The sequence below is a fragment of the Giraffa tippelskirchi genome, chromosome 5 (assembly GCF_054371585.1).
Source record: "Giraffa tippelskirchi isolate mGirTip1 chromosome 5, T2T-mGirTip1v1.2.pri, whole genome shotgun sequence".
NCBI lineage: Eukaryota > Metazoa > Chordata > Mammalia > Artiodactyla > Giraffidae > Giraffa > Giraffa tippelskirchi.
The window spans coordinates 5,971,892-6,116,070 of NC_137279.1; the positions used below are offsets into that span (position 1 = coordinate 5,971,892).

Here is a 144,179-nt window from a genome sequence, read left to right on the forward strand (position 1 = left end):
CGTGGAGATCAGAGGTGGGGGGTGGGGGGTCGAAAAGGGAAAGAAATTAAGGAACACTTTAACCAGGATTCAATGATCTGCGGACACTGATTTCCATTTGGATCTATAATGAGGGCCTTATCCGAAAGGACTGGTCAGAGGTCAGATTTGCTCATCGTATGCACACCTGAATGGGGGTAGTCACAAAGGAGGGGCTGTGAGATACAACCATATGAGGGAAAGGTCTTTATAAATGAGTTTAGATACCTCAAGAATTTTATCCAATACAAGCTACTTGCCTCAAACTTACCTACTTGTGTAAAGGAATTGTTCTAGCTTTTCATCACGTTGTGTCCTGCCAGATTGAGCCTGCCAAGAACTGAGAGAACAGGACAAGCTCAAAACTGCAACAGTGTGGCCCCAGATGTCAGAGTCCTCAGCCCTTTAGGACTGAGGTTTATTTTCAGCCCTGTCTCTCATTTTTGAAGGTCCTTGCCTTCCGCTTCCCCTGAGATACACCTCATGGAGGAATGGGTGTAGGGGAATGCATTGAGGGTTCAGGGGAGGAGAAGAAAAGCTCTTTCCTTCCGGGATCCTGGCCCTCTTAGGCTGATGTTTGGTTACTTGAACTCCTGATTTCCTATCAACAGTACCCCTCTTTCCCTTATTTATCAAAAACCTGGTTAAGTAAACTCCAGGCACAGTGAAAGACACAACACAGGGATGGATGAAAGATACAGTTCTTGCCTCCCAAGGAGCTCCAAGCCCAGGGGGAAATCAGGCGAGTACGTAGCAGCAGGCAGCACCATAACGCTGTGATACTAGGGTTCTACAGGGACTCAGGAGGGAGCAGCTGGCCATGTTCAGGGGAGCTCGGACTCACAGGATGATGCCTTGGCTGGATATGGAATGACAGAGGGTAAAATTGACACAAAGAGAGCTTTCTGCAGAAGAAATGGCAGCTGCAGAGGTGAGGAGGTTCAGGGGAGCAGACATGTTTGAGAATAGCAAGAAGTGAGATGCATCTTTTAAAAATATTTTTCGTATGCAGAACTCTGGTTTGTTATCTTGGACATACCAGTTATCTAACACATAGCGGCTACTCTTAATGCTGTTGCTATGGGGCAGACATACAGCTAGCTGACCAAAGGCCCTGAAGGTCATTTAGAGATCGGCCCTTTTGATCCTACTCCGTTTTTTTTTTTTTTTTTGTAGAGAAAGTAAGGGTCATTGAATGTTTTTCCATGGGTTTCATGATTGCATTGGGGAGTTTCATGATTACATTTGCCTACTGGAAAACTCGGGCTTCAAAGCCAAGAATGACTTTTCAAGAGCAAGTCTGGCACAGGATGGCGGGTTGAGAGGCTATACCAACTCTTCAGAAAGGGGCAATGAGAGCTGAGAGGCAGAGGGCAGGGAGAGGGCGGGGCGGATCTGAGGACACTAGGACGCTGAGTTCATCTGACTTTGTGGCTGACTGGACAGGGAGTGAAGGAGCGAAGTCAAGGATGACTCTTGGGCCCTGTGGAAGTCGGGGCTCCCGTGACCTGAGCTGTGGAGGACAAAGTGTCCTGTTCTTGAGAGAGCCTTTCCTTGGGTAAGCAGCAGAGACACGCGCCCTGCATGCACAGCCTCTCCTGGCCGCAATGCTGTGTTTACACGTAAGAGCTCTTTGACACTCTCCACACCCTGGGTTTCAGCAAGAACACCCATGGGAGGGCTGGGCAAGCAGGGAGGGAGGCCGGGTTCACAGGAGGCAGAGGCCCACAGCGGCCACTTGTTTATGGCCCTGCCCGGGTCTGCATCTGAGGTGCTGCCTCTGTCTGCCCTGTGCCCCTGTGGCACCCGGACGGACATCCTCTCACGGTCACCACCTGCCTTCCCCTCAGAGCAGGCGGGGTCATCACCAACCTTCCCCCTCAGAGCGGGCGGGGGTCACCACCAACCTTCCCCCTCAGAGAGGGCAGGGGTCACCACCAGCCTTCCTCTCAGAGCGGGCGGGGGTCACCACCAGCCTTCCCTTCAAAGCAGGCAGGGGTCACCACCAGCCTTCCTCTCAGAGCGGGCGGGGGTCACCACCAGCCTTCCTCTCAGAGCAGGCAGGGGTCAGCACCAGCCTTCCTCTCAGAGTGGGCAGGGGTCACCACCAGCCTTCCCCTAGAGTGGGCGGGGGTCAGCACCAGCCTTCCCCTCAGGGGTCACCACCAGCCTTCCCCTAGAGTGGGCGGGGGTCAGCACCAGCCTTCCCCTCAGAGCAGGCAGGGGTCACCACCAGCCTTCCCCTCAGAGCAGGCAGGGGTCACCACCAGCCTTCCCCTCAGAGCAGGCAGGGGTCACCACCAGCCTTCCCCTAGAGTGGGTGGGGGTCAGCACCAGCCTTCCCCTCAGAGCAGGCGGGGGTCACCACCAGCCTTCTTCTCAGAGCAGGCGGGGGTCAGCACCAGCCTTCCCCTCAGAGCAGGCGGGGGTCAGCACCTGCCTTCCCCTCAGAGCAGGCGGGGGTCAGCACCAGCCTTCCCCTCAGGGGTCACCACCAGCCTTCCCCTAGAGTGGGCGGGGGTCAGCACCAGCCTTCCCCTCAGAGCAGGCAGGGGTCACCACCAGCCTTCCCCTCAGAGCAGGCAGGGGTCACCACCAGCCTTCCCCTCAGAGCAGGCAGGGATCACCACCAGCCTTCCTCTCAGAGTGGGCAGGGGTCACCACCAGCCTTCCCCTAGAGTGGGCGGGGGTCAGCACCAGCCTTCCCCTCAGAGCAGGCGGGGGTCACCACCAGCCTTCTTCTCAGAGCAGGCGGGGGTCAGCACCAGCCTTCCCCTCAGAGCAGGCGGGGGTCAGCACCTGCCTTCCCCTCAGAGCAGGCGGGGTCACCCCCTGCCTTTCCCTCAGAGCAGGCAGGGGTCAGCACCAGCCTTCCCCTCAGAGCAGGCAGGGGTACAGGGAGGAGCGAGGGTGAGAGTGAGGGTGATTTTGTGCCTCAGATGATGACCTGACATGAGTCATCTGGCCGCTGCCTTCCCAAGTGGACGCTGGGAGCCCACTTGAGGATGGAGGCCAGTTAACTATGACTGCTCACTGTCCTCCATCTGAGAGTGCATGACCGGCTGTCCGGAGAGCACGGCTCCACGGGGCCCTGGGGAAGCGGCCTGAGGCCTCGTCTTCCACAGGGGAAGCCCGGGGCCATGGGCTCCGCCTGGCACACGGGCCCTGGAACAGATGCGTGCCCACAGAGCCAGGAAGGAGATGGGCCTTGGGAAAGAGGGCGGGTGTTTTATTCTTGGAGCCTTTTGAGGAGAGGGGAGTCAGAGATGGAGGCGAGTGGGAAGCCCTGGGAGATGTGTCTGCCTGTGTCTGGATTATAACATCACTCGGACTTGTGGAGAGCTTAGAGAAAAGCTTTGTCCAGTTCCTTCATTCCACAGGGGTCACAAGTGACTATGCAAGGAAGCTAGGACACAAACCCAGGCTTTCTGACTCCTGTGCCCTTAGACTCCAAGGACTCTGTCTCCTACCCAGACGCAGGAAGTGGTGAGTTGAGCAAAAATCTGGGTGACTTTTTTTCAGAGTCAGTGTCCAACCCAAATAACAGCCTTGCGATGCCTCGAAGAAAATTATTTTCCTTTAATATATGACTCGTAGTCCTCTGCCTTCTGGACCTAGTTTCTCTGCTGGGAATCATTTAGAGGATATTCGTAATCAGAGGATCAAGCAAAAGAGTGTAAAAGGAGAGGCTTTTCTCTCAGCCATTCGTATTAATATATATGAATATATATTATATAATATATAATATATGTGTATAGTATATATTATATATGTGTATAGTATGTATTATATATGTGCATATTATATATTATATACATTTTATTATTTATGTTATATAATATATATTATATGAATAATAAATATATATTTATAACATATAATATATTCAGTTCAGTTCAGTCGCTCAGTCGTGTCCGACTCTTTGTGACCCCATGAATCGCAGCACACCAGGCCTCCCTGTCCATCACCAACTCTTGGAGTTTACCCAAACCCATGTCCATTGAGTCAGTGATGCCATCCAACCATCTCATCCTCTGTCGTCCCCTTCTCCTCCTGCCCCCAATCCTTCCCAGCATTAGGATCTTTTCCAGTGAGTCAACTCTTCGCATGAGGTGGCCAAAGTATTGGAGTTTCAGCTTCAACATCAGTCCTTCCAATGAACACCCAGGACTGATCTCCTCTAGGATGGACTGGTTGGATCTCCTTATAATAATTATATATAATATATTATATATATTAATTATATATTATAATTGATATGTAATACATAAATATACTTAGTTTCTCCTCACCAGGAGGAATTTCCCTGTCAAATGTCAGGGTCCTGAACAGGTCATGAACTCTCCACATCATTCCACCTCCGTGAACCACATTCATATCAGCATTACCTTTCAGGGTTTCCTTTCCTCAGAGGTAATTGTCACTGTGGAAAGAAAGTGATTGCTAGTATCTTCCAAGATTTTCATAATGAAAAATCATACCTTAATGCAATAACTTTCAAAAATTTTAAAACTAGTTTTTTTCAAAAATCAAAATGTGAAAAGCAACAGAAGAGTAATAGTGAAATATTAAATGTATACCCCAAACTCCAAGTCCAGATTTTTAAGTTGAAAGTTATGAGCTTTTCCTAAACTACTTTGTCCATATTTAAGTGTATAAATATACAGTTTGAACACATTTAGAACTAGTCCAAAACTTGCTACTGAAAGAGCGAAGAAGTACTCTCTTTTGCTACTTGACTTTCTCTCTTAATGAAGTATCCAACTGTTTCAACTTCAGATCATATGAGCCTATATTATCTTTTTAGTGGCCTCCTACATTTCATTGTATGGAAGCAGGATAATTTAGGAGGATGGACGTTTAAGATGTTTCCAGTTTTTTCCACTCTTATAACTTATTTTTGACATTTCAAAGGTAAAGCATCTTTTCTATAAATGTTCTTGCATGAAGCTCCTAAGCTTCTCAGAGGAAAAAAAACAAAAGCTCCTCTGGTTAAAGCTGATGAAACTGGTGGCCTAGAGGGGTTGGTGAGCCTTGTACCCTCTGATGGGTCCTGGGAAATGCTCAAGGGAACCTCAAGGGGTCCTGGGAATTCAGTTTGAAAAGTTTGCTGTAATTATTTACTTTGGCAATGGTACTTATTTACATTAGAAATAAGTTCTCTAAATAATGAATTGCTAATGGTAGAATAGGAGGCAATACATCAAGCTATTGCTGCAGATGACTTTGAGTGATGGAGCTTTTCCTTATGTTTTTCTTCAATCAAATTATCCACTAGACAGATTGGCCCAGATAATTCTCCAATTCCCAATTCCAAACTACATTAGGGACACTCAATTCACCAGTGGGGGACCAAATGAAAAGATCCTCAAGCTGGAAATTGGTACCACAGGGTTCATACGTTTGCCTCTTCATGCTTTTATTTCAAGCTTCTGTTTGAAGGTGTGTGAAATGGCCAGAAGATCCTTGACCCTCTACTGCTTATTGTAGCAAATATAGATGAACTTCTTGGTATTCTAGCCCCTGGTATATAGATATAAAAAAGCAGATTCTAATTTTCTTTTTTTATCTTTTGAATAACAAGAATTTAAGGGAGAAAGTTAATTTGGAGACAAAAAGATGCTGAATCAAGTTATTAGGAGGATGTTTAGGCATAGTTCTTAGATTCATGAGCAAGCTTGTAGTTGGAGCAACAGAATTTGGAATCATAATGCAGTCAATACATAAATGAATAAATGAATGAAGAGAGCAAGAGACAAACAACATCAAATCAAAGTAATCACTATTTTCCTTGAGCATAGAAAAACTTTTGCTATTTGATTCATTTTTTTTCTCTGAAACCTACTCTACCCTCTCCTGGGTGGCTTGATTCTCCTAATAGTCAAAAGGATGGAGGGGAGGGGGACTTGCCTTGTTTCCTGAGGCTCAGACTCCTAGCCCTACTGTTATGTTGACTGAATCCTTGGACCTGAATCTTCCTTTAATTAACTTTCTCGGTGACTTGGTTCCTCTAGTCTAGGGGCTGCTTTGCTGTTGTCTGTTTCCCTACATTCGAGTTTCTTCAAGAGTGGTCTTCAAACCATGACATGTGAATCATCTAAAGAACTCGTGCAAGTGAACCAGCTTGCTGTACACTGGAAACCAACATAACAATAAATCAACCATAGTCCAATGTAAAATAAAAATTAAAAAAAAGAACATGTTATAAAGATCCTGTTCCAGACTGCATGATTCAAAAACTGTAGATGATGACAGGGAATCTCCATTTACAGTTAGCATATCATGTAATTCTTACACACATTAGAATTTAAGAACGGCTATCTTCTACAATTAGGGATGGAAACCCTTGTCAATTTCTCAAAGCCAAGACTTCTAATCATCCCCTTGTTGCCTTTCTGTCTGCCTGTCTGCTTATTTAGATCTCCATGCACAGCGCAATGCTTGCTGGCTGTTGCCATAGTTTCTGTTTACACACTGCTATCCACTGCATTCGGCTTGCTGCTGAGACTCGTAGCTGAATGTACCCTTTCACCTGAGGCCAGTTGCACCTCAGGTACCTGATTCTTTTAGCTTCTAACCTTGTTCAGTTCACCTATCTCCAACCCTGCTGCTTCGGGACTTAAAAACAAAACAAAACAAAACATAATACTACAGTCAATATGTGTTAAGAGACTATTGGGCATCATAATCTCATGTAATCATCCCACCACACTAAATAGATATTATTATTTTGCTGCATTTGAATGTATCCTCAGAAGAATTAGCATGACTGCAAATTTGCTCCAAGATGTGACATGGTCATTTCTTTCTTGCCATATCCCCCTAACTGGTCCCATCTGAATCTCATCCATTTCTTCTTATCCAGAAATTCAGCTTAAAATTGATTTGTGATTAGCTCAATAAAAATGCTTGTGAAGGTTTTTTTTTCTTTTTTTCTTTTTTTTTGTAGATAGATAACCAGTGCTGGTCTGGGGAAGAGGCTGGTGTCTGTGAAATCTGAAGTGAGTTACGGATGTGTCCACATCAGGATGTGGAGCAAACCTAAGCAAACAGGTCAGGAGGCAGGCAGTAGGCAACGGGAAAGTGTCCTGGATTGTAGGGCTTCGAGCCCTGCCCCGGAATTCAGGAAGCCGATCCTATGGGTGGAAATAGAGGTCCCAGGCAGTGCAGATTCTCCCTTTTAGAGGAATTGAGTTAGCCAAACATTACTCTGGATAAGAGATCGCACCCTGGAGTATAGTTACCAGAATGGTAGTTCTTGGTTATGGAGCTTAAGAAATAAGCTTAAGTGATCAGACTTTAGGTTCAAGGATAGAGCCAAACTGGCACCAAGGGTTACTGAATGGGGAACCTTGGCCTGAGGGTCTGGAGTTCTTGATATCTCTACAAAAGTCAGCATCTGAAGGGTTGTGGGGTGGGGGTTGGGGGTGGTTGATAGCAGCCTCAGCTATGGGGGCAAGCATGAATATGGCTTCAAAGACCAGGACCCAGGAAGCCTAACTCAGAAGCTTTGCAGTTGCAGCCAAGCAGGATCCTTTGTGTTTTGGAAAAACCCACAGCAATTTCTTGACTTGCTCAGATTTAAAACCAAAATCAATTTGTATTAGATTAGCTGTATGTCAATGTAGGCCAGGCTTTCAGGCTCCACCAGTTTTAGGTAAATTGAATTGGCAATTCAGTATCCTTTTCAGGTCTGAGGGTCAGGCAGCTGACTCCAGGAAAAACAAAAAACACAAACAGAAAAACACACAGATTAGACAAGCAGGCAGTGGAGCCAGGGGGCCATGGCTTCGCTTCAGAGGTACAGACTGGTGGCTCCTTCAGGGGGAGTCCCCAGAGGCCATTCTGTCCAGCCATGTGCTTCCAGAAAAGACAGGCTCATAGAGGTCCAGGCGGCTGTGAGTTTAAACTGTGTTTACAGTTTTCCCAGGAAGAGGGCTGCGCCTGGATGCTGATTCGGAAACTTCTTGATATAATAACTATTGTCAACCCTTCCCAGGCACTTTCACTTGTGCAGTAGAGTTCTGTGCACCGTTACAGACGCTGCTTCACGTAAACACTGTGCGTGAAGTGACCAGTGTCACAGAAGAGGAAAGCAAGGTCAGAGAGGACGACCTTATAACTCAAGGTTACCCCACGGGTAAGAGGTGAAGCAGAATTTGAGAACAGTGTTTCTAAGGCCAACCGTTTAGCCATTTTACAGTGAAATTTGGAGATGGAAGCCTGATCTCCTTTTATATCTTTTGTAGAGACTTTTTTTTTTTTTGCCCTAAATCTATCTTTTCTTTTCTCATCCCATTATTGCAGAAATCTGGGTGGTTTTCTATTTGGTTGGTTTTCTTTTCTTTCTTTTTTGGTCCAGGAAATAGTATATTTTACTCAGTGTAAGATAATTTTAACTATGACAAGTAAGTATGTCCTAAACAGAATCTCTCTCTTAAACCGTTGCTGCATCGCAACCCCAAACACAGAGAAAACCAACTGAGCTAATTGGAGGCCTTTGAGCAGAAATTTCCATATAGTAATAAGAGCATGGGTACATAATCCAGGGTCTCTCTGGTGTCTTTTAGACCTTCTTAAATGCATGGGGAGGCAGGAATGCAGCCTCCGGTGAGTGCAGAGCCCTGTCCACCTCACACACAATTGACTGTGGGCCCATCACCCATCTACAGGGACATCTCTGCCTCTCTCATCAATTATTATTTCTCAGGCACCCACTGGGTGCTCAGCACATCAGAGAAAAAGACGAATTGACTCTGCTGTCAACCATCACCCTGCAAAGAGCCAAACAATTTTGATGTTCTTCAAACATATTATAATTAAAAAATTACATGCTGGGAGAAAAATTATAAGCATTTAATCAGAAGAGAGGGTCAAGCTGATGCAATTAGGGAGGGGAGATGTGCTGGCTTTTATCAACAGAGCCAATTTCATCACTTTCCTGGTGAAAGCAATTGGATTTGAGGCTAAGATGTTTCCATCAAGTTATTTTTGAATTGAGGAAATATAATTTCATTGTGTTTGTTCAGGAGTGTCTTTGACCTCAGTGCTGCTCTCTGAGGCCAGTCTCCTTTAACTATCCACGACCTGGCCATAGCTTGCTTCTCACGGTGGATCTCAGGCCAATTGTGGTCTAATACATAAATGCATTAAAAAAAAAAAACAAAAAAAAACAGCTAGCCCCAGCTAAAAACATCAGCTGAAAGATAGGAGAAAGCTCCCAGATGGCAACCACTGAAGTATTTGCCAGAAAGGGAATCTGTTGGTAAGCTAAAGTGCTTTTAAGAGAGTTGAATCATCAACCAAATCAGAAAATTGCCCAGGTCTTAAAGAGAGAGACCGTGGAAAGCCCAAAACAAGCAAACAAAAACCACACACACACACACACAAATTGAAAAAAAAGAAGCAAATGTGAATTTCCTTGCTGCCCTCTTTAACATATCTCAGGCTGGCTGTATAGCTACTGCTTTCTTTTCTCTTGCTCAAGCCAAATTCCCCTTCCGCAAGTCACTGAGATGGAGAGAAACTTAGTTTTCTGTTCTCCTTGGTAGAGGAAGTCCAGCTCCTCTCCCTGAGCAAGGAATGCTGAGTAGGAGTGGGAGGTGGCATTTTGACTACCCTGGCAGGAAGAGGCGCCTTCGGGCCCTCTACCAGGAGTAGGGAGCTGCTGGGGAGAAAGAAACCCTGGAATGGCCGCTTGAGAGACTTGAGTTCTGCTCATCCACAATTCATCCTCATTCCTAAAATTTGGAAACATATGTAATAGTAATACTTCAGTAACGACAATACTGATCCCTCTAGTTTTATAATGCTTCGTGATGGAGAAGGCAATGGCACCCCACTCCAGTACTCTTGCCTGGAATATCCCATGGATGGAGGAGCCTGGTAGGCTGCAGTCCATGGGGTCGCGAAGAGTCGGACACGACTGAGCGACTTCACTTTCACTTTTCACTTTTGTGCATTGGAGAAGGAAATGGCAACCCACTCCAGTGTTCTTGCCTGGAGAATCCCAGGGACAGGGGAGCCTGGTGGGCTGCTGTCTATGGGGTCGCACAGAGTCGGACACGACTGAAGCGACTTAGCAGCAGCAGCAGCAGCATGATGTAAAGAACTCTTTCATCTATACTATCTTATTTGAACCTTATCAAAATTGTGTGAAGTGGTTAGGCACACACTAGTGTGTGTGTGTGTGTGTGTGTGTGTGTATCTGTTCTAACTTTTAAAAAATAGGAGAGTGATAGGTATTACTTATTACTATGTAAGAAGTGGGAAAAAAAGAGGCTTGGGGTAGTAAGTGATTTGCTCATAGTCACACCAGCAGATGGGAAGAGCTAAAGCACAAATCAGACCCAACTGCTCTTTTCAAAACCCTGAAGTATTTTTAGAGGATAATACCTGCCCTAAATTACCCTTGTGAGACTCAAATAAAATAATGCTTTTGAAAATGCTTTGAAAAGTGAAAACTCGCCATATAGTTTTAAGTTCCTACAGTTTCTGATGGGTATGTGAACGTTCTGTTTCCCATGTACCTAGGTTCAGCAGGAACCAGTGGCATAAATTCATAGCTCCAGGAGGCATCCTGTTCTCTTTTCTGAAAGCAAATATTAAGGACAAGGCCTCACACAAGACGAATGCAGAGAGAAAAAAATACAATAAAAATGACAAATAGATATTGGGCAAAGACATAAAGTAAACATGGCAAGAAAGCAAATTGCTACTGCTCTCCTCTTAAAGGAGATGAAATGTTGAACAGCCACCAAAAAGGAGAGGCTGGAAGGATGAAGATAGTTACTAGAGCTGAGGACGGAGTCTCTGACAGCAGTCCAGATCTGCGCGGCCGGTATTAAACACGACACTTAGAGATGGTGAGATGAAAGTGTTAACAGCTGAAGGCAACCTCTCCAAGGAAAATGTTTGACAGCATGGAGAGGACTGGCCCAAGAATAAACATCAGAGGAACACAGGTAGCCTGGGCATCCGGCTATTGGTGTCTAGGTGTTTTTAATGTGTGTATGTATGAGTTGCTGCCTGACCCATTAATTTATCCACCCAGCTATTCCTATGTCTTCATTCATTCATCATTGCCTTCTATCCTGGGCATTGGTCCTGGGGATACAAACGTGAAAGACAGAGGTCCCTGTCCTCTGGAAGCTCATAGGGTAGTGATGGTGAAAAAAAGGAAACAAGTGATCAATCCACATTCAGGTGCTATGGGACAGAGAAGGGCAGAATGTAATCGAGGCTCAGATGAAGGTCACCAAGCCAGGCTTGAGGAGAGTAGAGCAGGAGAGGAAAGGGGAGGAAGAAAAAGCCCCCATGAGGAGCGCAGATTATATATGAGTTACTTGTAGCATCTAGGAGTTCCTCTCTGAATCCCTCCAACTAGGACCCAAGAATACAAATGGGGAAGTTTCTCCAACTCAGATTATACTGATGGCCTTTCAATTCAGTGCAGTTCAGTCGTTCAGTCATGTCTGACTCTTTGCGATCCTATGGACTGCAGCACACCAGGCCTCCCTGTCCATCACCAACTCCCGGAGTTTACTCAAACTCATGTCCATTGAGTTGGTGATGCCATCCAACCATCACATCCTCTGCCATCCCCTTCTCCTCCCACCTTCAATCTTTCCCAGCATCAGGGTCTTTTCAAATAAGTAAGTTCTTTGTATCAGGTGGCCAAAGTATTGGAGTTTCAGCTTCAATATCAGTCCTTACAATGAATATTCAGGACTGATTTCCTTTAGGATTGACTGGTTTGATCTCCTTGCTGTCCAAGGGACTCTCAAGAGTCTTCTCCAACACCACAGTTCAAAAGCATCAATTCTTCGGCGCTCAGCTTTCTTTATACTCCAACTCTCACATACCTGCATGACTACTGGAAAAACCATAGCTTTGACTAGACGGGCCTTTGTTGGCAAAGTAATGGCTCTGCTTTTTAATATGCTATCTAGGTTGGTCATAACTTTTCTTCCAAAGAGCAAGCATCTTTTAATTTCATGACTGCAGTCACTATCTCAGTGATTTTGGAGCCCCCCAAAATAAACCCTTTCACTGTTTCCACTGTTTCCCCATCTATTTGCCAGGAAGTGATGGGATCAGATGCCATGATCTTAGTTTTCTGAATGTTGAGTATTAAGCCAACTCTTTCACTCTCCTCTTTCACTTTCATCAAGACGCTCTTTAGTTCTTCTTCACTTTCTGTCATAAGGGTGGTGTCATCTGAATATCTGAGGTTATTGATATATCTCCCAGCAATCTTGATTCCAGCTTGTGCTTCATCCAGCCTGGCATTTCACATGATGTACTCTGCGTATAAGTTGAATAAGTAGGTTGACAATATACAGCCTTGACGTACTCCTTTCCCCATTTGGAACCAGCCTGTTGTTCCATGTCCAGTTCTAACTATTGTTTCCTGACCCACATACAGATTTCTCAGGAGGCAGGTCAGGTAGTCTGGTATTCCCATCTCTTTCAGAATTTTCCACACTTTTTTGTGATTCACACAAAGGCTTTGGCATAGTCAATAAAGCAGAAGTAGATATTTTTCTGGAACTCCCTTGCCTTTTTATGATCCAATGGATATTGGCAATTGCATCTCTGGTTCCTCTGCCTTTTCTAAATCCAGATTGAACATCTGGAAATTCACAATTCACATATTGTTGAAGCCTGGCTTGGAAAATTTTGAGCATCATTTTGCTAGCGTGTGAGATGAGTGCAATTGTGTGGTAGTTTGAGCATTCTTTGGCATTGCCTTTCTTTGGGGTTGGAATGAAAACTGACCTTTTTCCAGTCCTGTGTCCACTGCTGAGTTTTCCAAATTTGCTGGCATATTGAGTGCAGCACTTTCACAGCATCATCTTTTAGGATTTGAAATAGCTCAGCTGGAATCCCATCACCTCCACTAGCTTTGTTCATGGTGATGCTTCCTAAGGCCACTTGACTTCACATTCTAGGATGTCTGGCTCTAGGTGAGTGATCACACCATTGTGATTCTCTGGTTCGTGAAGATCTTTTTTGTATAGTTCTTCTGTGTATTCTTGCCACCTCCTCTTAATATCTTCTGCTTCTGTTAGATACATACCATTTCTGTCCTTTATTGTGCTCATCTTTGCATGAAAAATTCCCTTGGTATCTCTAATTTTCTTCAAGAGATTGCTAGGTTTTCCCATTCTATTGTTTTCCTCTATTTCTTTGCATTGATCACTGAGGAAGGCATTCTTATCTCTCTTTGCTATGCTTTGGAACTCTGCTTTAAATGGGTATACCTTTCCTTTTTTCCTTTTCCTTTCACTTATCTTCTTTTCTCAGCTTTTTATAAGGCCTCCTCAGACAACCATTTTGCTTTTCACATTTCTTTTTCTTGGGGATGGTCTTGATCACTGCCTCCTATAGAATGTCATGAACCCCCATCCATAGTTCTTCAGGCATTCTATCAGATCTAATCCCTTGAATCTATTTGTCACTTCCACTGTATAATTATAAGGGATATGATTTAGGTCATACCTGAATGGTCTAGTGGTTTTCCCTACTTTCTTCAATTTAAGTCTGAATTTGAAAATAAGGAGTTCATGATCTGAGCCACAGTCAGCTCCTGGTCTTGTTTTTGCTGACTGTATAGAGCTTCTCCATCTTTGGCTGCAAAGAATATAATCAATCTGATTTCAGTGTTGACCATCTGGTGATGTCCACGTGTAGCATCTTCTCTTGTGTTGTTGGAAGAGGGTGTTGGCTATGACCAGTGTGTTCTATTGGCTAAACTCTATTAGCCTTTGCCCTGCTTCACTCTGTACTCCAAGGCTAAATTTTGCCTGTTATTCCAGGTATTTCTTGACTTCCTACTTTTGCATTCCAGTCCCCTATAATGAAAAGGATATCTTTTTGGGGTGTTAGTTCTAGAAGGTCTTGTAGGTCTTCACAGAACCATTCAACTTCAGCTTCTTCAGTGTTACTGGTTGGGGCATAGACTTGGATTATTGTGATATTGAATGGCTTGCCTTGGAAATGAACAGAGATCATCCTGTTGTTTTTGAGATTGCATCCAAGTACTTCATTTTGGACTCTTTTGTTGACTATGATGGTTATTCTATTTCTTCTAAGGGATTTTTGCCCACAGTAGTAGATATAATGGTCATCTGTGTAAATTCACCTATTCCAGTCCATTTTAGTTTGCTGATTCCTAAAATGTCGACGTTCACTCTTGCCATCTCCTGTTTGACCACTTCCAATTTGCCTTGATTGATGGACCTAACATTCCAGGTTCCTATGCAATATTGCTCTTCACAGCATCATTCCTTACTTCTATCACCAGTCACATCCAGAACTGGGTGTTGTTTTTGCTTTGGCTCCATCTCTTCATTCTTTCTGTAGTTATTTCTCCACTGATCTCCAGTAGCATATTGGGCACATACCGACCTGGAGAGTTCATCTTTCGGTGTCCTATCTTTTTGCCTTTTCATAGTGTTCTTGGGGTTCTCAAGGCAAGAATACTGAAGTGGTTTGCCTTTATAGAGTAGAAATTTCTCCCTCCTCCTTGCTCTACAATACAGAAGTCTGCTTTAACAAAAAGTGAAAACAATAGGAATTATTTTATTATTAAGGATGATCTCAATAATCAAACGATTATCACAGTTTTCCCTAGGTACTCTCGTTTACCACCTCCATTAGCTCATCTTCTTTCAAGGCATTTGGGACATCAGGTTCACTGTCTCAGAGGCAGACTTATTCATTACATTATCAACATCAAATCTTTGCACTTTAGATGTCTCTTCTGGTCTGAGTGAGAAGAAAAGAGAGAAAAGACACCTTTCTGAGAGAAAAGGCACCTTTCTGAGAGAAAAGACACCTTTTCTGTTTGGGCTATTGGCCCCATTTTCAACTTTTAATAAAGCCATTCTGGGCTTCCCTGGTGGCTCAGATGGTAAAGAATCTGCCTGAAATGCAGGAGACCTGGGTTCAGTCCCTGGGATGGGAAGATCCCCTGGAGAAGGGAATGGCTACCACTCCAGGATTCTTGCCTGGAGAAGTCTATGGGCAGAGGAGCCTGGCAGGCTATAGTCCATGGGGTCGCAAAGAGTCTGACAGGGCTGAGCGACTAACATAGCAACACAAAGCCATTCTAAATTTGCAAGCACATTTCCTACCAAAATAGCTTAAAGTTTTTAGCTCTAGGACCTCTGGGCTTCCTCTGCCTCTGCTCTCTTATATCTGTTCTTTGCATCTCTTATCAATAATGTTCCCTTTCCTGCCTCTGTCTCCTATCGCTGCCCAGGGCATTCTGATAGGCTCTACCTCTACACTTGGGATTTTCTGACTTAGATCCTTGTAGCTTTCCTGTTATCCAATTATATATTCATCCTGAATTCTTCCATCCTTTAACCTGAACATGACATTTTCCCTCTTTATCCTCACTTCAATCAATGAAAAGTTTAAAATCTTTCCAAGTCTGCCTTTATCCACCTCATTTGAAGGACCCCTCTTCTCTCTGGCTTAGTGGTTTAATACCCTAGCTATCTACGTACTACTCATATACATCATATGTTGACCACAATTGCACATTAAAAAAAAAAAAAAACCACAAACTAAACCCCAATATTTGTAACTTAAGAAGATACTGATACCATCTTGTTGAAATGGAATGATAATCAATTTTCCAGAAAGCAGTTTGGCTGAAATCAGTGCTCTTGTTAATCAGCTTTTCGAGTTTGCCTAAAATTCAACTCATTTAAAAAAAAGGAAAAAAACCTCTTTATAGCTCTTTATGAATTTCATTTTACAAAAATGTATCTGCCACATATAGTAGTTTTTGAGGTAATTTTAACCAATTTCTCCCCCAAAAGTATTTCCAACTTAATTTCATATTTTTGATGAGTATGCATCATATTTGCATAATTTTATGAATGGTAGAATTATTTTGAATCCTTGAGTAGCTTTTTATACTGATTTTATTTTTAGATATCAGGAAGATTTTTAGCCAGATATTCTAAAGATCTTATTTTTCAAAGTTTCTTCTTACAATAAATATTTACTAAATCTATATAAAACTTAATTTACATAATTGTTTGTTACCAATAAGCAGCTGGGAAAGAACTCACTCCTCTCCATTTTACTATCATTTGGGGAAAGAGTATAATTTTCTCCAGGTGTTCCTTCTCAGCCCAGTTCATGTTCTCAGGTGTCCAGTTTGCCATGTGTTGCTTGGAAAATAGAAAAATAGAAAAAAAGAAAAATAGAGGTTCATTTCTGCCAGCCCATTTGTGGGATTTTGGTCAGGTGGACATAGACTAAATGCATAAGTCATTGAGGGCTTTGCAAAGCCTTGAGACCTGTTGAATCAAGTTGAGATAAAAAAGGAAAAAAAGATCTTTTCTAGAAAGAATATTTTTGGATGGATTTCTAAAGCAGGTGTACAAATTCTCAAGGCTAAACTGTCCTCCAAGTACATTTTAATGGGGTTATTTGTGTCCAACTTGACATTTGTTTTACTTACAGCTCTCTTTCATTGTGTTGCTCCTTCCATTGAGTCTCAGTTTCCCCTACAGCATTTTTCAGATTTAGCAGGTCCCCTGGGGCTGTGCACAGATGAGTCAGCTTTCCACAGTCTCTTATTTCTGTGTACAGGAAATCAAATATGGGGACTCATGAGGAACTTTCAGTATGAGTACATATGCTGACCATGGAAATTAACCTTCTTTCATCAGAACAGTGTTGAATTAATATACTTGAAGATATAGCTAAAGAAATGGGCACCATGGTTAACAGAGAGATAAAGGGATGAAAAATATGACCAAGAGATAGTAGGAATAACTCAGACAGTTCAAAATCTGTCCAACAAAATGCCCAGAAGAAAAGAATTGTGCAGATGCAATAATCAGGAAGAAATTTCCAGACTTGAATATGTATGACTACAGATTGCAGAAGAATTCAAAAACAAAAGTGACTATGTTAAACATCTTAACTTCCAAACATTGTAGGGAATTGCACAATGTTAAGAAAAAAGTCTCTTAAGACACGTCTATGTGTGGCTGAGTCGCTTCTCTGTTCACCTGAAGCTATCATAACATGCTTAACCAGCTGTCGTTTGTCCTGTGCTGGGTGTGTCTGATTCTCTGTGACCCCATGGACTGTAGCTCGCCAGGCTCCTCCATCCATGGGATTTCCCAGGCAAGAAGACTGGAGTGGATTGCCATTTCCTTCTCCTGAGGATCTTACTGACCCAGGAATCAAACTCTTGTCTGCTGCTTTAGCACTGAACCACGTGGGAAGCCTGGGTATTGATCACATTAACCTACTGACAACAAAGGGGGTTTCCCAGGGGGCACAGTGGTAAAGTATCTGCCTGCTGATGCAGGAGACACAGGCACAAGTGTCACGGGTTCCATCCCTGGGTGGGGACGGGCCCCTGGAGTAGGTAATGGCAACCCGCTCCGGCATTCTTGCCTGGAGAATCCCATGGATAGGGGAGCCTGGCGGGCTACAGTTCATGGGGTCACAAAGAGTCAGACACGACTGAGTGACTGAGTATACACTGACAACAAAAAGTACCTGACGACAATATAAGAATGCCTTCAAACTGCTGATTACCTACGGGTGGGGGAGGGCTGGCTGGGAGGCTGGGATTAACAGACGTAAACTATTATATTAATATATAGAATGGGTAAACAAGAAGGCCTTACTGTACAGATCAGAGAACTATATTCAATATCCTGTAATAAAGCAAAGTGAAAAAGGATATGAAAAGAATATAAAAAGGAATGGCTATCCACTCCAGTATTCCTGCCTGGAGAATTCTATGGACTGGGAGCTTGGCAGGCTACAGTCCAAGGGATTTCAAAGAGTCAGACACGGCTGAGCAACTAACATATAACTAATATATATATACATATATATATATATTTGTTATATATGTCTGTATATGTTTATATATGTTTATATACATATAACTAACATATATGGTTATATATATATATAAAAAAAACTGAATTACTCTGCTAAACACTAGAAACTAAGACAACATTGTAAATCAACATAAATATAAATTCTAAAAAAATTTTAAATGCTGATTATCTCATCTAATATAGAAAATTATCCACATGTATAGTAAAAATTCTAGAAAACTAGGGATGAAAGAGAAATTCTTAACTTGACTAAACTATAGTGAGCAAACATTATTATTTAGTGGAGAATTTTCAGAGAATACATTTCCTTTGAGATATGGTATTCTTAGATGACTGCTATTACTAATAGTCCTGGTGATTCCAGATGAAAAGAAAAATAGGACTTACAGAATTAGAAAGGAAGGGGTAAATTGTCATTACTCACAGACAGGCTGATTGTCTGAAGAAAATGCACAAAAGTAACAGACAAAATTTTGTATTTAGCCTGTTTATAATGCAAGATCATTGGATAAAATATCACAGAAAATATTAAAAATAAAATTCCATTCACGAGAGAGACAAAACAATGAAATATCAAAGAATTAAGAGTTCATAAACTTTTGATGTGGAAAATAAAACTATATTAAAGGACATAGAGAAAGATCCAAAAAATGCAGAAATCTTTCATCCTCTTGAATGTGGCATGATGAAATATTATAAGGATTCTGATTCTAACTTAATTTAGAATTCAGCTAAATGCCAATGAAAATTCCAGCTGCATTTTAAAAGAATTCTCTATAATATATTTGGAAATTTATGTGAATGAAGTTTCCAAAATAGCTAAGCCAGCTTTCAAAAACAGCAAAGAAAAGAAATTTACCTTACAAGATATCTTGCAAGTGTATGTTTTCCTAATCCGCCTGATGGGGAAAGAAACCGCCCAGTGTGAATTTTGCTCACTGTTCTCCCAGACTCTTTCTGGGTGTATCTTCCCCATCTCAGATATTTTTCCCCCATGCCTGTGTTTACCAGTAGCCAGTTGAATAGTCAAGAGGAACCTGGTAAGATTGGTGGAATTCTCTTTTCCATGTCCCTTCTCTCCAGTACTCTATCTTGTGAATTCTAGCTACCTTATCCCTCTGATTTGTGACTGTTTCTTTTACTCACAGAGTCTGCCAAACTCTACCTGAGTTGTTTTTTTTTTTTTTCCCTTGCACTGCACCCTGAAAACTCTGAAGTCAGTAAGCTAGACTGATTTCTCACTTCATTTTCTTCCCCATTTATCAGGGAGCACTATTCTACATTACCTGCTGTCTACTGACTCGAAAATTATTGCTTTTTTTCTTTGTTTGTTTTTCAGAAAGGAAGGTAAATCTAGTAAATGTTACTTCATCTGGGTTAGAAATGGCAGCCCTAGTGTAGTATTATTAATGAAAGAAAGAATTGACTCTAAGAAAAATAAGTTCATTAAATAAAAATTTAAAAAGCAATTCATGAAGAAATAAAAAAAATGATATCAAGTAATTGCTGTCACAGACTTTAATTCCACAATGAAATAAATTTAAAAATTATCAACAAAGATACAGCCTCACAGAAGCACCTAAAATGGTGATATATGACCCAGACAATTGGGATTAGAGTTAGATGCTTAAGGAAAAAAGAATTAATATTAAGAAAGTATAAAGAATTTGTATAAATTGGTATTTAAACTATATAGAAAAATAGGCACAGGATTTAACAGGCATTTCATAAGAGAAGAAACGTGAATAACTAATAGATGTGAAAATATGCTCAGTTTCACATTAACTAGGAAAATGAAAATTTGAGCAACCGTGATTCTGTGGTGTATCTGGTACATTTGACACCTGGAGTACATAACATTTTACACCACCTGCTGTATACAACAAAGTTATTTCTAGTGACAACCATGAGCTGAAGCTTTGTGTGATGTTAAAGGCACTACATGTTTCAAAATAGATGTAGATGCTGATTCACTGTCTCTGATGGATTTTTTTTAGTTTCCTGTTGAGCTTCTTTTGGAGAAGGAAATGGCAACCCACTCCAGTATTCTTGCCTGGAAAATCCCATGGACAGAAGAACCTGGTGGGCTGCAGTCCATGGGGTTGCAAAGAGTTGGTCACAACTGAGTGACTAAAGCATTTGAGCTTCTTTAGGTCAATGTCTCTTTGCATTGATTCTCCACTTCAAATCTTTTTCCAAATTCAGAGTAATTATTAATATAAATGAATACCATCATTACTTTTTTCTGCCATGTTTTCTTCTGGATAAAGTGGATAGGTGCAACTATTTAATCTACACTTTTACGTCGGACACGACTGAGCGACTGAACTGAACTGAACTGAATAGTTTGACCTTTGATCCTTTGAAAATTGTCTGATATAATGATATTTATTGTACATGACTGTCCAATAAATTAACTTTAATATAACCTAATTTTCTTAATTCATATTTTTGTTTTAAAACAATTAAGAATTAAGATGAATACATTTCAATCCTAGAGATATTGCTCAAATTCAGTAAGATATTTCATGTGTGAGCTAAGATTTGCACTTGCCAGGAAAAATATTAGACCTCACAGTTTATACTGCTTCATTGTTTTAAATATTAAACACAAACAAATAATCCAAATGGACACATAGAATAACAACACTGAAATTACTCAAGTTCTCTTTCTTTGTTTTCTCAGTCATTGTGCTATCCCAGTTTACTTCAAATCTGATGTTTAAACATGAGACTATGTAGTGCCACAGGGGTTGGAGATACGGTTTGTGCAGAAGCCAGAACAAACATTCAGGCCATTATAAACTCACTCTTAAAATGAAGGTGAGTAGTTGAATGCATGTGTATTCAGAACTGACTGTATAACTCAGAGTTCTTCAATTTAACTTCCATGTAAAATGTATTTATTAAAAGACAAGGAATAAAAATGTTCAAATTTGAAGCTTACAGAATATATTATTTAATTTCAACAATAACTGTCACAGGATAGGTTTCCTCACCTGGAGAAGTAGGGTGGATTTTGGAAACTCACTGGAAATGATCGAAACCCAATGCCTTGAAAGTCTGTGGATACCAGGAGTTGCGTAAAAAGGGAAATTCCATAGGCAAAAGAGACACGCATGGCTTGGTCGTAGGGCAGAGATATCAGCAAGCAGCCACAGCCGTGGCTCAGATGAGAGAATGAATGAGACAGCTGGGGCAGAGATGGCTGTAAAGTAATTAGTGCGTCTGAAAAGCCATTTAGACATCTAGTTACGTGACATCTCCAGATGGGGAGAGCATCATGTTGACTTTAAAGGACACATATTTAAAATGGATTTAGAAAGGAAATTCTTTTAAATGTAAGAAGGTATAATTAACCCAAGCACCCTGGCTAAGACAAGATATTGTTGAAGAAAAGGACTTAGAGAAACTCAAAGAAGATTAGGCCTATGGCTGAAAAAGCAGGGCAGCCCCATCTCCATGGGAGTAGCGCTCTGTGAATAGATTTCAGCTCGTGGGGCAACCAAGCATTGTGGAGGCAACACCCAAGGCAGGTGTGTGCTCTTTCAGATGATGACTTAATGAAAGGACCCATACGTGAGTACACATAGGAAATGGCTATTTCTTTTTCATCTATTGACTACTCTGTGGGTTTACTCTACCACTTTCATGTCGTCATGGTGCTTATCATCGCCTGATCTGTGACTTTTCTCTCCTTATTTATGTAACCAATAGGGCAGGGTTTAGGGCGGTATTTTGCCAGTTTTGTTTACTTTTACATCCCCAACATCTGATTAAAGATTGCTTGGCATTTGTTGAGTGAATACACGAACATGTATTGTACCGACTGGCGATTTCCCACAGCTTAGCTGAGGTGGAGGCTGACCTGCTAGTTATGAAATCCTTGCCAATCTAATTCTATCAATAAATTTGTGGTGTGGATTCAGCCCATTTCCTTACAAATTCAGGTGAGAATTGCATAGAGGGGGTTTGGGGGACTGAGCCAGCTTCTCTATGCTGCTCATTTTTCTTTTTGGAGATCTTTCTCCAGAATAAAAACTTGGTTTAATGTCAAGAAATGTTTATTTTTCTTTTAGGGCTTTTGACGTGTAAGTGCCCTTGGAAGATAGATTCTGTGAAAAGACAAATCATTAGTTGGTTATAGGGACAACAATTAGATCCAAACTAAAATCTCATTTCATTTATTGGTCTATAAATTCATTGCAATAACAGAGAGTTTGTTCTAAAAATATATATATTGTTAAAGAGATGGAAATACCTCCATCAAATATAATTCACTCCTACTTTCTATCCTTACCCTCAAATAACAGCAATGATGTCTAGGGCTGGAAATACTATTTTTGTTCCTGTGGTTACTCCAGTCATGTTTTGTGATGAGACCAGGTCACTCTAGATAAAACATGAAAGGCTCTTCCAAAAATTGTAGTAGGCATGTTTAATAGAAATCTAAAACCTGAGAGTTATTTCTATTTTGCATGTCAGATGTGGGTACTTTGTTTATTTGTTGTTGCTGTTGTTTTTCCCTTCTCTGTATTCCTGATAAAATTGTCTCAAATCAGGATGCAAAGAGGCAAAATAAACCATTACAAGTTTAAGAAGTGGTGGAGAGATGAGTCTTATTCCCTGGACTGGGCAAGGCATGCAGCATGGTGCATGAAATGGTAACGCAATATTTAGAATCAGCAAGGCATAAACCCACGTCTCAGCTCAGCCCACTCAACAGTGGTGACCTCAGGGAAGTCACAAAGGCCCTCAGCATTTCAGTTTTTTCATTTGTTAATTTAACATTTTGCTGCAGTTGCCCTGTAAGGTCATCTCTGTCCCCAGGGAAGGGAATGTTGTCTTGCATATAAGCCCTATTTTCCTGGAGGGAAATTGGATGCTAATTTAAAGGTAGTAAGAATCAGAGGAGAATTAGATGTGAAGACCCAACTCCTTGGAAAAGGCCCTGATGCTGGGAAAGATTGAAGCCAGGAGAAGGGGACAACAGAAGATGAGATGATTGGATGGCATCACCGACTCAATGGATGTGAGTTTGAGCAAACTCTGGGAAACAGTGAAGGACAGGGAAGCCTGGCATGCTGCAGTCCATGGTATCGCAAAGAGTGAGACACGACTGAGTGACTGAACAACAAAGAATCAGAGCAAAGAGGTAAGCTTTGGAGTCCTAAGACCTGGATTAAAATTCTGATTCTGCTTCTTTCTGACTGGGTCATCTATATCCCTAAATTGGGGGTAACAATATTACCAAAGTCATATAGAGTTGCCAGGACCAACTGAAATCCAATGCACTGTCAGGATTAAAAGTCCTTAGCACAGGGCTTGACATAATGAAAAGGCTTAACAGATAGATGAGGCCCATTAAGGAGATGGGAAGCTATGTCTGCACTGGCCCGCAGAGAAGAATGAACATGCTATGACTGTTGCTTCCAGGTCAGTGACTGGCTTTGCTGGCCGAGTTCAGGGTATCCACCTGACATGTCAAGGCAGAGAAGGTATCCTTCAGAGAGTCTCCTTTGAGACTCCTGGCCAGGAATTGTCCAGAGCTCATAAGAAGGAATTTTAAAGTGTTGAAATTTCAGTTCAATCTTTAAATAATTTCTCAGCATGTAAGAAAGTGTTCTGGGAAGAAAAAGTAGTAGGGGAAGAGAGGTCAAGGTGAAGAGGAGGAAACAGAAAACGCATCTTGGAAATCACATTGAATAAACAAGGAGGAGATTCAGAGGAGTAAATTTCTATCAAAAACCATTTGAGAAACATGATGTGAATTGGCCGTGTCTTGTTTTGTTTCTTGTTCAATCGAAAAGTTGATCAGATCACTGCTTCTGTCTAATCAAAAACAAGATGTACACCTGAGAAAAATGAACAGCCTGCTGGTGAGTGAAATGTTTTAAAATAGGGGTTTGATTTTGATTAGTTTGTCTCACAGTGCTTCAGAGTGAGCGTATGCCTTCTCCCTACAATGGCCAAGGCTCCTCTTGGCTACCCGGGCATGATTAATATTTGAGGTCACAGTGTGGCCTGCAGAATTCTAACCCAGTTTCACATTAGCATTTTTAAGACTTGCAGGCGGTTGAATACTCATGTGCACGCAGGGGTTAGATATGCACATGAGTGCTGCAGGAATGAAGGGAATGCCACGTGGAAGGATTGATGTTTGTAACCTCAAAGTCAAGGGAATTCAAAGCTAAGCCCCAAAGAGTCGTGGTGAGTCACCAGGCTTGCACAGGATTAAGATACATGAGATAGCCCCTCACCCAGGAATACAGAGTAGCATTTTCAGCCTAGGGAAAAAAAAAAAAATGCTGAGACAAGACGTTCCCAGCTGATTCTCTTCAAACATCCCAACAAATAGATGTGATGTTTTCACCCAAGTAGAGACTTGCTCTGGCAGGAGCATGTAGCCAGACATGAGAAGTTGCCTACAGAGACTATTTTGCAGCCTCATAATTCAGGATATCGGCAAAAGTGGACAGCAGTGTTTTCCTTCTCTTTCCTAGGCATGCTTTCTTTTTTAAACAAAGCCTCTATTAATCAGAACTTCAGATCACATATGGCGATCAATTGAGGCTGTTTTGGCATTTACAGTAATTGATCTGCTACAAGTTCTTCACAAGTGGATTGCGCTGTACACACACATGTACTTTTCAAAGAATTCAAAAGCCATTAGGATGTTCTCAACTCCTATTTGATAGTCTGAGGGCCATTGACTGGATGTGTTCATCAGAAACTAGCTGGGCCAGCAACAGGGGGTATTTTGATTAGAAAGGAGAGAGGGCTGTGAATTCAGGAAACGGTGGATGAAGAAGGCAGAGCTAACTTCACCATCATAATCACGAAAACTGCCACAGGGTGCCAGGTATTTCATGTACAGTAAATGGTATTTTTGTACCATTTAATGGTCATGAAACCAAGTAAAGTTTTTAATATTCCTCACTCTGGGTTTGAGAAACTGAGTCTAAAAGTTATGCACTTTACTCAGGATGGCATAATAGGGGCCAGAATTGTGATCTGAATCCAAATCTAAGTCTCAAACCTATGTGCTCCCACCCTCACCCCCAAAGCCATTTTGCCTCACATCTAAATAGTGGGATATCCATTTTCCAGGAGATTTTAGGATAGGCCTGCCTGGAGACTGGGCCCACCCCTACAAACATAGATATGTTTGATCATATCGAGCTCTGAGTTTGTAAGTCTCCCTTTTTAGATAATGATATGGCTTCGTTTGTTGGAAGAAAGATGTCCAGACAAAAGCTGGCAGGTGCTGTTTGAAGATAAAGGGCAGAGAGATGGAGAGACTGGGAAGATGGGGAGCTGATACGGCAGGGACACCTCTAAATGAGGAAGTGTGTTTGAGCAGTAAGAAGAGCGCAAGGTACCCAACGGTTCAGATGAACTCAGATCCAAGGAAAGCAGTGAGAGCCCATGCAGAAACATGACCACGTGCAATGTGGGACATGCAAGGATCTTGATCTTATACCATCATTGGTTTTTCCAGTATTGAATGACGAACCACTCTGACCACCTTTCCTGGATAGTTTAGAATGGGTTCCCAGCTAAAAGTTCTTATCTTCCTCACTTGGAATTAATCTTTATGATAGAGCTCGAATGTTAAGAGTTCTAGTTCTAATCTTAGCTTTGTTAATTAATAATTCATTTAAATGAAGATCAGAAAGTAAAAGTAATCACCCTATGCTATAACTTAGGATATGAAAAACTTTTTCAGACTCAAAGCATCTGATGTTAGAGCCTAAGATTTAACCGCTATATTATGATAGGAGCTACCTAAGACCAATTTTCTACAGGGGTTAGGTCAAATCTCTCCTTTTGCCTTTGGCTTCTCTAGCTTTTAAAGAAAATTAATTTAAAAAGAAAAAAAATGAAACTTAAAATGGACCTTTGGCTTAAATATATAATTTTAAACTATAAAACTTCTATAGAAAACACATGAGAAAATCTGTGTGACCTTGGGTTAAACAAAGATTCCTTAGATATGGTACGAAAAGCATAATCTATGAAAGAAAACATTGATAAGTTGGACCTTATAAAAATGAAAACTTCTGTTCTTCAATAAACAGTGTTAAAAGAATGAAAAGATAAGCCACAGGATAGGAAAAAATACTTTCAAATCACAAAGGCTTCAAATCCAGAATACATAAGAACCTTCCAATTCAATAATGAGAAAACAAACTACCCAGCAAAAAATGGGTAAAAGATTGAAAAAAAAAGACGCATTACCATAAATCTACACAGATGGCAAACAAGCAAATAAAATACTTAACATTATTAGGAAAAGGCAGATTAAAACCACAACTGAGATAATTGCTATAGAGCTACAGAATAATTGAAACATAAAACGAGGTGAAGACTGACAATTCCAAGTGCTAGTGAGGACGCAGAACAACCAGAACTCAAGTGCATTGCTGTCAGGAATGCAAAATGATACAGCTATTGTGGAATAGTTTTGAAACTTTTTGTAAAAGTAAATGTACACATATCATATGATCCAGCAATCCCTTTCTTAGGTGTGATCTAAGATAAATGAAAACTTAACACAAAACCTGTATGTGGAAGTTTAGGTTTATTCATGGTCACTTCAAACTTGAAATAAGCCAAACGTGAAACTGGGAAATATATACTCTGATATGTCTATACTACAGACTATCATTCATCATGAAAAGGGGCAGACTGCTGAGACACATAGCAACATGGATGAATCTCAAGTGCATTGTGTTATGAGGAAGAAGTCACAATGGAAAAGCTACATGCTGTGTAATTCTAATTACTTGACATTCTGGAAAAGATACGCTTATAAGGACAGAAAACAGATCAGTGGTTGGTGTGTCTAGGGTGGGAAAGGGGTTAACTACAAAAAGGCATGGGGAAACATTTCGGTTTTATGGAAATATTCACTATCTTGATTGTGGTAGTGGTTACACGTCGTCAAACTAGAATACTGTAGCAAAATTATACCTCAATCAGAGAAGGGAAAAAAATGAGAAAGATCAGTAGCAGCAGCATAAAACCAAATAGGGCTCTGAAGCAAAATGACACCATCACTGCAAGGGAGATTTAGAGATGATCCAGGTGGTGGCTGAGCCAGCATTCCCACCACGCATGAGGCAGGCTCCTCATTCTCACCAGGATTTTCTTTTGTCTCTCCCCCAGAGTCTTAATATATTTAGGTTGTCGATAAAGGGAATTTGGGAGAAAATGCAGACAGAAGCCAACAACTATTTCAAGGCATTAGCACATCACTACTTGCATTAATGTCTGGTCATGGAGGGGAGAGCTACAGCTTCCCTGACATTTGCTTTATAGATAGAACTGAGGCTTCTAGAACCTGCATTGGCAACAGGGAGAAATAAATGTCCACAGGCCTAGCCTAAAAGATTCCCAATAACTTAAAGCCACGGCCTCTAAATGATCCATCTTCCATGCTAAGCAAATGCCATTTCTTGTTCTTCCATAGCTTTGGACTTTTCTGTTTAAAGGACATTTGATATTCCTTCATTCCCAGTTACATGTGAGGAGGGGACTGAGGAAGGCGATAAATTTCAGTGTTGCTGATGGGTGAGGTGACCAAGATGAAGAGACAGTTTGCAGCCGCTGGAAAGGGTGCAGACTCACAGGAAACAAACGGTTAAAAAGGCTGGTTAAGGAAAAACGTGTGTGGGGGCTTTGGAGCTAGAAAAGAAAGTGGTCCCAGATCTGTGATAACATGGACTGAGGACCATGGGTTTGTTCTAGTTCTCTGGGGTAAAATTCCTGAGTATTCCTGCCCAGTAGGCCACTGGGTATCCTTAGGGGAAAAATCGGATTTCACAGAGGCACCTAAAGTTAGCTGAAAGTTGGGTCCCTGCACTCAGAAAGCTGAGTTCGGGTCCTGGCCTGCCTACTCCCACACTGTGTAACCGCTCTGAGCCCTGGCTTCACTGTTTGGTGGAGACACTGTAGTATGTACATTGTGGTGCTGTTGGGGGATAGAATTTATGAATATTAAGATCCTAGTGCAGTACCAGGCACACAGCCAGGCTCAACAGCTTTTTAAAATATTGTTAAGGCCTAATGCAAAAAAGCAAAATGGCTGTCTGAGGAGGCCTTGCAAATAGCTGTGAAAAGAAGAGAAGTGAAAAGCAAAGGAGAAAAGGAAAGATATACCCATTTGAATGCAGAGTTCCAAGAATAGCAAGGAGAGATAAGAAACCCTTCCTCAACTATCAATGCAAAGAAATAGAGGAAAACAATAGAATGGGAAAGACTAGAGATCTCTTCAAGAAAATTAGAGATACCAAGGGAACATTTTATGCAAAGATGGGCTCAATAAAGGACAGAAATGGTATGGACCTAACAGAAGCAGAAAATATTAAGAAGAGGTGGCAAGAATACACAGAAGAACTGTACAAAAAAGATCTTCATGACCCAGATAATCACAATGGTGTGATCACTCACCTAGAGCCAGAAATCCTGGAATGTGAAGTCAAGTCGGCCTTAGGAAGCATTACTAGGAACAAAGCTAGTGGAGGTGATGGAATTCCAGTTGAGCTATTTGAAATCCTAAAAGATGATGCTGTGAAAGTGCTGCACTCGATATGCCAGCAAATTTGGAAAACTCAGCAGTGGCCACAGGACTGGAAAAGGTCAGTTTTCCTTCCAATTCCAAAGAAAGGCAATGCCAAAGAATGCTCAAACTACCACACAGTTGCACTCATCTCACACGCTAGTAAAGTAATGCTTAAAATTCTCCAAGCCAGGCTTCAGCAATATGTGAACCGTGAACTTCCAGATGTTCAAGCTGGTTTTAGAAAAGGCAGAGGAACCAGAGATCAGATTGCCAACGTCCGCTGGATCATCAAAAAAGCAAGAGAGTTCCAGAAAAACATCTATTTCTGCTTTATTGACTAGGCCAAAGCCTTTGACTGTGTGGATCACAATAAACTGTGGAAAATTCTGAAAAGATGGGAATACCAGACCACCTGATCTGCCTCTTGAGAAATCTGTATGCAGGTCAGGAAGCAACAGTTAGAACCAGACATGGAACAACAGACTGGTTCCAAATAGGAAAAGGAGTCAAGGCTGTATATTGTCACCCTGCTTATTTAACTTCTATGCAGAGTACATCATGAGAAACGCTGGGCTGGAAGAAACACAAGCTGGAATCAAGATTGCCAGAAGAAATATCAATAACCTCAGATATGCGGATGACACCATCCTTATGGCAGAAAGTGAAGAAGAACTAAAGAGCCTCTTGATGAAAATGAAAGAGGAGAGTGAAAAAGTTGGCTTAAAGCTCACCGTTCAGAAAACTAAGATCATGGCATCCAGTCCCATCACTTCATGGGAAATAGATGGGGAAACAGTGGAAACAGTGTCAGATTTTATTTTTTTGGACTCCAAAATCACTGCAGATGGTGACTGCAGCCATGAAATTAAAAGACGCTTGCTCCTTGGAAGGAAAGTTATGACCAACCTAGATAGCATATTTAAAAGAGACATTACTTTGCCAACAAAGTTCCATCTAGTCAAGGCTATGGTTTTTCCAGTGGTCATGTATGGATGTGAGAGTTGGAGTATAAAGGAAGCTGAGTGCCAAAGAACTGATGCTTTTGAACTGTTGTGTTGGAGAAGACTCTTGGGAGTTCTTGGACAGCAAGGAGATCCAACCAGTCCATCCTAAAGGAGATCAGTCCTGGGTGTTCATTGGAAGGACTGATGTTGAAGCTGAAACTCCAATACTTTGGCCACCTCATGCGAAGAGCTGACTCATTGGAAAAGACCCTGATGCTGGGAAAGATTGAGGGCAGGAGAAGAAGGGACAACAGAGGATGAGATGGTTGGACAGCATCACCCACTCAGTGAACATGGGTTTGTGTGTATTCTGGGAGTTGGTGATGGACAGGGAGGCCTGGAGTCCTGTGGTTCATGGGGTAGCAAAGAGTCGGACACTACTGAGTCACTGAACTGAACTGAACTGAATTTTATCTTGACTGTGTCTATCCCACGCATGAAATGTGAGGCTGCAAAATTATCCACCTAACTATCCAGATCATGTTCACAGCAACCTGTTTGTACATGTGTGCTAAGTCGCTTCAGTTGTGTCTGACTCTTTGTGACCCCATGGACTGCAGCCTGCCAGGCTCCTCTGTCCAGGGAGTGATGGGATTCTCCAGGCAACAATACTGGAATGGGTTGCCATGCCCTTCTCCAGGGGGTCTTCTCAACCCAGGGATCCAACCTGCGTCTCGTGTGTCTCCTGCTTTGTCAGGCAGATTCTTTACCACTAGTGCCACCTGGGAAGCCCCAGCAACCTGTTTAACTTACTCCCAAACCTCCTTTCGGAGAAGGCAATGGCACCCCACTCCACTACTGTTGCCTGGAAAATCCCATGGATGGAGGAGCCTGGTAGGCTACAGTCCATGGGGTGGCTAAGAGTCAGACACGACTGAGCAACTTCACTTTCACTTTTCCCTTTCATGCACTGGAGAAGGAAATGGCAACCCACTGCAGTATTCTTGCCTGGAGAATCCCAAGGATGGCGGAGCCTGGTGGGCAGCCGTCTATGGGGTCACACAGAGTCGGACACGACTGAAGCAACTTAGCAGCAGCAGCAGCAGCAGCAGCATGTTTGGGATCTAACCTATCTGTGTGCACATTTGGGAAACACAATGTCTGCACTGCCAAAGTACAGGCTCTCCTCTGGTTTGATGTTTTAGGATCTGGACAATGAAAGGAGATGTGGAAAGCTCTAGCCCCACAAACCTGATTGTCCTAAGAAACTTTTTGAAATGCAAAGTTCACTAGTTCCTTGAAGTCCTCTGACAGGTCAGGGTGACTAGGGTACAGTGAGCTGCCCACTGAGATTCTCTGAGACTTCAAGGAGCAGGAAGTTTAGATGAAAGTTTAAGAAGTAAGACTGAAGTGTCCATTTCCCACGCTCTGTGCCCAGGTACCCTAGGGTACCTGAGTAAACTCACAGAGATGCCATAGTACTATATTTCTAGGCAAATACAATGATGCTCAACATCTATCCGAGACTGTAACATGATAGCTTGAGGTACTCTGCAGTACCAACATTTTTCATTCATTTAGTTCACAATTAGTAGCTAAGTACTTAATAAATAGGTTTCTTTTGACCTATGGGTACTGTGAAAAAAGACTTACTAATACTCCAAGGGTGCCATGAATGGTAAAAGTTTGTGAACCTCTGCCACAGAGTATCTTAAAGATGATGCTATATACATTGATTGAGGGTTGTGCCTGGCCCCATGCCTAGGAAGCTAACATGAGTAATCTAGAGAACCATGACATCTTAGAGGTGGAAGAAATCTTTCAAATCATCTCGGTCAACACCCTCCTTTTACAAGTAGTCACTCTGAGACCTTGGGGTGACTTGCTCAATCCTATTTTTCTTGTATGTAGGTCACAGGGGATGGAGTCAGGAAGAGGAGATATGTGTGTGAAGGGGGCGATGGTGGAGAGCTCTGATCCCCAGGGAAGGAACAAGAAGAGGCCACGGTGACCCATGAAAAGCAAACCCCAGCTTCCCTCCCCCACCTCTGAGTGGGTAGGTAATAGATCAAAGGGAGCTAGAGGGCACCCTCAGGGTGCGTAGCACAGACACTCACAGGTGTTGAGCAAGGTGACAGCAGCCTTGTGGCATGATGTGGGGACGATGCGTTGTGTTCCAGCGTCTGGCTCCGAGAGCCTCTTGCCTTGTTCGTTCCTCAAGGGTAGACTGGGACATCCATATCGCAAGACATCATCTCTATCTAAATTAAATCTCCCCCAGCCTCAAAAAGGCAGGGCCAGGATCTGCCAGGGGAGTAGTTTGGGCTCTGTGTTCTTGCATGCTTAGCATTAAGTCAGCTGGCCTGAGTTGCATCCCTGAGCAGAAGTGTGGGGATCTCTATTTGAAAAAGGGAATTTGGCGTGGGGAGGGATGCAGTGTCTAGTGAGAAAGGCAAAGGCTTCAGAGCCCTGGGGCAGGTTGTGGAGGTCAGGTGTGCAGGCGCTGCAATTTACCTAAATGTTAGAAGATGGGCTACCCGTCAGATAATGCAAACTCAATTATATCTGAAGGGATTCCAGAGGTCAACTGAGCTCGGCTGGTTATCTGTTTGCAAGATACAAAGCAACATCCTGATAAATTGCTAATGAAAGGGAGCGATGTAGCACTCTGCCGGGCCACCCAGAGTACACGGAAGAGAAGCAGTTAGGGAAGATGAGGGCTTAAAGGAGGCAGCCTGGTGTGGCGGAAATCACGCCGGATTAGGACTTGGGCCTTCTTGCCGTTAGTCCTGTCCAGTGGCTAATTAGCTGTGTGACCTCTGGTAACATTTTGCTTTTCTAGATGTCAGGTCCCCATTCACCCATGCACAGGGCTGCTCAGAGGCCAGGGTGACATAATAAACGCAACCATTTATCAAATGCTTCTTAAGTGCCAAGAGCTGTTTTAAGCCCACACATGCTTTATCTTGTTTAACCCTCACGGCCCTGAACTGAGGTGGAGACTAACAGGACCTGTAATCAAAGGTGGGTTTTCCCAGGTGGTGCTAGTGGTAAAGAACACGCCTGCCAATGTAGGAGAAGAAAGAGGCACAGGTTCGATCCTTGGTTTGGGAAGATCCCCTAGAGAAAGGCATGGCAACCCACTCCAGTATTCTTGCCTGGAGAATCCCATGGACAGAGGAGCCTGGCAGGCTACAGTCCATGGGGTCACACAGAGTCAGGCACGACTGAAGTGACTTAGTTGCACGACATGTGATCAAAGGTATAGACAAGAAGACTGAGGTCCAGTTGGTGAAGCCTGTGTGTTCATCTCTGTGGGTGGATTCAAAGTATGGCCTTCTATCCACCACGCAGGGCTGGGAGCTTTAAGTGTTCATACGATTCTGATTTAGCAGAGCTGGGACAGGTTTAATAAGTCCTGGGTTGATATGGTTGGTTCATGAACTTGAGTTTGCAGAATACTTCTCTGAACCCCAGTGGTCCTTTCCACACCAGAGATGATTAGGTGATACACATGTATGGGGGGAGATGCTGATGGGAGGGCACCTCAGGGATCAGAGAGAGACAGATGCAAGCTGTGAGAAGAACATCCAGGAATATGTGGGCTCCCAAGTCCAGGACACAGCCCCAAACTGACACTTCTGGCACCCGCAGAAGTATAAACTGGCAGCTTGTTGGTTGGGCAATTCTGCTCAGGAAGGGAAGGAGGAGGCTGTGTTGGGTGAAGATTGGGTCCTTACCTTTATGATATGCCAGATTCCCATGAGACCTGGTACCACTTCACCATTATGCCATCACACATGCACACAGTATTCTAGAATTTTCTCTTGCTCTATCTTATTTAATTCTTTCACAGAAACTTTATAAAATGCATATGGTTTTCCTTTTTTTGTGTGTATAAGAAAACTGAAGCTCATAGACATCACATGCCCAACCACAAAGTTCTCAAAACTAGTAAGTGGTGGGTATGGACTGGAAGCCTGGTCTCCTTTCATTAAATCAAGTGCTCTTTTTGGTACCCAAGGCTGTGTACCAGTAACCCAGAAGGTACTCAATACCTTCCTAGGCACAGTGGGACAACAGAAGGAAGGAAAACAGCATCTTTGACCTTGAATACATTATAATTTTATTGGATGACAAAGAGGAGTGGTGTCGCTGAACCCTAAAGAGACCAAAGACCGAGCTCAGCCCAAACTTTGTACAGCGGGCCTATGTCTGTGATTCAGAAACTACACACAAGTTAGGGCTTAGAGTCAGACACAAGGTAGGGACTAAAGAGCAACAATCATATCCAAAGGCAACACTTCCTTAGGCCAGCTGTGATTTGACCCTTCTCTGCCTGGGATCCTTCCATGGTCTGCCCGCCTGCTCCTAGGATAAAGTCCAGAACTCACCTCTCTCTGCAGCCTCATCTCTGGCCATACTTCCCTTCCCTCTGCTCTTGAATCCCTGGAATATTTATGCCCTGCCAAACACCCACCATTGCCATCTTTCTCTCAATGGAAAGCTCTTACCCATTTTCTTAGGTCTAAATTTAACCATCTTTCCTTGGAGAGTCCTTTTTTGCCTCCTTACCCTATTGGACACTCACATAGCATCTTGAGCTTTCCTTTGAAGCTCATTGCAAATCTATTTGATATTTGTCTTCCCTACTATAAGCTCCATGGGTCAGATATTGTGCCTATTACTCACCACTAAATCTCCAGTACCAGTGATGGCACATAGTAGGGATTTAAATAACTGTTGCACAAATTAATGAACTGATAAGTCTATGGACAGGCAGATAGCTTAAAGATCGAGTGAGTGATAGGAACTATGAGATCTGTATTTCATGGTTGCAAGCCAGTATATTTGGCTTATTTCAGTTCAGTGGCTATTTGGGCAAAGGCAAGGAAGACTCTTGAGAGTCCCTTGGACTGCAAGGAGATCCAACCAGTCACTCCTACAGGAAATCAGTCCTGAATATTCATTGGAAGAATTGATGCTGAAGCTGAAACTCCAATACTTTGGCCATGTGAGCTGACTCATTAGAAAAGACCCTGATCTGGGAAAGATTAAAGGTGGGAGGAGAAGGGGACAACAGAGTATGAGATGGTTGGATGGCATCACCAATGCAATGGACACTAGTTTGAGTAAGCTCCGGGAGTTGGTGATGGACAGGGCAGCCTGGTGTGCTGCAGTCCACAGGGTTGCAAAGAGTCAGACACAACTGAGCGACTGAACTGAACGGAAGGAACAAAAAGATAAATAAGATTTAGCTCCTTACAGTCATGCCAATAAAAGGGAGAGGTTAAAAAAAAGACAGGAAGATACATGGCTTCCTTTTGGAAAATTGGCGTATTTCATTCTCCCATAGGTTGCAGCCCAGAACCATGTCCCCACAGTTAAAGGTTCTTTCCCAACAGCCTGCCCTGTGTCCCTTCAGGATATAAGAGAAAATGAAGATAAGGCCCTAAGAGAAGGTATTTAGAGGGTGGCAAAGCCTCCAAAGCCCTAGGTAATTCCCATGATATCTGGCACCTAAAAATCTTGGACCAGCAGCCTCTACACCACCTGGGAACTTGTTGGAGGTACAAATTCTCAGACCTGCCGAATCAAGCAGATGGGGCCCGACTAGTGGTGCTTAAGCTGGTCAGTATAGGCTCTGGAGAGCATATTGTGCATCTCTTCCCAATTTCAAGGTAGCTTGAAATTGACTATCGTGGGGATGTTTACACCACAGAAATGGGCAGTTGCAAATCACATCTTTTCCTCCAAAAGGAGCAGGTTGTTAAACATTTACAAGGATGCCATTGATCCAGAAATCTGTGTTTTAATAAACCCTCGGAAGGATTCGGAGTCCTTCTCGGTTCTCCTCCCCAGTGCTAAAGGTATCCAAAATTCAGGTTTGTGCCCATTTTATGAACCTGAGCATGGATGGCAGCAAGGATTGTTTGTCCCTGGTTGTGATAAGAGTATCAGCAAGGGAACAACTGTTCTTCCTCCAGGGATCTCACGCCTCCCACCTTCTGTAGAGAGTGGAGACAGAGGGTGACAAGTGACTCTAGAATTGCTATTTTGGTCCCCACACACAGCATTGTTGAAAAGAGGCCTGAGTTGCAAACAAAGATTTCAGAGCTGTGAATCTTGACAAGCTAAAAACAGCCCTGTTCTGACTACAGAGCAAATTGAGGTGTTTTTTTTTTTTTTGACAGAGTTCAGAATCACTCTGGACAGCAGGGAGTCTCTGATAAAGTTAAATCCAGACTTCCACCTGTATCAGCACAGTATGTAGTATTAATACACGCCTGCATATGGTCCCTCAGGTTACAGTCACACAAACTTAAGGAGTAAGGAGAACAGAAGTGAACAAAGTTGCTCTGAGCAGTAATATCTCTGCTACTATAGGAGGTGGAGGTGGGAGTGGAAAGGGGTCTATTTTTTTTTAAAGAAATAATGCTTTACTTGTTTAATCAGATGTGTTATCCACTGAGCCAGGTATTATCAGCTAATGAACTAGGTAGTTCTCCTAATGAGTCCAGGAGATCACCTGCTGAAAACATTTCTAAGACATTCATTTCTCAGCTCTATGCCATCTTCAGGGGATTTAACCTGGGCTCTGGCTCCACCCCCAAGCAAAGCTTACAGGTTTTGTGGCCAATGTAGAGCAGAAATGAAAAACTTACCCCATGCAGGACAAAGGACAAGGAATTTGGTTGACTGCTTGTAAAAAACTTCTTATTCACTTGCTGCCATAAAGAATAGTTTGTTACAGAAAGTAGAAAAGGAGGTCAGTTTCATTAATCTTGTGATCTCATAATACCTGGTACTTAGTTGATTCTTGATGAAGATTTGTTCAATAAATGAATAGGAAAGGTGGATGAATGAATGAGTGAATTGGCAAAAGTTTTAAAAGTATGAACTTACAGATCTTACTCTGACAAAATCTTTGGCTTCCACCATCCTCCTTGATATGCCTAAAATATCCCCATATCTCATAGGAAGTTGGGAGAACAGGAACTACACTGAGCACATATCCTATGCCAAATATTATGGGATTCACATAAAATTGGCTCATTTAATTATTCCAATAACCTTGTGAAATAAGGATTATTGACCCATTTTACAAAGGAATAAATGGGTTAAGTAATGTGTGGGAGACCACATAGTTCAGTAATGGAGACCTGGTATCTGAAGTAGTCTAGCTTCACGTACTCTCTGCTTTTGCAAATTGCTTTTTGGCTTTTGACAATTTTAATTGTAGCAAAAAAAAAAAAAAAACCTAAAAGATATAGATGTGTATGTGTGTATGTGACAAAACAAAACTTGAATACTTTGTTAGGAATTAAAAAAAAAAGTCACTGATACCTAAGTGACAAAGAGGAGGTGTTGCTATGGCTTTGCTCACAAAGGGCACCAATTTCCAAATTCGTGAATACCTGCTGATAGGCGGAAGATCCAACCCACACTCAGCTTTCCTCTTTGTCTAATACTGACTACGAGCAATTTTTCTAGTTACCTGAAATGACTGCAAATCCCGCTATAAGTACTGTTACTAGTGGCTAACATTTATTGAGTACTTACTTGTGTCAACTCTGCTTCAACTTTCTTTTGATTGTGTTTTCATTGTGTATCTTTTACCATCCTTTCACTTTTAGCCTATCTTTGTTGTTGTATGAATGTGTGTTTCTTGTATTGAAGCATGCTTCATTTTCAACATTGTGTTAATGTTTGCTGTACACACACACACAAGTTATCATCTTTCCTAGTCTTCTCTAATCTGTGAAAGTTCCTGAGTATTTTCTTGTCTTTTATGGTCTTGACATTGTGTCTTAGAGTTTTTGATCGAATAGCAGGCATTATGGATAAAATACAGTAGTGTTAGTTGCTCAGTTGTGTCTGACTCTTTGTGACCCCATGGACTTTATCCCACCAGGCTCCTCTGCCCATGGAATTCTCCAAGCAAGAATACTGGAGTGGATAGCTATTTCCTTCTCCAGGGAAACTTCCCCATCCAGGGACTGAACTCAGATTTCCTGCGTTGTAGGCAGATTCTTCACCATCTGAGCCACAAATATACAGTAGAATCTGGAGTCAATAACATTTACTTAGGAACAAGATGTCCTCTTTTTCTATCCGGCTTCTGGCTTGTGGGGTTGAGTCAATCTAGTTTGCATTTAGGCTAATTCAGGGCTTGGTTGTTAATTTCATTAGATTCAGTTTATTAGCGTCTTCAAATGATTGAAGGGCAGGATTCGAAACATCCTTACAGTATGGCTTGATGTCTGAATTCCTGGAGGGTTTGTCTCAGTTATTCTGCTCACTAGGCTTCAGAAGTTTCCACTACTGTGCATTTCAAGAAGACTTTTGCAGCTCTCTTGCCCTTACCCCTGATATTCTGCATGAGCAGTTAATGAAAGTCAACGGAAATGAGCTAGTGAGTGGGTTCACAATCTTTATTTCTAGAGATCCGATGGATTCTAAACCATCATTTCTATCCAATTTTGATCTTTACAAGTTCATTAAGATTTTATCTGCTTTCTTCTTACACATGTCTGTGGTGGCTTCCTTCTTCCCTACTATTCTGTAGTGATGAAAACCATCATGGGTCTCTTCTCTCCTAGGAGGGCTGCATTATTTTGTGAATCTTACTTTCCTGGGTTTGTGTGTTCATCTTTGGCTCTTTAACTGGCTTGAAATTTATGATCTGTAGGTCATCCAGCTTGTTGTTCTTCTCAAGGTGATGTCAGCATTTTCTTATGATTTTTTACTTTTCATATAGAAGTGGAAGTCAACTTTTGTTTTTCAAAGCTTCATTTTTTTTAAGCCATAGAATTACCTAGAATATTTTGACTGGTTCATTGGATGTTTATACTTTTTGGCTGTGTATGCCTCAACACTTCCATCCATGAATCTAACTCCTACTTTACATCCCATTAACAAAAATCTATGATTTTTCTGGCTTTTGTAAGAAGTCAACCCACACTGAAATTTCAGTTGTTGTTCAGTCATTAAGTCCTGTCTGACTCTTTGCAATCCCATGGACTGCAGCATACCAGGTTTCCCTGTCCTTCACTATCTCCTGGAGTTTGATCAAACTCATGTCCATTGAGTCGGTGATGCCATCCAACCATCTCATCCTCTGTCGTCCCCTTCTCTTCCTGCCCTCAATCTTTCCCAGCATCAGGGTCTTTTCCAATGAGTTGGCTGTTTGCATCAGTGGCACCTGATTAGTATTTTAAGTGGTCATTGGGAAGAGACTCACCTTATAGGACTTTGCCTCTCTCCTGTCTCTCCTTCTCCGTTCTCCTTTTTGCTTCTCGGTTCTTAACCTCGTCCCTCCTCATCTCACTGTTGTGGTGTCCTTATTTTCTTTCTCTGTTATGTTGCGCAATCAATCTTAGCTCCAATTCCTAGCTCAAACACCAGCATCCTAAGATAGTTAATAAAATTATATATAGTCCACATACCATGATATATCCTCTTAAAGGAAGTAGTCGAGTTTATAATTTCATAATCTTCTTTTATTATAAAAGAAACAGATTTCTATATGGCATAAGAGATTGGATTATATGACTCTTAAGACTTTTTCAACTCTGAGGGCCATAGAGAGACATAAAGACATAGTGAGAAAGAGAGAGTTGAGAAGAAAACCAATATTTTCTGTATGTCTGCTATATATTCCATGAAAAAATAATTATAGTAACATTCCTGAATATTTATGAAATGTTTCTTATCGTCTAGGCACTCTTCTTAGTATTTGCATGAATTACATTTTAATCCTACCTATGAGATAGATTCTGTTAAAAATCCCATTTTGTAGATGAGGAAACTGAGGATTGGAAAGGTTAGATCAGCTGCTCAAAATCATCAGGCTGGGAGTTAGTAGGTTGTGGAGAAAACACTGAAGTCTGGATAGTCTGACTCAAGAACTTAAGCACTTAATCACTGCACAAAATGCCAAGCACGTTTCGTATGCTCTTCCACAATTATTACTATGCTATAAGGTAGGTGTTTTTGCTGCCTCATTTTACAACTGAAAATGCTCAGCAATTGGAAAACTTATTTGCCCTTGGTCATACATCTAGTTAGCGGCAGGGAGCCTGGATGAGACCAATTTTGTGTTAGTCCCGAGGTTCTGCTCTTCTCCCGGGCACTCTAGCTAGGTGGTGCTTACGTAACAAGTGGTGACAATGCCTAGCCAGGAGGGAAAGCAGTTTACCCAGAAATTGTGCCACAGAGTGCGAAGAGCAGAGATGCTGAGCTAGAACCCCCATGGGGGCCTCCCAATCCCTGCAATTATAATTCCCCTCAAAGTGGCAGCATCCATCCCTCATCTCAGAGCTGTCTGGCAGTTCTCACTCCCCGTGACTCTCTGGGGACAGATCATTGACCCACGGCAGCTTTGGACAGCAAGGAGCAGGAAGCACATGAGCATTTGACTCAGTCGATAGCAGACATGTTCAGGCTAATGTCACCCTGAACGAGACCAACAACTGCGGAGTCAGTGGCTGAGTCTGCAGAGATGGTAGGTGGAGAAACAGATGTACCTTGACTAGAGTCAGCGCAACATCTGGTAAACCTGGCCCATTGCTTGATAATTAATTTTGGTGTTGAATCTAATGACACGATGGGAGGGAGAAATTAGGTGATTTGATTGGACACATTTTGATAGTTTAATTTTCAATAACACATGGTCCGAGCTTGTTCACATAATTACTAAATAGATTAATATGCCAATATCTCTGACCAGCTGGAAGGGAAAGATTTAGGCCTTCAAAGATCTTCGACGGACCTTTAAATTAAAGTTGATGGTCTGGAGAAAATGGGAGTGCAGTCCTCCTGGGGATATGAAGTCAAATCAGAGCCAGTGATGAAGGCCTTGGAAACAGTGATTTTATCATTACCCTTAAAAATAAATCCCTGGCTGCCTGCAGAATGTCAATTTGTCTGCAGAGACACTGTACTATGAGTTACAGGACAATTGGGAAACCTGTCTTCCTTTCCTGAGGTGCTTGAATTCACTACAACTATGCTCATGATAGAGGTCAAGAAAACCCACATAAATGAGTCAACAAGGGCCATGGAGCCTGATGTGGTGCCAATTGTCCCCTGAGCCTTGTGGCCTCTTCTTTCAGGATGACTGTTTCAAGACACAATCCAGTTGTAGTGTCTACAAGAACAGAAAGGAGAAAGCTAAGTGTCTCCACATCTATAATCTTCAGTGTGTGATCAGTTGCACACAGGAGTCAGGAAGGTGATTATTATTTTCCTCGTGGAAAGAAGAGGTCGCATGTTTGTCTCTGAAGGGGTGGGAACCAGACCAATGTGGGTTCAGTGAGACAGAAAAGCACAAAAGAGGACTGTGCAGCAAGGTGGCCTAAGTGTATAATCAAGGAGGATTAGTTACTCAATCATGATAAGCCTCAGTTTTCTTATCTATAAAATAGGATACTTACAGTGGCTGCATCATAGGTAAGAGACATAACGTACTTAGTAACCACAAGGGGCACACCATTCCCTTCTCCAGGGCATCTTCCCAACCCAGGGATCAAACCCAGGTCTCCCGCATTGCAGGTGGATCCTCAGCCAGCTGAACCACCAGGGAAGCCCAAGGGACACACAGTAAACTTTAAAAAGTATTAAGCAGGGTAAAGAGACATGATCCAGGAGAACTGTGGACTATTTTGGGTTAGGGGCAAGGGGAAGGTAGTCGGGGTGATGCAATTTTGTGGGGAGGTAAAGTGGTGGTGGTAGGTGTACGTTCGTGCTCAGGGATTCATTTCAGAGAGGGCTGGGAGAATTTTGCTTATTTTCCCTTGTTTGAGGTTGTGTAATTGACCCTCAAGTCCCTTCAACTTGAGTTGGAGCATCTGCTCATTCAGTTCTGGTCCATGAATCTGACAAAAGTAAGGTGGGATGAGGACTCTTTGAGAATGGGGCTGGGTCTTATTCCTGTAAACAGTGGTGAGGACATAGCCTGAAAGCAGTGGCTTTGGTGGCATGAATGAAATTTTCTAGCTGTCTCTCACTCCCTGGTGACTCAGACGGTAAAGAATCTGCCTGCAACGTGGGAGACCTGAGTTCGATTCCTGGGTTGGGAAGATCCCCTGGGGGAGGGCATGACAACCCACTCCAGTATTCTTGCCTGGGGAATCCCGTGGACAGAGGAGCCTAGCGGGCTATAGCCCATACAGTTGCAAAGAGTTGGACACGACTGAATGACTAAGCACAGGACAGCACTCATTCCCTGGCTTTATTCCCCTTTCCTTTTCATTGAAAGGAGAAACCAGCCCCAGCCATTGCCTGATGAATGACCATCCACTGTTTAGACAAACAGTCTGTCTGATATCACTATCAAGCATGAGCTATAGGCTTAGACTCTACCCACCTCCCTGCAGCCTGAGCATGAATACCCCAGCTCCAAGGAAGAAGGGTCTTGCTTTGGCTGGATGGCACCTCCTTGAATCAGAGTTCAGAGTGAGGGTGCCCCAGAGCACTGTGGCCTTCCTGGGAGTCCATGAGAAGTGCAGGAAACAGTCCTCTCCACCCACGTCAAGCTGTCAGTAGAAGGTAGGACTGGTTTCCTTTCTGCCCTTTTCCTCTTGGCCCTCTGGCTAGAACCTCTCAGCACTCAGAGAGCTGTGGACACTTGAAAGAGCTTTCAGAGGAAAATGACGAGAAAGTGGAAACAAAATTAGAGGCAGCATGGTGCTACCCCAGAGAAAGATACTCGCTGCACCATCCACTCCTGCCTGTAGCCTCCCTGCACCCTCCCACCGGCCTCCCCTCTTCTCCACTTTCTCACGTGTGCTTTGGAAATCAGAGACTGTCATCACGGCCATTAGCGACATCTATTCTGGGGATGTACAGTACAAAGCTTAGACCTGGTATTTACCGCTGACTGACAGGGGGAACGCTTTAGCTGTTGCTCGGTGCGGATGTGACAGAGAGGCTGGGGAAAGTCAGCTCCTGTTCTTCCATTTGTTAATTAGAAAAAAAAAATGTTTTAAGTGAATTTGGTGCTTGGGTAAAGGGGTGTGATTGGCAGCCCCTGGCGGGGGGGGGTCCCCTATAGAGATGGTGCTAAAGCGGAGGCTGCCTCTTAAGAACCACTTATTGTCTGCCAGGTCTTTCATTTCTGCATCACCTGTTCAAGCCCTTGGCAGCCGTATAATAATAATAACAGTAATGATTGGGAGGGTGATAGCCCTTGTGTTTGCCTCTGAGGAGGTCGGGCTGCACCGGTTATCTACCCCTGGGGGAAGGATTTATTTCGTGAATTTTCATCTGTCTATGAGAACAGGGTAAAGTCATTTTCTTCTCCTGGCAGGAAATTCACTTCAACAAATATTTATTGATTTATTGAGCACCTACTATGTGAGAGGCTGTCCCCCACGCTAAGTCAATGGAGGACTCATGCCAAGCTGCAGAGATGTGATTCAAAGCCTCAAAAATATGTGGGGAACAGGGCAGGGAGAGAGATGCGGTGAGCTGCAGTGTAGGGTAGTGTTAAGACCACGGAGTCAAGACAGCCCTGGATTTGAATACCAGCTTTGCCACTTCCCAGCTATGTCATGTGGGGCACGTTACTCCCTCTAAGCCCCAGGCTCCTTAACTAGGAAGTGGGCACAGTGACAGCTCCTTGGTAGAGCTAATATATGTAACGTGTCTGCAAAGAGCCATTATTCAGTAAATGTAGTGCTGTTATCACGTATGTCATATGCCAGGTACCAACTCACCCTAGAAAAGTTAGCTGGAATCCAGCCTTCCGCACACAGACATGTCCCTCTCCGGCAGCTTTTGAGGGCTCTGAGTGTTGCCACCGCACACGTGGGTGACTGACCCCATCTCTGAGTCCACCTCCACTGCTCCATGAAATATTCAGAGTCGATGTTATCCGCTGACAGAGTCATTAGCTCTGCCGCACGTTCCTCTTGCCACAGAGAGGTGGTGATTCATTAATATTTATTCATCTTGATTTGCTTTGTTTTTCTTTTTTTAAAAACTCATTTCAGGATTTATGGGATCATTTTGTACAATGCATAACTCATGCTCCCTCACAGCCTACGTTGCCCCGAGCTCAATCTTGCCAGGGGTGCTGTGGGTCAGCCTTATTACGCATCTCTGTTTAATCAAATTTCTGCACAAAGGCATTTAAGAAAGGCTTTGGTCCCTTGGCATCGTGAGCCTCCATGTTCTTTAGCTGTTCCTATCCCCGTATTCTCCCAAAGCTTTTTTCCTGGGCACCAGAGGCCCTGACCCAGAGCCTCAGTAGGTCCTTTACTCATAGGAGACACGTGCAGCCTTCTTCGGCCCTTCTCGGAGCTAAAGCATCTCGGAGCTAAAGGCAGTTGTGCCAGAAACAGAGTCTGGACCTGCAAGGGACCAGTTCCTGTCTCACGCTGTGTGCAAACAGCATCCATGACCCAGATGGGCAAGTGTGTAAGGAGATTGGGATCTAAAGCCCTGAGACAACAGAGCTTTCCTCCCTCCTTGGGCGGGGCAAAAGCTCAAGAGCTCTGCCTGGGAGCTGAACCTTCCCGGATGGCCAGGCCAAGCCCCAGGCGTGTAAGAGGTTTGCTTTTCCAGGGGCTGGTCAGAGAGCCTGCGGGCTCCAAACCTAGCTGGGCCGCCTTCTTCTCCCAGAGCTGCCTTCCCGCTCTTGGCGCTGCCACGCAGTCGGCATCGCGCCTGCCTCTGACGCCAAAGCTGCATCTTAAGTCAGATGAAGAGTCGGATCCCTGGGCGCCAGCGTGTGCTGTAGCCAGCACGGAGTAGGGAACATTACTATGAAGTCTGTCGGCACCTACAAAAGGATCGAAGGGGATTTGGTGTTTCTATAGCAATTATTGGGGAGGGGGGATATTGCTGACAAAATAAAACCTGAAAATGTGCCCCCTGCCATGGGACTGGTTTATACTCTGCTTTCAGATAGGAAAGGGAGAGAGTCCGCTGTTGTATGCAGGTTTTTTTTTTTTTTTTAAAGAGAGGCAAACTGACAGACACGCAGAGACAGACACAAGGAGATACAGAAGGAGACTTGAAGATCAGGAAGAGGAAAGGATGACGAACCAGCAACAATCCAGAGGCTAAGGAACTCTTCTTTTTCCTTTTTAAAATTTACTTGTTGCAGGGAGTTTGCAGCCTAGCACTCCACTGCCAGTTCTACTTTACCGGAGCATCAGGTGGGAGGTGTGTCTGGCTGTAGATGGACCAGTGTCTCCTGGCTTGGCTGGCCTTCTTTTTTAACCAATAAAGTCAAAGGCGGTCAAAAAAGGATCTCGAAAGCTGGTGCCCCTGAGGACGGTGCTCAGAGCTGTCGCCCATGATGAAGCCTGAAAAGGGAGTCAGATGGGAACCAGGTGAAGATGGAAGTAGGGGTCCTTCTCATCCTGGCTGGTGCTCTCAGAGCTGGCTGGCTCACAGGAGGGGGATCCTAGTTTCCCTTTTAAATACTCCAGATTCCATCAACAAATTCTGATGAAGATTTCCCATTCTGTGCTGGGGACCCTGGAAGCATCACAGAAGTGCAATGTGTATTTCTTACCTTTAGAGGATTTTCAAGCTCCTAGCGATAACAGTATATGAAAGAGTCTCTAAATGGGCTTTCCTGGTGGCTCAGCTGGTAAAGAATCTGCCTGCAATGAAGGAGACCCTGGTTCAATTCCTGGGTCGGGAAGATCCCTGGAGAAGAGATAGGCTACCCACTCCAGTATTCTTGGGCTTCTCAGGTGGCTCAGATGGTAAAGAATCTGCCTGCAGTGGAGGAGACCTAGGTTCGAACCCTGGCTGGGAAGATCCCCTGGAGGAGGGTGTGGCAACTCACTCCAGTATTCTTGTCTGGAGAATCCCATGGACAGAGGAGCCTGGCGGGCTACAGTCCATGGGGTCACAAAGAGTCGGACACAAATGAGTGGCTAAGCACAGCACACACAAATAAGATTACAGGTGGGGTAAGAGTTGAGAGGAGCAGAAGACGGAGAAGATTGGAATGTTCAAGCAAGTCTTTGAGGAGAGAGAGGGCTTGATGGGCCTCAATGGGTAGACAGAACGAAGGGAAGAAAACACCACCAAGGAAAAGCGCAGCATGTGCTGAAGCACCAAGGCAGAAACGACAGGAGAGTTGGTGGGACAGGAAGACCGCGCTGCCTGGAGGAGGAGGGGTGGTGGCAGAGTATATAACTGTGGGGGGAAATGATGGCAGGTAATAGGTGGCACAGAGAGACATTTCCTGAGCGCTTTCAGGGATCTCTAGCCAGGCAAGGTGCACAGTGAGGGGGAAGATGGATTCCATGTTTGAATCTCGAATCCTCTTTCTGAGAGTCCCATCAGTGCTATGAAAAGCCCTGCCATAAAGAAATCCTTTCATTGAAGTTAATCTAGAATTTTTTTAAAGCACACATCTTCACAGATATATATATATATTTTTTTAAATATCCATTAGTAAACTTTGGAACTAGTTTTCCAAGACTCACACACTGGGAGACGCAGGCACAGAAAGCCAACATCTTGGGCTTTGGGGTCAGATCAGTTCTGTTCCCAGATGTGTACTTGCTCGCTGGTGACAAGGGTCAAATCGCATCATCAATCTATCCCATTCCGTGGAGGGTTGTGAAAATAAAGCACAAAGGGTGAGAGGGGCAGACACAGTCTTACTGGAGTCAGCACTGAATGAGGGTTGGCTGCGCCGGCCACCGTGGCCTTCAGGAACAAGCGGAGTGGCTTCAACTTGAAGCAGTGGGAAATGGGGGCGACCCCAAACGTAGCCGCCTAAGGACAGCAGAGCTGACAGATGCGTCTGGACAGAGGGGCAGGATGTGTTAGCGGGCAGGCGTGAGAGCGCTCATGAAGACTAGAGCCCAGCCGAGGGGTTATCAAAGCAGCCCCTTTCTTTGCACTCCTTCCACGCTTGCTCAGGGTCCCAGCTGAGCAGACTAGTTGGGGACTCAATGCTACAGGCAGAGGCTGTAGGATCCAGCCACACGTATGCTCTGACCTCCCCAAAGCGAAGGTAGGAGGGGCCGATGACCTGGATTCACCTCCCCATCCCCAGAAGGCCAGGCAATCATGCAGCAGCTGCGCCTCCTGTCCCGTGACTCTGACGTGGTGACAGCCTGGCTCCCCAGGGGCTGGTGCCTTAAGATCCAGCACAGATGATGGGTGCTGTCTCGCTCTCACACGCTTCTGCACGTCATCAACACGGGGAGCGATTGACAGGGACTAAAAGGCAGGCAGGTCTGCCTGTCTTGCTGTGCCTGGCCATGCCTTGTGGCCCCCATCCCCTTCCTCTCTTGCCCCCAGCAACCCCATTCATGAGGCCGCAGCCCAACTCACCCAACCATGTGTTCACAGGTACTCGTGCCACCGACATAGAGATGGTGTGTGTCCCTTTTATCTGGGACTCCTGCATGCTGTTTTTTCTCTCTCTCTCTCCTTTTATCTTACTGACTTTTAAATGCAAAAACAACAAACATTTACTGAGCACTTGCTTGAGACCCATCACCTTGTCCTGCGTTTCACTGTATTTATTTAGCAAACACTCATGTAACATTTACAATATGCCGGAAACTATTCTAAATAATTTCCAAATATTAACTCAATGGAACATACAATGAAAGGATGAAAGTGATGAAAGTGAAAGTCTCTCAGTCGTGTCCGACTCTTTGTGACCCCATGGACTATACAGTTCATGGAATTCTCCAGGCCAGAATACTGGAGTGGGTAGCGGTTCCCTTCTCCAGGGGATCTTCCCAACCCAGGGATCGAACCCAGGTCTCCTGCATTGCAGGCGAATCCTTTACCAGCTGAGCCACCAGGGAAGCCCAAGGAAAGTTAGCAGAGGATACAATGCTTAAGGTATTACTCCTACTACTCTTTTTTTATTTTTATTTTTTCAGATAAAGAAACTGAGGTGCAGAGATGTTAACTAACTTGCCCAATTGTCACTCAGCAGTTAAGTAGAGAGTCTATCCCAGGGACCTAGTTTTGCAGCCTATGCTTTTTAGCCATTCTGTTTTCTTGTATCCTTTGCATCTTAGCACATGAATTTTTATAATTAGCAAAACTGAGCCTCAGAAAAATGGCGGCCTGTTTGAGGTCACACAGCAGTGATTCACATATTTTGGCTTAGGTTTTCCCACTTCAGGTCCAAGACTCATTCCCTCCATGAGGCTGACTGTCTTCTCCACAGCCCCCTTCTCTTGCAGTCCTGTATCTGAGAGGCACACAGTGTGTGTGGGCAGGAGATGCGCGGGCCCCAGAAAGGACCGTTTCCTGAACAGAAGCACACTCGCAAGCTAGGGGGAAGGTGTGAGATGGGGCCCGCTGGGGAAAGGCAGGGCCGGGAGCTCTGGGTGAAGTGAGTGCTCGCGATTAACACTGACAACTCCTGGCACGGTTCTTGCCCCGGACGGCTCTCACCACCCTGCTGGGCAGGCAGAGCAGACAAGCCTGGAGCCCGGGGAGGGATAGGGAGGCCTCTTCGGTGTTCAGACTTGAATACGCTTGTGAATCTCCTGGCTCTGTCACCTGCAGGTCTGGTTCAGTAGGTCGGGAGTGGGGCCTGAGGTTTCACAGCTCCAACAAGCTCACAGATGCTGTGGGCACTGCTGATCCGAGGACCACAATGATCATCGACCTGTCCCAGGGGTGTACTCTCTGTGGGTTTCAGGCCCATATTTGTGGAAGGCCAGCAGCTGCAGTTGGCAGAGGTCTTGATGGATGCTACCTTTTGCCAGTGCTGAGAGAGAAGGGAGGAAGCAGAGAGATTCGGTCTGAGAAGAAGCAAAGGCTTCGCTCTGCCAATTTTCTTGGACACCTTTGCCCTTCTGCTCCATTCAAAGCCTCAGTCCTTTGCAAGCCTAGACTGAGATCCCCCCTCCTCCAAGCCCTTTCTGACCTGGTCAAGCCCCCAAGCATTTCTCCATAGCAACACTTTGCTTTTTAATCTCTTGCCATCTCCCCTTGCTTCAAATTGCCTTAGATTGTTGCTGTAATGGCCTCATATGCATATTTCCTCCCTCTGCAGCCAGACTTCAGGAGAGCTTCCCATTCCTCTGCCCTCAGGTCAAGTACCTTGCCGGAACCTAGGATGTGCTCCAAAATGTTAAATAAATGAATTAACCGAATGAAGTGACTCATCTTTCAAAACTTTACTTTCTAATGAGGCTCCCTCAGAGGAATGTTTAACAATCCCTTCAAGTGTTAGGTAAATATTTTTAATCTGTTCACATTTCCGAGGTCTTTCTCAATGGTCTGTGTTTGAGGGTGGGGAAAGAAAGCAGAGAGGGCTGGCTGGAGAAACTTCACAGGGCGCAGAGAGCGGCCAAAGAAGCTTGTGAATTGACTCACTTATTCAGGACGATGCAAGGTCTGAATCCTGTGGCTGGGAAGTGATCCTCGGCCAGGCCCACAGCCGACAGCTCCCCTTCTCCTTGACGTTTCACAGGTCATATTTCAGCCTCAGTAAATTCCATAATCTCCTGCTCAGATTCCCTTTATATGCCAAGACTGTGATCGCAGATTCCCAAGAGGGTTTATCAGATCCAGGAAAATGTGCCCCTCTCTCCCCTGAGGGGGAGATTTCCTAGGGGAAAATTGGGGGCCCTAATAAGCTTTCTTGCTGTCTAATCAGCTGCCTGAGGCAAACCCCAGCAGCCCTGGGCTCTCAGGTAGTGTGTGATAGATGCCGCCCCGGAGCCCAGCTCTGCAGAGCCAGTGCTGCGAATGCAAGGGGAACACCGCGTGTTTGCTTGCTCTCCCTCGGCAGTGTCTCTCCAGGACTCCCCGGGGACTGAGGTGGCTCTGTACCCATCAGGGAGGCTCAGACCTCATAAGTATTATTTTTTCTTCAAAGACCACCCATCTGGGGCCTAGGCTGCTTTAGAACCTCCTTCTTTCCCTGTTTTCTCTTCTCTTTCCATAAGAGCGGAAGTGGGGACATCAGTAAGAATGTTGGACGTTCTGCATGTTAGTCAGATTTTCAGCTTCTGTATTGGCCAAGGGGTCTGTCTGTGCTGTGATGGACACTGAGAAAATCTGGAGTCTCATTAGTGAAGCGGTTTGGGGAGCAATTGCTCCTAACTAGGCTGATATTTCATTGCAAGAAATGCTCAAGACCCTGTTCTAAAGCACAGAGTGAGTGAAGTCGCTCAGTCATGGCCGACTCTTTGTGACCCCATGGATGGTGGCTACAAGGCTCCCCCATCCATGAGATTTTCCAGGCAAAAGTACTGGAGTGGATTGCCATTTTTTTTCTCCACTAAAGCACAGAAGTTGGGGCTAAAGAATACACTGCCTGCCCTTGACCTTCCTTCTCACCTCAGGGACCCCAACCGCACTCCCCTGAGCCCTGCAGTCAGCCAGCCTCCCCACTGTCAACCCTTGGTAAATCCCTCTTTTGCAGGTACTTCTGAGCTCACGGATGGCTTTTGAACAGCTTCCTTGTGTTCATCTCCTTCCAGATTTCCAGCGTGATGAAGGCTCAGATGAAGAGTTCCAAGAACAGATGGGAGGCTGTCATTACAAGTTACTGATACACAGAGCTGCTTCAGCCTCACGCATGCCAGCGTGCTCAACCACACTCGTAATTCTTCCTCTGTTCCCCAGCCCGAGCCAGGAGCTCAGCCAGTTTTGGCAAGATGTGAAAGTGAGAGCTTTCTAGGGGCATTTATATAAAACATGCTGGGATTGATGATGAACTAGGGAACAAAACCTTTCTTTTTCTACTAGGGGAGAAAATACTGTTAATCCAATTCCCTTGCGAGAACCGAAATCAGAGAAGTAAAAAATATGCTTGCCCAACTTGGGTGTCATCGTGATTGGGTAATGCGGGAACCTTCTGGAGAGAGGTTTCTTTGTCTGGTCCAAGAGCATCCCGATGGCTACAGGATGTCCTTGGGAAAGAATGTTCTAGCAGCCCCACAAGGTCATGTCTCAGTAAGGATGAAAGAGCCACAGGGACCTTCCATTTCAACTTTCTGTAATTGACAGAGGAACATACACATTGGACAGAGGTGAGAAATGACTACTCAGTGACTCATTAGTGGAGAAACTGAGACCTGAAGTCAGGTTTAGGTCACTGCTTTTTCAGGAAAGGACAAAGACCCTAGGTTGGAGAGTAAGGATTTTTTTTTTTTTCCTAGCAGAAAGGGAGTGGCTTCTTTGTAAAATTTTATTAGAAAAGTCCAGAATTTTGCCTTATGCATAGTACCAGGACCCAGGGGGAAGGAGCAGTGACCCCATAAAGACTAAACCAGATCTGCCTGTGGCTGTTTGAGGGTCTCCCACAGAGGCATGGGTCGGCAGTGGCCTGTCATACGGACTTGGGACTTGCGTGCTGGGCCTAAATCCTCTTGGAGCTTGCCATTAGCCCTACCAAAGAGCCTATAGACTCCAGGACTGGGTTGTCTCAGGTCAAACAACTAACAGGGAGGGATCACAGCCCCACCTATCAGCAGACAATTGGACTCAAGATTTACTGACCATGGCCCTGCCCACCAGAGTTTTCTCAATAGCCAGTCCCTCTCAAGGGACTTGTACAAGAAGCTTCTACACGTCTCTTATCCTCATCCATCAGAGGGCAGGCAGAAGAAGCAAGAACTGTAATTCTACAGCCTCCAGAATGAAAATAACAATCACAGAAAGCTAAACAAAATGATTACATGGATCACAGCCTTGTGTAACTCAATGAAGCTATGAGCCATGCCATGCAGGGCCGTCCAAGATGGATGGGTCACGGTGGAGAGTTCTGACAAAATGTGGTCCGCTGGAGAAGGGAATGGCACAACACTCCTGTATTGCTGCCTTGAGAACCACATGAACAGTATGAAAAGGCAAAATGATATGACACCAGAAGATGAGCCCTCCAGGTCTGTAGGTGTCCAATATGCTACTGGGGAAGAGCAGAGAAATAGCTCCAGAAAGAATGACAAGGCTGAGCCAAAGCAGAAATGATGGTCAGTGGTGGATGTGTTTGATGGTGAAAGTAAAGTCTGATGCTTAAAGAACAATATTGCATAGAAACCTGGAACCATAAATCAAGGTAAACTGGATGTGGTCAAGCAAGAAAAAACATTGACATCTTAGGAATCAGTGAACTAAAATGGATGGGAATGGGTGAATTTAATTCAGATGACTGTTATATCTATTCCTGTGGGCAGAAATCCATTAGAAGAAATGGAGTAGGCCTCACAGTCAACAAAAGAGTCTGAAATGCAGTACTTGGGTGCAATCTCAAAATGACAGAATGATCTCAGTTCATTTCATTTCCAAGGTAAACCATTCAACATCACAGTAATCCAGGTCTATGCATCAACCACTGATGCTGGAGAAGGTGAAGTTGACCAGTTCTATGAAGACCTACAAGGCCTTCTAGAACTAACACACAAAAAACAGTGTCCTTTTCATCATAGGAAATTGGAATGCAAAAGTGGAAAGTCAAGAGAAACCTGGAGTAACAGGCAAGTTTGTCTTTGAGTACAAAATGAAGTAAGGCCAAGGTTAACATAGTTTTCCCAAGTGAAGACACTAGTCACAGCAAGCATCCTCTTCCAACAATGCGAGCAATGACTCTACACATGGACATCATGAGATGATCAATACTGAAATCAGATTGACTATATTCTTTGCAGCTGAAGAAGGAAAAGCTCTATACATGATCTGATTGTGGCTCAGATCACAAGCTCCTTACTGCACAATTCAGGTTTAAATTGAAGAAAGTAGGGAAAACCACTAGACCATTCAGGTATGACCTATATCAAATCCCTTATGATTATACAGTGGAGGTGATGAATCAATTCAATGGATTAGATCTGGTAGACAGAGTGCCTGAAGAACCATGGACAGAAGTTCATAACATTGTACAGGAGGTGGTGATCAAAACCATCCCCATGAAAAAAAATGCAAGAAGGCAAAGTGGTTGCCTGAGGAGGCCTTACAAATAACGAAGAAAAGAAAGAGAAGAAAAAAGCAAAAGACAAAGGGAAAGAGATACCCAAAGGAATGCAAAGTTCCAGAGCATGGCAAGGGGAGATAAGAAAATCTTAAGTGAACAATGCAAAGAAATAGAGGAAAAGAATAGAATGGGAAAGACTAGAGATCTCTTCAAGGTAATTTGAGATACCAAGGGAACATTTCATGCAAAGATGGGGACAGTAAAGGACAGAAATGGCAAGGACCTAAATCAAGCAAAAGAGATTAAGAAGAGGTGGCAAGAATACACAGAAGAACAGCACACAAAAAAGCTTTTAATGACCTGGATAACCGTGATGGTATGGTCACTCACCTCAAGTCAGACATCCTGGAGTATGAAGTCAAGTGGGTCGTAGGAAGCATTACTACCCGCAAAGCTAGTGGAGGTGATGGAATTCCAGCTGAGCTAGTTCAAATCCTAAAAGATAATGCTATTAAAGTGTTGTACTCAATATGCTGACAAATTTGGAAAACTCAGCAGTGGCCACAGGATTGGAAAACATTAGTTTTCATTCCAATCCCAAAGAAAGACAATGCCAAAGAATGTTCAACTACCACACAATTACATTCATTTCATATCTAGTAAAGTGAAAGTTACTCAGTCATGTCAGACTCTTTGCGACCCATGGACTATACAGTCCATGGAATTCTCCAGGCTAGAATACTGGAGTGGGTAGACTTTCCCTTCTCCAGGGATTCTCTGCAACTCAGGAATTGAACCCAGGTCTCCCACATGGCAGGAGGATTCTTTACCAGCTGAGCCACCAGGGAAGTCTCTGCTAGCAAGGTCATGCTCAAAATCGTTAAAGCCAGGTTTCAACAGTACATGAACTGAAAACTTCCAAATGTACAAGCTGGATTTAGAAAAGGCAGAGGAACCAGAGATCAAATTGTCAACATTTATTGGATCATAGACAAAGCAAGGCAATTCCAGAAAAATATCTACTGCTGCTTTATTGACTATGCTAAAACCTTTGACTGTGTACATCACAACAGTCTGTGGAAAATTCTCAAAGAGAATGGAATACCAGACCACCTGACCTGCCTCCTGAGAAATCTGTATGCATGTCAAGAAGTAACAGTTAGAACTGGACGTGGAACAAGTGAATAGTTCCAAATCAGGAAAGGAGTATGACAAAGCTGTATATTGTCACCCTGCTTATTTAACTTATATGCAGAGTACATCATGGGGTGATGCTGGACTAGATGAATCGTAAGGTAGAATCAAGATCGCTGGGAGAAATACCAACAACCTCAGATATGCAGATGATAGCACTATAATTGCAGAAAGCGAGGAGGAACTAAAGAGCCTCTTGATGAGGGTGAAAGAGGAGAGTGAAAAAGCTAACTTAAAACTCAATATTCAAAAACTAAGATCATGGCATCCCATCCCATCACTTCATGGCAAATAGATGGGGAAAAAGTGGAAACAGTGACAGATCTTATTTTCTTGCATTCCAAAATCACTGCAGACGATGACTGCCTCCATAAAATTAAAAGACGCTTGCTCTTTGAAAGAAAAGCTATGGCAAAACTAGACAGCATCTTAAAAAGCAGAGACATCACTTTGCTGACAAAGGTCCGTATAATCAAAGTTATGTTTTTTTTGTAGTCGTGTACAGATGTGAGAGTTGAACCATAAAGAAAACTGAGCACTGAAGAATTGATGTGGTGCTGGAGAAGACTCTTGAGAGTCCCTTGGGCTGCAAGGAGATCAAACCACTTAGTCCTAAAGGAAATCCACCCTATATATTCATCAGAAGGATTGATGCTTAAGCTGAAGCTCCAATACTTTGGCCACCTGATGCAAAGAGCCAACTCATTGGAAAAGACCCTGATGCTGGGAAAGATTGAAGGCAAAAGGAGAAGTGGGCAGCAGAGGATCAGATCATAGGATGGCATCACTGACTCGATGGACATGACTTTGAGCAAACTCTGGGAGACAGTGAAGGACAGAGAAGCCTGGTGTGCTGTAGTCCATGGGCTTGCGAAGAGTCAGACATGACTTAGCTATTGAACAAAACACTAGTTTAAGAATTTCCATTAGAAGAGGGCATTATTTATCTCCTGGATAATCTAATACTTTTAGTTAAAAAAAAATCACTTTGTCCCTCTTCAAATGGTTTGAAGAGAGAGAAAACAAAATAGTTTTCCTTGAGCTTATTTCTTTATGAAACTTGGTCCTAAGCCCTTTGAAGCCTTGATAGAAATAGTGAAGTTTGAAATAGTAAAGCTTGAACATGAAAGCTGGCCCAGAGTCTGGATTTTCCCTTTTCCTGTCCTGTGGGAATTGGAGCCCACATACATGTTTGATGCAGTGTTCTTGGAGACACACCATGGGCTACAGACATTTGAAACCAAGTGCTAACCTGCCAGGGAGGTGACGGAGAAGTGTTTGCTCAGAGGAGCTCCAGTGTTGTCCCTGAGTCAGTAAGAGATTTGTGTGTGTGGTTAGCACGGCTTCGTCTCCTCAGACCCTTTCCTGAGGTAATGTTTCTCTTCTAAGTATGAGTTTAGACTGACCTGTGCCCACAGACCACCGCTAGTTCTCCTGTTACGTCTATGTTCTTGTTTGAAGTGGTGCTCCCATTGGATGACGAGCTCAGGCCTGGGAGACAACAGGGAGGAGCCACCAATCTAACCTCACCTCACGCTGGAGACGCGCCCACCACAGGAAGTGATTCAGAGTCAGAAAACTCAGCCTGCACTCTTGTGGTTTATCCACCATCACATGACAGGAAGTTGAACACCCTCCACGTTAAGAAAGATGGAGAATAAGGGCAGTGGGCGAAGAGATAAAGAGCTGTGGCAGATTTTCAGGTCTTCGGTGAGAAAGGCCTGGGACGGGCAGGACTGAGTGTGAAAGATGATTATGGGGAAGAATAGAACGGATTTGGAGACAGGCAACATCTAGGGGATTAAGGAAAGGGGATAATTGATACCACCTCCAAGAGTTCTGCAGTGACCTTAACTGAATAAAGGAATTTGGGAGAGGGGATCATTGGAGGTCTGCCTCTGCTCTCAGCTGTGACAGAACCATCCCCCAACCTCACAACACAATAGCCACCCTAGCCAATGGCCATGCCCTCCCCCAAGCACACAGAGGCCGGTATGAACGGATTTGCTGCCTCCTGATCTTTATTATTTTTCTGTGGGTTGGCCTTTGATTTCCTGGGGAATTGTACATTTATTGAAAAGTGGTCATGCAGAGACGAGGTAGACAGACCAGTGTGCAGGGAAAACAATGCAGTGAGAAGATGCTAGTTGACAGCCGCTGTGCCAAAAACAAGAGAAAGAAGCCTCCCTCTCTTCATGAGGCTGATATCTTCTTGACACATTTACATAAACTGATCTTTTAAAGTTTGAAACCCTCCTCCCCATTATTCTTACTTTCCTCTCAAATCAATGAGTGCATCTCCGTTTGATTTTCTATAATCAGTGGCTTGCCATGAGCGTGTCTATCCTACAGTTTCGAGACCAGAGTGTAAACTCTTGAGTGCACCCAAGGGAACAGTTGCTCAAAGGTGTTGTTTGCTGGTGTACATAACCCCCACTCGCTGTATCCGTCTGCAGGCTTCCAGTTTCACATAGCCACGTCTTCCTAACGAGAGGTATTCCTGAAGTCAAGGATCCTTCTGGAAAGCCCCATCAGCCCCAGGCTCAGGTGCACAGCTGGGCTAGGCTTTGTCTCTGGGGTCCTTTGACAGCAATGAGCTCCCTTCTCACTGGGCGCTGACCAGCCTCTGGGAACAGTGGACGCACCCCACCAGCCTGCCTCAGGAGTCACTGAGTTCTCCTTTTGACCTTACCTTTCAGAAGCTTATCCTTATGAACCATCAGGATGGGGTGGGGAGCACTTGAGACAACTCACAGCAGCAAGTTGACCCCTGAGTTGTGTTTGCTCCGAGACGAGATAACCCCGGAGCTTCAGGGCTGTGAGGGTACTGATTTAACAAATCATATGTTTAAACAACGTGATGGCACACTGCTGTTTGAGGGGTTTTGAAGCACATTTCAAAATAATGGGGGAAAATAATGAACACCTCTCACAAGTGCATTTAAGTGACACATGCATTAGGAGGTGATGGGGGCAGGGCGCTGGTATTCCTGCATAATGAATGTTTGCTTCTTTTTCCCTATTCCTTCATACTGCTTTCACTTCATGTTTCAGAAACGGTCACTGAGTGAGCAGAACTCTGAGCACTTTGTGAACAGAAGGAAAAAAGGCAGCCGATGGCCCCTCACCAGGCTCACAGAGAGGCTCAAACTGATGTTCTGATGCAGGGAGGGATGCAGTGGGTAGCCCAGCACCCTCCTGCTCCCAGATCTCATCCTTCACCTGCCTTGAGAAACATTCTCTTATATAAAGCAGGACTGTAGCTCTAGAGGAAGTAGTGTAGAAAGCTTCTTGTGGGCAGGAGCATTTTGGCACACACAGGCAGGCCTCAGAGAGATTACCGGTTCTGTTCCAGGCCACTTCAATAAAACCAATATCACAGGATTGGTCATGTGACTTATGGGGTTTCTTAGTGCCTATAAAAGTCTTCCTTAGTGACTTAAACAGTAAAGAATCCATCTGCAATGGGGAGACCCAAGTTTGATTCCTGGGTTGGGAAGATCCCCTGGAGGGGGGCATGGCAACCCACTCCAGTATTCTTACCTGGAGAATCCCATGGACAGAGGAGCCTGACAGGATGCAGGCCATGGAGTCACAAAGAGTTGGACACAACTGAGTGGCTAAGCACAGCATAGTGCATATAAAAGTAATGCTTACACTATAACATAGTCTATTAAGTGTATATACCTTGATTAAAAACTATTGCTAAAAAGGCTAACCATTATCTGAGCCTTTAGCAACTCACAGTAGTCACATCAAAGATCCCTGATCACAGATCATCATAACAAATACAGTAATCATGCAAAAGCGTAAAGTATTGTGAGAATTTCCCAAATGTGACAGAGACACACAGTGAGCAAACGATGTTGGAAAAATGGCACCCATAGACTCGCCCGCTGTGAGCTTCCCTGGTGGCTCAGACGGTGAAGAATCTGCCTGCAATGCAGGAGACCCAAGTTCAATCCCTGGGTCAGGAAGATCCCCTGGAGAGGGAAATGACAACCCACTCCAGTATTCTTGCCTGGAGAATTCCATGGACAGAGAAGCCTGGCGGGCTCCCCAGTCATGGGGTCGCAGAGAGTCAGACACGACTGAGTGGCTAACACTTTCACTTTCATAGAGTCGCTGGGTGCAGTTGTGGCAAACTTGCAATTTTTAAAGAATGTAATCTCCGCAAAACACTGTAAAATGAAATATACTTGTCTTTGTTGCCCAGATTATGTTCTAAGGAGACTATTGGCAGGGAGGGAATGAGGCACAGGATTGGTGAGTTTTGATCCAGTGCAATGGGTTAAGTGAGGGGGTGGAAGGGAACAGGCTCACAGGACATTACAGGTTGTTAAGACAGTGGCTGAGGCTCGCACCTGCATCCCTACTTTCTTCTTTACCTAATCTCTCCCTGCTGCCTGAATCCAACTTGTCCCCTAACATCACTCTGTCCCTGGTGTTTCAGGCTTGCTTGTAATGGCTCCCCTACTAGCAAGTTCCCTCCCTCTTCCCACGTTTCTAGATGCCTTCTCCTCTGCCCTGCCGTTTCCTGATCTGGGCAGAATCATAGTTTGACTTCGGGAAGCCCTGTGCTGTGTTGTGCTGAGTCACTCAGTCGTGTCTGACTCTTTGTGACCCCATGGACTGTAGCCCGCCAGACTCCTCTGTCCATGGGCTTCTCCAGGCAAGAATACTGGAGTGGGTTGCCATGCCCTCCTCCAGGGGATCTGACCAACCCAGGGATTGGACCTAGGTCTCCCATATTGCAGGTGGATTCTTTACTGACTGAGCCACCAGGGAAGCCCATGAATACTGGAGTGGGAGCCTATCCCTTCTCCAGGGGATCTTTCTGAGCCAGGAATCAAACAGGGGTCTCCTGCCTTGCAGGTGGGTTCTTAGGCAATATCATTGCTATGAACCTCTCTTCTAAAAAATGTAATTGAGAATCATATTTTGCAACCGCATTAGTATACAAGGCTGAATTTATTATATAATCATTGTACTTCTATTCATTTTTTCTTTCTGGTTTTAAAAACACTTAAAATTAAAAATAAATTATCACAGGCTCTTAAAAGCATTGTGGGTCCTGGGCTTGTGCCTTGTGGGCCTAATGGATAAGGCGGCTCTGCATCTAATGGGCCTTCCCTGCCTCTCCGGCTGGCTGGGCAGCCCTTCTGGGCTGTTTCCATAAATTTCTGTCTGGTATTGCACTTGCTACACCACTAAACCAGGTGCTTCTTGAGAAGAAAGAACTGTGCTTTATTCTCACGGTGGAACCCAGAACAAAATCCAGGGATGGCCCACAAGCAGCCTCCTCCATATGTTCATGAAGAGCTGGATGGTTGAGGAGGACAGAGCTGGTGGATGCTGGCCTCAGGGTTTGGTTACAGCCAAGCAGGCACAGGTCAGCCGGGGGTTGCTGATGGGGTGAGTGGATGGGAGAGTTTTGTAGACTTGCCTTGCCTGTCTCCTCCTTTTGCTCAGGGTCTGATCTGCCTACAGGCAGGGACAGAGCAGTGGCAGCAGCCAAAGTGGCCTGTGGGTCCAAGAGGGAAAGCTCAGCCAACGTAGCCTTGTAGTGTCCCTGCCTTAGAGGAGGCCACCTTCCATAGTACAGCAAAGCTGCTCTGCCTGCGAGGAGGCTCTGTGCGCCTCCAGAAAAATGCAATAACAAAACCAGAACAATACTTAAACTTGAGCCATTTCATAAGTACAGTTTGGGGTCAGTTTGGCCGGAGGGGAGAATTTAATTGCAAAGCTCCTATGTCTCAACTGCCTGAGGCTAGAAATTGGAGACGGAAGATGGGGAGACTTGGATGTTGAATGTTGATGATAAGCAGGAATAAAGGTTGAGGATGGAGCAAGGCCTGTTGAGGACTGAGGTTAAAATGCTGCTAGAGTCACTTCTGGTGAGGGCTTTGGGTTTATGTTTCTGCTTCCAGTGACCCTGGACTGAGGAGAGGGATGATCAGCATCGCATTTCAGAATTTGTCCCTTAAAAAATTAAAAGCCTAGGAGGGTATCAGGCCAACAATCTACTACAATACTGTTGGGCATAAAAGAAAAAGAAGTTTAAGTTAGGGTCCTGACTGTCAAATAACTTGGAGTCCAATCTGAACAAAACAGATCATGTGTTTTGTTCTTGAAAGAAAGGTTAGAGCAGAGTCGGAAACCAGGTAGACCTGGTAAGGGGCAAGAGGCAGGTGAACAGAGAAGTGAAAGAATCCAGCCTCTTTCTCCACCCGATAGCTCTAAGGGTGCAGGACTAGAACGGTCCTAAATCTGCATCTCTAGACCTAAACTCCGGGCGTTGGTGATGGACAGGGAGACCTGACGTGCTGCAGTCCATGGGGTCGCAAAGAGTTGGACACTACTGAGCGACTGAACTGAACTGAACTGAGATCTCATCTCATCCCTGAGCCCCGAGTGCAATTCTATCAGTCTGTGGGATATACTTTTCATAAAAGATCTCAAATTTTGTCACCTAAACAGACCTCACCCTTTCCCTCCCTCTTCTGCTGATATCCCTTATGCATTAATGGCACCATCACTCTCCAATCAGATCAAAGTTTCAGGATCTTCCAAGACACCATTCTTCCCCTTGTACTCTGGTTTAATTGGTACCATGGCCTCACAGGTTCTTTCGTCAGTCACACGTGGGTCAATTCTTGTCTTGCCTTTTCTATTCATAGGCCAAGCCCTTAATTTCATCCCATCTCACCTTCTTTGGGATCCTTGAAGTGTTCTCCTAATTGTTTCTTCTTAGCGTGATTTCAGCCTTTGTACTGGCATTCAAATCATTTTACCTACAGTGTTCTACCCCGATGTCTCCAATAGCTTTTCATTGCCTCCTAAAAAGGAGTCTTCACTCAGGCATTCTAGAAAAGTGGTTAAGAAGAAAGGGCTCTGGTGTCATACAGACCTAGTTTGAGCTCTGGTTCTATCATTTATTAACTGCATGACATTTTCTGAGTGAACCACGGTAATCCTGGTTGTTAAAATTTAGATTAGAATTGTATCTACATCATGGTATTTATGAAAAGATACTAAATGCAAGCACTTAACACAATGCCTGACAAAAATAAGTGCTGATTAAAGGAACTATTATTACTAGCAATTAGGATTTTTTGTTTCTTATCAGTCTCACTACATATATCATTAAAAAAACATAGCTGGTGGTAATTCCCCTACACTTACCTTATGTATGCTTAACACATGCGATTCTTCACTTGCCTCCTATAGGGTAGGCTCTGAAATTTCTTCTGCTGCCGCAGGCCTGGTATCCAGGACATTGGGGGAAGGACTCAGTACCAACTGCTCCCTGAACCCAATCTGCCCATGTCCACTCACATTTCCCAAGCCATGGGTTCAAGATGCTTCTTCAGCCTTGGATTAGCTCTGATCCTTCCTTCAGCACCTACAGCCTTCCCTGAATCCCCATCAGATGAGTTGCCTTGAAAACCTGTGTTATCCTTGCCAATCTGGCATCTTCATCCCTGGTGTGGGATTTTCTCTTATCCCAACAGGAAGGACCATGAAGCATTGTCATCTGCCTGATTCTGAGGATGAGGCAGCATACCAGAGTGGTTAAGGCCCTGGTGGCCGGAATCAGATAAACTTCCTTTTGATTTTTGACTCCAATGTGACCTTGGACAATTGATTCAATGTTTTCCTTATTCATTGGTAAAATAGAGATAGTCACATCATCTTACCTTGTATTTCCCTAAACACAATGTCTGCTAAATACACAGCGAGTTTGTTTAGGAATGTGATCCCAGGCAGAAGGAACACAAGACATGAAAAGTGAATCAGGGTAAAGGGGATGGACAAGGCCATAGGAGAAGTCATGATGGAGTTGGATACTGCACAGAAGCCTGGCCCAGGATCCCACTGGAATTTCAAATCAGAACTAGCTGTTCAGGGGAACAAAAGCAGAAGCATTTAGCCATCGCTTTCTGTTACTCTTTGGTCAAGGGTGACCTCCACTGGGTGTTAACAGCTGTCCCTTCCAGATCAGATTCCTGAATGCCAAGGTGGAAACCAGAGAAGCTCTGGGGCAGAAGTGAGTGATGCTTGGTGAGGAGCTAAGGTACAATGCTGTCAGGCTGTGCTTGAGCAAAGCTGGTGAAGGCCCTTGTGGCACTAGTCCTGCAGAAGCTGTGGCATAAGAGGTGGAGCTTAGGGAAGCCCATACACATCCCTATGTCCCAGACAAATGACGTAGGGTTAAGTGCCCTCAGGCACATGATAAATGTTTCTTTCCCCCAAATCTTCCCATTGTTTTCCATCAAATTAGAACAAAATTCAAAGTCCCTGACCCTGGCCACCAAGCATGTACCCGATCTGGACTTGAGCAATTTCATAGGCTTCATTTCCACACTCTCCCCTTGGGTCACTCCTCTCTGTCTCCATCCTGCAGGCTGGACCTCGTGCTCACCACGTGCTACTATGCACATTCTGAAACTAACACAATCTGAGCTTGCTTTGGCCAAGCTTTGCAGGGCCTTTGTACTTTCTACTGCCTTTGCCTAGAATGTTCTTTCCTCGGATACTTGCATGGCTTCTCCTTCCCTTCATTCTGTTCAAATATCACCCCCGTAACCCCCCAAGAAGCCTTGACCACTTCATCTAAAATAATATCCCTAGTGCTATGGTTATCCTCTATTTCCTTATCATGTCCCTCATACCATTTACTATTCATGATGTGATAATAGGAGAAATTTATTTGTCATCTATATTTTCTTTTAGAATATAAGCTCTATAAAGAACTTTGTCTATTTTGTTCCCTGCTCTATTTCCAATACCTAGAATAATGTCTGGTACATAATGAGTGCCCACCACATGATTCTTACATGAATGAATGAATGATATGTACTGTCATCACCTCATTCCCTTTAGATACTGACATGTGGACAAATGGTCATCATCTCTTGCCCCTGTCGGGGCTGGCTGGTTCCATCCTCCCACTTCAGACCTTGCTCTGACCAGATTTCCTCCCCTTCCCTGCCTCCCTGTGCTCTTGAAAACTCACAGTATCTTTCATCAGATTTGTCTGGATTATAACAGATGATTCAGAGAGAAACCATTTTCCATCTTGCTGTGTCACACATACAAGTTTTCCTTTAGAGACAAGGTTAATTTGAAACAGTACATCCCTTCATGCTTCTGGGCAAAAGTGACTATTACTCAATTTGTATGTGAAAATATGTAATAACCTAAGCATAACCAAATGGTGCTACAGGCATCCTGAAGCTCAGTGGTCCTCTCACATGCTCCAGTGAATGTGTGCATATCGGTACATGTGCACATGCTTACACAGGCACGTACCTGCTCAGCTCTCCACAACCAGCCGCCTTCACTCCTACCCACCCTTTTCCTTTGTCTCTACTGCCTGTAAGTATACAATAGCTTTTTAAGTGAACACCTCATAAGATATTGGATGATATGACACTGGATTCATGGAGTGGTCTAGTTCTTAGAAAGTTGATGAACCCTTGACTACCTGGGGCAGTGTTCCTTCCAAGGTCAGTCTTCCCATTCAGCCCAGGTGCTGAGGGGGCATATATTCCGAATATTTGTATCCCTCTAAAAACTATATATTGAAATATTAATCGCCAAAGAAGTTGGTATTAGTAGGTGTGGAACTTGGGAGGTGATTAGGTCATGAGGGTGGAGTCCCCATGAATGGCATTAGTGCCCTTATGAGAGATCTCTAGCGAGATCCCTAGCTCCTCTGACCAGGCAAGAACACAGCAGAAAGGCACTGACTATAAAGCAGAAATCATGCTGGTGTCTTGATCCTGGACTTCTCAGATTCTAGAACTATGGGAAACAGACTTACATTGTTTATAAGCTACCTAGTCTGTGGTGTCTTGTTACTTGAAAGGAGCAAGTCAGGAGCCTTCCTCTTCATGCTACTGACCAGCTACCCCCAATCCCACCTATTCTGAGCCATGGACATGGAAAGTTCTGCTTATTTTTGATACCTGAAGTACAGTCCCCTAGGGGATGTGTTCTAATTTTCTCTGTCCCTGTACTCTCCCTCCATTTGATTTTCCATAGAGGACTTGTCCACCCTGTTTGGCTGATGACGGTGGAGAGGAAAAGGGCCACCATATAGTGGTCATAATGGAGCCAGTGATGAATAGGAAGATGCAGGTGAGGTGATGGTCAGTGGTGGTGGTGGAGGAGGTAGAGGTGTTGCAGATGGTGTTGGAAGTGGTGGAGTTGATAGTGGTGGTGGAGGTGGAGGTAGAGTTGGTGTTGGAAGCAGTCGTAGAGGTGATATTGGTTGTTGATGGAGGTGCAGGTGGTGGTGATGGAGGCAGAGATGTGGAGACGATGGTGGAAATGATGGAGTTGGTGGTGGTAGAGTGGAGGTGCAAGCAGGGATGATGGAGGTGGAAGTACTGGTTGAGGTAATGTTGGTTGTTGTGGAGATGGAGATAATGGTGATGATGGTAGCTATGGAGATGAACATGGTTATTATGTCATTCAAAGGATGGGATTAGCAACATACACAAAATGAAAACATCCAAAATTTTCTCTTACCTGGTCTGAGGAATAGCCGCCCCTTCTGTAACAGCTGGAAATTTCCTCAATATCAAAATTTTATTCTCCCAGTTATCATTCAGTCTCTCCACTCTATCACTTGCCTACTCATTCCTCCTATGATGTAATATTTTAAAAAATACTGTTAGAAAATGTGATATTTTGATAAACAATTGAGGTTCTAATAAGGCATATGTTTTCTGTTTATGTTATAAGCAATGTAGGATTATTTTAGAAAATGTGAAGAAATGGAAGATGCTAAAGATGAAAATGAATTAAAAAATACTAAGAACCAAATACCCAAGATAACCTCCAATTTGCATATTGCTGCATTTTCCCTCATTAATCCATCTGTCTCCTCCCTCCCTACCCCCCTTCTTTTCTTTATTTTCTTCCTTCTTTCCTTCTCATCATCTGTTTATCTTTATGTTGTTACACTGAAATTACTTATTATAGTTACATAAAAATTATATATATAAAGCAAGTTTATATGCTGAGATTCTCTCACCACTAAAAGTTCCTTCAAAAATGTTCTTAAGGTATGAATAATATTACATTACAAGAATATATATATATATTCATAATGTATTTATAGGGTTGAGCACTGAGGTTATTTCCAATTTATTTTTCTCATGGAAAGGTCAGCTTCCCTGAGGCCAGGGGAGAGTTCTACTTTAGGCAGCTCAAAGAATCTCTGGAGCCGGTCCTCTGCACACAGTTATGCATATGCGATCAGAGGGGTTGCAAATGGAAAGCGGAATCGCTGCCTTTGGGGAATTTTCATCTAGTTGGAGAGAGAGATTGAAATGAAGTCACAACATTTATAAACTAACATATCGTCCAGTGAGAATTACTGCACAGTGGAGCCCCAGTATAAAGCCGGTACCTGGGAAAGAGATCAAACTCAGTGGCTCACTCTGGGCATCTAGGAGGGATTTCAGGGATCACAATTTATCCCTCAAACATCCAAGTCCAGTCACAAGCTGAGGTGCAATTTACTGCTACAGTATATATGTCTTGGAGGGCTTCCCAAGTGACTCAGTGGTAAGGAATCCACCCGCCAATGCCGGAGACATGGGTTTGATCCCTGGGTCAGGAAGATTCCCTGGAGAAGGAAATGGCAACCACTCAAGTACTCTTGCCTGAGAAATCCCATGGACAGAGGAGCCTGGTGGGCTATGATCTATAGGGTCACAAAAGAGTCGGACATGACTTAGTGACTCAACAACAACCACATACATCTGTGAAGGTGTCATTTTGAAATAAACTTTGAAGAGCAATCATGATCATGTATTCGCAGAGAGGAAGGGGTAGGCCATTTCAGATCAGGGAACGGTAGGTAAACGTTTATGAAAGAAAATCATATTCAGGGCTTGGGAAGCCAATAAGCTTGATTGCAGTAGAGGAGGCTGTGTAGAAGGGCAGGGAATGGGATTGGTGAGGTGGGAAGCAGGAGGGAGCCAGAGACACTGGAGGCCCTGGAGACTGGGGGATGATGTGAAAAAACACTGCCTAAGGAAGACGATCTTGGCAGCTGTGCTGAACGTACTGGAGTCGGCAGACCCTGGAGACAGGGACATCTGCGTGGAAGGTGCTGAATTAAATCAGGCATGAGCTGACAAGGGCTGGCTGGAGAATGGTGGCAGTGGAATGAAAATAGAAAGGGAAGGCAAGAGAAACATTTTAGCAGCAGAGAAGTTTCCGCATGTAAAGGGCAGATTAGGTAATGGGAAGTGAAAGAAAGAAAACTTACGATGGGTTTTGTTGGGTTGAGCTGATGGGACAGATCACCTTTGGCTGGAGAAGGGGAGTAGACTGCTTCCTTGGCCTGGCCTTTCTGCTGCTTAAATTCCTCTCCATCTCACAGGTCCCACAATGCTGTGATGGAGGAGGTGGCATGGCTCTGAAGCCACCATTAGTGGCTGCTGAAAGACCCTCCCAGGGACCGCCAGATATGTAAATTCATCAGGCACATGTGTTCTTATTCTAACACGCTCTCTCCTCTTCGTGAAGGGCTTCCCTGATAGCTCAGTTGGTAAAGAATCCACCTGCAATGCAGGATACTCTGGTTCGATTCCTGGGTCAGGAAGATCCCCTGCAGAAGGGATAGGCTACCCACTCCAGTATTCTTGGGCTTCCCTTGTGGCTCAGCTGGTAAAGAATCTGCCTGCAATGTGGGAAACCTGGGTTCGATCCCTGGGTTGGGAAGATCTCCTGGAGAAGGGAAAAGCTACCCACTCCAGTATCCTGGCCTGCAGAATTACATGGGCTATAGTCCATGGGGTTGCAAAGAGTCAGGCATGACTGAGTGACTTTCACTTCACTCCTCTTCCTAGGACAGGAACTAGAAACTCGGTTTTTATTCTGTTGACTCTGGCTGCTCGTGTTCCTGATCTTAACATTTTTTTCATCTGTTGTTCCCTGGTCTCACTCCTGGTTTCTCCCACTGCTAGATGATTCATCTGGCGCTCCTGAGCCGGGATTGTGGCTGAAGTGGAATTTATGTGTTCATAAGAAGGGCTCAAAACTGCTCCTCTGATGATGTTGATGATGATTTTTGTATTATTATTATTGAATAGTTTTATTCCAGGCTGTTACATGCATTAATTTTCATCTTTAATGTTAGGCTTATTCTTTCCATTTTACTGAAAGGAAACAGCAATTCAAGGGAGCTATGTATACTTATCTAAGGTCATCCATTCATCTACGTGGGGTCCGGGAATCCACAATAAACCAGATAACAGCCTCTGCTTTTATTTATTTATTTTTATATGTTATCACAAGGCCTTTAAGTCAGTTATGTCTATACAGAAAAAAGTACCAAGGATCAGCAGGATATTGTTACCTTCCATATGGATCTTGAGTTCATCTCTGAAACACTGTTCTCTGCTGTCTCATTCATAAGTCCTGGAATGGAGAGGCATTATAAAATCAGGCTAAAAACTTTAGAATCCATCTCTTCCCTTTTCTCTCTGTCAGAACCAGGAACCAGTAATGGATCTCCAAATCTAAATGGCTTAGCATTTTTATAATGGCTTTCCTTTTGTTCCTTTTTGTTGTACTTAATTGCTGTAGGAAATCTTGGCAAAATCCTGTGTTTTCACCATCTATAGTGTTCATCTCCGGAGAAGGCGATGGCACCCCACTCCAGTACTCTTCCCTGGAAAATCCCACGGATGGAGGAGCCTGGTAGGCTGCAGTCCATGGGGTCGTGAAGAGTCGGACATGACTGAGCGACTTCACTTTCACTTTTCACTTTCATGCATTGGAGAAGGAAATGGCAACCCACTCCATTGTTCTTGCCTGGAGAATCCCAGGGACAGTGGAGCCTGGTGGGCTGCTGTCTATGGAGTCGCACAGAGTCGGACACGACTGAAGCATCTTAGAAGCAGCAGCAGCAGTGTTTATCTGTTATGTAAAACTGAGATCACTTGGAATCTTCAAAGCACAGTGTCTAGAATCAGAATGGTTTCGTGGCATGCCAACGCAGGAGGTGAGTGCTGAGAGGGGCCAAACACCAGAAGCTTTCCCTTAGGTCTCCATTATTAATGAAATGTGTGTTGTCATGGTGATGGGAGAGAAAGTGGGGTTGGGAGAAAACTTGAGAAAATATTGTAACACCGGGAGCTATAAAATCTATGTGACGGTGTGCTTCCTGTGATAAGCTTGAGACATCACATCGTTCTCTCCCATGACATATCTCAGACATTATGAGGTCAATATCATGTCCTAGAATTAGTCAAGCCAGATAGCTCCCTGCCTCCCTTTAGTTAGCTTGAACCCTAAGAGGCCACAGACAGGGCAACAGGTTCTGATAGCTATTATTTGTGATAACCAAAGCCTATGTAAATTATCTACAGAACCCAACTAGGAGGTACATTGAGAAGTCCTAGGTGAGGAGATCTGTGTCAATAAAGCCTTTGTTTCTGTGCTTTTATACAAAGTACTCTTGTTTGCTCCCCGACCTACAGAGAAATAAGAAAAATGTAGACTTGTTAAGTGTATATAGACCCAATTCCTGAGATCTAGTTGGGTGACCATATATTCTGGTTGGCCCAAGATAGGGAGTTTTTAAACCTGTTGTCTTGGTATAATTGTTAAACCTGACTCCTTTCAGTAAAACAAGTGTCTAGACTTGACTGATACAGGGTTATCCATTATTGGACTCATGTTGCGGTCATGAGATGTGTCTGGGAAGGCTTGATATGTCAGCATGGAAGGGTACTGGAAGTGACCATAGCCACCTGAAAAACTGCATACAATTTCAAAAGATGGTAATGTTACCAGGGGGTGAGGGTGAGAAAAAGGGCACTCCCTGTAGAAGGAATAACATAGGCCAATACACAACAGTTAGAAAGTTTGGGAAAAAATCAGTGTCCAGTTAGTTGGTCTCTAGAATAGGATGTAAATAAAGGAGGTACTAGGAATATACATTGAGAAATGCATACTATGGCCAGAGAATAGAGGACTATGAAATAAAGGAAAGAATTTGAAACTTATTTCAGTACCTGGTGAGGAACAATATAAAATATTTTAAGGAGAGGGAGGGTGAGAGTTGCATCTTTGGATGATTAATCAAGAGAGGAAGATACAGACAGTGACTCATTGATCCTTGAAAAATGATCCTTGACTCAAGAGATAGTAAGATCGAGAAACAGCCTTAAAGGCTTAAATTTTTTTTTTTTTTTTTATTAAACAGGGGACTTCTCTAGTGGCTCAGATGGTAAAGAATCTGCCTGCGATGTGGGAGATGCGGGTTTAGTCCCTGGGTCAGGAAGATCGCCTGGAGAAGGAAATGGCAATCCACTTCAATACTCTTGCTTGGGAAATCTCATGGACAGACAGCCTGGAGGGCTACAGTCCAGGGGGTTGCAAAGAGTCTGACATGACTGAGCGATTAACACACACACACATTATTAAACAGAAAATCAGCAACACCAAAAATAAACAAATTAAGCAACAGACTCAATAGATTAGCAACAAATCTAACTGAAAAGAGAAAAAAAAAACACAAGTAAAAGGAGAAATCAATTAAAAAAATAAAGAGTAAATTTATTAATGTATTCAGGAGGTAGTTCTTTGAGAAAAATAGATTTTAAAATCTTTTGACATTTCAAAGTAAGAAATAAAAATTACAAATATACAACATTTGCAATGATAAGAAGGATATAAGGTCAGTGTAAAGGACATTTTAAAATCCATAAACCAGATTATCCTGATCTAAGATAATAAATTTGAAGTTCTTAATGAAATTGATGATATGCTAGAGAAAGTATACACGTAAAATTTGATTTAAAAAAAAGAAAGAAAAAGAAACATAATAACTCACCTTAAGAATTAGTTCCTCCCAGAAAATCAGTTGCAGAGTATTTTATAGTTGTCTTCTGTCCATTTTTTAAACAACAGTGTGTAATTGATTAGTCTGCATAGAAAAGAATAGAAATCTTCTTAATTCATTTTAAAAAGCAAGCATTATCATGATACTAAAACTTGACAGAGTGCCACCTCCACAGAACAAAGCCAGACAAAACAGAGCGGAGTGCTGGCAGGACGATCTGAGTTATAAATATTGATGCAGCTCCGAAACAAAAGATCAGTAAATCACATTCGTAAGTGTATTAAAAGGACTATGGTATCATATTTACTAAGTACAGTTTATTCCAAGATTGCAACACAATAAATATAACAAGTAAAGGGCTTAAGCCTTAACAGAACTCATTGGAATTCATAAGAAAGCTTCTAAAATCCCAACAGAAAAATGAGCAGGATATGAATGGACAATTCACATAAAACATAAAAAATGGCTAATAAGCATATGAAAAAGTATTAACCCTATTAGTTATCAAGGAAATGTAAATGAGGCATCACTTTTTGTAAATCAAATTAGCAAATCTTAAAAATAAATAATACTAACACAAATGCCAATGAACGTATGAAAATATGCTCAACCTCATTAAGTCAGGAAAATGCAAATTAAAGCCACAATGAAATGTCATTTTACACCCACTAGCTTGGCAAAAATGGAAAACTGGCAATCCTCAGAGTCTGGGAGAATGTTCAGCAGTTAGGAACTCTCTAGTTCTGATAGGGTTAGACAACTTGAAATACAGAGTGACATTACCTAGAAATATTGAAGATGTGCACACCATTGATACAATTCTACTCCTGAGTATACATCGAACAGAGGGTGTCAAATGTTTTCCCCTGGGCACCCCCTAAAAGAATTCTGAAAAACTATGCACTGCTTGCATAATTTTAAGTTGTCACAAACTTTTCATTGAAGATTTTAATTCAGGCAACAAATATAATTCCCTGTGTATTGACTTTAAATAAAATTAACTGGGATTAAGTTATTTTATACTTTGAGTTTAATTACTTTATTTCTTAGACCTGTTTTTTTTTTTTAATTCCAAGTCTCTCTAAATAATTTTATCCAAATTTAATATAGTTTTAAGCTTCAAAGTATTTAATTGATTACCTTACCACCCATCTTTAGAACTGATTTCCCAGGTGGCACTTGTGGTAAAGAACCTGTCTGCTAATGCAGGAGACGTAAGAGACACATGTTTGATCCCTGGCTTGGGAAGATCCCCTAGAAAAGGCGTGGCAATCCACTCCAGTATTCTTGCCTGGAGAATCCCATGGACAGAGGACCCTGGCAGGCTACAGTCCATGGGGTTGCAAAGAGTCAGACGCGACTAAAGTGACTGAGCACACACATCTTTAGAGCGAGAATATGTGCAGTCATTGAATTTTTCAAAGATTTTCATTATGATAATAAGGACCTAAGTAACAAAATGTTCTTATAGATTGAGTTATTATAGTTATTAGTAATAAATAATTGATTCAAATAATATGGATAAACAACAACCTTGTTACATAATTGTTAGTTATGAAAACCAAAACCTTATTGGACATGTATATTTTATTGGAAAAGAATTTTGTTAATTGGTTTTGTGTGTTTAAGGACAAATATCATTTATGGCTAGAATGAGACAGAATAAAGCATCAATTTTATTTCTGTGTATTGTTTTTACAGATATAAGTGCTAAGAATCCCTGTTCTTATAAATAGAGAGGAATAGAAGTAGCTGTGTTTAGCACTGTCACCCAGTTCTTCGAATTCATTGCTAACTCTATGCCAAACATCACCTACTGATTTATGATTGACGATTTTATCATTGGAAATTATTTTAAATAATCTAGTAGCTGAAAGCTTGGTTTTGTGGACAACAAGGAATTGAAATGCATCTGAATTGCAAAATGATTTGTTATCCATTCATTAAAGTTATTCGTTTTCTCAATATCATCATAAAGTTTTAAAATGTCCCTTTGTTTGTCATCCTGAAGTCTTTTATACTTCGATTTAACGCACCATAACAAGAATCTGGATGAGTGAGAAGGATCCCTCACTTTTGTGAAGTGGAAAAAGAGCTATTAAATAGGAGAGGTTAGAAAGAATTGGTTTAAGGAAAATATATGGATAGAAATAAAAATATCTGGAAACATTCCCCAAAGTCTATCTATTCCCATGTGCCTTTGGAGAGCCTCATTTCTCCCTGGGGCCATGCACTCTCCAGATTATGTCATTGCCCAGGAAAAACTCTCACCCAAGGATACCACCAGGAGATAAAGAAGAATCTTCACAGCAGCGTTGCCCATAAATAGACCCAAACTAGGGACAACCCAAATATCCATCGACAAGAGCGAGGATAAACCATGATACATTCATATGATGAAATTCATATATAGCAGTGAAGTATATGAGTAAAAAAAAAGTTGCTTAAAAATGCATACAGTATCATATTTACAAAGTTTGAACATAAGCTAAATTAAATTGCAAATTATTTAGGTTATATACATATATAGGAAAGTTATGAAGGAAGTAACTAACAAATTCAATGTTATGTTGATTTCTTGGTGGCAGGGAGGATTAGGATATGTTGGGGAAAAGCACATAAACAGATTACACTCTTGATTATATTTTCTTACTTAACCTGTGTGGCAGGTTTTAATATGTCTACATGCTTTAAAACTTTCATATATTAGTTTTAAATTGTATGCATATTTTACACTGCAAATAAAATAAGACTAAATATATGATTATATATTTCTTTGTATATATGAAATAATATACAATTATAAATGGAAGAAAGTACGTGTAGCATTCCATGTTTAGATGGTTTTAGTGAAACCAATACTTTTTTTCACTACTTCTGGGAATAAAAATGGGTACTATGTTGCTGGAAAGTGATTTAGAACTATTTATAAAGACTTAAACTGCTCATAGTTGGGGATTCAATAATACTACTTCTAGGAATATGTCTTATAAATCATTAGCAATGCTATCAAAGATTAACATTAAAGGGTGTTTAGCACAATACTATTTGCAATGGAGAAAAAAATGGAAATAACATAAACAGGCAATCATAGGAGATTTTTTACATATATTGTGGTAAAGCAATATGATAGATCATTCAGCTGTTAAGTCATATTTTTAAATAATATTTAATTAGCAGCATAGCCAGAAAGCTAATGTTTTATTAAGGGAATAAAACTAGAAAACTGTGTGTACGTCAGGATTCTAATTGTTATTGTGCGTGTGTGTGTTTGAGTGTGTAGTTAGTATGCTTTTATACTATACAACAATTGGAATGGCACTCTTCCTTATCTTTCTGAGTCTGTTGCCTCTTCACCTACCTGAGCTGAGAAGCAATCCACTCTCAACTGGATTCTCTCTTTGATCCTTTCTGGCCTGCTACCTCCCTGGTCGCTGAGCCTGAGTTACTTGGAGCCTGATTTACATGCAAAGCTCATATGCATACAAGATGCCACAGTGCAGGTGGTATATACCAGAGACTCAGACCATTTGAAACCAGGTCCTCGCTGTCTGAATGTCCCAGTCACCCTTAATAGATAATGAATCTTCTCTTTGCCTGCAATGATTTCCCTTGCTTACTGACATCCAAATCCTCAAGTTTCCGGGTCTATTAGCTCCTCTGTTAACCTATTCTTACTTCATCTCATGACCCCCTCCCCACTCACTCAAAATGCCCTCCCTGCTCATATCAGCAGCCCTAAGGCTCCATACCACACAATTTATACTTATACTTGTTATACTAGTGGTCACAAATCACTTTCGTTTTGTCAGTACTAATCGTTCTTTTTTCATTTAAGTTTCTGGTTGCCCAAGTACTTAGTATAGGGTTGGGAACCCAGGTAATGCCCACTACTTAGTGGTGAACTAGTTAATTGATTGAAAAATAAGAAGTTAAGCCTAGCTTTCAAATGACTTTTGGTATTAGATCTAAAATCCAGATTCTTAAACATCAGTTTTCACTTTCCCCTCTAACACGGCACCACCTTTTCAATCTGAGGTTTGGTTAAAGATAGTTCCGATACTGAGAAGGAAAAATGGAAAGGCAGGGGAATGAGGTCCTTTGATGTGCTTGTTACACAGAGAACTAAAGAAAAATGCAAATGATTCCCTTCAACTAAGAGAAGCTTATCAATATTAAGAAGTACACGGAAAAGAAGAAAGAGGAAAGAAAAAATATATAACACTTAACAAGAGGATAATTTAGCTTGTTGGCAAGCACTTAGGAGTCTGATTCATGAAAAATTACTCACACAATTGCATAGCGGGTTTTTCTGGGCTTTGCGTGTGAATCATGGTATTGATTTCATGCAAATAACTTCATTTTGTTGGGTGTTGGGCTGTAGAAAGATGGGGTGGAGAGGGAAGGGCAGTTCAGAGAAAATCAAAGAGGGTGGAGAAAGAGAAGCCTGTTGCTCTCCCAGCCTTGCTGCAATGACCAGAGCGGGATGCCACACACATTGAAAATTAAAAGGTGGAAGCCTCTTTCTCCTACCTCCTTCTTTCAAGGGTTCCTCTAGAGAGATGCTTGCCAAATAAAGACTTTTATTCTCCTGTTTTGGTTGGAATGAAATTATTGGAAGGGAGAAGAAAGGAAGATTATGGCTGTACCTTAGGGAGAAAAATAGAGTTAATTTTTGTTGAAAAAACACAACCCATATCCACAGCCCCGGTAGAATGTGATAGGAAGTTTTTTGGCTGAGAAAAATCCACTAGTTTTTGCCAGTTGGCCTATTGGTGCATCTCTCAAAATGACTTTTTTTTTTCTTTTTTAATTAAAAAATAATAAGAAGAATTAGTTTGTTAATAGAAGCATCTGGGAGAGTTCATGTTGGGGTAATGAGGTGACAGTAACAAAAACATTTAATATTTATTGGGTGTTCACTATTTGCCACACACTGTTTTACAAGTATTTTTCATATTTTTATTTCCTTAATCTTCATACCAATTGTATGAGGTAGGGAGTTTACTGATGAGGAAATAATATCCCGGCCTTATGAAGCATGGAGGTCCAGAGTTCACTTCTGTTCATGTATGTCTCTTGGGTCCAGAAGGGGCCCATGGTTCTAATTATCAATGTGTGTGCCCAGTCACTTTAGTCATGTTCGACTCTTTGTGACCCTATGTACTGTAGCCCGCCAGGCTCCCCTGTCCATGGGATTCTCCAGGCAAGAATACTGGAGTGGGTTGCCATGCCCTTGTCCAAGGGATCTTCCCAACCCGGGGATCGAACCTGCATCTCTTATATCTCCTGCATTGGCAGGAGGATTCTTTACCACTAGTGCCACATGGAAAATTGAATTACAGGTGAGATGGCAGGAAAGATACAGAAGGGTAAAGACTGTTGAGGGATGGACATGAAGAAGTAAGGATGGTACTTAAGAGTGAAATCCCCCTGAAGAACCAAAGACAGTAAGAAGCATTGCATCCAAAATTATGGCCCAGGAGAATCCAGTCCCACCAGTTAAGTGAACATCCATTGAAACAGAGCCCAACACAGCAGTGGGTGAAGCCCAGCAGTGAGCAAATGGAGCCCTGGAAGGATACTATGGCCCCGACCCTGAGAACCAGACGCGATGCTGCCTCATCACTCATCAGTCTGCCCACCTACACTGAATGATCTCAACAGAAGTCAATCTGTGGAATCACACCTGTCAGCTCCTAACTGGATTCCAAGTCAAGTTAGCTCAGGGGGAGCAAAAACATAACATAACAAAGAACATGTTTCTCAAGTCTGCTGGTTGTCAGTGCAGGCAGGGCGGGACTCTGCTTGTCTGAGTGGGGATTATTGCTCAGAACAGAGAAACAATTCTGTTTCTCTTTACTTGAGAATCACTGCAGCATGGCTACAGGCTCTTCTGTTTCATTTGGGGATAAGCTGACAAAATCAGGGATAAGCTCTTCTCTTTAGTATGAGAAGTCACTGTCTGCTTCCTGGTGTCATTAAGGAGACCCATGTGAAATCATGGGGTTAGTTTTCACTAAGAGAGCAAAGACTATGAACTGGAGACAAGAAAACTGAAATGTGGTTAACGGGCCAATTTAGTGACCCAATCAGGAACCCAGACATTTTGCCACCCGCCAAGCTCTCTTGAATTAGTATAATACAGAAATTGACAGAGAGAAGACTTAGAGAACTCCGTGAGAAGAATCAATGAATTTGTTCATTCTGTTAAGGAGAAAAAGAAAAAGGCATAGGAAAGAAAGAAGCATCTATTTCTTTCAAAATCAATTCCTCAACTTCACAGGCATAAGAATTACATTGCACTATTTTTTGTGCAGAAATCTGGAAAGTGTCCCAGCAGGGAAAGGTCAAGTTTTATGTAAGGAAATTTGAACTGATAATCAGCCTTTCGCCTCAGTGATGTCTGTTGTATTAAAAACTTAATAAATATTAATTACATGGTAAGGCTATCCCCCCGCCTTTTTTTTTTTTAACAGATCTAACTCACCTGAGCCTTTTTTAAATCTGCAAAGAAAGGATTTTTTTAAAATAAGAAATCCTGTAGTATAACTTGACTTTCAATTTATTTCATGTTTTCTATCTAATTCTGGGGTTACAACAAAATTTGACTACATTTTAGTATCTAACTGAATTGGTTTCTTTATGCTATGGAAAATGAATGAAGGCAGATTTGATAGGGAAGCAGAACCCTTAAGGAGAATAGAATTCTACCCAGAGCCAATATCTTCTTTCACTTAATGAGAGTAGGTAAAATTACTTATTAACTAGTGGTTAATCTTCAATTTGGAGTAGGAAATGGCAACCCACTCCAGGATTCTTGCCTGGAGAATCCCGTGGACAGAGGAACCTGGCAGGTTACAGTCCATGAGGTCTCAAGAATTGGACACGACTTAGTGACTAAACCATCAATCTTTGATTGTCCACCCTTGAACCCAATTCCCCCTTTCCAGGGTACTCAGCCTTATCATACAGTGACAAGGGGAGAATTATCACCTATAATGAGAATTTGTTGCTTTTACCTATCTAGCATCTTTCTTCTCCTTTCTTCTGACAGCAAAACCATGATTGGCTTGAGGAAAACCCTTTCCTCATCCTTACATCCTGCCAGTTGAGTCGTGGCATCAGGAGTAGCAAATGACCCAGGCTTGTCCAGGCTGAACATCAAATGCCCTCACCTGATCAGTGGACTCAGGGATGGATGCACGAACCAGCCCTGGCTAATCAGCACAATTCCCAGTTTGTAGTCCATGATGAACAGTTTACAGATGGGCACACAACTAGGTTAGTTCAATAAAACTTAATTCCAGGCTGATTATTTCAAAGAGAATTTTTTTCTTTCTGATAGGATGGAAGATGTAACGTCATAAGCCTGGAGATGGTGTGGATCACTCACAGAGAGGTCCTGCCTGAGAGCAAGACCAACACAAAGGACAACAGAGTCAGAGTCACGGGTGAAAGTTGGTAGCCTAGCTCTGTTGAGCCCCTAGTCCAACTCTGTCGTGGATCATCTTTACCTCTGGACCTGTCTTATATGTTAGACAATAAACTCCCCATTTATTAATACTTAAGTCAGTTTGAGTTGAATTTTTGTCACTTGCAGATATTAATGCAGCACTTTATTCCAAAATATGACCAGTACATTCAATAATCATTAGTAGTTGTTGTTCTTTAATTTTTTAAATTGGAATATGATTGATTAACAATGCTGTGTTAGTTTCTGGTGTACAGAAAAGTGATTTAGTTATATATACATATATATATATATGTATATATATACACATATATATACATATATATATATATGTATGTATATATATATACACATATGTGTGTGTGTACCAAGGGAACATTCCATGCAAGGATGGACAAAATAAAGGACAGAAATGGTACAGACCTAACAGAAGCAGAAGATATTAAGAAGAGGTGGCAAGAATACACAGAAGAACTATACAAAAAAGATCTTCACAACCCAGATAACCATGATGGTACGATCACTCACCTAGAACCAGACATCCTGCAATGGAAAGTCAAGTGGGCCTTAGGAAGCATCACTACGAACAAAGTTAGTGGAGGTGATGGAATTCCAGTTGAGTTATTTCAAATCCTAAAAGATGATGCTGTTAAGGTGCTACACTCAATATGTCAGCAAATTTGGAAAACTCAGCAGTGGCCACAGGACTGGAAATGGTCAGTTGTCACTCCATCCCAAAGAAAGGCAATGCCAAAGAATGTTCAAACTACCACACAATTGCACTCATCTCACATGCTAGCAAAGTAATGCTCAAAATTCTCCAAGTAAGGCTTCAACAGTACGTGAACCGTGAACTTCCAGATGTTCAAGCTGGTTTTAGAAAAGGAAAAGGAACCAGAGATCAAATTGGCAACATCCACTGGATCAAAAAAGCAAGAGAGTTCCAGAAAAACATCTGCTTCTGCTTCATTGCCTACACCAAAGCCTTTGACAGTGTGGATTACAACAAACTGTGGAAAATTCTTCAAGAGATGGGAATACCAGGCCAACTGATCTGCCTCCTGTGAAATCTGCCTACAGGTCAGGAAGCAACAGTTAGAACTGGACATGAAACAGCAGACTGGTTCCAAATCAGGAAGGAGTACGTCAAGGCTGTATATTGTCACCCTGCTTATTTAATTTATATGCAGAGTACATCATGCAAAATGCTGGGCTGGATGAGGCACAAGCTGGAATCTAGATTGCTGGGAGACATATCAATAACCTTAGATATGCAGATGACATCACCCTTATGGCAGAAAGTGAAGAAGAACTCAAGAGCCTCTTGATGAAAGTGAAAGAGGAGAGTGAAAAGTTGGTTTAAAGCTCAACATTCAGAAAACTAAGGTCATGGCATCCGGTCCCATCACTTCATGGCAAATAGGTGGGGAAACAGTGGAAATAGTGGCTGACTTTATTTTGGGGGGCTCCAAAATCACTGCTGATGGTGACTGCAGCCATGAAATTAAAAGACACTTGCTCCTTGGAAGAAAAGTTATGACCAACCTAGACAGCATATTAAAAAGCACAGACATTACTTTGCCAACAAGGGTCATCTAATCAAAGCTATGGTTTTTCCAGTAGTCATGTATGGATGTGAGAGTTGGATTATAAAGAAAGCTGAACACCGAAGAATTGATGCTTTTGAACTGTGGTATTGGAGAAGACTCTTGAGAGTTCCTTGGATTGCAAGGAGATCCAACCAGTCTATCCTAAAGGAAATCAGTTCTGAATATTCACTGGAAGGACTGGTGCTGAAGCTGAAACTCTAATACTTTGGCCACTGGATGCAAAGAACTGACTCATTTGAAAAGACCCTGATGCTGGGAAAGATTGAAGGCGGGAGGAGAAGGGTACAACAGAGGATGAAATGGTTGGATGGCCTCACTGACTCGATGGACATGAGTTTGCGCAAGCTCCAGGAATTGGTGATGGACAGGGGAGCCTGGTGTGCTGCAGTCCATGGGGTCACAAAGAGTCAGACCCAACTGAGCAACTGAACTGTACTGATAATATATGTGTGTGTGTGTGTATATATATACATATATATGTATACTTTTCAGATTTATTTCCATTATTATTAGGTTATTAGAAGATATTGAGTATAGTTCCATGTGCTGTACCATACATTCTTATTGTTTATGTATTTTATATACAGTGGTGTGTGTAAATTAATCTCAGACTCCTAGTTTTCCCCTTTCCCAGTTGGTGCTAGTAGTAAAGAACTTGTCTGGCCAATGCAGGAGAGCTAAGAGACACAGGTTTGATCCCTGTTTTAGGAAGATCTTCTGGAGGACCACACAACAACCCACTGCAGTGTTCTTGCCTGGAGAACACTATGGATGGAGGGGCCTGACAGACCACAGCCCACAGAGTCACAAAGAGTCGAACACAATGGAAGCAACTTCGCATGCACACACTTTCCCCTTTGATAACTATAAGTTTGTTTACTATGACTGTGAGTCTATTTCTGTTCTGTAAATAAGTTCATTTGTATCATTTATTTTTTGGATTTCATATATAAATAATATCATATGACATTTGTCTTTGACTTACTTCACTTAATATGATAATTTGTACGTCCATCCTTGTTGATGCAAATAGCATTGTTTTATTTTTTATGGCTGAGTAAGATTCCATTGTATGTCATAGCCACTATGGAAAACAGTATGGAGGTTCCTTAAAGGATTAACAATAGAGTTATCACATGATCCAGAAATCCCACCCCTGGGCACATCTCCGGAGAAAATTCTAATTCAAAAGCATGCGTGTCCTTCAATGCTCATAGCAGTTCTGTTTATACCTGCCAAGACATGGAAGCAACCTGTGTCCATCGGCAGATGAATGGATAAAGAAGATGTGGTATACAATTATTCATGTTTATATATCTTATTTTCAAGGTATTATACTTGACTCTGGGGATGTTAACAAGGTCTGATTTAGTAAGTTGCTAAATACGCATTTAAGGAAATAAGAGATGAGGCAACTGGAAAAAAACCCAAAAACTTAAGGCATAAATGGATGAGTATGTGTCCCAATAAACATGTTAGGAGAATGCTAACTCATTGCACTGAAGGAAAGACATGATCTGGGAAAGCTTCATCTGGGCAGAGAGGTTTGAATTAATCCCATTAGGAAATGAGGGATTTGGATTGGTGAGTAAGAGAAGCTTATTCTAAGGAAGTCGCTAGTGGATACCTGAGAAGTGAGACGGCATGGTGAGTGGCCAAAGCATGACAAGGAAATGAAGGTAACTGTCAGGGTAAAGGATGAGGCCGGGCCAGGAAGGAGAGAGCTTCGAGTTTGTATGTGACCCAATGGTGAAGAGGAATGAAGCAAGGATTCAGATGCTGAAATGACATTTTGCAGAAAATTTTGTCAGTAATATAGTGTTTGGAGTGGAAGATAGGAGACGATGGGGCAGAGGGAAAAACAAAGCCTCTGTTACATAAATCTAGGCAGGTACTGATAAGGACAGTTGAGTGGGATTGGTGAGCAAGAGGAAGGATTATTGGTGAGTGAAGTCAGTCCTCAGGGACTGCTGAGAATTTTGGAAGAGATGAGTAAAATAGTGATGTCGTGGTTTTAATAAATTTAGAATGTGATACATAAAGGATGAAAACAGGTTGGAAGAAAAACCTATTAGGCTTGATTTTAGACAGTACTTTGGGGGAAAATTTCAGTTAAAAAAATCCTGCGTGTTGATCAAAAGGTGGACGTAAACCACAGATGAAAGGTCAAGCTTAAGGTTAGAATGGAGATCTCAGAATCATTGTCATGCTGTCTTTGGCCAAAGTCCTCAAGGATAAAGATTCTCTGAGGAAATGATGACAGGCGGAAAGGGAGCCAGGGTAAGCCTGAATTTCAGGGGTACACACAGGCGGCAGCAAGGAGAAGAAAGAGGAAATGGTGCTCAGCTTCGAGTTTCAGAGAAGGAAGATTAGGTATTGCAGTATTTCTAAAAGTTGCAGTGAAGGTTTTTTCAAGACAGAAAAGACTAAGGTGTGATTACACACCAAAGAGATTATATGTGTGAGAGACAGTGAGCAAGTAAAACCTGTGAGTTGGGATTAACTTACTGTGAAAAACGCCTTTCCCTGGGAAAAGGGCCACACATGTACATAATCAAGAACTTACATGGGCAGGAAGAAAAAAAAAAGAAACTCAAATCTGTTTGATTTTAAAATACATTTTTCCCCAATGAACTTATATATATGTATACACACACTTATAATTTTGTAGTTTGTTGACATGTATAGATACACAGACACAAATGCTTTAGGAGGATGTCTGGGTAGTCTGTGTGGTGAGTGGAGGGAAAGCGATGCTATAAAAACAATCCGGACAGAATTACTCTGCGTAAATGACAGCATGTGTGGCTTGTTGCCACCGGCAGCACAATGTGTGTTGCAAACCAAATCAAATTTTTGTTTCAGTTCTTCTTTTTTTTTTTTTTTTGAATCTCTGATCTAACAAGAAACACACTGAAAAACTTGCAATCCCTCTTCAAACACCCGGAGACATTCACTGAGACTTCTAAGGAGAAGCAGAATGTGTCTGAGCTTAGACCCTCAAAGTCAGCACTGTGGTTTCTGAGGAGGCAGATCTAAAGCCTAAAGGTTGATCCTATACATTAGTTGAGAGATGACTTCACAGAATTTAAGAAGGATAAAAACATCTAGACACATATCCACATCCACGGCCTACTCCTACACACATGGAGACAGTCAACTTTAATAAGAACCAGACTGATTTGACTTTAAAAATATATCTGTGCTTTTAAAATAATCCATGCTGGCTTCAGTTCAACCCTTCAAATAGTAACTAAAGTCAGCCCATCTTCTATAGGCATCTGTTTTGCGTCCCTGAAATAGAGTCCTTCAGTCTCCAGGATAGAAGGGTCTGAGAAGCTAAAGCTAGGAGATGCAGATTCCCCACATCTTGGGAAAAATTATCCTGTTAGAAAGTGGAGGAGTTCCCTGTCTCCTGCAGTGTGGCCTGTCCCAGCAGCCCTGTCTTAAGGAGGCCAGTTAAAGGGAGACATGTCTGCCCATTGATTTAGCTGATTCCCTGGACCAAGACCGGAGTAGATATGACTCTTAGACCCTGGGATGGGCCAAGAGGACTTTTGGATTCCAGCCCATGATTTAAAAGAAAGAATCTTAATGCTTTTGGGGGCCCTCTTTCTGCCAAGTTCTAGCTAAACAAAAAAAGGACTCAAAGAAATAAACCAGAAGAAGAAAAAGAGACAGGCAAGGGAGACAATTGAGAAAAAGGAGAAAAGGAAGAAGGGGAGAAAGCAGAGGGATAGAAAGAAGGCAAGTAAAAAGGGGAGAAGGGGGGGAGGGGAGGAAAGAAGCCAAGGAGAAGGGATGGGTTTTCACGAGGAAAGCAGAGACAGCCTGAAACACAGGGTGATGGAGAAAGTGAGGCAGAGGTTGTCTGGAGCAGCTGATCTGAACAAAATCAGACTTCTCACGGGCAGCCGCGGGGATGGCCCAATCCGTCATTCACTTCTCAAGCTCCCAGGATCAATGGGAAAGTCAGTCATTTGACCATCCATGTCACATCAGAATCATTAGGAAGTGAGCACCAGAGACCAGCCTGTCGAACTCCTCTGTCTGCACCAGAGGTAAGCAATGCTGAACACACAGGCTCCATACACTGCATTCTGGTAGATGTGTGCTTGGTTTGGGACTGGGTCGATTTTCTTCTGCTCTAAAAAAGTCCTAAAGTAAAGTGAAGCCACTCAGTCGTATCTGACTCTTTGTGACCCCATGGACTGTAGCCTACCAGGCTCCTCTGTCCGTGGGATTCTCCAGGTGAGAATACTTGAGTGGGTTGCCATTTCCTTCTCCAGGGGATCTTCCCAACCCAAGGATTGAACCTGGGTCTTCCGCATTGCAGGCTGACAGTTTACCATCTGAGCCACCAGGGAAGCCCCACCCAAAAAAGTCCTGAGACTAATCAAATTCTTAAGAGATGACTCTCATCTAGACATTCCTGGGCTGAAAGGGAGTAACCGCGATGACTTTGCATGGTACAGAAAGTCAAACCCAGAACCTACATCAGGACATCACCGTGTCCCTTCCTCTGTTCCCAGGCACCTCTGGATTGCTCAGTCCAGTAGGTAATTTTCAGGTCCTCTCTCTCTTGTATCTGATGCCACCAGTCAGTCTCTCCTCTGTGGAACTTTGCTTCCTTCAGCTTTGGGAAGCCACGTACTGCTGATCATCTTCATTATAAAGTGACCAACCATCCTGGTTTTCCAAGAGCTGAGGGGTTTCTGGCACTGGGGACATTTAGTACTAAGGTGGGAAAGTGCCAGACCAGCTGGTACACATTGGTCACCCTATCATGCCTACTAATCTTCTCTGTGCAGCCGCCAACACGTGCTCCTCTTTACCGTCCATCCTTAGGAAGCAGACTTGTAGTCTCGTCTCCCAAGTCTACACATTTCCCGTGTGCCTGACTCATTGGGTGCTGAACTCTTGCACTGCGTTGACAAGGGCAGAAGCACCTCTAATTCAACAGGTCCCTCCCAGCATCGGATCTGCGGTGATATGTTCACATATTCTGTTCTCCCAGTGGGTTTCTCAATTGTTCTTTTTACCTTCATGGGTTTTACTCAAGTTTCATCTCCTCCATATCGTTTCGCCTGATTTCCTGACCCATTTCTGGTTTCTCAGCCTTTCTTTAATAGAGACTACATTATGTACCCTATCACTTAATTAATCTGCATCCTAGCATGTTATCTAATTTTGTACATCAATAAGCCTTTGAAATTATAGTGTCAGAGACAAATAGATCTGGGTCTTAAGTTCCAGGTCTACCAATAATTTCCTAATGCTTATTGAATGCTTGTTCTGGGGAGCCAATATTTCAACTGCTTTACATCATCTCATTTATACTTTGCTATTCTTACTGTAAATAGTGACAGATTTTATTTTCTTGGGCTCCAAAATCACTCTGGACAGTGACTGCAGCCATGAAATTAAAAGATGCTTACTCTTTGGAAGAAAAGCTATGACAAACCTAGATAGAGTATTAAAAAGCACAGATATCACTTTGCTGATAAAGGTCCATCTAGTCAAAGCTATGGTTTTTCCAGTAGTCATGTACCTATGTGAAAGCTGGACCATGAAGAAGGCTGAGCACTGAAAAATTGATACTTTCAAAATATGGTGCTGGAGAAGACTCTTGAGAGTCCCTTGGACAGCAAGGAGACCAAACCAGTCAATTGTAAAGGAAATCAACCCTGAATATTCATTGGAAGGACTGATGCTGAAGCTGAAGCTCCAACAAGTTGACCACCTGATGCAAAGAGCCAACTCATTGGAAAAGACCCTGTTGCTGGGAAAAATTGAGGGCAGGAGGAGAAGGGGGTGACAGAGGATGAGATGGTTGGATGGCATCACTGACTCAATGGACATGAGTTTGAGCAAACTCCAGGAGATAGTGAAGGGCAGGGAAGCCTAGCGTGCTGCAGTCCATGGGGTCACAAAGAGTTGGACACGACTTAGCAACAGCAACGTTTATACTTTACAACTTCAAGAGGAATCCTTTTATGGATGAAGAAAAAAAAAAATGTAACTCAGAGATGCTAATGAACATGCCTGTGGAAACACAGTAGGTAGGGTTACACTATTTAGCTGACTGAACCCAGAACTAGGTTCTTAGCTATAAACTATTGGGTTTTAATAAATTCAAGATTAAATGTACTATGACTATTTCCAAGAAAATCTCTTATTACTCTAAAGATTATACTACTAGTGACCAAATCTTTCCATAAATTCTCCTCTAATTCTCTGCTAATCTGCCCAGAAATTCTGAAGAGAAACCCCTTTGGCCCTCAGAGCCTGCAGACCCATTAGCGCTTGATGCTAATATATCCTATGGCACTCTTGCCCTGTACCACACCCCCACGTTCCTGCTTGGTGTAACCACTGTAAATGCTCCCCCCTCCCTGCTTTCAGTAAATATATTATCTTTCACAAGCAGCTGGAAGGAGAGAGGTGCGCTAGCAGCAGGCTCGGTCAATCCTGCTTAAATATTGATCACAAACATCGTTAAAATAAAAGTCTATCGACTCAGCTGGTGACTTTGCAGCTTCAACACTTTGCAGAAGGCAATTTTCCATGTGCGGTGACTCCAAGCGACTTGCTTGAGTTATGATGTTAATAAGCGAGGCACCTCCTTTGGGGGAGCTCTAGTATCCTGAGGCAGCTGCAGAGAGGAACCAGTCCTTTGCTTTGTGGTGATTCCAAAGTCCTTCCTCCAGCCTTGTTAGCCCTACGGGCCTGCGTTCCCGATGCTAGCATCTCACCTCTGGAAGCCAAGCCGAGCTGGCATGCTTCCAGGAGTTGGGAGTGTGTGCCTTCGGTGGCCTTGAAAATGTTTAAGGGTAAAGTGATGGGAAGGGGGATGGTTATGGCTTCTGGCAAAGGGGTTAAGTCCATTCCTCTGCAGCAGTTTTCAAAGTTTAGCAACTGTCAGAATTATGAGGGACTCCCTAACCCCCGGGGCTTCTGATTCACTCAATCTGAGACCTGGCTCAGGAATTTGCATTTCTATCAAGTTTCCAGGTGACCAGAGCTGCTGGCTAAGGGGCCCCACTTTGAGAACATTCAGTTCAGTTCAGTTCAGTCGCTCAATCGTGTCCGACTCTCTGCGACCCCATGAATTGCAGCACGCCAGGCCTCTCTGTCCATCACCAACTCCCGGAGTCTACCCAAACCCATGTTCATCGAGTCGGTGATGCCATCCAACCATCTCATCCTCTGTCGTCCCCTTCTCCTCCTGCCCCCAATCCTACCCAGCATTAGGGTCTTTTCCAATGAGTCAGCTCTTTGCATGAGGTGGCCAAAGTATTGGAGTTTCAGCTTCAACATCAGTCCTTCCAGTGAACACCCAGGATTGATCACCTTTAGGATGGACTGGTTGGATCTCCTTGCAGTCCAAGGAACTCTCAAGAGTCTTCTCCAACACCACAGTTCAAAAGCATCAATTCTGCGGCGCTCAGCTTTCTTCACCATCCAACTCTCACATCCATGCATGACCACTGGAAAAACCATAGCCTTGACTAGACGGACTTTTGTTGGCAAAGTAATGTCTCTGCTTTTAAACATGCTCTCTAGGTTGGCCATAACCTTCCTTCCAAGGAGTAAGCGTCTTTTAATTTCATGGCTGCAGTCACCATCAGCAGTGATTCTGGAGACCAAAAAAGTAAAGTCTGACACTGTTTCCACTGTTTCCCCATCTATTTCCCATGGAGTGATGGGACCAGATGCCATGATCTTAGTTTTCTGAACGTTGAGCTTTAAGCCAACTTTTTCACTCTCCTCCTTCACCTTCATCAAGAGGCTCTTTAGTTCTTCTTCACTTTCTGCCATAAGGGTGGTGTCATCCGCATATCTGAGGTTACTGATATTTCTCCCAGCAATCTTGATTCCAGCTTGTGTTTCTTCCAGCCCAGCGTTTCTCATGATGTACTCTGCATAGAAGTTAAATAAGCACGGTGACAATATACAGCCTTGACGTATTCCTTTTCCTATTTGGAACCAGTCTGTTGTTCCATGTCCAGTTCTAACTGTTGCTTCCTGACCTGCATACAGGTTTCTCAAGAGGCAGGTCAGATGGTCTGGTATTCCCATCTCTTTCAGAATTTTCCACAGTTTATTGTGATCCAAACAGTCAAAGGCTTTGGCATAGTCAATAAAGCAGAAATAGATGTTTTCCTGGAACTCTCTTGCTTTTTCGATGATCCAGCAGATATTGGCAATTTGATCTCTGGTTCCTCTGCCTTTTCTAAAACCAACTTGAACATCTGGAAGTTCACGGTTCACGTATTGCTGAAGCCTGGCTTGGAGAATTTTGAGCATTACTTTACTAGCATGTGAGATGAGTGCAATTGTGCGGTCGTTTGAGCATTCTTTGGCATTGCCTTTCTTTGGGATTGGAATGAATACTGACCTTTTCCAGTCCTGTGGCCACTGCTGAGTTTTCCAGATTTGCTGGCATATCGAGTGCAGCACTTTCACAGCATCACCTTTGAGGATTTGAAATAGCTCAACTGGAATTCCATCACCTCCACTAGCTTTGTTCGTAGTGATGCTTTCTAAGGCCCACTTGACTTCACATTCCAGGATGTCTGGCTCTAGGTGAGTGATCACACCATCGTGACTATCTGGGTCGTGAAGATCTTTTTTGTACAGTTCTTCTGTGTATTCTTGCCACCTCTTCTTAATATCTTCTGCTTCTGTTAGGTCCATACCATTTCTGTCCTTTATCGAGCCTATCTTTGCATGAAATATTCCTTTGGTATCTCTAATTTTCTTGAAGAGGTCTCTAGTCTTTCCCAATCTGTTGTTTTCCCCTATTTGTTTGCACTGATCGCTGAGGAAGGCTTTCTTATCTCTCCTTGCTATTCTTTGGAACTCTGCATTCAGATGAGAATATCTTTCCTTTTCTCCTTTGCTTTTTGCTTCTCTTCTCTTCCCAGCTATCTGTAAGGCCTCCTCAGACAGCCATTTTGCTTTTTTGCATTTCTTTTCCATGGGGATTTTCTTGATCCCTGTCTCCTGTACAGTGTCACGAACCTCTGTCCATAGTTCCTCAGGCACTCTGTCTATCAGGTCTAGTCCCTTAAATCTATTTGTCACTTCCACTGTATACTCATATGGGATTTGATCTAGGTCATACCTGAATGGTCTAGTGAGAACATTACCATTACCTATACCTGTACTTCCCTAGTAGCGTGGTTGGTAAAGAGTCTGCCTACAATACAGGAGACCCAGGTTTGATTCCTGGGTCAGGAAGTACCCTGGAGAAGGAAATGGCAACCCACTCCAGTACTCCTGCCTGGAGAATCCCATAAACAGAGGAGGCTGGCGGGCTACAGTCCATGGGGTCCCAAAGAGTCGGACATGACTGTGCGACTAAATTTCTTTCTTTCCATCTGTACTAAGACAGCAACTTGTCCTGAAATCAGTTTGTCCTCAGAGTCCTCTTAGGTGCTGCCTCCTCACGTTTTGCAGCTTAGCCCTTATCTAGCCCAGTGGTTTTCAAACTCTTAATGAAAATCCTCAGAGATATTAACAAAATCCCAGTGGAGGTCCATGATTAAGGGTGATAAACAGCTCATCCTGGCTGAAGTGAGAGCAGAAGGCCCTGGGCTCCCCGGCAGAGCCCTGTGGCTCCAAGGATTTTCTCCAAACGCCCTTCTTTTACAAATGAGACGACTGAGAGGCCAGATGAAGACATGACTCATCCGTGGGAAGCCAGGAGCTGAGCCCAAATTCCCCCTTTTCCCAGAACAGCTACTATATCTAAGTTAATGGATACTTGATCACTCCTAGTTGAAAGGTGACAGTGGATGAACATATCTTTAGGGAAAATTCATCCAGCCATCACTTGTGAGCGAATCTGTGTCTTCCACACCTGGGTGGAAGAAAGGGCGTTCAGGACCTGAGTTCCTGAGAGCTCTTCTGAGTGGTCTGAATGTAGCAATTCAGTCTGCTTCAAGAGTGTGTTCAGATGGCCTACGTCTCTGCCTCTCTATATTAACAGAGATAATGGCCAAAGAGGGTAAGAGGATGGAAGAGAAAAGGGGCATTAGTAAGAAGGTGTAGCCCAGGGAGTGTTTCGCTCAAGGATCAGAGAGCCGTAATTCACAGAAATTTGACGATGGGCAAATTCTAACAAAAAGAAAATTATGAGTTGGTCAGCTTTTCAAATCTTTTCGTGTGGACATGTAAGTCACTGCATTGATTGGCTGGGGGTGGCAATAAGGGCTAAGTACAGAACCAGAGCAATTCACCAGAAGCCAGCCAAGAGGTGAGATCAATTCCTCTATCTCCTTTCCTCCCTCTGGTCTGATCCCCCTTCCTGCTATCACTCAGAGCCACGGCAGATGCAGGGACTCTGAGTCAGCACATCCAGCGTTGCCTTCTGGGCTCCCCAAAGACAAGCTAAATAGAATCTCATATGCGCAACCATTTTCCCTCTAAAATGGAACATGAAGAAAATAGGAGGGTCCCCGTTAACTAACTGAACATTAAACAGTGACAAGGACGCTATTTTCATTCCTCTGGTGCCAAATGGCACTAAGCTGGTGACTTGGGTGGCAGACAAAAGCAAGGGGAGCTCAAACTCCATTTTCTCTGGGAAGCAAATGTAGCTGTTTATAAAGCTCTCAACCCCATACACAGAGAGGATTGGGCCACGCAAGTGGATTTCATTGTCTGGTTTGGATCGGCGTCTACAGAGAAAAACAACTATAAAGCAAGTATATGTCCTTTCCCCCCACATCCAGCAAAACCAATCCATTTTGTTCCCTTCCAACTCTCAGTTCTCCAGCCAACTCTTTCTCTGCTGGTAACTTTTCAGGGTGCGGATGAAGCACTCTGTGGCTTCTTCTACCCCAGCAGTTATAGGACCAAGCACTTCATCTCACTTTACTCTGAAGATAAACAGGGAGCCTTGAGGTCTCAGGCAGGCTGATTGGAATAACCAATCCCAAATGCTCTTTCAGAGTTCAGGAAGCCTTATTTGAAACAGCTGATGTCCTGAACTCAGCCAGCTTTGACTGGAAATTTCACTCCACTTGAATGCAAAGTTTATACGGTTGCTGTATTACCCACAGTGAATGAATAAATGATAATTAAAAGATTGCACCTCTGTTAGGAAGACAGAAAATGCTGGAAAGGATCCTGAGAAAGAATTTAATCTGAACAGGGGCAGGTCTAAGTTGTGTTGTTTTTCAAACATGCAAAGTATACTCTTGCCTCAGGGCCTTTGCACTTATTTTCAGTATGGAATTGAAATCCAAATATATCCAGAAATTCATATCTCCTTTCCTTCATTAAAGTGTCTGTTCAAATGGCAATGCCTCCGAAATTCCCTCCCTAACCATCTTTTCTAAAATGGCATCTCTATAGTGTCAGCACTATTATCCTGTTTTATTTTCCTCACAGCACCTCGAATGCTATTTTCAAGTTTTTAAATTCTTCCGGGACGGTCTCTCAGGGGTACGTAAGTTTCACAAAGATGACTTATGCTTACCACCTTCTATACTATATCCTGAGGGCCTTTTGCACATGGTGGGTGCTCGGGGAAGATTTGTTTGTTAAGTGAATGAATTCTAGAGCTGTCACTGCCAAGTCCATTCATGTTGCCTCTGGGGATGGAGCAATGTGACTCTCGTATACTGTAAACTGCCACATAGGTGTATAACATTGTTAACGTATCAGTCTTTATTTTAAGCCCTCTCTATTGAAAAGTAGTTTCCTTTCACTTAAAGTCTTCCACTGCAAATTAAATAATTGAGGGAAATCAAGAGTGGCTTTTAGCCACCATTTTCAAAGAAAACAAATACTGATTTTGTTACAAGAGTTGGCATATTTGGTAGCACGAACCTCAGTATACAGGGCAAGAGAAAAGAGTCCTATTTGCCTAACTGTCTTAGAATTACCAGTCGTGGAAACAGTCTAGTCCCGTTGTGTCTAATTGCCATTGAGATCCGATGCGTCCCATTTTCCATTGTGCTCCAGAACTACCAGTCATGGAAATGTTCTCATTCCATTTGTGTATTAACAAGGGATCCTATTTTCTCAGAATTTTCTAGGGAGCATTTCATGTAAACTTCTCAACCACCCCTAGAGTGAGACTGTCATAGTCATTTTTTACTGGAGGACAAAGCAGATTCCAACAGCTGAAGTGAGATCCCCAATGTCAGAGCACCTGGGAAACAAATCAGTTACTGGAAAGAAGTAGCCTTCAAATTCAGACATTCAGGCCCCAAGCCCAATATTCTTTCTTCCTAACCAGACTGCGTCTTCAGGATATGTGATTTCCAGGGAAGGTAGAGTCAGCTTGGCATTTCCCACCTGGGCATTCATCTAATACATTCCTATGCCTTTTTCTAGCTGCCCTTGGGGTGAGGAATCATGTACAGATTTTGTCTCCTCACACTAGCCTCTGCAGCTGAGTTCCAACAGTCCAGAAGGGAAAAAGCATCCAGAAATCAATCAGAGAGCATTAACAGACTGTGCTTGTTAATAATCTAACAACAAACAGTAAATCCTCCTCTTAGCCTAGGCTCTCCATGCTGGACCAGCAGGGTTGTTTCCTGGGCGGGGGGAAGAGGAAGCAGAAAATAGTGTTCCTGAGAATAAAGCCAGGCACAGCCTCGGAGAACCCAATGGCAATAAGGATGCTCCCCACCAAAAGCGCCCTTCTAGCCCGGTGTGCTTCCTGCAGGAAGAGTAGTAATTAACTGGATGAGAAGCGGAGGCTCTATCCCAGCTCTACTGGGGAGGAAGCTGCTGTGCGGCTGATAACCTGTCTCAGGGCTCGCGGCCAAGGAGGAGGTCAGGCGCCCCAGGCCCTCTTTAGCTGAAGAGCACAGTTACCACAGGCAGCCACTGCTTTCCTGGTGGGTGACATTCCTCTTAGGAAAGGGTTTATCTGGTGATACCCCAAACAGTCAGTGTGGGGCTATTATTCTGCTCCTGATCACCAGTGTGAATCACACAGGTAGAGCTGGGTGGTGGCTCAAACCCTCGAACCCACTCCAGTATTCTTGCCTGGAGAATTCCATGGACAGAGGAGCCTGGCGGGCTAAGATCCGTGGGGTCACAAAGAGTCGGACACGACTGAGTGTCTGAGCAACCAGTTTCCAAAAGGGGGCAGGCTAATTTACGGAGGAGATCATGGTCTTCTGAATATATAGAATTAACAAAGTGAAAAGGAAGTGACCGCCAAGGCTTTTGAATGAGAATCAGGAAGCTAAGTCCTTCTGAAGACCTGCCGTGTGTCCAGGAGAATGGGCTACCATGATGGGAAATGCCAATAAGGATGTAAGGTGGCTCTTGCCTGCAGGAAGTTTGAAGACCAGGTGGAGAGAGAGATGAAAACAGGCACCACACGTGAACAAAATAGGATGGAACTGGGCGCTAAGTGGGAGTGAGTGATAAGTGTCAAGGTGACATTTGATAAACAGGCATTTGGCACATTAAATAAGGGCAAGGAGGACTCCACGAATGACTGAGGAAGGAATGTTTGCCAGTGCAAGGTCCTGAGCTGTGTAGCTGGAATCATGGTTGAAGTCTGACTAGAAGCTGGGAGGTGGAGGGCCTTCAAAGCGTGAAAAGACAAACTAAGACAACAGCAAGCAAGCCAACGATGACCTTAATAAATGTGTCTATGGCTCTGCATGGTTTGCAATCTATTTTTATATATTTAGCTCTCATAACTAAACTTGCGACAGGCTGGTTTAATCAGATGAGAAGTCTAAGACTCAGAATATTTAGCAAAAATACCTAATATTACTCAGTCATTAGGTATCAGAGCTGGAGCAAGAATCCAGCTCCATGCGTTTTCCTTTCTAAGCCACGGGATTTTGAAATCTTTTTGACTCTAACTTATAGCAAGAAAGACATTTTACATTATGAACTGGTACACACATGATATTGTTCTATAATACAGCACTCACCTTTACTGAGTGACGTGTTTCCTAATCTATTCTATTCTAGTCTATTTCTTTACCAGACAGTTTTGGTTGTATGATGGACCCAAAACTGAATGGCTTAAAACACCAACAGTGTAATTCACTCATGATTTTGTTGGTTTTTTTTTTCCTAGGCCAGTAGATCTCAACTGGGAATGATTTTGCCTTTTGGGGGGCACATGGTTGTGTCAAGATATTTTTGATTTTTATCACTGTGGTGGTAGATGCTACTGGCATTTAGAGGGTAGAGGCCAGAAATGCTGCTAAACATCCCATACTGTGCAGAACAGCCCCAAAACAAAGAATTATCTGGCCTCATATGTCAGTAGCACCGAGGTTGAAAAACCCTCTTCTGCACTGGGCAAAGCTCAGCTGATCTCAGCTGGGCCCGCTCATGCATCTGTGGTCAGCTGGTGGGTTGGCTAGGGGAGGCGAGAGGCTGGTTGGTTCCGGATGGGCTTTGCTCACACATCAGGTAGTTGGTTTGCAGTCTGGGAACAGGAAACTGAGGCATGTATTTTGGTTCTTGCATAGGCTGATCCATGTTCATTCACACGGTGATCATCTCAGAGTTCCCAATGGCAGCAGGAGAGGGCAAGTAAGTCGTTGTTTACGTCATGCTTGCTATTGTTCCACTGGCCAATGAGTCACATAGAGGCAGGAAAAAATGGAGGGCCATGACTGTAGCAATCTACCATCATTTCATTAAAAGAAGATTCTGTTCACAGCCTATTAAATGTATTTCATGACCTACAAATGGATCAGTACTTGTAGACTGAAAGATGCTACTTTGTATCAGACCCTTTACAAGCTATTCAACAGGATTTATCTCTTTTATTTTCCTTTTATTTCAGGAATATTGGACAATGTCATATGTGTAGTAGGGTCTCAATACATATTTTATGAATGGACATGAGACATTGGAGATGCCCATAAAGAAACTTGCCTGACTTAGGACGGATACTTGGTAAGAAAAGTTGGCTGGTTGAAGCTGAGCCAGAGCATGGCACTTTGAAAATGCCAAACAAGGGAATATCTTTATTTTTATTTTTGTTTATTTTATTTTATTTTATTTTTTGACTGCACCACCCAGCATGTGGGATCTTATTTCCCTGACTGGGGATCAAACCTGTGGCCCCTGCAGTGGAAGCTCAGAGCCTGAAGCCTTGGACTGCCAGGGGAGTCCCAGGGAAACATTTTTAAACAAGCTATCTGGATGAAGACTGAAGTACCAGATTCCTAGTCAGGCCTACTTCTCTGGATCTGTAGGGTCTCTCATACCTACCTTTCTCCTCTCATTGCATCATCCATTATTAACTAAGTTAAAATGTCTAGGCCTTCTGTACCTAATCAGAACATATGATAAAAAGAAGATTGTATCTTATAGTCCTGACAGATAGTTGGGGGGTAGGTGGAACTTACGGGAATTCAAGAAATTGTGAGCCTGTTAATTTTCTCAGAGGAAAGTTTTGCTTCTTTGGGAGAAAACAGGAAACCACTTGGGCATACAATCAAAGAATGCTTTTTGTTACAAGTCCAGAAAACCTGGTTTGAGGAATTAAGCAAGCTGTACTTTGTTTGCTGTTGAGAACTCAAGAGATTCTTGGAAGGTGAGAGATGGGGAAATATAAGTCTGCTGTATTCTAAGATCTGCTGTGTGTTGTTGGACAGGCCACTGTCCCTCTCTGGGCGTTGGCTTCCTCTTGTGTAGAGGGAGGTGATGAGATTGAATGAGCACAGAGGTCCCTTCCAGCAGGCAGGTTCTGACAGCCTGTGTGTCTCCGTGTTTCTTCTGGCTGGAGGAAGTTCCGAGCCCGTCTCCCCTCTTGGCTCATTCTTCCAGACGCCACCCTGCCTTGCAAGGAGAGTGAGCTCTTGGTGTCAATCACGGGGAACAGAATGAGAGTCTTCCTGTCTGTCCCCTGTGGGGAAATTGCAGGCAGGCAATTAATCCAGCTCTTTACATCAGACCCCCCTCCACACAGCATCTGATGGGGAAGGCCTCTCACTTCCCTTCTGGCTCCCGCATGTCACCGAACCTGTTGCCACATGATTCAGTCTTCCATTGCCATTAAAGTTAACCATCCCCGGGAAAATGAATGCACAGTTAACAAAGTGATAAGTTGATGCTTAAACTTTAAGCAGATTGCTTCCAGCTAATCTCATTTAAGTGGCAGACAGAATTACAGGCACTCTCAGCTCTGCACAAGCCCCAGCACCCAAGAAAATGAGTGGGCTCCCAAGGGGAAAACCTCGCCATGCTTCTCCTCCCAGAAGCTGAAATGGAGTGGGTATGCGATGGGGGCCAGGGAGATGGAAAACTGAAAGTGATGTCCTGCTACCCTGAGGACCAAGTTAGTGGGCTAGCCTCAGGAGCACCGCTTAACCACTCTGGGAGTCCATTTCCCTATTCAGCAAAATGGGCACAGTGGTATCTCTGAGGATATAACCCTTGGTAAGAAGTAGAGGGTGTATGAGTAGAGTGATTTATCCAGCCCTGGCACATCGGAGGCTCCCAATAACAAGGGCGGGGGTGGGGGTGGGCTCTGGGAGCTCCCTGGGAAGTCCCTTATTGCCAGCCCTAGGAGGAGACCCCTCCCTTCCAAACTCTCTTCCCCTCTGCTGCTGTTAAAGATCTTTTTACATAGATATTAACACAAAAAGGAGGCAGAGACTTGCTTACACTTTGGGAGAAGAGGAGTGATGGCCGAATTTTGTACTTGTCCAAAGATACCTTTTAAATGCAGGAATTCTCATCTTTTTGTGCCCCAAAGAAAGAAAAGCTCCTCCCTTCTGTCCCCTTCAGATTCCCAGAAGAGCACTTTTTTTCCTCAGTCTCTGGTATGAGAGTACTAAGAACCTTAAAGGTCTGGAGTGGGCTCGGTAACCCACCCCAGTATTCTTGCTGGAGAATTCCATGGACAGAAGAGCCTGGTGGGCTACAGTCCTTCGGGTGGCAGAGAGTCGGACACGACTGCAGCGACTTAGCATGCACCAGTGTGAGAGTACTAACAGCCAGAAAGGAGAGAGAAGGAGATACTAAGAAAGAGAAAAAGAGGAGAGAAGAAAAAAAAAAGCCTTCAGATGAATGAGGAATAGAGTGAGCTCATAGCAACATAGTCAGTCGCTTTCCTTTATCTCTGCTTCAGTTGTATGAATCTTGACATTTCTTGGGAATGAGGAACTCCTAAAGTTAATTGAGCAGCTGCTATATTCCAGGAACTGTGTCAGGCCACTGAGGAGCCAGTGGAAGGAAGGATGGGTGTAGTGCCTGCCCTCAAAGAGCTTATAGGCTGGAGAGGAAGACATCATACAACAGCCGCAAAGAAGTGATCCCAGCTGCTTAGTCTAGGACATCAGGGCAGGCTTCCCAAGGACCGGGACAGGTAGGGGATGAGAGAATAAGCAGGGATTTCTTAGGTCAACAGAGGGGCCGTTGGGGACAAGTTTTTAGGTAGGAGGCGGAGCATGGGGAAAGGCTTAGAGAGGGAAGTTGAGGTTGAGTTCAGAATGGAGAGAAGCTGAAGACAATAGGAGTGGAGAGGGTCAGGGAGATGAAGGTGGTGAGCGCTGTGGGGAGGGAGGCTTGCCTGCCTGACTCCACTGGGCAGGATCTACGTCACCATTTTGAGGATTTCCACAAAAGCGCAGTAGGAAAGCCCTGCTTTTTCTGAGTTCCTTGAATGGTATTAATATACAGAACTTAACTTGGTGATTTACTATAGCTTTTATTTGGTAACAATATTAGCTTTTCTTTGGTAACAATATAGTTTGAGATTTTGTAAAGCATTTTGGAAAGGATTATCTTCATTGACGGAGGGAGCTCTGGGTGAGAGTGGTAGTTGTATTAATAGCACAGAGCTAGTCAGGGGCAGAACAGCTTTGTGGCTTCCTTCCACGCCCTTTTGTCTATAACTGCCCAGAAGCAGAAAGGATACATGTTAAGGTAGAGAACCTGACCTATATAAATGTCTGTAAAAGCTTGTCAAGGCACCCTCAGAATATTGCCCCAAACTCACAGGGGTAAAGGCCCAAACTCACTCACTGAATATTTTAAATTTTTGAGGAAAATGTAATGCAACTCAGCATGGTCAGACACTAGGCAAACTGTCAGCCCCAGGTTTGCTTATGCTTCAACATTCGACAGTACTGCATTTCTTTTGATGGCATCGTTTTTTTTCTTTTTTTTTTCAGTAAAATGTACATAAAATTTACATTTTAACCATTTTTAAGTGTACGGTTCAGTGGAATTAAGTACAGTAAGGTTTTTGTGCAAATATGCCCACTATCCATCTTGAGAACGTTCTCATCATCCCAAACGAACTCTGTACCCATTAAACATCAGTTCCCCTTTCTCCCCTCCCTTCAGCTCCTGGCAACCAACACTCTACTATCTGTCTCTGTGAATCTGACTCCTGTTGGTACCTCATGGGGCTTCCCATGGCTCAGCTGGCAAGCGGAATCATGCAACCGTTGTTCTTTTGTGTCTGATTTATTTCACTTACAACATTGTCTTCAAGGTTCGTCCATGTTGCTGTGTGCATCAGAGTTTCTTTTCTCTCTGGGGTCAATAATATTCTCTCTCTCTCTCTCTCGCTGTATATAGTATACACACACATACACATACACACACACATATGTATATGCACCACATTTTCTTGACTCATTTGTCAATGAGACTGAGGTTGTTTCCACCTTTTGGCTGTTGTGAATAATGCTGTTTTGAACGTTGGTGTATACATTACTGTTCGAATCCCTGCTTTCAATTCTTCTGAGCAGATACCCCAAAGCAGAATCACTGGATCACATGGCAATAATTCTAGGTTTCATTTTTTTGAGCAACCACCACGTTGTTTTCCACAGCGGCCATCCCATTTTACGTTCCCATCAGCAAGGCACCATCATATCTTTGTGAAGTTGTGTTTGTGTTTATGATAGCTGTTATGATAAAAGGTAAGTATTATGTTAAAATCGATGCAGATCAAGAGGTAAGAGTGGTGATATTTAATCTGACTCCAAGGTTTGAGAATTCTGCACAGGTCTCCTTTGCAAGTAATTGCAGTTATCTAAGAATAAAGTGCAAATAATTTTTATTTCAATTAATGTGCATTATTTTTCAAATGGCTACTATGTTATTAGGACATTAAATATCATTATGTATTTAACCTAACTTTAGTTAGGTATGTATTTAATCTAACTGCTTAATAAATGGAACAGTTAGCTATTTCCTCTGGCTTAGGGATGCCATGAAAGCAATTACTGAGACACTAAGGAGGCCATAAACTGAGTCTGGAAACCTCTGGCCTAGAGGGTGAGCATGAAAGAAAGAGAGCTAGGAAAGCTGGGGCTTCCCCTCTCCTTTCTCCGTGGTCAATAACAAGGTGCTGTTGCCGGAATCATCCAAAAGAGATACGATTTCTTGTTTCTTTCACTTTTCCAATGATACAGAGTTGAGTGAAACCAGCAAGGCACTGAGCTTCCTCAATTTTGCATCTAGTAATTTGGTTATATGAGTTAATAGTTATGATGAAATTAGTTAATAATGCAGGCAAGTGCATCTTAAAAATATATCATCGCCAGATTCCTTCTGGGTTGGTAGCACTAGCTTTGAATCTCCTAATGGTTCTGAAATAACTTGATCAGAAATTACATTTGTCTCCCCCAAATCAGGCTCAGATTAAGCTGATAAGAATATATTTCAGAAGTCACTTCCTTCTGACATTGTTCCATATTCTCCCAGCAGAGATGCTGTTTATTTCACTTGGTCCCATGCGTTTTGCTTATACTTCTTTCAGTTAAGACATTTTCCCAAGTGGATTTTGTTTATTTGTCTATCTTTATTTATTTTTCCTCTAGAAAGTCAGTTCCTGAGGACAACAACTTTAATTCATTTAACTCTAAGCCCTTATTTCCAGCAAGTATTAGTTTAGTTATATGAGGGGAAAAACAGTAAAAATAATAGTACTTTAGACCTAAGAATTCCACTTGTGTAATTTAAGAATATTTGTTTCACTTGTGTAATTGTATCACAAGGATGTAAGAGTAAATATGTAAAAACTTTATGGACAAGGATGTTCTTAGTTGCATCATTTCCAATCCAAACAAATAGTACAGGACTTTAAGCATTGAACAATAAGAAAAAGTTTAATTACGTTATCACATATCCATTCAATGATCAGGTGGCCATTAAAAATAATGCTTACAAATATTTTATAATAAGAAAATGCTTATGATAGTATACAAGTTAAAGAAAAGTATGGTTCAAAATTGTGCATATGGTCTAATCTCAGTTTTGAAAAATAACACAAAAACTTGGCATTTAAAAGGAAAAAAAACTGGGAGAAAATAGATTAAGACTATTTAGCACTTACTGTCTCTGAATAATTAATAGCTTTCTACTTAGTACTCTTGTTACATTTTGCGTGATTTGCCTGAGCATGATCCTTAGTTTATGCTATCTCCCCCTCTGGGAATGCCTTTCCTTTTTCTTTGTATGTTGGAACCAGTTTGCTCAGACCAACTTAAATACTAGCTCTTCCCTGATGAAATTTTCTATCTACTTGTCTGGCCTCCTATAGCTTTCATATAGTACATCTTTCAGCTAAAAATGATGTTATGTTTTAAGATTTCCCTTTAATATCTTACAGTCCGTAGAAATGGAAAGTAGTCTGGATCAGGAAGCAGACTGCCCAAAGCTGAATCTTATCCCTACACTTATTCCCTAAGTGACCTTGCCCAGGTTATTTATTCTTTCAAGGCCTCATTTTCATTATCTGTAAAATAGAGTTATATCTTATATCTAGATATAAACTTCTCTGAGGCATAGAGACCTTGTCTTTATAGCCAGTGATTTACTCTAAGGCTTTGCTACATAGAAAGTGAAAACCTATTTTAGTTAATTACATGCAGTTGACATAGGGAACCCCATGGTGTTAGTAGTAGGCATATTCACGGGCACAAAGTACTTTGCAATAAAGTAGATCAGTAGCAACTGTGACCAGTTATACCAGGTATGGCCTTATATTTTAAAGGCTATTGACAGACATGAGTTTGAACAAGCTCCGGGAGCTGATGATGGATAGGGAAGCCTGGCGTGCTGCAGTCCATGGGGTCACAAAAAGTGGGACACGACTGAGCGACTGAATTGAACTGGCCTTTTTATTTAGCTATTATATCTCATATAATTCCAGGAAGGTTCTCATTTGTTCATTTCCTGGGAAAACTTTCTATTGAATTCACATTATGTGATAGTTACTGTTCTAGGTTCTGGGGACAGAAGTGATACAAGGAAAGGAACTTAAAATTTAGTGTTCATGGTGATGGTAAGTAGAGACAAGGTAACATGCAGTTACACGCAGGGGCAACAGCTCTAGTAGGAACATGAAAAAGATACATCGGAGGCACACAGGCCAGAAGCTGCAACTCTTAAAGGGAAATAAGAAATAACAAAACCTTTGCAGAGCAAGAGATGCTTGTGCTGAGGCTCAGAGAATGAAGAATTATCTAGGTGAACTGGGTTTGAAAATGCCCTTCAAGGAAAAGAAATCAGCAAGTCCGAAGGCCTGAAGTTTATTTTTCTTCTGACCCTTGATTTTGGGGAGACACTGTTGTTTCTGGCTGAGTCAGCTGTTGAGATAGTTAATGGTAGTAATACTGACCCTGAAGAAGGAGGCTCAGAGATTTTGTATATTTAGGATAGTGTCTCATCGTGAACTTGGAGGTGATTCAAAAATATCTGGGACACAAATTATATGTCTAAAACAAAGTGAAACTGAGCCTGCAGAGGTGTGAATGTGTGCAGCCTGAAGCTGGAGAGGTGAGCCTGAGTCCTGAGCTAAGAGACCTGATGCCGTGGAGGTGAACATGTGACCCACCTGGAGGTCCTGAGGCTGGGGAGGTGAGCTTGGGTACCACGCTAAAGGAGCTTAAATCCATCCTCACAAAGAGACCAAGCCCGGAAGGATTCTTAATAGTGAGCGACATTATTAATTTTTTAAAGAATAAACTTAATGGAAGGCAAACTTATTAGGAGGCAATATGGTGACCTAGGGAGACCTGAATAAAGATAGATGCAGCGCATAAACTGATTTGAGAAACAGTCAAATTCAACAGGATAGCAATGGAGTGAGTGTGGGTAGTTAAAAAGCAAAGCAGGACATAACTGGAACTGGTGATGACAATCACCAAGACAGAAAAGCAGAATGTACTCTCTGTTTTAGAAGGAAAAATAGAAGCATGAGTTTGAATGTAGTCTTAAGCTTGAGTTTCTGTGAGATATCCAGGCTGGACAGATATATGTCCTAGAAAGCTGGATATTTGATATTTGGAGCTCAGAAAAGAGATTTAAGACTAACTTCAGAGAGCTAATGATAAAATAAGGCATTAAAATAGAAGTGGAAGATAAAAATCATGCTGCTAATGATAAAATGAGGCATTTGACATTGAAACAAAATAAAAATCATGAACTCAAAAAAAAATCATGAACTCAAAAAAAACTCAAAAAAAAAATAAAAACTTAACAATTGTTGATATTGAACATTTAATTTAGCTTGGAGCTTTCTAGAAATCTGGACAAAACAGAAGGTGCTATTCTGTCCACAGTATGTTTTCCCTTGCCAGAGTTTATGAAAAAAGTGTTTTCTCATAATAATACATCAGAAAATTTGGGGAAATGGCAGAGTGCTAATGACCCTCCCTGAAAGCCAGAAAATGCAATTTAAAGACTCAGCATTTACACTATTGGCACAGAAAACATTCCCATTAGAGGGAAAATATTTGACCCTGTCAGAAGTCATAGAGAAATGTATCAACATGTTTAAATATTTGCAAGGATTGGTATCTTAGGAAAAAGCAATTTCTTAAAAATGTCTTGTCAAATGGCACTTTGACTAACCCTTTTAATTCTTAGAAGACTGATTGGTTAAAATTAATTGAAGTTTTATATAAAACTCAGTGATAAGCTAGTCAGGCCCAGACTGAAGACCGTGTTTTCTTCTTTCTTTTCAGACATGCATTCCATGCCAGATCCTGGCCACCATAATCACATTTTACGTCTCGACCCCGCAGAGCAGTCCTGCTGAGCAAACACTTGGCTCTCATCTCCGCCAAGGCTTGGTCCGATATATTTGTTGAAGAGATCTGACTGTCTCAACTACTGCTAATGCCCACCATCCCGTTTACCCTCCTCTGAATGAATACAAGTGTTTCCCAAAGAAGACAGCTCATCTTTGAGTTTCTTAGTTTTCCAAACATGGTTTGCTTTGAGCTCAAGGGGGAAAATAAAAGCCTCAGGAATTTCAGCAGGTCTTATTGTAATTTTATTAAATAGAGCCCAGCTTGAACATCATCTGTATTCTGAGTTCCAGCTCTTTGTCAGGCCCTTGTAAATGTTGATGCATGGTTGGCAGGTTCTTTAGGTGTGGTGTATTAGTTTCCTAAAGCTGCCATGTCAAAGTGCAACAAACTGGGTGGCTTAAACAACAGAAATGCATTGTCTCACAGTTCAGTAGGCCAGAAGTCCCAGATCAAGGTGTCAGCAGGGTTGGCTGCTCCTGAAAGTTGCGAGGAAGAGTCAGTCCCATACCTCTTCCCTAGCTTCCGGTGATTCGCTGGTGATCTTTGGCTTGTATTTGCATCTCCCTGATCTCTGTCTTCATCTTCCCGTGCCACGTTACCAAGTGCCCGTCTCCTGATGCCTGCCTCTGTGTTTAAATTTCCCCCTTTTTATAAGGATTAGGGCCATTTTGGATCAGGGCCCCTTCTAAGGACTCCATTTTAACTTAATTACTTCTACCAAGCCCTCTGTTTTGAAACAGGGTCACATGTGAAGTACCGGCAGTTAGACATTCAACGTTCCTCTGGGGGACACAATTCCACCCAGAACGTGTGGTCTGCACTTCCTAAGAAAGTGAGGGGTTCTCGAACTTTGAAACACGTTAGACGCACTCGAGGAGCAACAAGTCCTCAGGCCCCTTTCTCTCTCTGCCAGGGTGCCCTGATCGCTCCCCTCTGCACAGCCCTGTCGCTGATGTGACGGCCAAGGAGAGAGGGAACATTCCTTATATCTCTACAGGGAAACATTTCCCAAAGCTCGCTCTGCAACATGAGTCATGCGAAACACTCAGCAGTAAAAGATCCCAGGCAGTTGAGTTCTGGAAAGACATTCCCAAACCTCACAATTAAAACAGGAGCCGTTTAACCTGATGGCTGTTTTTTGTTTGTTTTGTTTTGTGACTTGAGGATCTTACTACCCTCCCATGGAATTAATGTTCGATAGAGAACATTATGGGAAAGGCTGGTTTAATGTTTACTGTTTACAGAACGTATTCACAGTTCTCTCATTTGATTCTCAGAATGGGTTCTGGTGGACGCAGAGTATTTATTATGGGTTTGTGGTGGAGAAACCACAGTTTACAGAGGTCCATCACTGGCCAGGATGAGGTGGCCAAAAGTGACGGTGATAGAACTTGCATCTAAGCCTTTTGATTACACATCCAGTACTTTCCCCCTCCTTCGGCACAGAGTTTCTCAAGATTGGAACTCTGTTACATAATCTCTCTCTCCCTTTTTCTTTGCTACCGTAATTGCATTCAGGACAATTCCTCAACCTTTTCTGAGAAGCGACAGCATCATTTCTGGGTGAGGATGAGAAGGACAAACCAGAGGGTAGGGAGCAACTACACACCCATGATGCTCTGCCTCGGGCTGCCTGCCTCCTCCTCTCCCCAAATTCTCACTTTTATTTAGCAGTTGGGCTGTTCTTTTTCTCTTATTTGCTGCTGCTAAGTCACTTCAGTCGTGTCCGACTCTGTGAGACCCCATAGACGGCAGCCCACCAGGCTCCCCTGTCCCTGGGATTCTCCAGGCAAGAACGCTGGAGTGGGTTGCCATTTCCTTCTCCAATGCATGAAAGTGAAAAGTGAAAGTGAAGTCGCTCAGTTGTGTCCGACCCTTAGCGAACCCATGGACTGCAGCCTACCAGGCTCCTCTGTCCATAGGATTTTCCAGGCAAGAGTACTGGAGTGGAGAAACTCTACAGGCTTTATAAATCATCTGACTTCAAACTCACTACACATTCTCTCCATTCCAATATCATCTCTCCCTCCCTGTCCCTCATCTTCAAGCGTCCCTACTTTATTGGTTCCTGAAATGCTTGTGGCTTTCAGGACACAGCTTTCATCTCTTGGATGCTGTCTGTTGCCGTAGACATTTGTCTGAAGGGAGTCTGGGTTCCAGACCTGCAGGGATTGCCAAAGCTCTCAGACCCTGTTGGGGCTGGTTAGTCCCTGCGCCGTTGTCCTCTGACTCACGAACACGAAAACCCTCCATCATTCCATCACTTCACCCACTGCCCAGGGTGGGCTGTTTCTCAAAGGCAGGGTCAGGGACAGAAGTTCCTTGTCTTAGGAGGAAAGCTGATTTAATTTAAAGAACATCTCTGGGTGTTTCATCACTTAGGGTGAAAGAGGGAAGTTTCTCAAGCATTTGGGGAGTAGGAGTTTATGTAGCAGGAATTGTTGGAATAGATTCTGTTCTACTGGACTGTGGGATTGCTCTATGAAGTTGGCCTTACACTCTTTCTGGGGTAGAGCTCTGATCTGACTATGATGTGAAAGGCATGGCTGACCTTCTGACCTCCTTGGTAACAGCCTCCCAGCATCATCTGTGGACTGGTGCTGCACTGATACAGACTCAGCAGTAGTCATCCTGGGGAAGGACGGGGAGCTGGCACTGAGCCTGACTTCAGGCAGTGAGATGCCCAGCTGTCAGTCACTCCTGCGAGGAGAAGTGAAGCTACAGTATTTAGTATCTACAGGGGTCTGTGAATTCCAGCCCCTGTGGAGCCATGCTGGTCTGAAGCATGTCCAGGGAAGTGAGGTCTGTAGGGAGTAGGATGGTAGACAGGGAGCAAGACCAAAGGTCAGGATTGTAGCTCCCGGTGGTCCATCTAACCGAAGCCCTCCACGCATTGCCTGGGGCCACTGGGACAGGGGTCAGGGTGAGGAGGGACAGGAAAGGGATGGGGTGATCAGGGAAGGCAGACCCCCACACTAAGGAAACGCTTTGCTCTACGTTGCACATCCCTTCCTGTCCCCCTACTCTGCTCTGTGATTGGCATTTGGTGCCTTCTTTTCATTCCAGGTCTCTCAACCAGAATGATGTCACTGTTGACAGTTTGGGCTGGATGACTCTTTGCTGCATGAATTATCCTGGGCAATGTAAGGCGTTTGGTGGCATCCTTGACCTTGGCCCACTAGATACCAGGAGCACCCCACAAATTGTAACCATGAAAAAAATGTCTCCAGACATTGTTCAGGGTTACCTGGGGGTGAAAAATTACATTTGCCCCCTTGACTGAGAACCACTGCTCTAGAGAAAAGAACTTTAGGGGTGTCGGGAAGCTAGGCCCTGAACAAAGAGTGTCAACTATTTGCTAAGGGCTGAGCTTCAGTCCTGCCTGGGATATAGACCATCCAAGAGAAGCTGGGGTTCTTACAGCTTCATTATATAAATACAAGCCATTCAGTAGGGATTCCTGGGACACTGGGACAGGCACAGCTGTTACACAGGGCTCGGTCACAAGGAGCACGTCATACACCGCGCACACAGCCTCAAGGTCAACTCCAGACATCACCTGCTGGCAGGACAGAGCATCCGTGAACTTGGTCAGTCTTGGTTGAAACTGTTCACGAACTGAGGAATGCAGGTAGGTCTCCATCAGCTGCAGCAGAATAGGTGTAAGAAAAGTGACAGGGAAAACCGTGGTGATGATGATGATGAAGACAAATGTTTTTATAAGACTTACCACATGTGACACTAGTCTAAAACTTTGTCCTTTTTTTTTCCTATCTGGATATAAATCTGGCTCATTTCCTAACTGTCTTCAGGTCACTGTGTAAATTTTACTATATCAGAGATGCTTTCCCTGGACATCTTGCAAAAAATAGCAAGCACTTCCCCTTCACTCGCAATCCCTTTTACCCTGCGTTATGTATTCCCAGGCAGCGCTAGTGGTAAAGAGCCTGCCTGTGCAGGAGACAGAAGAGATGAAAGTTCAATCCCTGGGTAGGGAACATCCCCTGGAGAAGGAAATGGCAACCCACTCTAGTATTCTTGCCTGGAGAATCCCATGGACAGAGGAGCCTGGCGGGCTACAGTCCCTGGGGTCGCAAAGAGTCAGACACGACTTGGCAACTAAACAACAATGTTCTTCATAGCACCTATCACTATCTGACATGTTGCATACTTACTTTTTGATAATCTATCTCCTTGCTCATGATAGTAAGCTCTACAAGAATGGAAACTTTTTTTTTTCCACTTCTATACACCACCAGTTATTTAATTTAAGGGGTTGTTATGGGCTGAGTTGTGTCCCCTCTAAAAGCCTATTACCCTTAGAACCTCAGAATGTGATTGTATTTGAAGGTAGGACCTTTAAAGAGGTGATTCCATTAAAACGAGGTCATTGGGGAGGAGCCCTAATCCAATCCAACTTTAATCCTTGTAAGAAAAGGAAATTTAGATACAGAAAGAGACTCTCGCCTCCTGCTGTGTGGCCTGGTTCCTAACATGGACCAGGACCAGTCCATGGCCTGAGGGTTTGGGACCCCTGCATGGTCCATGGCCCAGAGGTTAGGGACCCCTACTTTAAAGCTCAGATCTTATAGCTCAGTGTGTGCTAAGGCTGATCCAAGTCCTACCCGCTGGCTTGTATCTGTTACACTCTTTCCAGCAGTGGAAATCGCACTGAACATGGAGTGAAGGACGCAACCCCACCTCCTTGTCTGTGTTGTCTTATATTCCTCACTTTCCTTCTCTAGGCCGCCCTTTCCCAAATACAGTGGGGGCACATTAGACTGGATAATTTCCTAGGGCCCTTCCAGTCCTAATTTTCTATATGTCCATTCCCTTTCTTAAAACACTCCCCTGTCTTTCCAGCTGTATCCTCAATGGTACGTGTGGCTTGCTTGGTTTTCTCTGTCTCAATTTTGTGTTGGCTGGCCAAAGAGTGCTTCTGGTTTGGGTAGCATTGCACTCCTGATCTGGCCCATAAAATAGAGAGCAAAACAAACAGATGGGCTCGTTCTCCTCTTGGGATGTAGCTGATGGGTTTGCCTCTGGAATTACTGGCCTTCCGCTTGCTGACTGCCTTCATTCTGAAAGGTCATTAGCGGCTTTGTCCTCAGTTCAGAAGATCTGTTTCCCATTTTCTTCCCAATCTCCCTGCCAGTCCACCCCTCGCTGACTCCATCTCCCAGTGTCGGTAATCCTATGTAAGCACCGTCCTCCTGGGGCCCCGATCTCCCAAATCCCACGGGTTCCTCCTCTGAATCTGACAAAGGAGATGCTAAGGGGTGGATACCCCAAGAGTGGGGCCTAGTTGAAGACTTTATCTACTCCTTGCAGCTGCATCTTTTGTGAGTTGCATTCTCTGGCTCGTCAATACCATTTCCCATTAAATTAAATAGCTTATTGACTGGTGTGCCACATGGCAATGGGGTTGATGGGATTCACAGAGACTCCTCACTGCTCCCGCCCTCCCCCCAACAATCACAGGTCACTGCTCAGTAAATCAGCTGGTAATGGAGTTTGAACTCTCAGAATCAGCTCTGTGTACCCTTTTTATTTGTTTTTAATTTGTATCAATGGTAATTCTGTCTGTATCAATTTATGTGAAGGTACAGGCTGCAGAGCTAAGGAAGTGCCCTTTTTTATCCCATTAACCGCAGAGAGGGACAATCACCTTTTCTGGCTTCTCTCTGGCGCCTGGTCCAGTGGCCGAGGAGCATCCCCTTTCACGGAAGGGCACCCAATGTCAGGACTCGCCAAAGTGCCTCCTAATCTCCACCAGACCCAGGGTGCAGCACTGGATTTGTTTGCCCCAGGTCATCCTTCCTCGCACCTTGTTGTTCAGACGAGCTATAAAATGAACATAGGATGGAAGTGTCTGGAGGGAGGAGCTTGCCCCTCGTGACCTTCAGGATCGCCTGGCTGGCAGGCTCCTTTCTGCCAAGCTGGTTCTTAAGCATTCTGCAGATCCCTTCTGCTAGAATTCGGTCTGCTTCCTTAGTCTAGCTCCGCCAGGTTATTCATCTACAGGTGAATGCTATTTACAATTCATCAGTGTTGGGCCTGGACTGTAAAGCAGAGACAGTTTCCTGCAGTGCCCTTTACCTTCCTCTCAGGGTCCTCTTTTTTCCCCTCTGGCCCTGTAAAAAAAAAGAAAAATGGAGATACAGAATGGAAATAAAACTCATACAAGAATGGTTGAATGTAAATCCACTTGGGATTCCCCAGGATAGGCATGGCCAAGGTGGAAACAGTCTGGGGCGACAGAAGTCACCCCTGGAGAGAAGCAGATGGGTCTACATCCCATAGGATGAACCTCGTACTGATTCCAAGAAGGAAGGGCATGAGGGGGTTAGTGGTGAGAGAAAGTCGGACAGAAAGTAGGAGCCACTCTAAGCTGTAATCTCACGTCCACCTCCTATATGATTCGATACACTGTCAAAGAAGGGCTAAAAAAAAAGAGGATAACACTGAGCTCCAAGCAAGAGACCAAACCCAGAGGCTGCTCAGAATGCAGAGGGCCAGGTGGAATTCAATCTTGGGCGTGGAGGATTCCAGACATAATTCCCTAAAGCTTTAAGGAGACTACGAACCCAGCTGGCATTGGCATCACTTTGCCAGCTTACAGAGAGTGTGTTTCTGCTCCCACAAGAGCCTCTGTGGCCTCTGGTCTTATGAGGACCTCTGCTAAGCCCTGCAGGGCAGCCCCACCTCTGTGTCCTCAGGTTGGGTTTCTTCATTTGTTCCTATCTCGGGATCTTCACTCTCTGTCTGTCTCACCTCCCAAGTCCTGGAAGCTGGTTAAAAAAAGCCCATGCTGTGCAGGGCACAGAGGGTATAAGGGAACTCTCTGTACCTTGCTGTCAATTTTCCTGTGAACTGCTCTAAAAAGAATAAAGTCTTCTGAAGAAAGTCTATGTTGTCCCAGCTGAGGACAAACTGTCAATTTTTTTATTTAATTTTTTTAACTTTTAAATTTTGTGTTAGAGTATAGTTGATTAACAATGCTGTGATGATTTCACATGGACCGCAAAGGGATTCAGCTGTACATATACACGTATCCATTCTCCCCCAAATTCTCCTACCATCCAGTCTACCATATAACATTATATATTGCTATATTTAAAATGGATGACAAATAAGAACCTACTGTATAGCACAGGGAACTCTATTCAATGTTGTGTCAACTGCTTACTTTTAAAATTCAAGCCCTCTCCTAACCTCTCAAAGTTCTGGACTTCTTACTATCTTCTTGTGTAAGCGGCACCTCTAGTAAAATTCATTTGCTAGTTTGTATTTAAGTGAAACCCCATTAATCCTGAAATTTAATTATTTGGTTAGATCGAATTCTTTGACTCCCAAGTTACTGGTTCCTCCCACCTCTGGTCAGTTTATGAAATTGGACTCAGGGGGCCAGACTCCTATAACAGACCCATTTCACAGATCAAATGCCAATCAGATGGATGATCTGATGATGATCTGATGATCAGATCAGACTGATGGGCTTTAGGGATTAAGTTTGAGGGAGATGGAAAAATGATTTTGAACAGAGGAAACTTCCCACTGAAATATCTCAGTTAATGAAAAGCAATATATGGAGAGTGCTTACTAAATGCTGGGCTTTTCACAAGCACTATTTTCTTTACTCCTCCTATAATACTATGAGGCTAGCTTGATGAAAATAACCCCTTCCCTCACCTGAAAATTGTTATAATAATAATTTACCTTACTGGGTGCTTTTGAAGATCAAATAAAATATAGTATATGCCATAAGAGTTTGTCAACCTCATACATTTTGCAAATGTTAGTTGATGCTGTTACTATGTCTCAAATCAAACCTCACAGGCAAGTGGTAATTTCAGGTGTAATTTCAGGTCTCTGTGTAGTTGGCTGCCTCCCTCAGATCTAAACTACTCAGCTCTGTAGCTGGAGTTGTGAATTTGATTACATCTCATTGCTTTGCTCTTAGGCACCCATTTTTTATTTTTTATTTTTTCTGCTTTAAAGAAGAGTTGTAATAAGGCAAGAGTTCCTCTCTTAGCTCAGGACCTGGAGTCTAAGTTAGCTTCAAAGGGAACTGTTTCACAATCCCTTAGCCAGCTGGCCGGATGACCTGCAGGGTGGGCTGATAAGGTTGGCCGTGCTGGAAGCGGCTCAGGTTTGTCCACTGGATGCTCTTGCATCTGACTCCTGGAAGCCTCTAGCCGCTTAATGGCTTCATTTAAGTGATAATATGAGCAGATCGTATGTCAGGTTGTTAAAATGGTGATAACATATTGCACTAGGAGAGCATTATCTATGGTAACTGCATTATAATGGCGAGGGAATGTCGACAGAACTACACATGATATTCCCATAAACACCAAATGAATTCAGAGCGACGAGGCTATTCATTCCAAGAGCGGCCAAGGCAGGAAGAGGTAACACTTCATTTTCCAGGACCTCATTTCCAAACATCACAAAAGGAGACTCATGCAGGCAGGTGTTGACCCATCAAAGTCAAACAGATCCACACGCTTCTCTGATTCATAATCGCTCTGGACACCCACTTACCCATCTTCGAAGCAGTGTGCAAGCACACACAACTTTCTCCTGAGCCATAAGTACCGTATGTCCAAGCTTCACTTCACTCTCCTAGGGAATTATGGAGGTAGGACTGCACAGAAAAGCATCCAGGCAGTCTTGTCCCCCACCTCCCCACTCCCTACACCCTGAGGCCACCCCCGAAACAGTAACGTCAGAGAATCTCACTTTGTCATCCCCAGCCCCCAGGTTTCAATCCCCTGGGCAATTTGAGAAGAACTCCTCAATACCCAACCCGAACGCCTTCTGCTTTGGTGTGCCAGTCTTAAAGTACTGTCTGGCCCAGGGCATTCACATCTTAAAAGAAGACTCTAAAAGAGAAGAGGGCTTCTTCAGAAAATGCAGGTGTAACCAACCTTAAGCTGGCAATCATAATAGTTACCTCCTGTGTAATGCTTATTACAAGCCAAACAATGTATTTCCTTTATCTGTAAATCTCAGAAACTTCTCCAAGGCTGGGTTTACAATTCCCATTGTAGAGATGAAATAACTGTTAAATCACAAGCAAGAAGGGATAGAACTAGCATTTAAATACAGTTCTGCAAAGCCTTTGTTTTGGATCGTCTTGCCCAGTAAATTGCCTGACATCTTTGAGTCTGTTTTCCTATTCACTAAGTTCTACATCAAGTTCTGAAACTGTGTCCCTGCCTTACAAGGCTATTATGAAGGTGACTTAGACAATACAATATATATATGCCCTTGTGAAACTACAAATCACGAAACACGTGTCTATAATCTCTCGTGGAAAGTGTAAAGTCCTGGGTGTAGAGTAACAAAAGCTGAGTTCAAGTGCCTTATTGGATAGGGTTCTTCAGTCCATCACGGTCTACCCTTGTGGGATTAAGCCCTGCCTTCTTCCTGTAAAACGGGCAGTGAGCCCTTTGGCACTGGCGGTGGGCAGGCTCTTCGTTGCCTGCCTACTAGTATCCTCCACGTGCTGGCCTAGGAGCTTCTGCTCTAGTAGCTGATAGTCTAAAGGGGCGAATAGACTGTGTAAACAAATAGCAAGAATAAAAGTTCCTAAGTGCTGTAATAGAGGTAAGTGTAAAGTGTTTTGGGAGCATCAATGAGGCAAAGCACCTCGTCCTCAACAACCTCATTACAAGGAAACAGATGGATCGTGCTCTATCAAAACTAATAGAATGAAAGATATTGCAAAGGCAATATGCGCTCAAGTGCTTGGGAAACTAAAGCGTTACATACAAGAAGGAGAGCTTATGATTCGCCCCAAGGAAAGAATTGCTATCTGAGGGATTCCCATGCCAGTGGGGAAATATTTTTAGGGGAATATGTTCCTGGTGGTTCCTACATGACACATTCAGGAGGCTTTCTGGTCCCTTGGCTCTGCTATAAGCCCTGTTTCTCAGCGCCAGCCTGAGTCCCTCTTTACTATAATCTCCTTCTATTTCAAAAGGTGAAGGATTGTGACCTGAAAGCTTGTAGGCCTGAGGCTTTCCCATCACCTGAGCAGTGAGCCCCAGGGAATCCCCCGGGGCCAGAAGGAATGGCCTTCATCCTTTCGGAAAGCGATGAGACAGGAAGCTCTGAAGCACTGATTCCCTGGCCCCGGGGAAGCCCTGAGGCCAGGGGAGATTTCTGGCAGCCCCTCTAACACTGCAATTCTCTCAGCTTACCTGGCTGTGATTTGGGATCAGGGCTGTTGTTTTTCACTGCTTAATAAGAGAGATGCTAGCAAGAGAACAATGCATTCCTGTTGAAATATTTTGGCATCAAAATCCATATAGGGTACGGTTGCATTTATGTGAAGTGTCCAGAGTAGCCAAACCCAGAAAGAAAGAAGGCAGATTAGTCGTTGCCTAGGGTTGGGCGCTGAGAAGGGTGGGGGCTGGGAAAGGATGGGGAGTGAATGCCAGCGGGCAGAGGGGTCCTTTCTGGGGCAACGGGAATGTCCTCAAGTTGACGGGGGTGATGGTTGCAAACTCCATAAATAAGCTAAAAACACTGAATTGTATAGTTTAAATTGGTGAAATGTATTTTAAGTGAACTATATCTCAATAAAGCTGTTAAAATGTAAAACATAGACATACCAAGTGTTCGTCTCAGAGGCACTCCAAGAAGTCTCCCGGTGGAAAGAGAAAACTGTCCCAGAAGCTGGCTCTGACCCTCCGAGTTTCAGTTCCCTCCTAAGGTTCTGTCGCCCTCTCCACCTGCCATGATGCAGAACCCCAGGAAAAGCTGATGGTCACCAGGGACAGAAGCCTGGCTGGGCCTCTTCTCCTCTGCCGAGTGCCTCATGGGCCTTAGCTCAAGGCAGATCTTTTTCTCTAAGCCATAAACTCTGTTACATCCAAGTTAAAAATGCTATTAGATAGTATGAAGGGGGAAATGGGGAGTAATTGTTTAATGAGTAGAGCTTCCATTTTGCAGGATGAAAGAGTTCTGGAGATGGAGGGCATAACCATCTTGTGATGGTTGCATAACAATGAATGTACTTACTACCTCTCAACTGTAAAATAAAAAATGGCTAAAATGATAAATTTTATGTTGTGTGTATTTTAACACAACTGAAAAAAAGAAAATTATCATATAATTGAGGTGGTCTCCAAAACATTGTTAGAATGAGTAAGAGCAATGATGGACTTCCCTCGTGGCTTAGTGGTAAACAATCCACCTGCCAGTTTGATCCCTGGGTGGGGAAGATTTCCTGGAGAAGGAAACGGCTACCCGCTGCAGTATTCGTGCTTGGGAAATCCCATGGACAGAGGAGCCCGGTGGGCTACAGTCCGTGGGGTTGCGAAAGAGTCAGACACGACTTAGTGACCCGACAACGATAACTACAAGAGAGTAATGGAAAGGGGAATGCCCTACAGGAAATTAAGCAACTGGTCAGAGACTAGTCAGTATGACAATGCTGCCTACTCAGGGAATCCTGAAACTGTATCCCTACAAATGAAAATGGTGTTTCTTCTTTTCCAATGTCCTTGATCCAGGAGAAGCTCTGTGTGACGTTGTACTATTAGAGAGTTAAGAGAAACCTAACCTATGCTAGGTGCTTTCAAAAATCATTATTAGATATCGATCACAGAGCAAAAGGAGTTTGGCTTTGCAGCGTTATGTCTTACTCATCTCACTTTCCCAACCTGACACACCGCTCTCACCTGGCCAAGGTACTTTTTATTTCTCAGATTAAAATTATGCTCACCATCCACCCTAAACTCCTCTAGTATTCCCAAGTTCATCCACCCCGTTGCTCAAGCTAGAAACCTCAAAGGGATCTTTGGCATCTCCATTGCCTTCCGATCAATCATTAGAAGCTTCTTAATTTAAGTCCAAATTATCTCATGGGTATGTCTGCTCACTTCAAACCACACTGCCTCCTCCCAGGTCTAAGCTGCTGGTCTCATTAGTCTACACTCCTACAGTAGCTTGTGAAGTGACCCCCTCCCTTCAGACCCAGTTTCCCTACACCTATCCCCAACCTCATTCTTGAAGTAGCAGCCGGAGTGACCCCTTTAGAGTTTAAATCAGATGAAGTTCCTCCTGGGCCAAAGCTTCACAGGCTAGCCGCCCCAGCCAGAAGAGCCTTCCTGTGGCCTGCGGTGCTCCGCACGGCCCAGCACCTGCTGACCTCTGTCCTTCACGCCACCTTCTTCCCTGTTCACAGGGTTTCATAGCCTTTCCCATCACTTTAAAGGCCCCAAGCACTCTTCTTGGCTAAATCTTATTCCTCCTTCAATTCTTGGCTTAAATATCACTTATGAGGAGAAGCCATTAATTAATTCATTTACTACTTATTCATTCATTCAGTAAATATAGTACTTAACATATCTTGTCATTATGAATTGATTATTTACTCTTTAAAAATGTCTTTCTTTAATGCAGGAAGGTCTTTAGGGGTGGAGACTATTTAATTCACCAATGTATTACTTTCACAAACAATAGCTGTTTAATAAATATTTGCTGAATAAATGAGTGAATCTTTAAATGAAGGTCATATTTCTTTCTGATAGCATGTGGCATATGGAAGGTTTATTGCTTTTTTCTCTTTCTGACTTTCTCCACATCATAAAATAACAGCATGTGAGGCTGAAGGCGATGGGAAATAGGTTCGCCAGTTTCCTAATGGAAATCAGCATCGGTTAATAAAAGATAATAATAATGACTAGCATTTGTATGGTGTTTTACAATTTGCAAAACATTTTCAACATGCATTATCTTATGCAATTTAATAAACACAATCTAGCCCTTGGCTGCTCTATAAAAACTGAGTTAAAAAAGAAAAATCTTGATGACAAAAGAGATGAGGCTGTTGTAATACTTAAAGTTCACAATTAAACAAGGGTGTGTTAGAAAAAGAGGGCTGCTCCTTTCAAATCCTGGGGGCACCCTGTGGGTTTGCAGAAACAAAGGTACATCCTCCAAGTCCTTTGGTATCTGTACCCTGTCAGAGCTCTGGGCTGCTCACCATTTGGCTTAGATCCCAAGATGCGGTGTGTACAACCTGATGGATTCCACCCGTTTCCCATCAGCAGGAAGAGTCCTCTCTAAAGTTCAAGGACAAGCAGCATCTCTGCAAATAGAATCTGGAGTCCAGGATCCACGGGCTGTTACTTGTAAGGTGAGGGAGCTTTCCCTGTATTGAAGCTCCATCCCTACAAAAGCAGCCACACTTGGGGGTTTCTTAAGTTAAACTATCCCTTCTCTTTCTCTCCCTTCCTTCCTATTTTCTTCTAAGAGTCGTTTCTTTTTACCTGTATGTATGTAGCAATAGAATGAGACTTTCAGAGCACAAGTACCCACAATACTCATCAGAAGCAGATTTAAGAAGTTGACTAGGGTATCTACACAAATGGTAATTCACAGGCTTAAGTGGAGGATACCTGTGAATACATATCCATTTACAGTTTCACAACTGTCTTACTCTACAGAGTAAAAGTCCAAAGGCCTTTAATCTGGGCAGTCAAATCCTGATCAGTTTACCTTCATCAAAGGGGAATGGCACCTTCAAGGATTTTGCCTGGCACTTTCAATCTTCTTCTCTTGGTATTGATTCTCTGGTGTCATGATCAGCAAGAGGCCAGCCTGAAGGGTTAGATGGCCCTGAGAAGAAGAGGAGTGTGAAGTGACAGAAAAGATAGATCTATCACCAAGTCCTAGAATTCATCGCACACTCCAGCTCAGTCAGTCTTGGAGCTGGTCAGGGTCAGGCCTGTCTAATGCTTGAATGGGAGACCAGCTTGGAATGGAATACCAGGTGCTGCAGGCTGGGAGGCCAGACGCTACAGGGGAGTGGGCACTGGCATGCCTCCACCAGCTGGAGCCATGCGTTTCAGCAAGTGATTCTCCCCCTCCCCTCCAAACTGAGTGATGTTTATCTGATGGTCTCTAGGTTTCTATTTGCTATAACATTCTGTTGTTGTTTAGTCACTAAGTCATGTCCACCTCTTTTGCAACCCCATGGACAATAGCCAGCCACGCTTCTCTGTTCAGGGGATTTTCCAGGTAAAACTACCAGAGTGGGTTGCCATTTCCTTCATCCTCCTGAACCAAGGGTCAAACCCATGTCTCCTGCACTGGCAGACAGGTTCTTTACTAAGCCACCAGAAAGTCTCAACATTCTAACATTATGGTTTTAAATTTCCTTTACCAGCTGAGCCACCAGGGAAGCCCTTACTCATTCTACAAGTCCTAAAAAAAAAAAAAAAGGATGTTGTCAAAGTTGTCAAAGACTGAAGAGAGGATAAAATAAAAAATGAAGCGTGTCCACCGATTTTGGCACTTGGTGAATGGGTTGGCTGGGGTGGAAGAACATGCTGAATTGAAGAATGAAGAGAAAGTAAGTGGAAATAGATTGCCAAGGAGAAAAAGGCACAGAGCAGTAGCCAGAGCTAAGAGTCTGATGAAAGTAGGGGAAAGAAACAATACAAATATGAGACACCTCGTTAGAAGATTTGTAAAAGCAATCAAAGTGGTTCTATGCTATTCAGCTTATAGGAGACTTTCCAGTGTTTAGAAAAATATCCACCAATGTGGAGTGGAAATGTGATTCCTGAGTGTCTCACTTTTTGTTTTAGGAAGATGGTGAGAAGAAGACAGTGCTCTGGAAATGGTAGCAAGGTGAATTGTGCCCAACAGAAAGATGAGAGGCTCCTCTTATTCCATGAAGTCCTAGAATTCAAGAAATGGGAAGTTTCTGGACATTTGGACATCGCACATGTGAAGATACAGGTGAAAGAACATGGCTTTAGAGTGTGGTGGACCTGAGTCCAACCAGTCTAATGGACAGAGTCTTCTGGGCATCCAGACAGGCTTATGACTTGACCTCTTTTCAGTCTAGTATCTTAAAATCATGTGTCCAACACCTATTTAGGGAGAAAGGTGATGAAGGGGAGGACAAATTCCTGGTGGCCATGGCCCAACACTGTCCCCACAAGTAGCTAGGGCAGACGTGCACTCAGAATTTATCTCCATAAAAGGCAGTTTAGCAAGTCCTTTAGAGGTCTTACTTCCTAACTCAAAGGATTCTTAAAAGTCTTCTGTTCTAGTAGTCTCCCTGAGATTAAATATGTGTGTACATAAATATATATATGTGTGTGTGTTTATATGTCTGTACATGTGTGCATATATATGTCTTGTACACCTATAATTTTACCTGGAAGTGAAAAAAAAAGTACAGTTGATTCTCTTTATTCACAGTAGTTTTGTTCTATAAACTTGCCATAAACCCTGAGTTAGTGAATACTGAACATTGCTCTTAGGGGCAATATAGGGTCAGGTTCCTATGAGCCTCTGATCATGACATTTTCATCAACTGATAAAGATGTAACCTTTATTACGTGCATTTCTGTTGAAAAACACTGCATTTATTGCACGTTATTGATTCAGTAACATTGAACTCATAGCCAGCAGAACCATAACTCACACCTGAGGAAAGCTTATCTAATACACATATCCTCTCTACAGGCACATCACAGACTTTTTGTGCTTAGGGAGAGTAGACAGAACATCAGCATTGTGCTTGGGGCAATTTTAAACAGTGAATGCATCAACAAAAAGTACAAACAAGTAAAAAAAAGACAGCACTAAATAGACAATAAAAAGAACATTTGTTTATAACGTCAGAGCTGAAAGGCAGAGGGTCACGTCATTTGACCTCGTCTGAAGGCGTACATGTCAGGTGACTGAATTTTTTGTTTTTTTAAATCACTCTGTACATGTTTTCAAATGACCATGAAAACACCGTGAGTATTGATTTGAGGTTACAAATAAATTTTAGCTCATAGGTGAAGTCACAAATACAGAATCCACGAATACTTTGCAAGGATGTATCTATTCATATTGGGCAAGTCCTCTGATCTCTTGAAGCTTGACTATAAAATAAGATTCATGATGCTTCCTTATTGCACTATGTGAGGATTAAATGAAATAATCTACATGAAGCGTTTGCGGAATAGCCAGCACGCCTCCCGAGACACAGAGGGAAGCCACCACTCCATCCCAGTCGCTCGTCGTTCCCTCCATCTGGCAGCCTCGTTTTCCCACCAGACCATCCAGGGTAAAGAGCCCCAACTTTTAATCTGGCTAGAACGTTTTCCCCTTGTGTTAAAATTGTCTTGGGAAACCATCAGGCTGATTTTTAATCATCACAGCTCATACGCCTCCTATTGCAAATGCTAAGTATTCAGTGCTTGCTTCAGTTTCTCAGATCTTCTTTCTCACATTTTGTACTTGAAGGTAAATCCATGCCTAATAAAAGAGCCCTTTTGTACCCAGCCCAGCTGCATCTGAGACTTGAATGCCTTTGCTTGCTCTCCTGTTTTTATTTTCTGTTTTGCTTCTCTTCTCTGCCTGATCAATACCTTCCCATCTGAAGAAGCAAAACATTCTCGCTGTTCTCTTCCCCTTGCTGCTGATTCTGACTCAAGGGGATAGGGGTGGGCGTGGGGCAAAGAGAGACAGAGTCTATATATAACCACAAAGATAATTCCTTCTCCTTGACATGTCCGGCAACTCCAGAGAGAATTTGACATTTGAGGGAACTGAGGAGCAAAAGTAATTCTTATTTATCTGGCTATTGGCACAGAAGGGATGCGGTGCAGCAAGGGAGCTGCAGGGGTGAGAATGAGTCAGGGATTTCAGGGAGGGAATATATTGCAGGTAAGGAAGAAATGATTCACCAACAGCAGTGAAAGGACGGAGAGCAAGATGCCTGAAGCAGATTTCTTAAGTCCACAACCCTGCCTCTAGGAGGACTGTAGCACTTTGGATTGGGACACGTGGTACAGGTGGGGAAATGATGGTGGTCCCAGGTGCTTACCTACTCTGCGTCCTAGATCAGCACTCCTCAGACTTTGATGTGCACACAAATCAACTCTCTCTAGGTGTATGTTCAGTCTTTCAGTTGTGTCTACCTCTTTGTGACCTTATGGACTGTAGCCCAGCAAGCTCCTCTGTTCATGGGATTTTCTAGACAAGAATGCTGGAGTGGGTTGCCATTTCCTCCTCCAGGGGATCTTCCCAACCCGGAGATCCAACCTGTGTCTCTCTTGCGTCTCCTGCATGGGCAGGCAGATTACCACTGAGCCACACAATCGACTCTAGGTCTTGTTAAAATGCAGCTTCTAGTTCAGTAGGTCTGGGGTAGACCCCAAGATTCTGTATTTCTAGCAAGTTTCCAAATGAAGCTGATGCCACTGGTCCTTGTATCATGCTCTGAGAAAGAAGATTCTAATAAAGTGCTTTTGGGAGAACCTAGGCAAAGAAGATGAAAGGAAGGTTGTTGGACAGCCACCTCCTCTTTCCCCCTGCCTATCTGTAGCCCTCTGTTTCCAAAACCTCATTTTGTATTTGTTTCCTTACTCATCCTTCCTACTCTACAGTCCCTTGGAGAGCAGAGACTGAGTGTTGTTGACCATTACATATAGGGCTTTGCCCAGAGGAGACATTTCATAAATATTAAAATTGTAGTTAAAAACATCCCTCTTCCTCCATGAAGTTTTGCCAGATCATTCCAGTTCTATAGCACTTATTATTTGTATCATTCATTTGGCAATTAATCTTATGAAGACCTACAACAGTTTTTGTATTGTTGTACTAGACTGTTATATATCTTTTGAATTACTATTTATTTTTTAGACCCTTTGCGTATTGACTCTGCAGCTAGATTGCAAATAAAGTTTTTGAGTTGAGGGACTGTATTTTCATTTATTCATCCATCATTTAGTTTGTACATACCTTGTACAAGGCAATGATGTAGGATCTTGATACACAAGATAAATAAGTTGGGATCACTGAAGGGCAGTGTAGTGAGAAAGGTTCAGTTCTCAATATCAGAGAGAACTAGACTTGGATCCTACATCTGCCACTTTTCAGCTGTGTGACCATAGACAAAGACTTAACACACCCCACCTTGGCCTGTCCAGCTGTAAACTGGGTTGAGGCATCAACTTTGTAAAACCGTGGTAAGTTTGGTTGAGATGATATACAGATTGTCCTGGTGATGAGCGCCTGGTGAACATTCAGAAAGAAACACTTCCTTGTTCTCTGGAAAGTTATCACCAAATGGTTTAGAAAAAACAGTGAGTTACGCAAATAGCCAAACCACCAGAGAGACTATGTTAGTGGAGTCATCCTTTGTAATTGCCACAGTCTAGCAGGCAAGGGCTTAATAAATGCTTATTGTTGATTGGAGGCAACAGTAGTACCTCTACTACAAAGGTGTTTAAGAGAGTTTAGTGGGTTCAATCCACTTTATTTATTTTTATATTTTTAACTTTTGAAGCATAGTTGACTTACCATAAGTAAGTAGTTTCAGGTATACAACATTTTTATAGATGACACACTATACGAAGTTATTATAGTATTATTGATTATCTTCCCTGTGCTACACATTACCCAATTTATTAATTTCAATGCAACTTACTTTTTTGACTCTTCCTATGTAATTATATATATACATATGTATATATAATTAAAGGATGTATGACAGATGCCAGAACTGGAAGTAGAAATTAAAAATAAACTTAGGATAGCAAAGAACTATCCATTCTGCTGATGGTGGTACCAAGGAGGAGGCGGAGTAAGCGTCAGTGCAGACGAGAGAGGACCTGTTAGGAAGCTTGGGAAGAAGATTTGGCAGAAGACAGCCCACAGGTATTCCTGTTACCGTGACAGCAAACACGATCACCACACTGCCAGAGGGCCCTCCTCACAAGGGCCTCGTTTACTCGGACATCTTCGCTGTGAAGGCTCATCTCTCATGTGGTCCAGGTGAGGACCCGGAAGCAGCATCCAGCACCAGCATCTCTCTGGTGGCCCACAGAGACAGGATGTATGAGCATCCAGTGTCCTGACTGCCGGCCTGGAGATGGGGCTGGGTCCACAGCCTCCTCCACATCGAAGTCACTGAAAGGTAGAAGATGAGGACGGAAGAGCATTCGGTTCCTTCTGGCTTCTCGGTCAGATTAGTTCCCCTCGTCGTCTACCAGGACCAGAGCCAAATATTCCTTCCACCCTAGTCTTCATGTCTTTCTGAGAAAGCGCTGAAAACCTGAATTGACTGTGCCCTCTGCTTGCACGCTCAGTCACTCAGTCCTGTCTGACTGTTTGCCACCCAGTGGACTGTAGCCCGCCAGGCTCCTCTGTCCGTGGGATTCTCTGGGCACGAGTACAGGAGTGGGTTGCCATGTCCTCCTCCAGGGGATCTTCCCGACCCAGGGATCAAACCCATGTTATTGTGTGTCTCCTGCAATGTGGGTGGGTTCCTTACCCGCTGAGCCATCTGGGAAGCCTGATTATGGCCTCTAGTTTTGGCCAATCCAGGAATTTCTGATAGTGGTTGCCACAAGAGGTAATGACCTAATGATGTTGAAAATGTGTCTGACCCCATTATGGTGCTCAATTCTTAGCCTCTAACTGAACTCCACTGCTTTAACACTGCCTTCAGAATCCATTAAAATAAACTTGGACCTGACGTATGGTCAGATTCCTGCCACAATGCATAGGGATGTCACCCAGAAGTGATTCTTGATATTTCCTGGTGCCAGCTTATATGAGCTCCACACTAAATGGTGCTTCCTGTCTTGAAGAAGCTTTGCAGAATATTCTTCAATCCAGAAAGGCCATTCAGAGGGAGTTTGCTTGATCTAACCCGAATGAGAAACACTTTCTTGAGCTCTGCAGGTTTCTCCAAACACTCCTAGAAGCTAACAGATTTCATGCTCACTTCTGTCACCCAAGCAAACAAGCGTACACCACCAAACCATAAATCAGCAGGTAACAGATTTTCATTTATGTGCTTTGACCTTGAGTATAGTTTTTAATTTGCTTTTAATTTGTATTGATTTCCCCTTTGATTCTTTAACCTTCCAGCACCTTCAGGTTAAAGGATGTGGCCATGACATCATGATCTTGGGTGCTCTAGGGGGAGGAAGGATGCAACTGGATGGCAGAGTCCGGGAAGAGGGAAAAGCGTTTGTGTTTAGACCTGGGGGGGAGGGCGTGGCAGACTGAGGGCAGGCTGGGTCTCCTGAAAATTCAGCCCAGGAGAAGCCTGGCCTGCAGTTCATATGATATCAGCCTCTAGAGAAGAAGAACGGGTAAGTGGTGAAAACACACACATTGGAGCTGCGGAAGCCTTCTGATTAAAATGGGCAGCCAGGTGACCTGAACGTGGCATCAACTGAAAAAATTCATCTCCAGTACCAGGCCTATTAAAGACCAAGGGTGGAAATTAACCTCGCTTAGCACAGTGATTAAGCTGCTGTCAATTGAGCCCTTTTCCTCTAGTGCTGAAAACTTACTGGTTTTTCTTTTCTTTAATTGGATTAAAATGAAGGAAACTCAAGACCTCAGGGGGAAAGAAAGCTGAGCAGAAACCGCACTCTCTAAGGGCTCCAGAGTCTGGCAACTGTGCTGCTCCTACTGTGAGAGTGCTTTTTCCCCTTTGATGCCTGGACTCAGCAAGCTACGTATCTGACTTTCTGGAAAGAAGCAGCTAGGATGGGACCTGAAATGGACTTACTTCAGATGCCACTGACCACTAGAGCTGGAAAGAAAAGTTAAGGGTGGCCTTCCGCACCCCCACCCCTGGTGGTGGTAATCTGTTGACCTCTTAGGACATTAGGAACCTCTGGCTAATGATTGGCACCTGACTACATTTGTCTTCCCACTGAATTCAGGGCCTTGTGTTATGCCTCTTTTATTTCTGCTAAAACATAAAAAGTCTGTCCTTTCTCTCATTAGCCTGAGGCGAGTAAGAAGGATAACCAAACTCTGAGGATGATGAATGCCTTGGGTGTTGGTCCTGAAGAAGACTTCTAGGGCTAACACAAGCACATAGCGTGTGTCTGGATGAATCAGAAAAAGGCGGTCTTCTGGAAGGACATTGATGCTCATCCTACTGCTCAAAGACCAAGTACATGCGTTCAAAGAAAAAAGTGGTCTTTCATAGGAGTGAAGGTGAGGAATGAGGACTCAGACACGGGTCTGATGGCACACAGCTTGATAAGCAGAATGCAGGCTGACTTTCAGCCATCCCCCCGTCTCAGTTAGGTGCACAGAGGGGAGGGTACAACCTGCAGAACCATAAGCGGTGGCCCCGTGTGACAATCTGGGAAGCAAGGAAGAAGCATGAGATGCTTTAAGGTGAAAGTGAAAGTCGCTCAGTTGTGTCCGACTCTTTGCGAGCCCATCGACTATACGGTCCATGGAATTCTCCAGGCCAGAATACCGGAGTGGGAAGCTTTTCCCTTCTCCAGGGGATCTTCTCAACCCAGGGATCGAACCCAGGTCTCCCGCATTGCAGGCAGATTCTCTACCAACTGAGTTATCAGGGAAGCCCCATACTTTAAGGTACTGGCGGCATAAGCAGAGGAGGAGAGACCCTTTACCTACTTTCTTTCTTTCTTAGTAGAGTCTATAGGACTCTGGCTGGCTGGCTCTGGGCTCCGCTAAACAAAGATGGGTTAATTATGAATGCACGACTCTTAGACTAACTAAAGCGAAGCTGAAGCCACAGACCCAGAAGGGGTGCTAAGGGAAAGACATACTGTCTGCTTTCCCAGATATATGCCCTGATCAGCACAGATTCATCTCTCTCTGTGGTCTCCCGCCTCATCCAGATTTTCCCACAGTCCCTGGGATTGTATGTTCAGAGAGACAAAGCCTGGTACTGTATATTCAGAGAGACAAAGTCCCTCCCACCTTTGCCACAGACAGCATCGGGACACACTCTTCCACACTGGTGAGAGTGCACACCCAGATCCACGAGGCACATGCTGCCTTCTTCTGAGGCTGTGCACCTCTTTTATGTCTCAGTTCCCAGCCTCAATAGGGGTTCGAGAGGAAGATGTGGGAAGAAAAATGATTTCAACCAATGACGTGAGCTGAGAGGAATTTCAGAGCCAGACAGTGATTATGGTGCAAGAAAAAAATATGAAGGGGTGATCAGAAAGTGATTGGACATCTACATCTCTGCATGTCTAGATATAATACATACATAGCTTTCTGCCCTCCTCTCTCTCTCTCAGACAATAGTTCTGTTTCAGGAATAGAAACAGTTTTCTTCTTCCTAAGTACGGTTGCTTCCTGAATCCTGCCTCTCTTTAATACCCTAAAAAAGCATTACCATGTGAATAGGTTTCAGCCAGCACAATCAGTAGCCTTTTCTGGGGTTTGCCAGATGCTTACAACAAATGCTATACTCAGGAGCCCCACTTAAAAATGTAACGCTGTTGTTCATCCACTCCACCCCCATCCATCTGCATGCCTCCTTTCTTCTGTGAGAATACAAGTTTTATCATGGGATCCAGATTCTGTGAGTCCCTCCTGAATCTTCCTTGGTGCCTTTTTGAGCAGAGCCAGCCTATATCACAGCTTCCCAGATGGCTCAGTTGTAAAGAACCCACCTGCCAAAGCAGGAGACACAAATTCGATCCCTGGCTCAGGAAGATCCCCCGGAGAAGTAAATGGCAACTCACTCCAGTATTCTTGTCTGGGAAATCCCATGGACAGAGGAGCCTGATGGGCTACAGTCCATAGGGTCTCAGAAGAGTCAGACACGACTGAGCAACTAAACAGCTGCAGCAGCACTCTATATCATCAGCTGGAATGGGTTTGCTTTGCATTCTTCCATCCCCGTGTATTTGAGGACACAGGCTTAGGGGTCTGTTCAACTCTGACAATATCCCCTTGGCTAATGTGGGTTCTGAGAGACTACAGCCCATGGGTCAAATCTGGCTGGCTGCCTGTTTTTTATGACCAGTGAGTTACAAATGTTTTTTACTTTTTAAAATGGTTGAATAGAAACTAAAAGGAAAATACCATATCATGACACATGAACGTGATATGAAATTAAAATTTGGCAGAGTGGAGTAGTTGCAAAAGAGTTGGTATGATCAACAAAATTCAGATTATTTATGCTCTAACCCATCACAGAAAATGATTGTCCACCCTGTACTAACTAACTGAGCTCTAGGTCATGGGTCCAGGCTTGTTTCCTAGGCTAAGTGAGCCCATAGAAGTCAATGAACCAGAAATAAGCAAAAACCAGAAACCAGAAGACTAGAATTGGGAATTTGGATTGAAATGAGCATGAGATTTCTACACACAGACTTTTGGAAAAGCATTGTTGATATGCACAGAATATGTGCAATTTTCCTCCACACAATATTCAGGGTGTTCCATTCATGGGACTGTGATTGCATTAGATGTCTTGTCCTTAGGTCAGGTTATCAAAGGGGACTTAGACATGCCAACGGCAACTTGTCTGGATAAATGGCTCTGTTATTGATTAACTCATTCCTGATAACTGTGAAATATTCAAGAACTATTTGCTCTTAAAAGTGAAATGAAATCCACAAGGGAAGTAATTAGTAATTGCCGTCTAATACTGGTGCCTCTAAGCTGAAAGAGGCAGCCTCTCTTCTTATATCTGCTGCATCTCTATCTAACTTCAAATGCAGTCTCTTCTCTGGCTGAACATGTGGGAGGAAATGAGCTCTGGATAGCTGGGTGTGTTCAATGCCTGACTCCTGTGTGTCTTAATCCCGACATGTAACACTTTTGTTTCCAGAACTCAAAACAATCAGATGTCTAGTCCTTACTGAAGAGATTCTGGTTGAATGAAAGTTGTTGAAAGGCACAAACCTCCAGTTATAAGATAAGTAAGTACTAGGGATGCAATGTACAACATGATAAATATAACTGACACTGCTGTAAGTTATATATGGAATTAGTTAAGTGTGTATCCTAAGAGTTCTCATCACAAGGAAAATATATGCATATTTTTTCTTTCATTTTTTATCTATATGAGATGATGAAAGGCAATCCCAAAGAATGCTCAAACTATCGCACAATTGCACTCATCTCACACGCAAGTAAAGTAATGCTCAAAATTGTCTAAGCCAGGCTTCAGCAATATGTGAACCGTGAACTTCCAGATGTTCAAGCTGGTTTTAGAAAAGGCAGAGGAACCAGAGATCAAATTGCCAACATCCGATGGATCATTGAAAAAGCAAGAGAGTACCAGAAAAACATCTATTTCTACTTTATTGACTATGCCAAAGCCTTTGACTGTGTGGATCACAATAAACTGTGGAAAATTCCGAAAGAGATGGGAACACCAGACCACCTGACCTGCCTCTTGAGAAACCTGTATGCAGGTCAGGAAGCAACAGCTAGAACTGGACATGCAACAACAGACTGGTTCCAAATAGGAAAAGGAGTACGTCAAGGCTGTATATTGTCACTCTGTTTATTTAAGTCATATGCAGAGGACATCATGAGAAACGCTGGGCTGGATGAAGCACAAGTTGGAATCAAGATTGCCTGGAGAAATATCAATAACCTCAGATATGCGGAGGACACCACCCTTATGGCAGAAAGCGAAGAAGAACTAAAGGGCCTCTTGATGAAAGTGAAAGAGGAGAGTGAAAAAGTTGGCTTAAAGCTCAACATTCAGAAAACTAAGATCATGGCATCCAGTCCCACCACTTCATGGCAGATAGATGGGGAAACAGTGGAAACAATGGCTGACTTTATTTTCCTGGGCTCCAAAATCACTGCAGATGGTGACTGCAGCCGTGAAATTAAAAGATGCTTACTCCTTGGAAGGAAAGTTATGACCAACCTAGGCAGCATATTAAAAAGCACAGACATTACTTTGCCAACAAAGTTCTGTCTAGTCAAGGCTATGGTTTTTCCAGTGGTCATGTATGGATGTGAGAGTTGGACTAGAAAGAAAACTGAGCACGGAAGAATTGATGCTTTTGAACTGTGGTGTTGGAGAAGACTCTTGAGAGTCCCTTGGACTGCAAGGAGATCCAATCAGTCCATCCTAAAGGAGATCAGACCTGGGTGTTCATTGGAAGGACTGATGTTGAAGCTGAAACTTCAATACTTTGGCCACCTGATGCGAAGAGCTGACTCATTGGAAAAGACCCTGATGCTGGGAAAGATTGAGGGCAGGAGGAGAAGGGGATGACAGAGGATGAGATGGCTCGATGGCATCACCGACTCAATGGACATGGGTTTGGGTGGATTCAGGGAGTTGGTGATGGACAGGGAGGCCTGGCGTGCTGAGGTTCATGGGGTTCCAAAGAGTTGGACATGACTGAGTGACTGAACTGAACTGAACTGAGATGATGCTTGTTCACTAAACTCAGTGATAATCAATTCATGATGTGTGTACGTCAAATCACTTTCCTGTATACCTTAGACTTATACAAGAGCTGTACATCAATTACATCTCAATAAAACTGGAAGAAAATAGAGAGAGTGCTGATTCTGTGGGTCCCCATGGAGACAGGTCATTTGAATTTTAAAAGCTTCCCAAGAAATGCTGACCAAAGACAGAACCATCTTTCTTAGGAATGTTTATACCTGAAAAAGCTTCAAAGGAAATTCTCCTGTTCCTCCCCTTCCTCTGGTATCCTTCAGTTCTACTGGGTTGGTTTTTTTGAGTGTGTATTGAGAACTTACTGTAAGCCAGGCACTGCACTAGGGCATGTGGGTACCAAGGTGAACAAGACCCGGTGCCCACCTCCAGAAGCCCATGGCCAGGGTGGGAGTGAGGATGGGGCACAGCACACTAGTGTGCCTCCACCCTGTGAGTGTTGTCGTGGGTCCTACTGATGGCACAGTGGGGTGCTGGATCAGGGTGGCTGGACTGCTGTGAAAAACTCACAGAAGAGGCCGGGTGCCTTCATTTTAACCCACATTCACCCGGTCGGGCTCTCGACTCCCACATAGCTGGGCCGCCACCCTGCCCTTCTGCCAGGACCGTCAGCTCTCTCCCGGCCAGGCTCACAGGGCACCCACAATTCCAGGGGAGATAGGGGCTGTGGGAGGCTCTCCCGCTCTTCTCTGAACTGGGAGAATCTTCCTTCCCTTGCTGGGCTCCACATCCCACGCAGCTGAGGGGAACAGTGGTGTTTGCATTCAGCTAATGAGGCAGGGGGCTGGGAACGGGGCAGCGCTGCAGTCTCCCATAGACGGTTATGTTGGCTCCACGGAGCTCAGCGTGGAGATAATAAAAACTTTCTTCTTTTCTCTTCTCTCTTTGTCATCAGTAAACGAAGCAGATCCACTGCCGGGGTGACGCCGAGTGGGACGAGATGTGCGCTGACAAGGTGCCTGAATATGTATTTTTCTGAACTATGATGAATTTTTTTTTTCAACTGAGTCAGTATTCTGACCAGTGTCCCACGTTGACACTTTTATTATCTGTAGCTCAATTTCATGGAGCAGATTTGGTTTTCTTTTCCAATCGTAAGATTCTTTTCAAAACAAATCAGCCTCACTCTCTGGTGTGCCTTTGTTTTGTCCTTCTTCCTAGGAAGACATTTCTTGAGGATTAAATTCATGTAGCTCTGTGTAGAATAAAATCACTCATTTTTCTCCAAGAAGCCTCTCGTTTCACCCCACTTGTTTCCAAAGAAACGGGCCTTCTTTTTTGTGATGAGAATAGTACCAAAAATAAAATATTTATTGAATGCTAACGGTAGAGGATTGGAGAAGGGAATGGCAATATACTCCAGTATTCTTGTCTGGAGAATTCCATGGACAGAGGAGCCTGGCAGGCTACAGTCCGTGGGGTTGCAAAGAGTTGGACACAACCGAGCAACTAATGCATACAGCAGTAGAGGACACCTTCCATTGGGCCCTGTATTTGTAATTACTTTTATTCATCATGGTAGCCTTATGAGGTAAATTTTCATATTATCCTCAGATTATAGAAAAAGAGATGCAAACAGAGATGCAAAAAAGAGCTATAGGAGGCAATTTGCCCCAGATCATTAGTTTACAAGCTGCAGAGTCGGGATTTGAACTCAAGGCCTTCTGGCTATAGTCTGGGTTAAACACCAGCACATAGCATTAATGTTTTGGGCACAGCTTCAGTTCTTACATTCCACTTTAGGTGAGAGTCCTCAGTCTCCTGGACAACGACACAGAAGCGGGCAGAAGGGAAGTTGTTCCTATGGCCTGCTTATCTCTTCGCTTTCCTCAGAGTTAGTGCTGGAGGAAATTATGGTTGAACATGGGGATGAATGCACACCACACAGCTGAGGATCAAGGTACTGAGGCTCACGCCCCAAAGACCCAGGGATCCCTTCCTCCTTCTCACTGCTTGGGTTTTATTAGGGGAGGGGAAGATATGTTACAGTTACAACCTCACTGCCGGCAGCCCATCTAGTTAAGATGAAGACATGAATTTGATAAACTCTTAAGTGGCTCTATTGACTCTGCATTCTTGGAGATGGCTTATCAAAAGAAAGAAGCTTTTATCAACACAACGATATTCAGCTTCATCAAATCTGTGTCAGTGATCAGTCCATTATGAGCTTTCACCTGGAATTAAAAACAGTGAATTATCAAGGCAAGAGCTCAAATGAAGATACAGGAGAGCACCTCTGAGATTCCAATAAATATCCAAGAATATTTCATCAGTTTCTTCAGGGAGAACTTTCCCTTCCCTAGCTTGGCCCTCTTAGCTTTGCTTACTCACATTCTATCAAGTAACAGCATGGAAATTGCTTTCCTGTCTCTGTTACATAAGCTTATTACAGGAGATGCTAAGCTGCCTGGGACCAGTTACCCCATAATCTGCTGTGGAGTTTGGTCAATGGTTAATTATAGAATTGAGGAAAAGAAGAGGTTCAAACCTAACTACATTCTCTTCACGGCTTGGCAACAACCTTTCAGAGGCAGAAACTCAATACTTTCATATGCTCATTTTATTCCAGTATCTGGCAGCCCAGTGCTTTAGGAGTCCTTCCCCGGGTCCTGGAGGTGAATGCTGATTTAAGCCAATTGCATTTCCCATTGCCATTGGTCAGTCAAGGCTGGGCAAGTGATACTCTCCTGACCAATGGAGGGAAGTCTACTGAGGCTTCTGGAAATGTTTGTCTCACTTGTAAGAAAAAAAAGAAAATCACAGATAGAGACATGCCTCTTTTCACCTTTGAACTTTGTGTGAGGTAGCAATGCTTAGAGCTTCTGGAACCATCTTTCATATACAATAAGGGAGGCCATGAAAATTACAGAGAAGCTCATACAGAGCCCTGACATCAGTGAGCTGCTAAATATGCCTACCTGGATCCACTCACTCAAAATAGGAGATAATACATGATCTTATTATTAAACATTTTTTTTTTGTTACTTTCAGCCTATAGAACCCACTTGACAGAGCAGGTGTGAGAAACCACTGCATATACTCTCCACCCCTAACTGCTTTTACTCTTACACTTCCTGCTACCATAGACGCCTGCCTACTAACTCCATCTGTTAAAGTCCTACACACTCTATGAGATCCACTTCAAATGCCACCTTCCTGCACTCAAACCAGTATGACTTCCATCCCATATGACTTCTTGCCAATTTTAGAAGGCAGTGATAACATTCTTCCTTGCATCATGATTATTTCTGTGTTTATCTGATTTCTACTACTAGACTGAACATCCCTTATGGGTGAAGATCATGTCTTATACTTCTTTGCAACTTTGAAGTGCTTCCCTTGTGTCTGACCTTAGTGGGTACCCAGTAAATGCTTGATGAATTGAATGGAATGGAATGAAATGAAGGCCTGGGGAGACATGAAATATAATCGAAGGAGAAGCAGCAAACTAGTGAAATATGAAGTTGAAGGGAGACCCGGCTCAATGGAGAAAGCCTAAGGCCTGGGAACCTCTCATATGAGGGCATGGGGAATTGCCAACTTTGAAAATATATATTAGGGCTGATAGGTCCATGCTGGGTAAGAGTTGACTGTTAAAGATGAGGGTCTCAGAAGCTAAAAACTAGTAAGCACAGAGATAAATGTATACCTATAAACTCACAATTCATCTCAAATAATGTGTTTGCAACTTAGTAATGTAGGAAAGAGAGCCTGACTTGGAAATCAGGCATGGTCATTGTGACATGTACCTAACAGGTGAGATTGCTGGGTAATAGATGGATTTCTTATTGTTGAGTTGCTCTCAGCCAAGTCTTGGGAGCTATGACGACACCACACAACAGTTGCCTGGCCCTCAGAGAGGCCCCTTTCTCGTTGATGCTTGAGTGGCTTCAGAAATCCAAGAATGTGTGGGAGCTGCAAAGAAAGTGGTAAAAAATCTGAGCAAATTTCAGAGCTTCGTGTGACATTCAAGGCTGCAGGGGATGTGGGCTAGACATGCCACAAGGGGAGGTGTGGAAGATGCTGCTTCTAAGATTTGAGCTGAAAGTGAAAAGATGAAGAAGTGAGAAGATTGAGCTTTACTTGGGGTAGAGAAATGAGAAAGCAAAACTTCTTGTTCTAGGGGTGGAAATGTAGGAGACTCCAGGGTGTTGTACTGAGAAACTTTTATCTAGTGGACTGGATTGGACCCTGTTTGTTTGTAAGACCAGCGAGTTCATTTACATCCTCCTTCTTTTGCCATTTTATCCTCCATTTTTCTTCTTTCTCTCTCCTCTTTCCCTTCTCTACCTTCCTGAGAAGCATGGCTCCTGTATCTGTGCAGTAACTTCCAAATAATGAATTATTGGCCCAGTCAATTCATGTCTGTATCCATTGATAAGAAAGTAGCAACTCAGTTTGTGTGTAGAGCCAGCTTGGAACTGTGGAAGTGGGCTAGAAGTGTCCATTTCTAAGGTGAAAACTAAAATCTGACCTCTCACAGTACTGATCACTTAGAATGGCCCTTTCCATGATGTGTTTGGCTGTTTATGGCATATTTCTATATCTCTGATGGACATTCAGATAGACAGGACTCGATGGAAGACCATAGAAAGTATGGTTAAGTGAAATGTGTCACATGGATATTAATGACTTTGTGCTCTTTAAAAATAATTGGATGATAGCCCTCCCCATTTAAAAAAAAAGACTACAGAACTTAAACTCAAGACAGTCAAGCTCTAGCCTAACTGCTCATGTGTAGTCCAATACTGAGCATGCTTCTTCTTCTTCTTTGACTTCATCATCTTGACCTTTAGAGTGAAGGCACTGGACTGAATGGTCCTAAAATCACTTTCAGACATTTCACCATGTGTTTCTGCAGTTCTTGACTGGGCACTTCTAGGCTTGCAAAGTAAGATGGGTGCAGGCAACATTAAAGCCCTCAGAGCCATGCATGTTTCCTCCAGGGAGCCTGGGTACGTGGTGATGTAGGAAGAGTCCTCAGATTCTAGATATTCCGGATCACAGAGAAAGGCTCTGCTGTCCCTTGACTGGGTTGAGGTCAAAGTATGGGTTTTCAGAAAACTGAAAGTTTCATCTGACAGGCACGTATCAAGTGTGAGTAGTTCTAATTGAGTGCTGATTCCCTGCAGCCACTTGGAAAGATCATGAGTCGAATATGAGTCATATATCAAAACATTTCACAATCCTTAAGATGCACATTTTTATGCCATGTTTAGAAAATTGGCCCTTACCCCTCCAAACACTTCCTCCCATCTGTTACTTTCGCCTCAATAACTGTCAAGAGGATGCCCGTTTCGTGGTTCCACTCAAGCTCTTCTCCCTTTCCACAGCAAACCCCACCCCTCTCTTTTACTCAAATCTTCATCCTACCAAGTTCCATGGAAATGAATCTAAAAGCCACCGATTCAGCTCACTCTAGGGCTCATTAGACCTGCTGTCTGGTTTCATAATGTTCTCGATTTGTGAGCCAGCGCTGTTTTATAACTATAGCTTGTTTAAGTTTTTTTAAACCTTTTTCTGAATGAAAAAAATTTAGATTCTATGGTGCTTTGCAATTTTCAAAAGTTTCACACACATGTCTTCATATAATCCCATAATAAGACTTTAAAAAATTTCCTACCCCATCTTGCCCTTTCCCCTTTTCGTCTCCCCACTGGTAACCAATAGTTTGTTCTCTATATCTGTGAGTCTGCTTCTTTTTTTGTTTTTATTCACTAGTCGCATTCTTAAATTCCACATATAAGTGATATCATACAGTATTTCTTTATCAATCCAACATTTCGCTAGCTGAATGTACTCCAAGTCCATCCATGTTGTTGCAAATGGCAAAATGCGTTCATTTTTATGGCTGAATAATATTCCATTGTGTGTGTATATACATACACACACACACATATATCACAGCTTTATCCATTCATCCATTGATGGATACTTAGGCTGCTTCCATACCCTGACAATTGTAAATATCAGCAATCATTTTTTGTATTCATCTCCCTAAAGCAAAGGAAACAAAAGCAAAAATAAGCAAATGGGACTGTTTGAGTTTGATATGGAACGCACACACACATACGCGCATACATATGCATAAACATCAGGCCATTCACATTATGCTAAAGTACCAGCGCAAACCCACAACTAAATACCTACAGTTGCCTTAAGCCTGAACCATGCCTACTAACCCAGTTCCACAGTGTGTTCAGGAAGGGGTCTGCCTCTGCCTTCATTCTCTGGGACAGTCCTCTCCCTCCAGTGTTCAGAGCCCAGAAACCCATGAGTACCCACTGCCATCCTGGCCCGGGAGGGGAGAACACTTATCTAGGCCTACTTATATGAGAACAAAATGCACCAGACTTCGCTGCAATATTTGTCCAAGGGCCGAGAAAAGCAAAGAGGAACAAATTAGCACTGTGTCTGCTGCCTGTGTACATCACTCTGTGAGTCTACCGTTTGCAAAGCACTTACACGTGGGTTGTCTCTGGGAAACATTACTTCCACCCTGTGTGGATATACATACTGTATCTATTGGGAGGTGAAGAAATAGAGGCCCAGAGTGTAACTTATTTTTCCAAGCTTTTGTATTTATTGAATGGTAAATTCAGAATTTAAGCCTGTAATTGCCTCCTACAGAGTCTATGGAATTTCTGTGGGATGAATATGATGTCCACTGAGAAATGTGGGCTTCAGCAGAGACTGATAAATATTTCCACTGGATTTATTAAACTAAATAATAGTATTCCTTAGAGTTTGTGATTCTAAGAAGTCTACTATGGTTGATAACTACAGGCCATGGAATTTACTTTTCTATTCATTCATTCAACAAATATTTTAAAAATTTATTGAGCTCAAGGTGTCTTGCCATTGTTTTTCTGTGTACACACACACATACACACACACACATACACACACATGCACACTGGCATCCTCCAACACATTTGTGTGTGCAACCGCCCACTTGCCATTGTTCATTCTCCATTCCCAATGAGCCTATATCATGGCCAACACCCTTGAATGCTGGTCTTCATAAAACCGTTCCAAGTTAGTGCCAAGACATACCAGGAAGTGGCTTGAGGAACTTTCAAGACCCCTGAAAAGTGAAAGTGAAAGTGTTAGTCGCTCAGTCATGTCTGACTCTTTGCAACCCTGTGGACTATAGCCCACCAGGCTCCTCTGTCCATGGGATTCTCCAGGCAAGAATACAGAGTGGGTTGCCATTCCCTTCTCCAGGGGATCTTCCCGACCCAGGGATCGAACCCAGGTCACCTGCATTGCAGACCGATTCTCTACCCTCTGAGCCACCAAGGAAACCTCAAGAACCCTGAGTAAAGTCAATTCAAAGGAGACTCAGAGAGCCAGTGGTGCCCCCAGCTTCCTAGCATCCCTTAGCATTTCTCCTGGCCTCTCCCTGGAACCACTGCTCTTAGCTTACATTATCTACAAATAAGGGTGATTTATTTCCTCCTCCAACTGTTCCATACATTCAAAGCTGCTCTATGAGTCTGCAATAGTAGTTGGTGGATTAAACTCCAATCTAGACTGTCAAACTGCTAGTCAGCACTGGGTCTCAGGGGGAACGGAGAAAAGACAGCAGGTAGCCAGGGAGCAGGGATGTTAGGGAGGAGGCAGGTGGGGGCAGGGGGAACTTCACTGTCCTGTCCTGCTGTGTGCATCATGAAAGGTAGCCAGCAAGGCCATCGTGTTTGTTCAATGGCTTTGCTTTGGTTTTATCTTTTTCCCAAATGTCTGACAACACGTGGGCATGGGGCACACTTCATTGTTTGGGTTCTCTCTTCTCTGTGTTGTCAACAGCACCCATCTACAAAGAGACATACAAGGAATAGTTTGTTTGTTAAAAAAAAAAAAAAGGAAGAAGAAGATGATTCTTTTGTTTCCTGTCTGGCTCTCTGCAGCTAGGAAACAGTCCTCACAGACAAGAAATTTTTAAAGAAATGCTGCTGCTGCTGCTGCTGCTAAGTCGCTTCAGTCGTGTCCGACTCTGTGCAACCCCATAGACGGCAGCCCACCAGGCTCCGCCGTCCCTGGGATTCTCCAGGCAAGAACACTGGAGTGGGTTGCCATTTCTTTCTTCAATGCATGAAAGTGAAAAGTGAAAGTGAAGTCGCTCAGTCGTGTCCGACTCTTCGCGACCCCATGGACTGCAGCCTACCAGGCTCCTCCCTCCATGGGATTTTCCAGGCAAGAGTACTGGAGTGGGTTGCCAGTGCCTTCTCCGAAAGAAATGCTACATAACTCAAAGATAGGTCAATCTATCTCTGGCCTCATCAGCTTTATGATCTAGATTTCTTTCCAGTGCAACCTGCCCACCGCCAAGGAGACCCACCTAAAACACGAGTTCTAGAAAAATCATAGGTAGACTGCTCATAAGATGGGCTGCTGCCTGGCACCACCATAATTCACTTATTGATTACAGTGGGTAGAGACTTGGATTGTTTACAGCAAAGTTTTCTGAGCTTTTATTGATGCTGCTGCTAAGTCTTGGCAGCCAGAAGGGAGAGTTGGCAGGTTCGGTAATCCAAAGAGAGGCGCTCTGAAGACCTAGCCTCAGAATAGCACCAAAGAAGCAAATGATTTGTGATACCCAGATGCAGTTGTGAATATTCAACTAGTTGAGAGTTTAAGTTGAGGTTATTTCACAAACAAATCATTATAGAAGAAAAGCTCAAAGAGAGAGAGGGTAGGAAATTTAAAAAAAAGCTGGTGCTGAACAGTGTTTACCCCAGGCCCTAGGTCTGGCTGAGTGTATGCAATCCTGAGAAAGCATAATGGGTAATCTTAGATGAGTATAGGTCAAAAAGTTGGCTTAAAACTCAACATTCAAAAAGCTAAGATCATGACATCCAGTCCCATCATCTCATGGCAAATAGATGGAGGAAAGTGGAAACAGTGACGGACTTTATTTTCTTGGGCTCAAAAATCACTGCAGATGGTGACTGCAGCCACAAAATTAAAAAGATGCTTACTTCTTGGACGAAAAGCTATGACAAAGCGAGACAGCATATTAAAAAGCAGAGACATCACTTAGCTGACAAAAATTTGTATAGTGAAAGCTATGCTTTTTCCAGTAGTCATGTACAGATGTGAGAGCTGGACCATAAGGAAGCTTAAGTGCCAAAGAATTGAAGCTTTTGAATTGTGGTGCTGGAGAAGACTCTTGAGAATCCCTTGGACAGCGAGGAGATCAAAACAGTCAATCCAAAAGAAAATCAACCCTGACTATTCATTGGAAGGACTGGTGCTGAAGCTGAAGCTCCAAAACTTGGGCCACCTGATATGAAGAGATGATTGTTGGAAAAAGCCCCTGATACTGGGAAAGACTGAGGGCAAGAGGAGAAGGGGGCAGAAGAGAATGAGATGGTTGGATGGCATCACCAATTCAATGGACAGGAGTTTGAACAAATGCAGGAAGATAGTGAAGGGTAGGGAATCCTGGTGTGCTATAGTCCATGGGGTCACAAAGTACAGAGCATGACTGAGCGAATGAACAGCAATAGGTCAATTAAAACAGAGGAAATTTTGCAATTTGGAAGTCACATCAGATTGACCATGTACATTTGCTGTCACTCACTAAATGGCATTTTAAACTTAAAAAACTAAGAAATAAATTATTGACATAGACTCTGATACACTGTTAGTAGCAACCATCCAAGCCAGCATGTTGGCGGTTGCAGCTATCAGGTATTGAACTGTAACACCTGCTGGTGAAGTTTGGGATTACATCTCATCACAAAACATCATTCTTTCATGTAGTTTATACAGTCCTTCAAAATTTATTAAACAACTATTATGTGCCAGCGTTATTCTAGGCACTGGGGATATAATGATAAACAACATTTTGGAGAGGAAATTTATTGAAGAAAGATAATAAAGTGAACGAGTATGTTTATTTCAGACAGTAGTAAGTTCTATGGATATAACATAACTTGGTAATGTAATGGAAAAACCTGTTGAGTCAAGTGTAAAACTTCTTATCTTGGGCTGTTAGAAAAGGCCTGACATTTGAACTGAGACCAGAATGAGAAAAGATGGACCATACAGACACCAATAAGAACAATATTTCAGGTACAAAGGCCCATCGAGGGGGATTCATATTATGTGATTAAGAAACAGAAAGGAAGTTGGCAAAACTGAAAAGCAGAGATCCTGGGTAGACTGGTGTAAGACGAGATCAAATCAGGATAGGTTTAGATTTTAAGTGTCCTGGGACCCCATTAGATGATTTGAAGAAAATAGTCAGATACTATTTCAGGCTATCACTCAGGCTACTATATGGAACATACAATCCAGGAAGACCAGCCAGGAGGCTGAGCAACTGTCCAGGCAGAGATGAAGGTGGCAGAGGTGGAAGTGGAAGAAGTCATACTTGAGAGAGCTAAAAGGACTGTTTTAAGGATTTCTAAATATAGAATTCCAACAGTTGGTATTGCTTTAATACATTTGATTAGGAAATTAGAACTAAGTAGTTTATTAATAGTAAATATTTAGTGTTAGACTCAACTATCGCATGAATATTCCCCAGACCCATCCCAACTATTCTAAAAGGTAGGTATGTTTTAACAATAGCATAGCGATTAAGAGTTTAAACTCAAAAACCAAATGGGCCTGTTTTCAAATTCTGCTTATGTCCTGAGATGTTTGGCAAATCATTAAACTTCCAGATCTTCAATTTTATTAATTGAATCTTAGATAATAAAATTACCAGCCTCACAACTGTCGTGGGCCTGAGATAATATATGCACATTACCCAGTTGCAGATTCATAACAAGTTTTCAAGGCATATTAACTAATATTCTTAATACTTCTAGGTGGTGGTAGATGCGTTATCTTGCTGGTCCAAACTGCAAGACACATCAATGTCTTGCCTGACTTATATTCACAGAGCAATCTTGAACTTTTCAAAAATGTAGCTTCTGATTTTCTTCTCATTTAAATTGAGGTATAACTGACATATAATACATTATAATGTTTAATTTTTTGACGATAGTTCTGATGTAAGCATATGGTTATAAAACCATCATCACAATCAAGATCATGAATAAATCTACTGTCTTTAAAAATTCCCTCTTATTCCCTTATGCCACCTCCCTGACCCTTCCTGCACCCTACCCCAGTCCACGGGAAACCACTAACCTGCTTCTGTTACTATAGATTGGTTTGCATTTTCTAGAATTTGATATAGTAAGTGGACTCATACATTCTAACATTCTACATTTTTGTTGTTCTGGTTCCTTTCACTCAACACAATTATCTTGAAATTCAAGCATGATGTTGTATGTATCAATAGTTTGCTCCTTTTAATAGCTAAGGTGTATCCTTTGTATCCATAGCTGCTGATGAAAATTCGGGTTGTTTCTAGATTTGTCTGTCTACAAATAAAGCTGTCGTGAGCATTTTTGTTCACGTCTTTGTTTAGGTGTATGCTTATCACTTCTCTTGGGTGAACACACCAATGTGGGATGGCTGGATTTCATGTTCAGTGTATGATTAACTTTTTAAAGTAACTGCAAAGCTGTTTCCCAAAGTGTTTACATCATTTTGTACCAGTGTTTGAAAGAAACTTCAGTTGTTCCACCACTGGGTATGGCGAACAGTCCAAATTTTAACCATTCGAACAGGTGGGTAATGGTTTCTCCCTGTGATTTTAACTTGCAGTTTTATAATGACTAATATTTTAATTCAGATAGCCCTTTGTGTGCTTACCTCCTCTTTCTCTGAAATCTTGAAATGATTAGTTGCCTGTAAGAATTCATTAGGTTTTCAATAAATAAATAAATAAGATAGATGACAGATAGGTAGACAGAGAACAAACAGATCTGAGTGCTTATCATGTTCCAGGCATAATTTTCCAAACTAAGAATAGAGCACTTGAGTAAGAAACTCGCTACCCTTGTGGGGTTTCCAGTCAGTGAGACAGACAACAAACAATGTATTGCATTGTTAGGTTTGCACAGGCCTTGTCAAGTAAGGAAAGACAGCATATGGTGACATAGTGAGGGGACAGGACCGCAGTGGAGCATTTTAAGGGGACCTCAGATTGCCACATGTACTACCGCCACAACATTGCTAGGTCCTGAGGGCCCTTGAAGCACTTCCCCTCTGTAGGATTTTGCACCGTGGCTTGTGCTTAATACCTATTTGTTACCTATTTCTTCTTATTCTCATGACCCATTCCACAAGGCTGAGGGTCCTTCCATTTGTCTGTCTTGTTCACTGATGGATTTCCCAGACAAAACTCAGGGCCAAGAACACAGTTGGCATGCAACTGATAATTATTAATCAGACAAGTGAATGGAGGAAGGGAAGAACGGGTGCTCTAAAGGAAGACTGTGATGTCCAGAGATAACTTAGCGCCAAGACCGAGGCAGGAATCCAGGTCTACGGCTGCAGCCAGCTGGGACCTCTCCTGATGGCTCCCTTCTCTTGGCCAACACCTCTGCCCTGTGCACCCGGACTTCTGTTTCCACCCTGTTTGGCTCTGATGGGAGGCGGGTGGTCTCCAGGCTATTCTTATCTCCACCATAGAATGACCTGGTTCCAGTAAAATCTTGTGGCCTTACTATGTCATATACCACACAATTAGTGATGCGAGAGTCTTCCTCCTTCTCCAGACTGAGAGCTTCTGTTGGAGGAAGCCAGCCTTGTCACCTCTGTGACCCTCCCGCCCCATTTCAGAATCAGGTACACGGGAACTCAGCAAATATTTATTATATGAAATTGAATCCTCAGTCCCTCTAAATGATTCAAGATGTCACTGAAATATCCTTCATCTCTTCCAGAAGGTAGAACAAGAGGAAATAGCCCATGTTCCTAAAGCGTGAGTGATTAAGTTTAGACCTAGGACAACTTATTTTTGGTCTTCTAAGTTGTTCGAATAAGTCCACATACGTAATTTTACCCTTGGTAGGTTTTGAAAACAGAAGTTTTCAGTCTGAAATGGTTTTGAATTGGTTTAAAGAAGAGGCATTGGCATGGATGAGATGACCTTTTAAAGTTGTTGAAACGTGTTCAAATGTGTCACTTGGTCTTATCTGTAGGCAATATCCTCTAGGAGCTCAAGTTCCAACCCCGCAGAGTTGTTCAGGCAACTGGAGTCCTCTGAGGCTCCCCCGGAGAACTGCAGGCACTGCCTCCCGGTCCCAAAGTTTAGAGCTTCTACAGAGCTCAGGAAGGGAGGCCCCTTGCTTGGCAGGGAGAACAGGCAGAGCTGCAAACCACAGTTCCCTTGAGAATCCCAAGTAAATCCACCATCCAAGGCATGTTGCTGCCATTACAACCTGTGCGGTGCAGTGTGGAGGAGGTTTACGGTGGCCTTGCCCCGAGCTGTAAAGTTTATTCCTGCACATTAACCCATCCACTGTCCCTGCCCCTGCTGCCTCTTTCATCTTCCTTGGTAGACCTGTCAGGATCCCCTTTCAAGCACAGACCCCGCTGGGTGGCCTGGCACAGCTGGGGGAAGGAGCTGCTCTAACAGCACCTTAATAAAGGCACTGATGTGACACCCACTGCACTCGGGCAGGTCTTGTATTACTCAGTATCTGTTGCTCTATGAGAACCTAAATAATCTCGGCATCCTCGTCTGTGCAATGACTCTGAGGTTTCTATAAACCAACAATAAGCAAGACAATTGTAGACAAAAGGAAGCATCTTGGCATTGGAAGACAAGTTGAAGGAATAAGGGATTGTGTCTGTGTTCAGTTTTACTTCTAGGAGGACCTGTGTTCCTTTCCAGGTCGTGATTCCTGACTCCATGAGGGAAATATTTAAAATCAGAACGGGAATAAAATAGAGGAAAAAAATATGGTGGCAATATTCTCATCCATGAGGTGGGGATAATAATACCATCTTCTTCATATTTTTTTTTTTTGAAGGTTACAGGAGAAAATGCATGTAAAGAGTTCAACACAGAGACTGGCACTTAGAAAGCGCACAGCAAAGGTTACATTGAATTATTAGCTGCTGTAACTGTTAGAGCCAACTTTCTGGGAAGTCAGTTGGGCATGTCAGAGGGAGAGGGGGATAAAAAGGTGGAAGTCAAAATAAGACAAGTGGGCGCTTCGTTCTTGCTGAGAGTCAGCGAACAGCAGCAAAGGAAGTGCCAACGCTGAGGACCAGACAAGCCTGGTTTGTCACGGGAATGAAAGGTATGTCTGGAGTCCCCCACAGAGGAGATGCACAATGCATGTTGGCTCTCTTCTCTTTCTTCCTTCTTTTTACCTCACGGACTTGTTTCTCAACAGGAAATTCTTTCTGTCCAAGAGTAGTTCGCAATTCATTCATAACTAGGCTCAAATTCCACCATTAGAGATTCTTTTTAAAATCGTGACTGCCCTGGTTTCCAACCTCCGTTGTGCTGTTTTTAAGCATATGGCCTTGGGTATATGTGACTTAACCATAGGGAGGCTTAGAAACTCCTCTTCTAATGAAGTGGAGACGTTAATATCCATAGCAAAGGATGGTTAGGACGATCGTGTGAGCTAACACAGAAGGATGCTCAGCATACAGTGGCGCTCAGCAAGTCGTTTTATGGATAGGTGCCCATAAACATAGCTGGATTGCAGGGGTGACTGCTAAAACAACTCTATGGGTTCAAATTTCTGCAGTTTTTAGTAACAAAGAGAAAACTATATTGCTTCTTCCAAAATGTTGACGCATTAGCTACAGAGGAAAGAAGTTGTATACTCCCCCAAGGAGGAGTACCGGGGGTGGGACACATTCAACTGTTCTGTCTCGCTTCCTGAAAGCCGTTCATTGACTCTTCTGATGAAATGAAAAGCATCCCAACTAGACGACAGTACAATGCTGCACTCCTCGCTGGCTTGCCTGTTGCTTCTTACTGAATTCTTGGGGAGATACCGTACATGGAACCCTCTTGGCTTATTCTGTCCTTTCCTCATCAATATCAACCACACACAGGAGTGGCTTACGGCAGACATGTACTTCTTCTGAGATGTGTTGACCTCAGGCTCTATCTGACTGGTGCTTACTACAATGCCTCTATTTTATAGATTGAAAAACCTGAAACTCGCAGAATAGGAATGAGTAGGTCAAAGCTCTAATAGGGAAATAACACCGAAAGACAGTGAATTTCAGTCTATTTTCAAACTGCAGTGGACTTTGTGTTTTTCTCAAGTTATGAAAGCAGTTTGTGTTTATTGTTCTAAGGTAAGTGACAGAGTTCAATAGAGGGGTAGCTGGAGAGGTCAGCACTGGTGCAGAATGCACATGTCAACTACCAGCACTCACACAGCTGGTCTTACCTTGAAGATTCAATATAATTGCAGAAATTATCTCTACTGTGTGCCTGCTGAACTCAAGGTTTTAACTACTCTATCTCTTACAAGTAAAATTTGCATGATACTCTGGTTTTCATAGGTGCAGACCAAAAAGGCTTCTTAAAACCTCAACAGAAGGCAAACAGTTCTGTCTAGGATCAGTTATTAAACCCGCTTTGCTCTTACAGAACCCCAGGCTCCGATCTGCCCTGTGCTTGGCTCCAATGTCTCCACTTAAACCTCCATTGTTTCTGTTGGTATAGTCTGTCTTTGCTTTTGCCCATATCCCTGCCAGCTGTCTGCCAGCCTGGACTACTGCTCTGGCTTCCATACCTTGTCTGCTTCCTCTTGGCTGACTTCACATTACTAAAGTCTGAACTCGGTTCTCTCTGGTTTCAGGGCAGCTGTGTGCCCTTTCTGTTTTACTGATTGCTCTCCTGATTCTGGGGCTTCCCCAGTGGCTCAGTGGTAAAGAATCCTCCTGCAATGCAGGGGACACAGAAGACCTGGGTTTGATCCCGGGGTTGGGAAGATGCTCTGGAAGAGAAAATGGCAACCCGCTTCAGTATTCTTGCCTGGAGAATCCCATGGACAGAGGAGCCTGGTGGGCTACAGCCCATGGGGTCACAAGGAGCTGGACACATCCGAGCACACGCTCGCCGCTCCCAGTTCGGACCTCACCTGTGCCCAGGTCCCCTCCTGCTCTGGCTCTGGCCCCTGCCCTCCCTGAGTGTCCCTGCTCTCCTGTGCCAACCCAGCGCTGCCTGTGTTGGATACTCTTATACTCCCGTCAGAGCAGCTCAAAGGTTTTGTTATCTTTTATGCCCTGAAATTACCCAGAAGAAGTGACCACAAGGAGGTAAGAAAATATGAAAAGAGCATCATCTCCATTTTGCAGAGCACTAGATTAAATTCCAAAGTGATGAGGCAGCTAGGCCAATCAAATCAAGACCCACTTCAAGACAGTGTTCATGCTCCCTGACACTCATCCTGCTCTCCTGCCTGCCAACATTCTCACGATGTGAGAGAATGATCTTTATATAACACAGGAGGTGAGATGCAAAGCAAAGAAAGCCACCTGCCAACTTTCTGCCCATTGTGGGCCCTCTGATATGACCTCAAAGGAAAAGAGACAGATCTGTTTCTAAGTAACCAAGGCCAATAAGGGGAGACTCACTGTGTTACACTGCCTAGGGCCAACGATAACAAAGTGCCACAAACTAGGGAGCTTAGAACAACTGAAATGTATTGTCTCTCAATTCTAATGGCTTAAAGTCTGAAATCAAGATGTCGGAAGGATGGTATTCCCTCAGAAGCTTGGAGGAAAATCCTCCCTTGCCCCTTCCTAGCTTCTGGTATTACCTTCAATGTTTGATGATTATTGACTTACGATACATCAGTCCAATTCACATGTTATTCTTTCCATGTCTCTGTCTTCAAAAACACCTCTTGGGATGGCTTAGGGCCTGTCCTACTCCAATACGGCCTCATCTTAACTAATTACATCTGCAACTGCTCTATATCCAAATAAAGCTGCATTTTGAGTTGTGAGGATGTAGGACTTAAATATCTCTCTTTTGAGGGGTAGGAGGAAGAGCAGAAGATGGAAAAATTCACCATGTGAAAATCATTCATGTTAAAATAAGTTGAATTCCCTGGCAGGAGGAGGAGAGATGACAAAAGGTGTGGTGACAACCAAACATGGAAATATAAACTCTCTAAATATGCCTATGAAGTTTGCATCAAATCTTCTGGATCTCCTCCTCACATAGAGCAGAGGACCACTGGTATCAGCTTCCTCCTGGGGTCCTGGTAGGCAGACTCTGCTGACAGTGAGTTCTCCCCATCATGTAGCACAGAGTGGGATGTGATGCATTTCATTTGTTCTTTTCAGTTCAGTTGAGTCACTCCTCCAGGTCTGACTCTTTGCGACCCCATGGACTGCAGCACGCTAGACTTCCTTGTCCAACACCAACTCCCGGAGATTATTCAAACTCATGTGCACTGAGTCAGTGATGCCATCCAACCATCTCATCCTCTGTCATTCCCTTCTCCTCCTGCCCTCAATCTTTCCCAGTATCAGGGTCTTTTCCAATGAGTCAGCTCTTCACATCAGGTGGCCAAAGTATTGGAGTTTCAGCTTCATATCAGTCCTTCCAATGAATATTCAGGACTGATCTCCTTTAGGATGGACTGGTTGGATCTCCTTG

General features: G+C 43.3%; 3 long non-coding RNA genes across 3 annotated transcripts; 1 reads left to right on the forward strand and 2 right to left on the reverse strand.

The window, feature by feature from the left end:
• Window positions 1–14,584: 14,584 nt before the first annotated feature.
• On the reverse strand, window positions 14,585–33,200 carry LOC145504537 (uncharacterized). The gene is made up of 4 exons (XR_014052286.1): window positions 33,164–33,200; window positions 16,505–16,625; window positions 16,084–16,211; window positions 14,585–14,790 (listed from the first exon to the last, which is right to left on the reverse strand). It is a non-coding gene; the product is annotated as an uncharacterized LOC145504537 (long non-coding RNA).
• An 11,308-nt stretch (window positions 33,201–44,508) lies between these two features.
• On the reverse strand, window positions 44,509–65,176 carry LOC145504536 (uncharacterized). The gene is made up of 6 exons (XR_014052285.1): window positions 64,919–65,176; window positions 64,033–64,149; window positions 60,203–60,359; window positions 46,740–46,853; window positions 44,953–45,043; window positions 44,509–44,740 (listed from the first exon to the last, which is right to left on the reverse strand). It is a non-coding gene; the product is annotated as an uncharacterized LOC145504536 (long non-coding RNA).
• A 736-nt stretch (window positions 65,177–65,912) lies between these two features.
• Window positions 65,913–69,052, forward strand: LOC145504539 (uncharacterized). Its single transcript, XR_014052288.1, has 2 exons — window positions 65,913–67,525; window positions 68,732–69,052. It is a non-coding gene; the product is annotated as an uncharacterized LOC145504539 (long non-coding RNA).
• Window positions 69,053–144,179: the final 75,127 nt, after the last annotated feature.